A 118,703-nucleotide genomic window follows, 5' to 3' on the forward strand; every position below is an offset into this window, starting at 1 on the left:
CCTTTACCAAGTTTCGTACCATTCCGTAAAATTTCCAGTAAAAAATGGCCGAAGAGCACCAGAGGGTTAACTTGAGCGAACCGGTCACACTTTATAATTAGGTGTCTTTAGCTACTATGTTCTTGCATTTAAATAAAAACATGTTAAGTACGATGTAGTTAATGTGTGTTCATATTGAATTGCATTACTTCTGCTGCTATTGAGATGAGATTGGATATGGATGAGATTATGATTAGGTTTAAGGGTGGGGTAAGGTGTAACTGCTTTATTTACACGCCACAGGTATTATTTAAAAAAAAGGTGCAATGTAAAGACATACATTCAATAACTGCATTGTTCCAAATGATTCATTTAAATGTTATATATTTAAAGACACTGAACATAATGTGGGACTAGAGAACCTGTTTAAAAAAACGGCCTTTTTCTTGAAAACACACCACATGAACAATCACATTCAATTCTTGCAATGGGGTTTAGTATTGCTCGATAGAAATGACTTTCCAGAATGGCTCCACCCGAAGTAACTATGACACTATGCTGTTTACAACTTGATTGCCCTCTTATGATCAGAGCCTAGCCATCCATATGCCTTCACATGGGTCCAAAGGTCCAGCACTTCACTCTTACGGAAAAAGCATTATGTAAAAAGTTACGGATGAATGACATATTGTTTACTTTTTTATGTCTTTATTTTGTTTAGCATTCTGTAGATTTATATTTACATGGTATGTGCAGGTTCACATTGTCTTTCTGTTGAGTTTTGATGTAAGCTTTCATCATACAAGACACTTTGTGTTGAAGCTTTGTTTTCTTAATTGATCTCATGATTGTATTTTTTTTTTTTTTTTTTTTGTCATTGTTCAAGATTTATGATATGGAGGGCAGAGCATTCTTGTATCTATCATTATGGATGCGTTAGTCAGGGAGCAAAGTCAAAGTATCATAAACCCCTGTTGTCTCCCAGCAGGCACCTGAGGACATTTCTTTCGAAACACTTGCCACTGGGGATCTGTTCTGATTTCAAAGAAGAGAAACAGAAAATACTTCTTGATCAGGAGGCTTTACAAAATATCCACAGGTAAAAGTAGCTCGCATTTGATTTGTTATGGTTAATGTTCTAAAAGTGATGGTTTGGTTTTGTTATTTTGTATAGATGGACGAGACTAACGTTATATTATATGATTCAGGGAATGTGTACGTGTATTTTAGACGCCATTTTGTCTTTTTTTCATGAGCCCCTCTTATTAATTTAACCTGGAAATAATTGATTATAAATTTCTCTTTGCTTTAATATTCAGGCTGGGGGACAGAAGCACTCAGGCATGGTGGTTTTAAGGAAGGTAAATTGTTTAATGTATATGCTGAGAATACTGTGACATATCCAATGTTAATACAAATGAATAAACACAATTTCGTTCTGTAAATATACTTCATGGCGTAAAGTCAGTCACACAGGTTTTTATTTTTTAACATTAAAACCAAAAAAATAAATAATGTCTCTCTTAAACTCTATTCGGAATATTATGGCACAGATTTATGCAATTTGATTGTATACCCTTAATTTAATAGTTTTATATAAAAAAAAATTACTGTGCACCCTCTATTTTAAGGAAGAACATTTATTTATTTATGATACATTATTCATTCACAAAGAAAATTGGTGTCCTTATAGGTTGGAGTTTTCTTAATTTTTTTTTTTTTAATTAAGGCATGATTTTTTATTCATCTTTTTAGTGAACAACATGGATTTTAGCATGGATGTGTTCGATTATGCTAAGAACTATATATATAATATATATATAAAAGTACTATATAACTATATATAAAAGTTTGTGTTTACGTAATATATGTGGGTGCATATATAAATACACACACATGCTTGTATATATTTAAGAAATATTTTAATGTATATAGATTTATATATAATTTATATTATAAATATTATATAAATAATTTTTTTTTTCTTAAACATACATGCATGTGGGTGTATTTATATATATATATATATATATATATATATATATATATATATATATATATATAAAATAATTATACACAGTGCACCCACATATATAATGTAAACAGAAACTTTTATTCTGGATGCAATTAATCACGATTAATCGTTTGACAGACCATATATATGTATTATGTATTATATATGTATATATAAATGTATATATAAATGTATTACCATGTTCAAAAAGCTGGAATGCAATTAAGTGAATCATTTTCAGTTAATTTAAGATGTTTTCTTAATGTTTAATTAATATTTAATTTTTAAAACATTGATCAACCACTTTAGGGAGACTATGTGTGGGTGGACTGCAGTGATGGGGTGCAAATCGGAGCTGAAGTCAGACTGTCAGACACTGGGCAACTTCAGCTCATCGACGATGAGGGAAAGGTAAGATCTTTCTGCTGATGCTAACAGCTGCTCTTGACTCTCTAGAAGTGTAGCTGATGTCTGCTTTGGCATGGTTTCCAGGAGCACAAGATTCAGAAGGATAACTCTCTGAAGCCCATGCATCCCACATCGGTGAAAGGTGTGGATGATATGATACGGCTGGGTGACCTAAATGAGGCTGGACTGTTACGGAACCTTCTAGTGCGCTACAAAGAAGGATCCATCTATGTGAGTTCTTAAACGCCACATTTTATTTATTATTATTATTAATAAATTGTTAACATAAAAATATTAATTAAATTGCTTTCAACATCCATCAACCCAAAATAGCCAGAATAGGGATTGAATTTTTCACTTAACTTCAGTTCATTCACCAGCTGTTCTTTGCCCTTCCTGTTTAATAACAAGATCGTTTCCATAGTTCCAGGTTTGATGAGCTGATCATATTGTTTTACAACATTGACAGACCCATTATATAGTAAAAAATCTGACCTACTTTACAGTTTATAGCACTAAGCAGTTACATACTGTTGAGCGTGTGTATTATTCTTCCAACTGCAAACAATTTCAGACTTTCATCACATGTACCTTTTATAATCTTTCTACAGTTTTTTACACTTACTTTGCTACTATTTTCAGAGCATTGATGTCATTTTTCAAAACTCTAGACACAAAACTCAAAACCTTTATCACTTGTAACACAGGCTGTCTAATGTTCAAAACATTGCATTGTGCATTCACATCTTTAAAGAAATCTTGCACAATCATTGGTTCAAAAAACAAATTTACTGGGAAATACCATTGAAACATAACTATAGATCACACACACACAAAAGCAACCGATAGTTTCACTGAGTCCGTACAATCATTAAATATTGTAGACTAAAATAGGTGATCCAGGTTTCATTATGGTACAACATGTACAGTAAATACATCTCTGTAAAAGTACTGCAGTAGTACAGAGAATAAAGACATACTGTAGTGGAATCATTGATAAGTTAATAAGTTTGTAATATTGATAAGTTTGTAATATTGATGCAAAACACTACAGTACAATCACAACAGAGGTCTATTGGAATCAAAGCACAAATATAAAATATTACAGCAGGCTAGGCTACATCCATGGATATTATAGTCTAATTGGTTTATGCTCCATGCTAATTGGTGACAATGAATCTCGTTATCTTAAAACTTTCACAATTTACTCTAAACATGGAAGATTATGTGTCTGTTTCCATACAACTAACTATGCAACAGTTACTTATCATTTTGAGCAGTTGTATCAATTAATTGTTGGATCATTGTAAGGAAATGAATAGACACTCATTTGAAATGTAATGTGTGAATTTCCTTTTGAAACAGTACTTTGATGTTAAAGGGATAGTTCACTTTGAAATTAATTTTTGATATGTTTTAGCTTACCTCAACGGCATCCAAGATGTAGGTGTCTTTGTTTCCACAGTATTTTCAATTTTGACATTTTTCAGTCAAACCGTTGTTGTCTATCAGTCATACACTGGAGGCTAAGGGGGTCCACCAAAAAACATGCACAAAGAAGTCAAAATTAAACATGATTTAATGACTCGTATATGTAAGTACACATTGATGGCCTAAGACACGAAACGAGCGTTTTTTTTTTTTGTGAGAAAACGAACAGTATTTATATAGTTTTTACCTCGTGTAATCACAGTGATCTGAATCAGTTGTGCAATGTCCAATTGAACCGAACTGAATCAGTTCAATGTTACGCCGGAAGTGATCGCTTGCGTGTGACGCCACTCAATATTTACACGGAGATTTCGGAAGTTTTACCTTTTACTAAACATATTTAGATAAACCGAAATCGTCTTCCATTGCAGTTTCCCGTATATCTAAATATGTTTAGTGAAAGGTAAAACTTCCGAAATCTCTGTATAAACAAAGAGTGACGTAGGCGCGCAAGCGATCACTTCCAGCGCATGCGCAGACCGAAGCGCCCGTGCCGTCAGATCATTTTGTCATGGCTATGATTACAAGAGGTAAAAACGATATAAATACTGTTCGTTTTCTCACAAAAACCGCTCGTTTCGTGTCTTAGGCCATCAATGTGTACTTACATTTGCGAGTCATTAAATCTTGTTTAATTTGGACTTCTCTGTGCATGCTCTTTGGTGGACCCCCTTAGCCTCCAGTGTATGGCTGATAGACAACAACGGTTTGACTAAAAAATGTCAAAATTGAAAATACTGTGGAAACAAAGACACCTACATCTTGGATGCCCTTGAGGTAAGCTAAAACATATCAAAGATTAATTTCAAAGCGAACTATCCCTTTAAGTTGTGTCATATTGAACAGGTGATTTTTGTCGAATGAACAAATGATCTCAGTTTTGTGTGTATTGTATCCAAGCAATTGAGAAAAGGGTTTGAGTTTTGAAAAATTAGCATTTTGATCATTGGTTGTGAGTTTGAGTTGTGAAAAATGATATTAAGGTTCTGAAAATAGGAACAAAGTGATTATAAAAAAACTGTAAAAGCAAAACAAAACATATTTTGTTTGTTTGTTTGGTTTGATTTGACAGACATACACAGGGTCGATTCTGGTGGCAGTGAACCCTTACCAGCTGCTGCCAATCTACACTCCGGAGCAGGTGGAGCAGTACGCGGACCGGCGTTTGGGTGATCTCCCCCCGCACGTCTTCGCCATCGCAGACAGCTGCTTCTTCAACATGCGCCGGAACCGCAAAGACCAGTGCTGCATCATTAGGTCATTCAGGCATTCATACTTGGGTGAAACTGACATTTTGTAGCACAGGTTAAAACTTTTTGGTTTTATAGAAAAATTTGTCTCTATTTACGAATGTTTTTACAAACCCATCTGATCTTCTTTCACAAATGTTTTTTGTTGTTGTTATTGTTTAGATATTCTGGCCAATCTTTTCTATATGAAGATAGTATCTCTAAAAATGACAGAAAAAAGCACTATTATAATTATCATAAAAATGGGGCAACAGCTACAGTATATTCTTTGCCCTTAATGTAAACACTTAGATGCTATTTATACGTAAAAAGAGGCATATACTAATTACACCCCAGTTTATTATAGTATATTTAAAATAGAATGCAATAATAACAACATATTCAGTGTATATAATTATATTTATTAAAATCATAAATGGTTGCTGTTTTATTGGGACATTACTTGTCCCTACCCCTAAAGTCGCCTCCTTCGCTTACCCCTGACCCTTTCTGTTAAACAGTTTATCCCCACTATTAAAAACTCATTTGGCACTTTATTTTCACTTTTTTCCCCTAACTTTTATTTTAAACAAATGTCTCTCTGAGCTGATATGCAATGTGAAAAGATTGAGTTTGAAAAAAACAATGCAGATTTGAACTTTGAACCAGTGGGATTTCTTTTGTAGTTTTGTCTGGCGTTTTTTAGGTCATTAGTGAATAATGACCTAAATGTCTTTCTCTTATTAACATTTTAACCAATTTTAAAGGGATACTCCACTTTTTTTTTTTTTTTGGAAATAGGCTCATTTTACAACTCCCCCAGAGTTATACAGTTGAGTGTCACCGTTTTTGAATCCATTCAGCCGATTTTCTGATATTTAGAAGAATATTAGTAACCTGACAGTTTCTGGTCTCATTGACTTCCATAGTATATTTTTTTTCCTACTATGGAAGTCAATGGGACCAGAAACTGTCTGGTTACTGATATTCTTCTAAATATGAGAAAATAAATGGTTTAACACAACGGTTTAACTCTGGGGGAGTGATAAAATGAGCCTATTTCCAAAAAAGTGGAGTATCCCTTTAAGACACTTTTAAGGTGCTTTATATTGCATTTTTGAGCTTGACTGCCCCAGTCCCCAATAATTTCATTATACTGAAAAAAAAGTGTCCTGGATGTTCTTAAAAAAAGTACCTTTTGAAGGGTTTGAAACTAGACAAGAACGAGTAAATTGACACAGTATTCGTTTTAGAGTTATCTATTAAAATTCATCGCAATATTACTGTAAATGGCAGGTTTTATGTGCCAGCTGTGCAAACACCCAGAACAAACTGGGCCTGTATGTTGACAAAAAGTCGGACAGACTCCAACAGCTGTCTTGCATTCTGTTGTTTGATGTGTTCTGAGAGCATCTGTATGTGTTATGTTTGTCAGTGGGGAGTCTGGAGCAGGAAAAACAGAGAGTACCAAACTCATGCTGCAGTTTCTTGCGGCAGTTAGTGGGCAGCGCTCCTGGATTGAGCAGCAGATTCTAGAAGCAAACCCTATCTTGGAAGGTAAAGTGACTTATTGGATGCTCCTGCATCACTCAACTGTATAGTTCATCGGGTAAGCATTTCAGTATTAAAAACAATTCTTATTTTGTAGCCTTTGGTAATGCAAAGACCATCCGCAATGACAATTCCAGTCGCTTTGGAAAATACGTTGACATCCACTTCACTAAAAGTGGAGCAATTGAGGGCGCCCGCATTGAACAGTACCTACTCGAGAAATCACGTGTTTGTCGACAGGTAAACCACCCTGAGAATTAGATTGTGTAATCTGTTGAAAAATATTTAAGATAAAGCAGATGAAATTTAGAACTGCTTGTTTGCCCAATAAAAAATAGTTTATTTTTGGTGCAGGCCCCACAAGAGAGAAACTACCACATTTTTTACTGCATGCTCTTGGGAATGGCTCCTGACCAAAAGAAGATCCTGTCTTTGGGAAACGCTTCGGAATACAACTATCTCACCATGGTATTGCTCATAATAAACTCTATATCTTGAATTCTCTCTTTTCATATGCATTTAGATATATTTTGTCAAAGTCATTCTGGATCGAGAAGAATGATGTGACATTAAAGTTTTACATTAAAGAAAAAGAATTTCTTCTTTAGAACACAATAGATGATTTAATGAAGTTTGGACCCTCAATGCTCTTTTGTGTTCCTCAGAAGAAATTAAGTCATATAGGTTTGGAACGACATTAGGGTGAATTAATGAAACCATTTTAGTTTTTGGATGAACTATACCTTTACATTAAACATGATTATGTTGGATTAGGGTCAGTGCACTACATGCGAAGGACGGGATGATATTAAAGAGTTCGCAAGCTTCCGTTCAGCAATGAAGATCCTAACGTTCACAGAGAATGACTCATGGGAAATTAACAAGCTTCTGGCTGCCATCCTACACTTGGGGAATGTAGACTTTGAAGGTAAGGAGTAATTAAGAGCCAATGTAAGAGGAAATGCTTATTTGATATTTATTTGCATTTTCAATTTTCAAGACACCATTATGAACAACATGGAGGGCTGCGATATTCTTTCCTCTGAACATTTCAAAATGGCTGCACAATTATTAGAGGTAATTGGAGACCAAATTTGAAACCAATTTTGTCTTTGAGTAGCACACTCAAGCCCATAGATCTGTTTTTTGGGGGGGGGGTTTTGCAGGTGGCTCCAGATGCCCTGGATGTGAGCTTGACACGACGCTCTTTGATGACCAACAGAGAGAGTGTGTCTAAACCTCTGACTTTAACACAAGCAATGGATGGCAGAGACGCCTTTGTAAAGGTTGTGCAAGTACTGAATATACAAAACAAAATAAAAATGGGCCAAGCCAAAAATGGTAAAATATTAAGTGGTAAATTTAATGATCGTAAGCAAATACGGTTAATGGCTTCAAACAGTTCATAAGTAATTGAAAAATGTCTCCCAGTTCATTTTCATTGACTGTTCGCTATAGGGTTCAAATCTGGACTCTGACTATAGGCCAAAACATGAGCCTTGGTTGTCTTTGCAATTTGGGTAGGAGAATTGTCTTATTCAAAAATTCACTTTGGTAAAGATGCATTTAATTATTATATTTACCAGCATATTTTTGAAGACATTGCTCTGGAGCTTCACCATGCAACTCGTATTTCATTGTGATTCATCACTCCACACAGAACTTACCATATTCTGCCAAAAACTTAATTCTGTTTTACTAAAACAGCAATGGCTTTTTAAGTAGTGAATTTGCTTACATTTTGACCAATTTCCTGACCAATAATTATTGGTTAAGACAATTAAAAGCTTAGTGTTCATCCAATTTGGGCTTGCCCCCATCCCAAATGCATAGGCTTCATTGTTTGATGTCTAATATACTCCAATACAGAGCTGTCATCTTCTATCTCTGTGCAGGCCATCTATGGAAGATTGTTTGTGTGGATTGTGACGAAAATCAACAGTGCCATTTTCAAACCACCTCCTGATGACCCCAAACACCTCCGACTTTCTATTGGTTTGTTGGACATTTTCGGCTTCGAAAACTTCAAAAACAACAGGTTTGTAATATCAATTTTTTGGGTGTGTCTTTGTGTATGTTTTCTGATTTATGTATTGTTGCATGTGTTGTCTTTGTCTTCTGAATGGACCAAGAGTCTGTAAATTTATTTATTTATTTATTTATTTATTTATTTATTTAAAAGGGACAATGCATATTGATAAACATTTCAGTAATGTAAATATGCCAGAATTAGCCCCAGGGCTACTTTCCATCTGCAGTCCCCCGTCAGGTCATCACAAAACAACACATAACAAGACTAACATTCAAGTTTAAATAGAATACTACACGGTTTGAAGAACACCTTAAAAATCAGTTACAATTACAAAAGACACCACTGTTTTCAGACAAATTACACATATACAGTAAAGTGCTATTCTATGTATACATGCTGGAGTTACAATAAATACTAAATCTGGTTTAATATACATACAAATGCTTACACGATACTACAGTGTTCTTTATTCATATACCTCGATTTTAAAGGAGGAAAAAAAAAAAAAAAAAAAACAAGGAAAGGAAAATTGTTTAATGGTCACAATTTTGATGCATCTTTAGCCATTGTTTAAGTTGATTCTTAAATCTGGGAAATGTCGGACATTCTCTAATGACAAGTGGTAATTTGTTCCAAATCTCTGACCCCTTAATTGACAGCACATATTGTCCAAATGTAGTACGCCTGTACGGCACCACACAATCACCCCTGATGGAAGCCCTGGTGACACTTCTTCCCTCTCCCTGTTTTTTTAGTGTAATATATTCGCTCAGAGGGGGTGGGGCAAGTCCGTGCAGGATCTTATAAACAGCACAGGCATATTTAAGCTTTAGAAAATTTTCAAAACTTAGTAGGTTATATTTCTGTAATATTAAGCAGTGGTGATGTGAAAACGGTTTTCTGTCAAATATTTTTAAAGCTCTTTTAAAAAGTGAGTCAATTGGTTTAAGCGTTGTGGCATTTGTGAGTGACCAATTTACAAAACAATATTCAATGTGCGAAAAAATCATAGAATGAAGAAACATTCTGGCTGCTTTACAAGATAGTGATGGTCTGATGTATTTGAAGTTTGCAAGATTAAATTTAACACTTTTCGAAATAAAGGTTGATGATGATGATAAATATGTTGCAATGTAAATACATGAGGTCTCTCATGTTATTACAAAACCGTATGGCTTTCTGTCTTCTCTGGAACACAAAAGATGATTTTTTTGAAGAATGTCCTGGCCACTCTTACCCTTTTAATTAAAATGAATGGAGACCAAAACACATACATCTATACTATATATATATATATATATATATATATATATAAGCAGTCCACACAACGTATGTGCTATAGGCCAAGTCTTCTGATAGTTCTGTGATGAATAGACTGAAATATAAATTTTCGTTTGCTGAGAACTCCTATTGCTATTGACGCTCAACCAGAGCCACTATAATTGATTTTAGGGCTCTATCGAAAGGCAAATTTCTGTAAATAATGTAGCACAAGAGGCCACTTTTATAATGCTTTTATATTCATTTTCACTATATGGAAAAGAGCGACCAGGATATTCTTCAGAAATTCCTCTTTTGTGTCCCATTGAAAAATGAAAGGAAGTCTTACAGGTTTTGGAACAACATGAGGGTGAGTAAATGATCACAAATTTTTATTTTATTTTTATTTTGATGTAAACTGTCTTAATTCTCTCTGTGATTCCTACAGCTTTGAACAGCTCTGCATCAATTATGCCAACGAGCAGCTTCAGCAGTTCTTTGTGAAGCACATCTTCAAGCTTGAACAACAGGAATATGCTCGTGAAGACATAGTCTGGAAGAACATTGATTTTAATGACAACCAGAACACGCTTGATGTGCTCGCCATAAAGCCTCTCAACATCCTCGCTCTTATTGATGAAGAAAGTCACTTCCCTAAGGTTATAAAATATTTTTGCTTTTATTTACAACATTGGCTTTCCTTTGATTATTTTTTTTATCTTTGTGTATGTATTGTTATCTCAAAACCACATCTGTAATCACAATCTGTAGTGGAGTAGTTATATTAGTTATTATGTACACAATTATGAACAGTTCTAATTTTTTCCAGGGCACTGATGCTACCATGCTCAACAAAATGAATGCAGTTCATGGGAAGGGTGATATCTACATGTCCCCCAAAAATAATCACGACACACAGTTTGGAATCCGCCATTTTGCTGGAGTTGTCTACTATGACTCCAAAGGTAATACATCAAAATTCCTCACAAAGTACTTTCCCATTAGTGTGTTTGGCTTTAAAAGGATCTAAAAATGGAAAATCTTTTATGAAATTTGCTGTGAATATAGGTTTCCTTGAGAAGAACAGAGATACACTGAGTAGTGATGTCATCCAGTTGATGCAAACATCATCCAATAAGCTCCTCAAACAGATATTCCACAGTGAGCTCAGCACCACTGAGGCGAAAACTACCACCAACCACACTATTGTCACCCCAAAAAACTCACTGCGGGTAAGTTAGCACCAGCTAAAGGCTATAAAGGCTATACACAACCGCTGTGCACTGTAAGAAACAATACATAGACTAAAGTTTGTGACACCCTAAATGTAATCATTGAGCATTTTACTTCAAAGTCACTCTTCTACAATGATAAAAGGTGATAAAATGATTTTCATGTGCCTTCCCATCTTTAGCAAACAACAGACTCAAAGAAGCGAGTGCCTACATTAAGTGGTCAATTTCGGCAGTCGCTTGACTCTTTAATGAAGGCTCTAACTGGGTGTCAGCCATTCTTCATCCGCTGTATTAAACCCAATGATTTCAAGAGGCCTATGGTAGGTTGTTCATCCATTTCTCCATCCTCTCTCAATGTACATGAACTGACTTTTTTCTCAATGGCCCACATTTCCAATATTTTATTATTTCCATTATTTCAGCTCTTTGACAGGGAACTTTGTATCCGTCAACTTCGTTACTCTGGGATGATGGAGACTATCCGCATCAGGAAAGCCGGCTACCCCATCCGCCACACATTTGATGAGTTTCTGGAGCGCTACCGTGTGCTGCTTAGATCCACTGTTTGTGACCCCAAAACTGTGAGAGATTCTTTAAACTATGAAGATTATGATGATTTTGTGTTGTGTTGCAGTTGTTTCTGTAACATACATTGGCACAGTTTTTGAAGGTTCTGGAAGTGATTTTAGCCATTTTGCTAAATTTAACATAGTTTGCCCCTGAATTAAACTGGCCACATGAGTGGCTACCATTCACCCACCAAACCCTGCCCCCACAGAGACATGTCAGCCAACCTGATGTCAACAAACACTAATATATAAAGGGCAGAGAGGCAACGAGCTCTGTATTTTGTTGTTGTTGTTGTTTGGTTCAGGGCTCATTTCTGGGATCTCCTTCCAATATTAAAGGGTTAGTTCACCCAAAAATGAAAATTAAGTCTTTAATTACTCACCCCCATGCTGTACCAACCCCGTAAGACCTTTGTTCGTCTTCGGAACTCAAATGAAGATATTTTTCATTAAATTTTAGAGCTGAATCACTTCTACATAGGCTGCCTGAGGGATTGAAACTTGACGGCCCAGAAAGTCAATGAAGAAAATGTTTAAATATTCTATTCCACGAAAAAACAAACAAAAATAACGACTTTATTCGACAATAGCCGCCAAGTAGTTACAGGAACTTAGTTATAGGAACTGTCCACTTCTAAACAGTTCTAAGAACTACTCTCCCCCAAACTCGGTTTTGCTGCTTGCGTTCGCACTGGCCAAGTGGCTATAGTAACTGGTAGGACGCAAGCACGGCGACGGTCTTACAACAAACCAGCATGGAGGAGGCTATTGCAATGTTCCTGGTTCCTGTTCTGCCTTGCCGGGACCTTAATAACTGAGAACGAACGGCGGCGTTTAAAGATTCTGTACGCCGTTTAAGTTCTGTACAGAGAAACACAGAAGACGAAGGCTCCAGCGTAATATGATATTAAGTAATATGATGGAAGAAGATAAAAGAGCAGAGCGCAGGAGGCAAACAAAACGACAGGTAAGTTTAGCTATTAGTAGCAATCAGCTGGTTGAATGCGTTATGTTTGTCTTAATCCTCGTTGTAATGTTTTGCAAAAACACAGCGTATGGCAGACAGCGCGCTACAAGTTCCCTGTTGTCAGTGGGCATGACGTATAAGTTGAACCAATCAACGTAGACCTAGGGAAAGGGAACTGAAAAAGTCCTCGCTCTAGGTACTGAAAGAATTATAGGAACTACGGTCTGAGGAACTAAAAAATCCCCAATTTAGTCCGGTCGGAACACGAGAAAAAAAGGGTTATAGAAACGTTAGGTTCTAGGAACTGCAAAAGTCCCTCCGGTCGGAAAGCGGCTTATTTCTTTTCTTCCTTGTAGGCCTGAGATGAGAGTTCAAGAGATTTCCACGACACATGCACGAGAATTGCGATCTCTTTCAACTACTTCAGTTCTAGCGTATGTGTCGTGGAAATTTCTTGAACTCTCGTCTCAGGCCTACAAGGAAGAAATGGAGTAGTCGAATAAAGTCATTATTTTTGGGTAACACTTTATTTTACGACCCGCAAACAACTGTGTAAGTACACCGAAATTACGGTGTACTTTTCTGTAATTATAGTGTACTTCCGTGTAAGTATAAGGGAACAATATGTTAAGTTTGGGGTAATAAACAAGCAGATATACAACCTGCAAATAACTTCGTAAGTAGGCTACACTGAAATTACGGTGTATATTTCTGTAATTATGGTGTACTTCAGTGTTGGTAAAAGGGAGCAATATGTTAAGTTTGGGGTAAGGGGGTAACAAGCAGATGTACAAGCAAATTATTTAATTAGTTAAAAAATAACAGGTACCTATTCTGTTAATATATTCCAGGCAAAGTTTGTACGTCTGTTTTTTATAAAATGTATCACATTTCTGGCAAAACATGTTCAGGATAATTTTGACATCTGTGGGTTGAAAATTAAACATATATATATATATATAAATGTATTGGCTTTTCTTACTAGATGACTAGAAAAGTCAAAATAATTTGTTTCTGCTATGATTTTAATTTAGACCGTAACATGTGGTAATTAGTACTTACCTTATCCCATTGAATTGCAATGACACTTAAATGTCAGGGCAAATATACTGTGTAATTAAAACGTTTTTTTTTTCTTTTTCTTGATAACAGTACCTTTCTCTCTAATTACAGTGCAAAAAGTGTTGTTTCGTTTTGCTACATAGTAAGTAGCGTTTGTTACCCCCTTGTTCTGCGTAGTTACAGGGCAAGTGTAACTCCTTCGGGCTGTAAATTAAAGTGGTGCTTGTTACCCCTTTATTACCCCAAACTTAAAATATTGTTCCCTTATACTTACGGAAGTACACTATAATTACAGAAACATACACCGTAATTTCGGTGTACTACACAGTTGTTTGCGGGTCGTAAAATAAAGTGTTACCTATTTTTGTTTGTTTGTTGCACAAAAAGTATTATCGTCGCTTGATAAACTTATACTTGAGCCACTGTTGTCACATGAAATATTCAAACATTTGGTAACACTTTATTTCGATAGTCCACTGTAGACATTTTACTAACTTTTCAACTACATGTCAACTAACTGTCATTAGAGGATTAGTAGATTGTCAGCTTAATATCTGCTAACACTTTATTTTGTTGGTCCCCCAACAGACATTCAACTGACTATAAGTAACTTGGCGACTACAAGTAAACTTATTCTCCTAACCCGAACCCTAACACCTAACCATAACCTAACAGTCTACTGACAGTCTACTATAATATACTACTACTCTAATGAGAGTTAGTTGACGTGTAGTTGAAAAGTTACTTATAATTAGTAGAACGTCTAAAGTGACTATCGAAATAAAGTGTAACCAAACATTTTCTTCATTGATTTTCTGGGCCGTCAAGTTTCAATCCTTTAGGCAGCCCATGTAGTAGTGATCCACCTCTCAAATTTAATCAGAAATATCTTCATTTGTGTTCCGAAGATGAACAAAGGTCTCACGGGGTTGGTACAGCATGGGGGTGAGTAATTAATGACACAATTTTCATTTTTGGATGAACTAACCCTTTAAGTGTATTTTATGTGGTGTTTCAAAATAAAGGTTAGTTCACCCAAAAATGTAAATTATAGCATTAATTACTTACCCTAATTTCTTGGAGCATGTTTAAAAGTGTGCCAATGTTTTTTTGCTAAAAGACAAAATACTTTTGTATTAAATATTTATCCTTAAAATAATAAGCCGAAATAAATTGCTGTGTTGCTTCTCAAGCAAATTGATCTTGATTCAAGAATTTTTAGATGGGAATTTTAGATGCATTTTATATTAACAAAACAAAAAAGTATATATTTTTTTGCACCTTGGATATTAATGTTAACTAAATAATATTAACTGTAATATTAAAGGAGACTGCCAAGAAATGCTCTGAAAGCATCTGTGAGAACGTTCTGACTGAAGATGACTGGAAGATCGGCAAGACCAAAGTGTTTCTGAAGGTACTGAGGTGAATTTTACAAGTACAGCATTTCTAAAAGAGATGAATTCTAATAAAGTGCTTATTTTGCATCAGGATTTCCATGATACTGTTTTGGAACTGGCACGAGACAAGGCTCTTAATGAAAAGGCACTTATTATTCAGAAAGTCCTGAGAGGTTACAAATACAGGTAGAAGATAATCTCCTGTGTCTGTTGAGATTTTATTTCTTTATTTTTTACGCTGGTTTACCACTCGCCATTTTTACTTTCTTGCAGGAAAGCGTTCCTGAAAAAAAGAGGAGCAGCTTTGACCATACAGAAAACCTGGCGTGGATACAAAGTCAGAAAAGTATACAGAGTGGTGAGTTGTCCTTTAACAGCAGATTGACAAGATGATAGTCATTGCTTGTACATTGAGTTTCACTTGTCTTTCTGTAGGTCCAGTTGGGTTTTGCCCGTCTGCGGGCCCAAGTGCGCTCTCGTCAGATGGCCTGGCAGTATAAACAGAAGCGACAGGCAACTCTTCTGCTTCAGAGTCAGACTCGTGGATATCTGGCGAGGAGGGAGTGGAAACGAAAGAGAGAGGCGGTGATCCTCCTGCAGGCTTACACCAGAGGAACTCTAGCCAGAAAAGCTGTCAAGAAGAAGAAGAGAGATGTAAGAAACTATGTTTAGATCACAGATTGCTTAATATCTCAAGCTACATGTCATCATCTACTGTACCTCTTTCCCTGTTGTTTGCAGGCTTTCCTCTCACTTCAGGAACGCAGGGCAGAAGAACTTGCTGTTCTAGAAAGACAGAGGAGGCTTGAAGAAGTTCTGCAGCAGAAAAGAGAAAGAGAAGCAGCTGAACAGTATGAATCCATCACTGACCAGGAACTGGTGGATGATATCTTTGGCTTCTTGCCTAGCATGGTTGGCGGACAGGAGGGCCAGGCGCCTGCGGGCTTTGAGGTGAGAGATCAAACTTCTCAAAGAAGCATGATATTAACACTATAAACTTTTAACCTACTGTAACTTTTGTAAGGTCTCAAAATAATCAACATGATCAATAGGGTTGGGTATCGTTTGAATTTGAACAATTCTGATTCTGATTCCGATTCCTTGTTTCGATTCCGGTTCCTAACGATTCTCGTTTCCGATTCTTTTAAGAGGCAGGGTCAAAAAAGTTTAGCTAACCTTGCTAACCAACGGCCTTTCTGAAGGAAATAATCCTTTCTGAAGGAAATACTCCTTCTGAAAAAATACCCTTTTGTCACAAATTTTGCATTTTGCCGAGATTTCGTTATTTTTTAGAAAAGTGAAGCCACACTTTGGATCGCCGACGTAAGGTACTCATGTTCGACTCGCGTGGTTATGCCAACACTTCCGGTAGACGCTTCTTCGTTGGTGTTGTTCAGCGGTTTCTTCTTCCGCTCGGCGGACTGTGAATATCGAAACTAGGAATCGAAATTTTAACTTTTGAACGATTCCGGGAAAAACGAAAAGTTAGTCTCGGTTCCAATCGATACTCGATTCTCGATACCCAACCCTAATGATCAATGCTTTGCTGAAATACCTGTTCTAAAAACATACTAAACAATTTTTTATTAAAAATGTAAATAAGGGAAGTTTAGGGGGTATAAAATGTCATTAGCTCAGTATAAAAACCATTATGTCTATGGAATGCCTTCATAATGATAGGAGTACCAACATGTGTGTGTTTAGGACTTGGAGGGAAAGCGGGCTGTGCTTGAGGAGGTGGATCTGGATGATGCTCCAATGATGGAGATTCCAGAGGAAGACTACGATGATTTGGACGAGTACTCCTTCTCCAAGTTTGCTTCCATGTCCTTCCAGGGAGCCGCCACACCCACACATATTCGGCAGAGAATACGTCAGCCTCTGCTCTACCATGAGGACGAGAATGATGTCCTGGTAAAGTCAATTTTGACTTGGTTTATGTTGTGTCATTTATTTTTTACACAGATTTTGTTCCGTTGACGAGTCACAATAAAAAAATGTAAAGCTTACTACTGACCTTCTCTTCTTCTCCACAGGCTTCACTAACAGTTTGGTGGATGATCTTGAGATTTATGGGTGATCTTCCCGAGCCAAAGGCTCAGGGCATCTCGAGAGGTGGACCAGCCTTTGCTGATCGCTCCGTGCAGCAGGATGTGGCCTCCAGACAGGATAGACGCCTCAGCCATATGGTGGGCCTGGACCAGGTGAGGAAACATTACATTACATATTTCACTGCTGACAAAAACAGCAGGTCTGACCAGCTGGCTGCACGAAAACAGGTTTATTATTCAATAATAAGAATACACAAGGATTCTGGACACCTGTCAACATATTTCCCTTTTCTTTTTAATTTCAGAGAATGAGAAATACGAGAAACGCTCAGAACAGGAACGTCACTACAGGTCCAGAAGAGGCTTCCCGCAACAGAAAATCTTCAACTTTCACAGACATACTGTCCCGGAACAGAAAATCTGTTCAAGACGAGGGTGTTCCAGGCCGTAAACTATCTGCTATGCCAGAGCAGGGTCCTAAAAACAGAAAGAGCTCAACTTTCACTGATATAATGTCCCGAAACAGAAAGATCTCCACAACTACTGAGGTTCTGCCACAAAACAGAAGACCCACTAGAAAACCGTCTGTTATAGCAGAAGAGGTGAGAGGCATAAATGTTGCAAATTGGTCAATGATGTAGCACTCATCTATTTTTTTGGATTGATTAAATAGACAACAAATATATTAAAATAAATATAGACTTTGTGTTAATGTCATTAGGGCTTGTAAAGTTTCAGATAACTTGACCTGTTTAAGATGAGACAAGGTTAGTTCAGGTTGTAAAATGTCATGTGGTGTGATATCCCAACCACGCACATAACTAGTAATGAATTTATAATTCTTGATTATTGTAAGAAATGCTTCTACCTTGAACATTTTTATTATTAAAAGTTTTTAGAAAGATTTTCTGAAGGTTATTTTCTTTATCACAGACACAGTTCGTCATTGCACAAACCATTCTAATAGATATGTGACACTTTGAATGGATATTCTTAACACACTAACTCTTCATTTTAAGGCAGAAGATGGCTCTGAAGTTGTCAAACAACCCACTGTGCAAACTATTAGCGAAGAAGATGAAATCAACGGAGACGGACTCACCCTGGACCGGCCAATGACATCTCTTGAAAAGTTGCATATCATTGTTGGATACGCCATTGTCAGACGTGACCTCAGGTTGTTAATTAACATTATTCATATCCATAAGTAATCTATTGCTTAGTGGTCAAATGTTTCTGCTTCTAAGCTCTTAGAATCTTGCATTGTTAGGGATGAAATCTACTGCCAGATCTGTAAGCAGCTCCAGGAGAACTCAAACCGCGGTAGCTTCTTCCGTGGCTGGATCCTCTTGTCCATCTGTTTGGGCATCTTCCCCCCTACTGAGCAATTCATTAAGGTGAATGAAGAATATTGTTCCTTAAAGGGTTAGTTCACCCAAAAATGAAAATTCTGTCAGTATTTACTCACCCTCATGTTGTTCCAAACCTCTATGTGTTTATTTGTTCTGCTGAACACAAAGGAAGATATTTGGAAGAATGTTTTAATCAAACAGATCTCATTCCCCATTGACTACCATGTATTTTTTCCTACTATGTTAGTCAATGGGGAATGAGATCTGTTTGATCCAAATATCTTCCTTTGTGTTCAGCAGAACAAATAAACACATAGAGGTTTGGAACAACATGAGGGTGAGTAAATACTGACAGAATTTTCATTTTTGGGTGAACTAACCCTTTAATAAACTTTGATTCATGGGGGGTAATAACTTAGTTCTAAACGTATTCAGTTGTGTTGAACTTGTCTCATCTGTTCTCGTCCTCACAGTACCTGCAAAGTTTTCTTCGCTTTGGTCCCGTGGGATACGCACCTTACTGCACTGAGCGACTGAGGCGCACTGTTGCCAACGGAGTGCGTGGAGAGCCTCCCAGCTGGCTGGAGCTCCAGGTGAAGACACTTATGCCTTCCTCACACAAAAAGTGATTTTTGGACTGCGCAATTTTGAAAATGGAAAAGGGACCCGTTTCTTGCTGCTATATAGATTGCAGCAGTGCATGCATGAGGTTTCCGTGCATACGTTTTTTTTTTTTTTTTTTTTACGGATATGGGTAGAGATGTCACTCACAGTAACATATAATTCTTCATCATACTGGACTACAGCAGGCGTTTTCAACCCAGGGTCTAAATGCATGTTTTGGAGTTAAAGAAAAAGAAACAAGAAACACAATTTATTTTTAGGACTTTCATTTTGCTTTCCATAAGACGTTTTTTTTTTTTTTTTCAAAAAAAAGAAAAAAAAATCATAAAATAATTGTGATGATTGTGGTGTTAATATTTTCCAGACAATATTTTCTTTACAACAGTGACAATATAACAGCCATATATTTAATTTATTGGGGAAAAAAATATGTTGTTGTTTTTATAATATGGGAAATTAGATGTTTTAGATGAAAATTTTAGGACATTTATGACAATTGGAGGTCCTTGGCATCAAAATGCTTGAAAACACCTGGGCCCGTATTTGTTCCTAGTGACAAAACTCTTAAGAAAATTCTTAGAAATGTGGGTGTTTACTCTTAAAATTCAAGAAAAAATCCTAGTAAGGAAAAAAGTAATTCAGAGAGTATCCTAAACCTTAAAAGAGGTCTTAAGGTCAAAATTGTTTGAGTACGGACGAGGACTTTGGACATTCGTACGGACGTTCCTGAAGGCTTAAGAGAGCCTTATATACACGTATATAATGTGTGTGTGTGTGTGTGTGTGTGTGTGAGAGAGAGAGAGAGAGAGAGAGAGAGAGAGAGAGTGGTAAAATAGGAAAAAATATGCATGTAATTTCAACGTGAAGGCTTAGAATAGATCATATAGTTAAAATCACTCTTTTTTCCCTTCTTGGACAACCAACCAATCACAGTCTTCAAAAGATTGTGTCATACGGTTTATTCACACTGCCAGTGATTTGCCGGGATCTGTGAGTGCGTTCACACACAACCCGTAAAGATCCCGGAAAGACACATGACGTCAGGATGAGACGTGTAGCGTACGGGTCAAAAACATGCACACACGTGCATACCGTTCCACAAAGCGGGTGAACGATCTCAGCATCAGCACGGATAGTGAGGAGCTCCTGGTCTCTGCTTTGTTCCAGTTTGCAGACATTTGTTCGTCCTTTCTTTGTTTATGACGAACACAAACTTTCTTCTAAGAGAGTCGCGCGATGGCACGAGCGTCATCGCTATGACACACCCCTTACGGCATTGGTCCTGGCTTTTGTTCACACAGCACGCGTTCCGGGACTGATTCCGGCGATGTTACTAGGTCCCCAACCCGGCATCGATGCCGGTATCAATCCCGGGTTCACACAGAAGGCGTTCTGGCAATTTCCCGGCAATTTCCCGGGATCAACGTGCTGTATGAAAGGGGCTATACATAGCAACGGGGTCAACCCCGCCTCCTCACTAAGATGAAAGTTTTTGTCTTTTCCTTACTCAGAGTTTGCTTTCAGATCGGTCCCGAATCGCTCTTAAGCGAAGACACCTACGTAAATGTTTTTAATCTAAATTAAGAGTTTTCTGAGTGGATTCTTAGAATCTATGAATACAGGCCCTGGATTACAATCTCACAGGAGACGGATCATGTGTGCTTCAGTGTCTTCAATGATACTCATAGTCATTGCTTATTTAGATAGCTCCACTTTTCTTAACATCATCATGACGATGAGCGGCTCACCAAAAAATAATGGCTTCCGGTGCTGTATGTGTGAAAACCTCTTAGGTATTTATACTCCTGTGGTCCATTATGTAATGTCTACTAGCCTATAGTTTTGACTCTACTATTCAATTCACAGGCCACCAAGTCCAAGAAACCCATGGCCATCTCAGTGACTTTGATGGATGGCAGAACAATCAGTATGCCTGTAGATTCTGCATCCACATCTAAAGAGGTCTGCCAAATGCTCTCACAGAAGGTCAAACTTCAGGACACATTTGGCTTCTCACTATATATGGCTTTATATGACAAGGTATGAAGCCCTCAGACTGAATTAAGAGTTTTAAGTCAGATTTTGTTCATGGTTACCCAGTATGATTATAATTTAAGACATGGTTTGGTACTCTTTCTTTCTAGGTGTGGTCTCTAGGTAGTAGTCGTGAGCATGTGATGGATGCCATCTCTCAGTGTGAGCAGGAAGTGAAGAGGAAGGGTGGGCAGGAGCAACACGCCCCCTGGCGTCTCTACTTCCGTAAAGAGATCTTCACACCTTGGCATGACTGCAGCCAGGATAACGTTAGCACAGACCTTATTTACAGACAGGTCATCAGAGGCATGAAATATGGAGAGTACCAGTGTGAAAAGGTGCGCTTGATCATTTTTTTTGTTTTAGTTATGATTCGAGCCCAACCGATAAAGGATTTTAAAGGCCAATACCGATACAAATATTTTTGGCTTTTAAATCAGATATTCCGATAAATTGGCCGATATCACATTTATTTATAAAGAACTTTATACAGTAGCCTACAGATTATTTAAAATCAGCAGTTATCGCAGTAATAAACAGTAATAATGTTGCAAAGTACTTCAGTTATGAAACGAAAACAATTTCAGCTGTAAAACAGCTCGAAAAATACCACAGTGTCATTATTCAGCCTAATTTAGTTCAATGTTGATTCAGTTTAGTTCAATAACAGTGTGAACGTTGCAAAGCTCATTCGTTATGAAGCGAACTCGGTTCAACTAAGCTCAACAGAAGATAATAGTGTCATTTTTCATCTCAAGTCGGTTTAGTGTTGTTCACTTTAGTTCAATAATATTGCAGTTCATCAAATTTTGAGACAAATTTGTATTATAAAGCAGCTTTACTGCTCTTATCATTATCCTGCTCAATTGTTTTGTGTCTGTGATAATATTTCTAAATATCGAGTGTCTTTTAAGCTTTTTGAAAGTGGATGGTAAAGTGCATTATTGCAATACAATGGGTAGTTGTTTGCTGATGATATGATCTCAACATGGTGGCCCCCTTGAGGTGATCATGTTGTGTTATTCATTCCATGGTATTTTACCTTTCTATCAGGAGGAAGACTATGTTGCACTTGCAGCAAAGCACTTCTATGTGCAGTTTGGATCAGACATCAGTATGGAGAACACCAAGACTGTAGTTGAGGAGTGCATTTACTCCAAAATACTAGAGGCCAAGTCAGAAGACAAGTGGATCCAGATGGTCAACACAGCACATGCGCAAGTAGAGATATTTCTTATACTGCTTATGTTAAAATAATAGTAAAAAGACGCTTTCCACTAGTTTGTCACAAGCATTTGTTTCTTTCTACTAGGGCCCATTCATAAACTCTCGGACCAAGTCTGATAAAGTGAAAGCAGAGGTGGTTGACTATGCTCGTCAGAAGTGGCCCATGTACTTTTCCAAGTTTTTTGAAGTTGTCAAGTTATCTGGTATGCATTGCATGCTAAGATCAGTATTACAAATACTAGCTTTCAAAATTTTGGGGTCGGTAAGATTTTTTTTTTTTCAAATAAATGAATCACTTTCTATTTACACCAACTGCAAATCCGCCTTGTTGGCAGAGGCTATTTACGCTAGCTCCGCCCACCATTATCCGCCATGTTAAATTACAAATGAATTCCTGCCAACAACAGAATCAGTGGTGTGGAGACTAAGGCAGTGATGTTAGATATTGCTACCCTATCTCACGACCAATTCGTACGAATTCGTACGAGTGATTAAAAAGTGGCTAATTCGTACTAATTCATATGACCTCACTCGTACAAATTCAAACGATTTGTCTAAACCCACGTGATGGTTAGGTTTAGGGGCGGGGTCAGGGGTAGGTCATTCGTACGAATTCATACGAATTGGCCAATTCGTAAAATATGTACGATTTAGCAAAATCATACTAATTTGTACGAGTGAGGTCGTATGAATTGTTACGAATTAGCCACCTCGTAAAATTCGTACGAATTCCCGTGAGATCGGGTTGGATATTGACACTACTGACTTTTGCTTTTTATCAAACACATTCTTTTCCCATTGCATATCAGCTCAGAGTAGCTTTCGTTTTAAATACAAATCACTTAATGATGGAATAAAGTGTTCAGTGGGTAGTAGGGTTAGTAGTAGGGGTTGGAGAGGTAATGTCAAGTACAAGTAATGTCCTAATAAGGAGAAATCCATTTATGATTTTAATAAATATAATCATATGCACTGAATAAGTTATTAGTGCATACTGTTTTACGTATAATATACTACAATACACTGAGTTGCAAATAGGATCTGCCGCAATTTGCACTAAGTATAAATTACATCTAACAATTATTTACAATGTGCAAGAAAATTTCAGTTAGTGTAAATTGCATCTATTGCTATACTTTTAGCTATCAAAAGTGACATTTATAAATAAATGTTACAAAAAGATTTATGTTTCAAATAAATACTTTTTTTACGTTTTTTTTTTTTTTTACTTTTCTCATCAAACCTTGAAAAATGTATCACAGTATCCACAAAAATATTAAGCAGCAAAATTGTTTTAAATAATTGTTTTACATCATTATCAATATCATTGATAATGATGTAAAAAGAAATGTTTCTTGAACATCAAATCAGCATATTAGAATGATTTCTTAATGATTATGTGACTCTGAAGCCTGGAGTAATGATGCTGACAACATCACAGAAATACATAATATTTTACAATATTTTCAATTCGAAATGTAATCTTAAATTGTGGTAATATTTCATAATATTACTGTTCGGTTTTTTTGATAAAAAATCCTACGCAGGCTTGCAACCTCAAACTTTTGAATGGCAATATACATTGCAAAAAAGATCATTTCCACAACTAATGCACAAGAATAGCTTTTATATAATTTGATAAATAAGATTAGATCTGTCTCATTTCAATATGCAGGTCCTCCTCTACCAAAGAAAAAGTTCATCCTTGCCATAAATTCAACGGGAATAACATGTCTTGATGAGCGAGAAAAGAATCTTCTGGTGCTGTCTTACCCAGAGCTCACTGGGGTCAACACTATTAGGTGGGCTGGACACTAGTTAATGTTTGATTGGCTTTTACATTTTGTCATTCACAATATTAAAATATAATATTTTCGAGTGATACTTTCCTTTGTAAATTTCATGAATTCCACCTGCCTCATTGCCTCCAGAGAAAGGAAGTGTGTGTGTTTGCTGACTTTGAAAGGAGACTTCACTCTAAATGCAATTCAGGCCGTCGACATCTCTGATCTGGTAGCCATGTTTCTGGCAGGCCTCATACAACGTTCACAATTTGCAGTGACCCTACAGGAGGTTAATAGACAAGGTCAGAAGAGACAATAAGTGGCATACATTTCAGTAGATATATCTATATGTATATTTTGTTTTTTATCGCAATCTATTGTTTAAATTTGTTGTTGTCCAATGGAAAGTCTTTTGGCTTTTTTCCAGATGATCGAACATTTCTCAGCTTTAAGAAGGCAGAGCTCATCTTCCTCATTCAGGATGATGAGTTCTCTGCTGCCCGTGGCTGGTTGAAGGGTAAGAATGAGCGGACGGGAGAAATCGGTGCAGTCCCTACGGATGCTGTCTTGATTCTTCCAACTCTTACGAAGCCAACCAATGAAGTCCTGGTAAGACCTTGAATATATATATAGGGTTCAAGCGCGAAACGCTGAAACTCTATTGTAATTGTTACATTTTCCAACGATCAGCATTCTCCCTAAAAGTGATCGGGCAGACCAAACCGGAAGTCGTAGAGACTTGAAACTTTGAGGGCTTGTCGTACACACACCGCTTACAACGTCACCAATGCTCGCCCCGATCGGCCTGACGGGGCCGCTACAGTGGTCAAAAGTATGGAACGGCTCATAACTCCTAAACTGACAGGCCCAAGTGTCTCATATCATTAGAATCCTTGGATCAAAGCGGGCACAATGCATGCCCCAGATTTGCTCGTTGTTCTATGAAATTTTGGGGTATTTTGGACTAAAAACGACTTTTTTGAACTAGTCCTAGGTTTTTGGCCTGATCGGAACCAAACCAGTGCAGCAAGATCTGGAGTCTATTGTCAATAGTTTGTTTGTTTTTTAAAAAAGGTGCTCTAAGCGATGTCACACGTTTTTTAGGCCAAAACATTTTTTGTCACATACAGCAAACATCTCCTCAATATCAGCTAGCTGCCTGTCCTACCCTATCTTACGACCAATTTGTACGAATTCGTACAAGTGTTTCAAAAGTGGTTAATTCGTACTAATTCATATGACCTCACTCGTACGAATTTGTACGATTTGTATAAACCCACGTGACGGTTCTGTTTAGGGGCGGGGTCAGGGGTAGGTCATTCGTACGCATTCATACGAATTAGCTAATTCGTAGAATATGTGCGATTTAGCAAAATCGTACTAATTCGTACGAGTGAGGTCGTACGAATTGTTATGAATTAGCCACCTCGTAAAATTCGTACGAATTCCCGTGAGATCGGGTTGGCCTGTCCCCTAAACATACTGTAAAAAAAAATTCGGTCTATGCAGACCACCCAGGCTCCACAAATGGCAACAAAAACAAACTGCGGCAACCCACTCCATGAAACATAACAAACTGTTCCAGCCAATAACTGACAAGAAGGCCCTGGAGGTGTGGTTTGCGCGGATGAGGAGGAGGGAGGGTCTATCTAGCCTCCGTTTTGTTTAAAAATACTTTAAATGTCAACAAGAAGTCACGTCACCCGACTTAGAGCACCTTTAATTAGAAATTATTGTTCACTAAGGGCTGCCAAAACGTTTAAAGTGCGACAAGCAACTTTTACTAAAATGGCTATAACTCGTGAAAGAAATTAGAAATTTTGGTCCCACTTTATATTAAGTGGCTTTAAGTACTGTGTACTTACATAGGAAAACAAGTACAATGTACTTATTGTGTTCAGGTTGTATTGTAAAACACTTTTGCTGCTATTGAGGTGTGATATGGGTAAGGTTAGGGACAGGTGTGGTGGTATGGGTAGGTATCAGGGTGGGTTAAGGTGTAAGGGAAGGGTCAACTGTGTAATTACAAATGTAATTACATCAATTAATTACAGTTGTAATTACATGCAGGTATTTTTAAAATATAAGTACAATGTAAAAACATGTATGTACACAATAAGTCCAATGTATCAAAGTAGTAACTTCAATGTAAGTACATAGTACTTAAAGCCACTTAATATAAAGTGGGACCGAAATTTTTACCATAATCAGCGTACCTATGTAAGAGCTCATTCTGTGGTTGCTTTGAAAAGAATGTGGCAACTGGCCACTTGGTGGCGCTATAACATGAAAAATATATATATATATACAAACGACTATAACCACTTCACCGCTAGTCCTATTGACATTGTCGTGCCGTGTCTTTGTCCGAGCTGACATGATTGGCTATACATACATTGACATATCTCAAAAAACATGTCTGCCATCAGCCAATGAACTACTGTTAACTGTTAAAAAAACTTTAAATGCATATATTTCCTACAGTAAATTTTCTGTCTTGGCTGTAAATGGTCATTTCCATGATTGAGATGATTACAGGCTTGCTAAATAAAACATCATATATTTTTCCGCATGTGCTTAAAGGCCTTTAACCGCTTGAGCCCCGATAATAGCTACTCGCAGCTATATTTTTTTTCATGCTTTCCTTTTGTGTTGAAAAGTACTTTAGATCTGTGAAGGTCTGGGTAATGAAATATGTCTCGATCGTGTTGGCTTACATTTCTAATATAATATCTAATAAAATATTTCTAAAAGCTCCTCTCATACTGACTTTTTTAGAGCCTGATCAGCTTGTCCCCAGATCAGAGAAAGACCATCATAGACAACACTTCAAAAGGAACCATCACTGAACGAGTGGCTCCTTCAACTCTCAAAGAGTTCTCCGTTGAATATTTCAGGTACTTGCAGCAACTCTTTGACCACAATATTACATGACATTCTGAAGTGTCTCAGAAGCAAACACTGTGTTTGTTTCTGTCATTGTCGCAGGCAGCCCATCAAGGATGTGAACAAACAAGTGATCTCTAAGAATGCAGCACCTGAGAGGCTCTGGGCAAACTCCAGAGAACCCATCAGACAGCCCCTGCTGAAGAGACTGGTGGGCAATCCTGATTTAAGCCCACAGGCCTGCCAGGCCTTCACTGATATCCTTTACCACACATATTCTAGTTATTATTATTATTATGAACCTTACTTATTGCCACAGTTTACACCTTACCATTTACCTAATACATATACAAATGACATGACGACTGTTGTAATTTGATGTAGAGTTGTACAAGCACTTAAATCCATGTGTAAGACTTACCAGCTGACCTGGTTATCCAGGTAGGTTACAACTTTAAGTGTGTGCTGATTCCTTGACTGATATAGTGTGCACCTATTCTGAAGTATATGGGTGACTACCCTACCAGACAGATTCAGAGCCCTCTGGAACTCACAGACCAGATCTTCGGTCCACCTACAAGAAATGAGGAACTCAGAGACGAGATCTACTGCCAGATCATGAAACAAATGACCAGCAATAACAACCGGTAATAAACAGCATTACATGCTCAAATAGAAGTTGATAATGGAATTATTTGTCCTGTTGAATGCCTGTACACTATCATTTAAAAGTTCAACGAAGTCTCTTATGCTCACCAACACTGGATTTATTTAATCAAAAATATAGCAAAAACTGTAATCGTGCTAATCATCCATTATTGGAAGTATTGAACTGTTAATTCCTTAAAAAAGGTCATGTCTGCTGAAATCATAAGCTCTTTTGAACTTGGTATAATAATGACACAGTTTCACAATAGTTTTCCTTTTGGGATTTTTGTTGAACTAAAGTCAACTTGCCCGTTATAACGGCGAGGAGGAAACTATGCAAACTTTAACTTAGATCCGTCAGTGAACCGTTTTTTTAATTAGCTTCTTCTTTTTTAAGCTGGATCATTTATTATTCAAGAATTATGTTTGATTACAGTAGTTGTTTTGTATGTTCTTTTGTTTTTCATACCTAATCTTCTTTTCTGATTACGCTTAACTGTTGCCGGCATATTCAGATGGCATTAAGCTTCAAAAGCTTTAGATTACTTGAGATTAAAGTTCCAAGAGTGCCAAAATGTTGTGTATCATTATGAAATTAAATGAGCAGTGTGCATTTCAGGCAAACACTTGGTAAAAAAAAAAAAAAAAAAAAAGGAGAAGAAATAGTCAAATTGGTCCTGCATAGAATTAGTCTGGTGTGTATGAGAATCAACAAGCATCAGGTTCATTGAACTGATTCATTGTTTACATCATTCTCATTTAAATCAAATCACTATGAAATCAAAATGGACCTTTCTAGGGTTTGGGGGGATTTTGTAGTATTGATTTTAAATGAGTTATCCATGCACATCATGTGCCCTCATAATATTTAATCCAAATGAATTCAAATCCCTCTTGCAGCGACATCTCTTCCTTTCTGTGATGATTTATTTACCAGCTGTCACTCACATGAGATCACAGGAATAGCAAGGATTTGATCAATTCGATCAACAAATATTTTTCGGTCCCACTTTATATTAAGTGGCTTTAAATACTATGTACTTACATTGAAGTTACTACTTTGATACATTGGACTCATTGTGTACATACATGTTTTTACATTGTACTTATATTTTGAAAATACCTGCATGTAATTACAACTGTAATTAATTGATGTAATTACATTTGTAATTACACAGTTGACCCTTCCCTTACACCTTAACTCACCCTGATACCTACCCATACCACAACACCTGTCCCTAACCTTACCCATATCACACCTCAATAGCAGCAAAAGTGTTTTACTATACAACCTGAACACAATAAGTACATTGTACTTATTTTACTATGTAAGTACATAGTACTTAAAGCCACTTAATATAAAGTGGGACCTATTTTTCTTTTTCGAGACGCTGTTTAACTTGGAAATATGTCAAAATAGGGATAGTCGCAGCTTTCGTTTCATGATTATTTTAAACCACTTCTAGACATTAGATAGTACTGTGCAGTTTATATACAGTAGATGCCATGTAAGTATTTATATGCAAATATGGAATTTTAGATGCTATTATTACAATTATATTAATTTATAATAAATAAATGGTTGATTATAACGGTAAGTTAACATGTCCACATGTTTTTGTGTGAATCAGGTACAGTGTGGAGCAGGGCTGGCAGCTGCTGTGGCTGTGCTGTGGTCTCTTCACTCCCAGTAACTCTCTGCTAAAACATGCCCAGCGTTTCATTGAGACACGCAAACGAGAGCAATTGGCCACAGACTGCCTCCAGAGACTGCAAGGAGCTCGGAGGTATGACACATGCTTAACCACGTTTCGTTTCGACCCAAACTTTTATCTTTACAAATTAGATCACATTGCTTTGTGGGTAAAAGAACAAGAAGAAACACAATGAATAAACAGACTTTAAAGTTTTCCTAAGTTTCATATCATGAGATAATATTTGTAGAATCACTAAAAGCTAATGTTTAAGTCACTGTCAATGAGCATAATGCTTGTATTGGTTTTACTCTTTGAACTTTGGCTGGCTTACCTGGCATAACCTATTGGAGCTCATCTCAAACAGCATGTGTGTTATATTACTGGACTGTTATACTATAAACCATATGCTGGCAGTTTAGGATGTTGAAAACAAGCCTGACTTATTTCCTTATTAAAATGGATAATTGGTATGATAATTGATGATTATAGGTGTTTGAAAATGGCACACTGTAGCACAGCAACACCTCTCCTTCTATTAGCATGTTTGGCAGACTGGAGCAAATGCAAAGAAAGTAATAGGATAGTACAGAATTTACAGCGGCTTCATCTGTCACTGCAACTGTTCAAAGACATTTGGTACACTGCCGTATGCCTAGTTGAAATGAGTCCACAAGCTGGGTCACAGATGGATTGTTGATCATATAAAATGTTTACTGTGTAGAAGATGACATTTGTCATTGTTTCTGTACTAGAATGGAGCCCAGAAAACTTCCACCTCACCAGGTAGAGGTTGATGCAATTCAGCAGAACAGCACCCAGATCTTCCACAAAATTCAGTTCCCTAATGACACTCAAGAGGTAACACAACATATAAACATGTATAGCCTATGTATACTATGGGCTGTCTGAATACTCGATGTGTGTGTGTGTTTATTATTTATAGATTTTTGATTATTTATTTATGGATTTTCTATTAAACTATTTGTATATATCAATACATTGCTATTATTAATTATGAAAGTATTGCAACGAACTTGAAATGATGTAGCTGTAATGTAACTACAAAAATTCATTAGCATTCTATTACTGTAAAACAAGGGCAAACAATGCAAAACATTCCTGATTGGTTTGTTGTTTGCAACACAACTGATGTTTTCAGGACTATCAATTAAGTTTTGCAGTTTCAACAAAGTTTAATGGATGTAAGCCAGTTATACAACATTATTTTGGGGACGACCATGTGGAATACATCACCAAAACTTAACATCTCAACATTTAAGTTGTCGTAAAGTCAAGCCTTTAAACGTATGACTTTAAACGTAAAGTCATAAAAAGTGGATGTACAAAATTTTAAAATGTAACATTTTCAGTGGCAATGCAGCACTGGCTCCAAATGGCAAGTGGCCGTTCTGTCATCTGGCATAAGACTCTCAGTGAATAGTGGGCCTTTGTCTGCGCGTGTGTGTGTGTGTGTGTGTCTGTGCTAGTAGTTTGCACCACGAACATTTTTTTACAGTTCAAAATGGTAAAAAAAAAAATAATAGTAGTTGAATACACATGAAATCTACAGTGAATTTGCTGCCAAATATAAACTATGCATCTTATTCCTTGAATCAATCCAGTGTCTCTGAATTTATTTATTTATTTATTTTACCTTCTGGACAGAATTTTGAGGTGGCAACCAACACCAAGATAAAAGACCTGGTCCAGAGCGTTTCTCAAAAACTCATGTTGTCCTCTGCTGATGGTTTCAGCCTTTTCGTGAAAACTCCTGATAAGGTTTGTACCCCAGGCTACCGTGATGTATAACTAACAGCCATGGCTGTAACCTTGTATTCAAAATCTTAAAAACACATTTGTTAAATCTCTATCTGATTATTGGGAGACACACATCCCCCTCTTTTTACAGTGGTTAATGATCCCATGTTCCTTTATTAATTTATTGCAGGAATTTTTACACATGCTTTTTCTGTATGTTATTCTGCCGCTCTCTTTCTGGCAGGTTCTGAGTCTGACTGAAACGGACTACTTCTTTGACAGCCTGAGACAGATTACTGATTGGTCCAAGAGAGCTAAGAGAGCGAATCAAGGTGATTTTCAATAGGATTATTGATTATGTAGAACAAGTTATTCACAAGTCAGTCACTAAATTCTAATCTTATTGACATTACTGACACTGTTTTAAACAGCAGGGGGTCCAGTGACTGTCCCTTACACTGTTTTCTTTATGAGAAAACTATGGTTCAACATTAGCCCTGGGAGAGATGTGGAGGCAGATCTGATCTTCCATTACCCACAGGTACTGGCAATATGTGTCATCTTGATAGTGCATGGATTCCCATGTAAGAACTGTATATTTGTAACTTGGGTAGAAAAACATTCAAAAATTTGGGGTCAATACGTTTTTTCTTTGTAAACACTTTTATTCAGTAAGGATGCAATTAAATTGATCGAAAGATACAGTAAATACATAATAATGTTACAAAAGGTTTCTTTTTCAAATACATAGTGTTATTTCTATTCATTAAACAAGTGTGAAAAAATGCAATGGTTTCCAGAAACATTAAGCAAGTTTTCAACATTGATAATGATAATTATTCATGAGCACCAAATTAGCATATTAGAATGATTTCTGAAGGATTATGTGACACAAGACTGGAGGAATGGCTGTGGAAATATTATATTGTATATAATACAAAAATGTATATAAAATGGTATTTTTGATCAAATAAATGCAGTCTTGGTGAGCATGAGACTTTAGAAAACATGAAAAAATCCTTCTTTTGAATGGTAGTGTAGATTATAGACCATTTTACAAGATGTAACTGGTCCAGAAACACTTCCTGTTTCAGTTTGTAACTGTTTTCTTTATTTCACATGTAAAGAAAACATCTTAAAGTTATTTGTTTAACTTCTTGATTCAGTTTTATATGTTCTGTTGGTTGTAATTTATCCCAGCTTTTATGTAGTGTTAAAAAACTGAAACAGGAAGTGCTTCTGGACCAGTGTTGTATTTTGCAAGATGTAAACAACGCTGGTCCAGAAGCACTTCCTGTTTGGTTGTTTACACTTCCAAAATGGTTGTTTACATCTTGCAAATGTTTTTTTTTCCTTTTTCTCACACTATTTAGGAGTTGCCGAAATACTTGAGAGGTTATCACCGTTGTACCAAAGAAGAAATGGTGGCTCTCGCCGCTCTCCTCTTCAGAGTGAAAGTGGACAATGATAAAACTCAGTTTCCCATGATTCCGAGGATGCTGAAAGACCTGGTGCCTAATGACCAGCTTAAAGCCATGTCTGCTGATGAATGGAAGAAGGTCAGTTCCAGTACACTGCTCTTCTAAGCATTGATGTTTATGAATTAATGCTGTGGATATGTAATGTTATGTTTCTAAAGTGTTTCTTGTACACAAACATTCATCAACAGCACATTTTTGCTGAGTACAATAAGCAAGCGGGCATGTCTGTGGATCAGGCAATCATTGGCTTTTTGAAGATTGTCTATAAATGGCCTACATTTGGCTGTGCCTTTTTTGATGTGAAAGTAAGCAATTTCAGCCTGCATCACAATAACAATTTTACTAATATTGCTCTTAAAAACTGTGAATAAGATGATGCTTGATATTACAGCAAACATCAGAGCCCAATTTTCCTGACATTGTGAGGATTGCCATCAGTAAACAGGGCGTCACTATCATTCACCCCAAGACAAAGGTATCATCAAATGATCACAACGCTTTTAAACAAGTATTTAAGTAAGACCTCAAATGAGTTGTAAAACTGTAACCTTGAAAGTGAAGTTGCATTGTCTGCTTAAAATATGAATCATTTTGTTGGACTAATTGAATTCTTCTTCTGTTCAAGGACATTCTGGCAGTGCATCCATACAACAAGATTGCAAACTGGTGCAGTGGAAGCACATACTTCCACATGACTGTAGGAAACCTTGTCAAAGGGAACAAAATCCTGTGTGAAACTTCCCTGGTGAGTGACACAGATGTTGCTTACTCCAGTCAAAGAAATGACTCAAAAGAATCTCAAAATAACAGAATTCTGTGTTCATTAGGGCTATAAAATAGATGACCTGCTGACTTCCTACGTCAACATGTATCTTAATGAGAGGAAAGGACAAAGAAGAAATCAGCACTTTGACTAAAGATAACAGCAGCAATGAGTTTACTCTCCCTTTCTTTAAGGGCACACAATCACATGGAAACAGTACACTCTTAGAAAAAAGGGTTCATTAGGGTTCTTTACTCAACTCCAAAGAGTCTTTTATGCTAAAAAGGTTCTATAATGACAAGAAAGAACCCTTTTGGCACAAAGGTTCTTTATAGGCTATTATTCATTCATATATACTAGAGCCAGACCGGTTTATCGGCAGGCCGATATTAGGCATTTTCCAAACTATTGGTATCGGCAGTTATAATGGCCGATAAATGAATATTTAAAAAAAAAACCGGATGAAACATGCTTTAACCATGTCACGAGTGTTGGAGTTGTATAATTTGTTCACCAGAGAGCACTCTACACGGTCCCTGTTGGAAACACTCGTGTATAACGTGCTACACATCCTTCTGATCCAGGTTGCAATGTAGGGACTAATTATTATTTTATTTATCAGAACTTTAATATATTTTGATGTTCCTCTGTTCTGTTGTGACAATAAAAGAAACTTGTATTGTTTCTTTTTAAAATGCATTATCATATTATTTTAGTTAAAACTCATAAATAACTACAAATAACTAATGTTAGGGAAATCTGTTAATATTTTGTTGCGTGTTTCTGGAAAAAAAAAAATAAATATCGGCTGATATATCGGAATATCGGATTTTAAAACAAATACCAACAAATATCTGTATCGGTATCGGCCTTCAAAATCCTTTATCGGTCGGGCTCTAATATATACATTATTCTGCAACATTTTGTTGTAATTTGTTGTAAAGTTGTAACTCAATTATTGTATATTAAACTGTTGTTGTAACTTAATATCACATTTTAATCATGCTGATTTTTGGAGGAGAAAAACTGAAATGGCAAATATATACATTTTCTAACCCCCATATCTTGAATTTTGTGATCATTCACAAATACATTTTAGGGTCTTAATGTTTGTCAACAATATGAAATATTTAATTCGGAAAGGACAAAATGAATGAACCCAAAATGTTCCATATAGAACCTTTTTCCTGGTTACAAAGAGGAACCCTTAAAAAGGGTTCTATTTAGACCCTTTTAGGGGTTCCAAATACGAACCTTTTCTTCTAAGAGTGTAGCCAATGAGAAATACTCTGTTATTGATTTATCAAACTGAATATTTGTCTGATTTTATTTTTCAATGTGCTATATCTTGCAAAATGTTTGATGCCAACTGTTATGCCTGTTTTTTCTTAATATAATGGCAGAATGTGTGAGGAAGACTGTAATTTCAGTTTGTTTACTGCTTCACTAATATTTAATGATACAAATGAATCATCATGGTCTTTGAATCATACTTAGTTTTTGATGTATTTCAAGTTTTTATGTAAAATTGTTAAATAAATGACTATGAGGCACTACTCGCAGCATTTGTACATGCTTATTATTCATCACAGAGGCCAATGTATTCTGGGTGTTTGTTCAAAAATGAAATTAGGCTACATACGCCTGTTGTTTTGTCATGATGAACATCAAACTGTTTCAGCTCTTGAATCTGACAGTAGACTAGTTATTCACTGGTTAACAGTCATGTTACGCTGTGTTTTGCCCCGGGGCAACAAAGTCTCGTGGGGCAGCATAAAATGAGGCTTGGAGACGTCCCAATTAAGACTTGGCAGTATATTATTTAGCCTATTCTGGTAAACTAAATAGTGGGCGCATTCAGTAAAGTGAACTATATTAGCATATCACTGAAGACTGGCCCAAACAGAAGAAAAAGAGATGATGTGTGTCCTACACAGCTGTGATCTCCCAGAATGAAAGACAGATTATTGCTTTTGCTGTTCGCTCGGGGCTGCACATCTGTCTGAGGATCACATGGCCTTATTTCTGGCCTCTGTATGATGCCCCAATAGTCCACAGCAGGGACCCGAGAAACAAGGAGCTCAGTCTGTTATTCTCTGTCCCACTCGCCCTTGTGTTTTCTGCTCAAATTTCGTCCCTCTCATTCTCTGAGTTCCAAGGGGCCTCGCCTGTCTGGCTTTCCACAGTCTGCAATAGATAATCTCTAGTCTTTATTCATAAACTGTCCCGTTAAATGCTCACTTCATCTTCTGTTTATTGATATGGTTGAAGGAGGGGGGTTTCTGACCTATAGGCACGCTAGTCCCCGTTGCCATGGTACCCCACCGGCTCCACATTGCGACCAAGGCATGCCATTATTCTCCCCCTGTCGAAATGTGCCGCTTCTTCTGACTCGGGTTATTGTGGAGCGCACAAGTGGCCCTCAGAAGAAAATAGCATTGCAAAGAAAGGCTGAGGTCAAGGGTCACATTAGAGCCTTCCCATCGCGAACTGCGTTTTTGTGATCAAATTTGTTGGCTACACAAAAAGAGCCACAGTAAATCGTATCTCAAATCCAGCTCAGCCTAGGAGAGTAGAGTCTCAACTCCATTGAACTCCACTGCCTCTGAACAGAAGCTGCTAGTTTGCTTTCGCTTTTCAGGCAGCTGTAAGAAAGTCCAGAAGTCTCTCTCTCACTCTCTCTCTCCTCAACTCAACTCCTTCACTACTGCATGGGCTGTTGAGGGATCAACATCTCTGGTGAGTCTGTCATACACTGTGTTGTTTTATAGATTTCAAACTTTCTCTCATGTCTCATGTTGTCTCATGTATTTTTGATATAATTTAAAAAAAAAGACTGTATTGTTTTCTACACTGAAAAAAATCATTTGTTGCATTAACTCAATTTTTTAGTTTCAATGAGGCAACTTACTTTAGTTAACTTAAGTTAAGCAATAATTAATTTCAGTGTAGCTTATGCATGCCATTTAAACAATTTATTTTATGCACTGTTAATGTTTTTATTACTATTTTTATATAATTTCTATATTGCATTTTCCCAGTTTAAGTGCATGTCATGAATTTTTTTTTTTATTAATATTTTTAATTTATAGAATCACTATTGCATTTCCCTTGTTCCCAGGATCTAAATGTGCATGTTCATAGTAGACTTACTCAAGGCAATGTTATGAGTTACTGGTCTCTGGAAGGTCATTTTAGCACTGCATGATAAAGTAAAAAACTACTTGGCCAAGATTAATCAGTCAAAAATCACTTCAGGGGATCAAATATAAAAAATTGAATTGGACATGCATTTGCTTTCATGTGGTCATATTTCATTAGGCTGTGTGTAATGTAAAAAAAAAAAAAAAAAAAAATTATATATTGAGTTTCCCTTTGAGTTCCTGTAAGCATGTTGGTCCCCACAGCTTTAGTTAATCTGCAGTGCGCCTCACGCCTGTAATTACTTCTGCTTCTTTTGTGGATATGGGATAGGAGCATTAGTGTCACATTGCAACCCCAGCTTGACCCTTACTTATTTCTTTAACACAAAAGTGATTTTGTATTGTTGGCAGGCTGTGGAGGAGGTTCCTAGTTCTACAAAGCTTTTGGTAGCATGTTTTCCAAGACAACCACAAAGCATTTGGACTAGTGCTACTGGGCTATAGTTTTATTTCATTAGAAATTCTCATATTTTATCTGAGGAAATGTGTTTTTCCTGGACCACACTGTGTAGTTTCATACCACACACCAGAAAACCACCAGAGCCATCTATTAACTATCTGGATTTCTCTATCGCAATCACGCCTTTTTGACTCCAGTTCAGGACAGCTTTTTGTTTTTTAGTTCTCTACTTTTATCTGTTTGAATTACCGGAGGGTTGGGCATGTTTTGGGACTTGAGAATTTACTCCCCTCAGTTACAAATCAGCATTTCCCTTTAGCAGGATCTTGAGACAATCCTTTGTACACACCCACTTTTGGGTTTGTCCATACTGTTCTGAAAATATTGACAGAGTTCCTCTATTATTACAACTCCAGTGAGAGGTTATTGTGAAATGTGTTGGTAGCAGATTTTAGCCACAAAGACAGGCTGTTTGCTCTTAATACTGGGAAAAGCTACATTTTAATATCTTCAGTACTCTGAAGGGTGTGGAATGACAATATGTGTGGAATTACAGTATGATCTTTCTTTTTTGTTTCAGTACTCATTAATTTAATGTCTTCCACATGTCCACTCTGTGTTTTACCGGTATATTATTTTTAAATTCAAACCACTGATCTTGGATGTGGGAAGTCGTGGCCTAATGGTTAGAGAGTCAGACTGGTAATCCGAAGGTTGCATGTTTGATTCTAAATACCGGCAGGAAAGTGGTCTGCGGTGCCCTAACCCCCAATCGCTCCCCGGGTGGCGCAGCAAAAAAGGCTGCCCACTGCTCTGGATGTGTGTAGCAATCTTAATGAGTCTAAAGCTACACCCGACTTTGTCGCCTCAGGTTGCCAGTGGCTACGCTGGAGGGCATTCCCACTACTGGTTGGGAATGTTAGACAACAAATACGTTTTATTGCCACTACAAAGAAATATTTTGGAAGGAAAAGTCTAAATATTTATGGAATCAGTAAATAAAATGCATGATGTTAAAGATGAACGAGAAAAAGTGAGTGCTCTTTGTCATCACGGCTATTTAACTGCAGCAAACGGTAAATACCGGTCTATCTGGATTCCCGAAACCATTCAGACACGGAGTCAGTAAGGTGAACACCACTGTTGGACACGAAGATATATCATAAATTATAGGACAGATTCTGACTGCTAAAATGAGCTCGTTCAACTTGCCTCGGTCAGACTCAGCATTGAAGAGTGACGTGCTCCACTGACTTCACTCCTATTGGTTGTCGCTGTCAAAAATCGCTCTTCATTTGCATAAAGCTACAAATTTCGCAACTTTGTCGCATTGTCAGACACACCCCATCCAGCATGAAGTCGCCCGCTCACCATTGAAAATTAATGGTATCGTGTCGCTTGGACTGATCATGTCCAAACGAGCGAGTCAGAGACGGTTGCATTCATTCAGTTTAAAATCTGCTGCTTCATTGGAAACAGTCTGTAAGTTTGTTCAGTCAGTCTTAGAATGTTTCAGCAAGTCGTTTCGTTGAATGGGTTAAAGGCAGAGGACAAATTCTGAGTATGGGTTACCTTACATGGCCTTTTACATGACACTTTCACTTTTTTGCATTTGGACTGAGTCAAAGAAATAAATAGGCCTACCCTTATTATCATTTCCTCTTTTTTCTGTTTTTTTTATTATTATATTTTTTTTGTATGGAAGACCACATTTCACTAAGTAGTATAGCAGATTTGTTTCTCAGAACATTTTTGTGTTCAAGAATTTCATTAAAAAGGCTTTTTTTCCACCATTTTGATATGTTACATTGTGATATCATCATTCCATGTAATATAGTTGTGACCTTGCCCTATTGAATTTTAATTCAGAAATTAAAAACATCATTGAAGATGTGTACAATCATTGTATGCATGGAATAATTCTTTTAAGCAGTTCCTGTCAAAAAATGAGCATCATGTCATTCATCCTTCAACATAAGTTATTGAAACATCAACCTTATTATGCAATATTCATACTCTCTAAGAGTTAAAAAAAAATCCATATTGTCAACTATAGCTCAAATAGTAACTATACTTTGAATCTTTTTTTAAAAAGGTCTTCATCTCATCCCTGCAGATGCTTCATTTGGCCTGATAACTAATAGAGCAACTGTTTGAGTTTAGGATAAGCCGCCCTGGGCACCCGCCAATGATTTGACAAACAAGAATGCCATGAGGACAGCTGGGTCAGACTGTAAGCAGATAGCTGGAAGTGACTCTGGGGTCTCATGACAAAGGTGTGGCCACCAGATGCACTACAACACCTTCATGCAGTGTGTGTGGAGGTGCACTGCCTTGCAGGGATATCTGCTCAGACTCCTGAGACATGACAAATATATCTATGAGGTGCTGCCAAACAGCCAGACAGCTGTAACACTCCCTCCCTCACTACTCGAATTAGTGGCGGATCAATGTTTACTGCCGTTTGCTGGAAGAAAAAGTGTTTCTTGGTGCGTCAGTGCTATGTCCTTTGCTCCATTTTTGTAAACATGTTTTGATAACAGGGGAGTTTGGAAACATATTCCCAAAGCCAGATGTAAACTTGCTCTTTTCTTTTCTCAGATTTTAATTTCTTTGAGAAAATTCTTATTTTTGTATCTTTTATTTTTTAGCAAAAAATGAAATGCACCATACATGATGTGGGATGGAAGTGTTTGCCAAACATGTATATTTTTGTTGATCTCTCAGTTTTTGATGGGTTTTTTTTTTTTTTTTGTTGAAATTTGTTCCCTATATGGAAATTAGGCAGTTAGTCAAGGGCAGCAGCTCTATAAGAGGCACCATCTCAGCTGCTCAGATAAAAATTCATAATAATTCTAATAATAAAGTTTCATTTTTTTATTTAGAAATATTGAGAAATGTTATTTTATACGCTGGTGCAGTTTATACAATTTTGGAATGTGCCACTAGAGCACAAGACATTATTTATTCAATTAGATTTATTGAAGGTTTATTTATTTTATATTTTATATTGAACTATCTAGTAATATTATTTGATACTGTTCAAGATGCTTTTGAATTGAGCTTCACCAAGACTGCATGTGTTTGATTAAGAATGCAGTAAAATTTTGAATTATTACAATTAAAAATAACTGTTTTCTATTTTTATGTTTCAATTGTAGCATATTCAGCTGAATTTTCAGCATCACTCCAGTCTTCAGTGTCACACGATCCTTCAGAAATCATTCTTATATGCTGATTTGATGCTTAAGAATGCATTTAAGCATTGATTAATTCTGAAAACAGTTGTCCTGCTTAATATTTTGTGGAAACCGTCAGTTTTCTGTATTTTTTGATTTCTGAACAGTTTAAAAGAACATGGAAACAAAATGGTTTGAGTCAGTGTAGAAGTCTTTATTGTCACAATTAAATGCATCTTGGCTGAATAAAAATGTTTGTTTCGTGTATGAATTCATAGTGGCCACAAACTTTGGACCATAGTGTGTATATATATATACTGTATGTACTCAGCAAAACAATGCCCTTTTTTCTGAATACTGTTCTTCAAAGACAATTTAATAGAAATCCAAATAAGCATTACCTACATATTTGTATGGGAAGTTTTTAAACAATGTGTTTTATGCTTGTTCAGTGAGCTGTGAACAATTATTGTACAGGTCCTTCTCAAAAAATTTGCATATTGTGATAGTTCATTTTTTTTCCATATGTAATGATATAAATGAAACGAGGCCCAGGATGCTTCGATAGCAGCCTTAAAGGGTTAGTTCACCCAAAAATGAAAATTCTGTCAGTATTTACTCACCCTCATGTTGTTCCAACCCCGTAAGACCTTCGTTCATCTTCGGAACACAAATTAAGATATTTAAGATATTAAGATCGCTCCTGCATATAGGCTTCTTGAGGGACTGGCTCTTGCTGTCCTCGAAAAGTCATTAAAGACATCGTTAAAATAGTCCAAGTGACTACAGGGGCTCAATCTTAAGTTTATCAAACGACGAGAACACTTTTGTGCGCAAAAAAAACAACAAAAATAACGACTTTATTTCAACTATTCGTTTATTTCTCCCTCTGCGCGAGTCAGGTTACTAGTTTAATAGCGTAAGCTTCTGTTGTTGTACGTCACACGCATCACACACACATGACCAGCGTCGGCCAATAGTGAGCCTACGTGTGACGTAGCTCTACGCAATCACACTACGTTAACTGACTTACAGGCTCATGGAGAAGGAAGTGAATAGTTGAAATAAAGTCGTTATTTTTGTTGTTTTTTTGCGCACAAAAGTGTTCTTGTCGTTTGATAAACTTAAGATTGAGCCCCTGTAGTCACTTGGACTATTTTAATGATGTCTTTAATGACTTTTCAGGGACAGCAAGAGCCAGTACCTCAAGAAGCCTATGGACTGTATGCAGGAGCGATCTTAATATCTTAAATATCTTAATTTGTGTTCCGAAGATGAACGAAGGTCTTACGGGGTTGAAACAACATGAGGGTGAGTAAATACTGACAGAATTTTCATTTTTGGGTGAACTAACCCTTTAAGCTGTGTGTTGGGTCTTGCATCTCTCAACTTTCTCTTCACAATATCCCGCAGATTCTCTATGGGGTTCCGGTCAGGAGAGTTGGAAGGCCAATTGAGCACAGTAATACCATGGTCAGTAAACCATTTACCAGTGGTTTTGCACTGTGAGCAGGTGCCAGGTCATGCTGAAAAGTGCCCCAAAATCTCCTGATAGCTAGCTGCATTGACCCTGCCCTTGATAAAACACAGTGGACCAACACCAGCACCCCAGACCATCACTGACTGTGGGTACTTGACACTGGACTTCATGCATTTTGGCATTTCCTTCTCCCCAGTCTTCCTCCAGACTCTGGCACCTTGATTTCCGAATGACATGCAACCACTGAGCAACAGTCCAGTGCTGCTTCTCTGTAGCCCAGGTCAGGTGCTTCTGCCGCTGTTTCTGGTTCAAAAGTGGCTTGACCTGGGGAATGCGGCACTTGTAGCCCATTTCCTGCACACGCCTGTGCACGGTGGCTCTACTTCAGACTCAGTCCATTGCTTCCGCAGGTCCCCCAAGGTCTGGAATTGGTCCTTCTCCACAATCTTCCTCAGGGTCCGGTCACCCCTTCTCGTTGTGAAGTGTTTTGTGCCACACTTTTTCCTACCCACAGTCTTCCCACTGAGGTGCCTTGATACAGCACTCTGTGAACAGCCTATTTGTTCAGAAATTACCCTCTTGCTTGAGGCTGTCAATGATGGCCTTCTGTACAGCAGTCAGGTCGACAGTCTTACCCATGATTGCGGTTTTGAGTAATGAAACAGGCTGGGAGTTTGTAAAAGCCTCAGGAATCTTTTGCAGGTGTTTAGAGTTAATTAGTTGATTCAGATGATTAGGTTAATAGCTCGTTTAGAGAACCTTTTCATGATATGCTAATTTTTTGAGATTTTGGGTTTTCATGAGCTGTTTGCCAAAATCATCAGTATTAAAACAATTAAAGACCTGAAATATTTCAGTTGGTGTGCAATGAATCTAAAAGATATGAAAGTTAAATTTTTATCATTACATTATGGAAAATAATGAACTTTATCACAATATGCTAATTTTTATAGACGGACCTGTACATGTACCTGTGGAGAAGTCCTTTAGACTAACGACAGTTGAAAGTGAGCTGACGTGTTTTTTTTTTTTGTTTTTTTTTCCATTAAAAGGATTTTTCAAGTTAAAACACAGAACGAACAACACTGGCTCGGACTACACTCACACAAGGGAAAAAATATAACTATGAAATTCAGTTTATTATTTATCTATATTCCTACATTCAAATATACAACGTACATGATTATTTTATACAAGTGAATTAAAACTAAAGAAAATTTATAAATAAAAAATATATATCTTTCTTTTCCTTTTTTGCAGTTACAAAGATGCAGTTCGCCCTTACAGAAGTCCCCACCTTGCTGCCCAATCGATCCATGGAGAGCTGTCCACCTGTGGATAATACAGTGGAGAATATGATCTTTGGATTCTACTACATCATCGTTTTCCTTCTTGCGCTGAACGGCAATAGCCTTGCCCTGTGGATCTTCGCCCGCCAGAGAGCCAACTCCTCTCCAGCCAATGTCTTCCTGCTCCATCTCGCTGTGGCTGACCTCTTTTACATCTTCGTTTTACCTCTCAGGGCCACTTATCATTTAACGGGGGGACATTGGCCGTTTGGTGAAATCCCCTGCCGTCTCGCAGGCTTCTTCTTTTACGTCAACATGTATGCCAGTTTGTACTTCCTGGCCTGTGTTGCAGGCGATCGATACCTTGCAGTGGTACACGCCGTACGCTCCCTCAAGGTCAGGCGCCCTCGCTACGCTCACATTGCCAGTTTTGTGCTTTGGGCTTTAGTGATAGTGTCTATGGCGCCCCTACTGGTCACCAAGCAGACCGCAGAAGTCAATGGCTCTACCGTATGCTTGCAGCTGTACAGAGAAAAGGCCTCACACCGTGCTCTCGTCTCCCTCGTCGTAGCCTTCATGCCGCCTTTCATTGCCACCCTTTCTTGCTACCTGCTGATCGTGAACAGTCTGCGAAAAGGTTCGAGGCTGGAGCCGGCATTGAAACTCCGAGCTCTACGCACCATCGGTCTGGTCATGCTCATCTACATAGTGTGCTTTCTGCCCTATCACTTAAGCCGTGCAACCTTTATCTTGGGTCATGGACACCCAGACCTATCCTGCCAAATCAAAAGAGCGCTAGCCCTTGCTAACCGTCTTACTTCCTCGCTAACCTGCCTGAACGGGGCTTTGGATCCACTGGTGTACCTGTTTGCTGCTGAGAAGTTCAGGGGGAGCGTTCGCAGGCTTTTCTGCAGAGACAAGTCAGGGGGGTCCGGCGCTACAAGTGGGGACCTGAAAGGGACACATGAGAGCTCTGTGAGTGCAAAGACTGAGTTCTGAGCGAGCCAAATTAATATTTGAAGTCTGAGCGAGCCAAATTAATATTTTTTTCATCGGTTTAAGTGATTCTGCCCACACTTCCTGTGTATGGTCAATTAAAGATCAGGAACTTGCAAACAGCCTTTTGCATCACCAAGCATGTGATTTGGACATGTTAAAGTGAAAGTAATTTGGGAGGGTACCAGTGACTGTTCTGTTTAAGTCAGTTGTCAGATCACAACTGTTGACATAAGATTCTATCAAGGTTTGAGAAGACATGTATAAGGCTGTGTACTGCCTTTTAAATATTAATGTTGTAATGACATGCTTTTAGTCGTTCTTTGTAAACTGTCAGCACTTCCTTAGTGCACACTCTTAAAGGAGTAGTTCACTTTAAAAAAAAAACTTGCTGATAATTTACTCACCCCCATGTCATCCAAGATGTCCATGTCTTTCTTTCTTCAGTCGAAAAGAAATTAAGGTTTTTGATGAAAACATTCCATGATTTTTCTCCATATAATGGACTTCACTGGGCACCAAACGGTTCGAGGTCCAAAAGACAGTTTCAGTGCAAAATGTTCAAAGGACTTTAAATGATTTCAGACAATGAATAAAGGTCTTATCAAGCAAAACGATCGCTCATTTAAAAAAAATAGGTAACACTTTATTTTACGACCCGCAAACAACTGGGTAAGTACACAGAAATTACGGTGTACGTTTCTGTAATTATAGTGTACTTCCATGTAAGTATAAGGGAACAATATGTTAAGTTTGGGGTAATAAAGGGGTAACAAGCAGATATACAACCTGCAAATAACTTCGTAAGTACACAGAAATTACGATGTATATACGTTTCTGTAATTATAGTGTACTTCCGTGTAGGTATAAGGGAACAATATATTAAGTTTGGGGTAATAAGGGGGTAACAAGCAGATATACAAGCAAATTATTTAATTAGTTAAAAAATAACAGGTACCTATTCTTTTAATATATTCCAGGCAAAAAATGTACGTCTGTTGTTAATAAAATGTATCACATTTCTGGCTAAATATGTTCTTGTGCAATGTTACAGGGTAATTTTGACATCTGTGGGTTGAAAATTAAACACACACACACATATATATATATATATATATATATGATAAAAATCAAATTTATTGGCTTTTCTTACTAGATTACTTAATGCTAAATCAAAATAATAATGTTCTGTTATGATTTTAATTTAAACTGTACATTGTGATAATTAGTACTTACCTTATCCCATTGAATTGCAATGACACTTTTAACGTCAGGGCAAATATACTCTGTAATTAAAACTTTTTTTGTTGTTGTTTTATTTTCTTGATTACAGTACCGTTCTCTGTAATTACAGTGCAAATAGTGTTGTTTCGTATTGCTACATAGTAAGTAGCGTTTGTTACCCCCTTGTTCTGTGTATTTACAGGGTAAGTGTAACCATTGCGGGCTGTAAATTAAAGTGGTGCTTGTTACCCCCTTGTTCTGCGTAGTTACAGGGTAAGTGTAACTCCTGCGGGCTGTAAATTAAAGTGGTGCTTGTTACCCCCTTTTTACCCCAAACTTACATATTGTTCCCTTATACCTACACGGAAGTACACTATATTTACAGAAACGTACATCGTAATTTCACTGTACTTACGAAGTTATTTGCAGGTTGTATATCTGCTTGTTACCCCTTTATTACCCCAAACTTAACATATTGTTCCCTTATACTTACACGGAAGTACACTATAATTACAGAAACGTACACCGTAATTTCTGTGTACTTACCCAGTTGTTTGCAGGTCGTAAAATAAAGTGTTACCAAAAAATAACAAAGTTTAAGTTTTATAAACACAAATGGTTGCCTTGCTCTGTTCGGAGATGAGCGTTCGTGACTCTCCTGTTCGAACTCGTTCATCAAAATGAACAAATCTTTTTTTGAGTCATGACTCTAAGGGTCCTAGAAAAGACGCTGATTCATCGTCTGGTCTCGTTTAAAGCCCTTTGAGCAGTTTGCATTGAAACTCTCATTTGGACCTTGGACCGTTTGGTTCCCATTGAAGTCCATTATATGGAGAAAATTCTGGAATGTTTTCATCAAAAACCTTAATTTCTTTTTGACTGAAGAAAGAAAGACGTGGACATCTTGGATGACATGGGGGTGAGTAAATTATCAGCAAAAGTTTTTTTAAAAGTGAACTACTCCTTCAATGAAATCAGTGTGAAGCTAATGAATTTCATATTTGGTACTCTAAAAAATGCTGGGTTGTTTTAACCCAATTTTGGGTAAAATATGGACAAACCCAGCCATTGGGTAAAAAATGTCATTTAAAAATGTAACCCAATGGCTGGGTTTGTCCATATTTTACCCAAAATTGGGTTAAAATAACCCAGCATCATTGTTTTAATGGTCCTCGGGTGTTTTTTTCTGGTTATAGCACTCTAAAGCTGTGGTCAGAATGTGTGTAGGGTAACAAACCAGTGAGGAGTCGAAATGAATACTACTATACATTCCTTGACGGCTATTTGTTATTTAGACTATTTAGATTCATCTGCACTTCACACTAGTCAATTAGTAACTTAATGTAGGCTACCTTTTCATGTGTAAGGTAAATAATTACAGTTTTTTTTGATGGCATGAAATACTGGTTTTGTTTTCACTTGTTAAAATGAAGTTGTTATATGGATCCGTATTTATATGACTTTTATTACTGCAACCAATTGCTATATACATTATTTTTTTTGTATTTTTGTGGTTATTATACTTATATCATTAATGTTTCTGTATTCCTCAAGCAAGATCCATCCATGAATCAATTTGTAAATGCATATAACTAAGTCAACTTAATAAATGTAAATAAATGTAACCTCAAACGGTTATTGATTCTTCTTTTTATGCATCAGATGCGTTTTGGTGGTTACAATTACAATACCCCTCCCCCCATTCACAACCCCACGATCACCAAAGAGACAAAGAACTTTGTCACATCTCATACATCTCTCATTAGTCTTTATAACACTTGACTTGTGAGTATCATCTCATGTGACAGCTGCTAATGACAATAAGCAGAATCTTGTGAAAACGTCCTTTATCTACAGTATATGCACCGGCGCACATGCTCTGTCCCACCACACAGTGGCCGTCACTGCTGAGCTCTTATTGACAATAGAACATAACCGCATTCTTTATAGCTGTGTGCATGTGAGAAAGACGCAAGATGGAAACCACCAGCCTGAAGTGACTGTGGCACTATTCAGGTTCTCTTTTCGCATCATGTGACTCAAACTGTGAGCAGTCAGCAGATTATTTTCTCTTTCTGTGTCTGACTCGCTTTCTGTCTTTGCTTCTCTTTCCTCATATTTGTGCAAGGTTTCCTGTCCATTAACGTAACAAGGCAGCTTTGCTGAGCGAGTGAGTGAGAGTGAGAAAGAGGACAGTAATGTGTATGCAGTGTATATTACTCAGGATTACTCATAATTTCCAGTACAAACCTCAAAACATAACATAAACAAAAACAGCAAACATTTCTTTAGAAAATTAATTTTCTTTCAAAAGAAGTAGAAAGTTTTATACTTGGCAGTATGATCACAAAACAAAGCAAAACACAAAACTAAATAAAACAAAAACAGTAATCATTTCACTTTACAGTAGAAAGTTTGATACCTGGAAGTATGAACACACACACACACACACACAAAAAAATAGGCTATGCAAAATTTGAGTTGTTACTCACTGATAATCTGTTTCCCCATGCAGTTCTCAAATCTCATTCAAGGCTATGTATATTCAAACATGGCAAGTCAATGATGTCATTTTATTCTCATGTATCTTGCATTTGCATGGGAAAGTGCAGTTTGAACATCTTGCCCAATGTCTCCTCTTTTTTTTCCAAAGTAAGGATTTGGAACAATATGGTGAAATAACAGAGTTTTCTTTTTGGAGGAACTGGTCATGAACTAGCTTTTTAAATTTTATTATATTGTTGTCTGAGGTGAACTTATGACGTTCGCTTGGTTTTTACATTCAAAAACATCAAAATGAATAAGTAATAAGCTATTATCTACCCTAGTTTTGAACCCAGCTCAGAAACGCTGGGTTTTTATGGGTGTCTCGCACTGAAGACTTGGAAGTAAACGCCCACTGCTGTGAGTGGATAAAAGTTTTGCATATTATAATGAGTTTCAACTCACCCGTCGATGCACTCGGGGGAAATTGTTTTGAAAACATCCAATGTTGTAAAATGGCAACTTCAATGATTCTCCCATACATGTTCGACCCAGAGTCCGTGTGTTGCATCATTCCTGTCAGATCCAATATAGACGGCACAGCACCGTTCTTTACACTTAATCGGTCTGCAAATCCAGTCTTGTTTACAAATCCTCAGTGAAATGAAGCGAACAGACGGTTTTACCTGAACGTCATGAAAAAATAACGTTTTTTACATTCCTATTGGAATCCAGAGGAAGTACATGCATCCACTGTCTTCTTCTACAACCAGGCACTGCGCAATATTTTGTATTGCTTGGTATCTCGATTTGTCATCACAAGGTAGGCATCTATGTTATTTAGCTATGTGTGTCACGCACGAATCGGTGGGCGGGGCTAAACCGGCCGTGTTGAGCCTGCGCTGATCTTCTTCTGCGGGGGAGGTGTTTTATCCTCTTTGTCGTCATAGATCCCCACTTTTAAAAACGAGTCGTTTGCTGGGGCTCATGTCAATAAAAGATTTTATTGGACTAACAAGGACGTTTTCAGTTCTGAAACTTACAGGATATTCTTATAATATGATAACCCAACGCATTCTCATCCTTTAACGTCATATAGAACGCTATATGACAAAACGGCGCTATAATACGCACATGGCACCCGTTATCGTTAATATAACACGTGCTGTGAGGGCTAAGTTTAGGTGTGGGGTAGGGTGTGCGTGTCATATTCACGCTAAAGGATTTATAACGTCTTGGGTTCGCGTGTTATATTAACGATAACGGGTGCCATGTGCGTAGTATAGCGCCGTTTTGTCATATGGCGTTCTATATGACGTTAAAGGATGAGAACGGGCTGGATAACCTCGTAGATGTCAAAAGCTCAAGGAAAATTTGATTTCTCAGTTCATCACCCCTTTAATAACAGAGTGATTGTACACGGTCAGAAAAAGATTGGCAAATATTGTGCCTTTAGGGGCACAGCAGCATTTTACAGGGGAAGTACCCTTCAGTAGCCTGAAGATGAGACAAGTGTGCTGCACAAGTCCATTCCCTTTCAGGACCAGTGGTTTGGTCAAAAAGATAAACTCACAATAAGAGCCTTTTACACTAATGTTTATCTACATTTCTCTACTTTGCATAATGGCCATTTAACACATGCATGGGTTGTTGTCCTCATAGTTTTGGTTAGCAGGGTTAATCATTGATATTATATGAAAGAACGCACTGTTGAGAACTCCTAAAATACCACACAAACCTTTTTCATCTCTTTTTCGGTAAAAAAAGAGCTGTTGGAGCCGTGTGAACATGTGAGCAAGCCTTCTGTTCGGCCTCCTCTCTTGCTCACTCTCTCTGAGTTTTTAGACTCTGTGTGCGCAGAATGAGGAAGTTCACCCTTGTGTTTGTGGTAGCTTCCTTTTTGCAGCTTTCGCCCCTCTAACAGGAAGAGAGAGACGCAGCGAGCCTAGAGCCAGACAGAGCAGGAGCGGCTATCAGTTATAACAACGAAATGAGACAGACCTTAAAACTCTGAAGCTGACCTCATGTTGATCTCCTCTTGAAAACTGCCTGGGCCAGAATAACCTGGGTGTCTCCAGACAGAGGAAGGGAGAAGTATTTGGAAAGGATGTTTTCCCACCAGCCATGGTATCATGGCAATATCACTCGGTCTACAGCAGAGGACCTCCTCTCCAAAGCAGGCAAGGATGGGAGCTTCCTCCTGCGGGACAGCGAATCCATACAGGGAGCTTATGCCCTCTGTGTTCTGTGAGTATTGCTGTTACCTCTCAGGTGGAAGGGCACATATGTTGCCCCTAATATTAAACGTAATGAAACATGAACGTTTGAAGGCTTTTGAGTTGGAATGTGGTTTAAATGTGACATTTGCAGTGTGTTTGTGCATGAGGTGAAATGTGAGTCTGTCATAAATATAAAACATGCTCGGTTTTTGTGGTACCGCCCCTGCAACCTTATATATATATATACATATATATAATGGTTTTTGAAATATCATTGTTGCAATCAGTTTACAAATAAGAGGCCTATTTGTTTGCAAACTGATCTCAGTTTCCCTGTTTCCTTGCAAATTGTTAAGTATGCAATGACATACAAGTCCAATATGATTCCTTGTATCGTGAATTATTAACAGTGTTAACTGAGACTCAAGGAAGTCGGCGAGGTTATTACACTTTCAGCAAAATGGCCATTTTCACTTTTTGTGTTTGATTTGTGACATTTTACATGGAATTTGTTTTAAATGCATAATGTTTTTATTCTTCTCAATATTTTGCAGGTACCAGAACTGTGTGTACACCTACAGAATATTACCAAATGAGGACAAAAAACTATCAGTCCAGGTAAAAAAATAAAAATAAAATATATATATATATATATATATATATATATATGGCAGTGGTTACTCCTCTGATGAGAATATTTTGCATTGGTTTCTTTGGGTTGAAGCTTCCTGCAATGGCTCTGCTTTCATATTCGCACAGACAGGTGTGCTGAGGGACTATTTTGAGATGTGCACCGAGATACTTCTGCTTGTGAGAATGTCACCAGAATGGTGTTTTCTTTCCATCACTTCATTAAAGTAAAGCTTTTGGTGGACCCAACAAGTATTTGGACACATTAATCAGCCATAAAATCTCATTCGGTACAAATTATCAAACATTGGCATCAGCAAACATCTAGAGATTTCCTTGAAACTAACTTTTCACATATTGTTCCACTGAATTTCACAGGTGAACCACAAGTGTAGTTCTCCTCACGTTTGACAACAGGAACATGTTGAATGATCTCCATTTTGAACTATGTATTAAATATATTGGTTAGTAATTCGGAACCTTTTTCTGTGCATTGTTTTGCTCAAGAAAAGTGTTTGTTCTTTATTGTGATATTGATATTTTGTATCCATTGTAATGAAATTTGAGGATTTTTTCGTTCACACTAGATGCATCATTTATTTTAATCATTTGAAACTGTCTACAGCACTAAAATGGTGGTCAAGTGTAAAAAATAATACAATAGAACCACGACGAGACAAAAAGCAGAGGCAGAGATACTCGATCATCTGCTAATTACGTGTTTCGCTCATGTTCTGCTGGTCACTTGACAAAACACTGTCCATTTTTATGACTAGTTGCACAGAACATCTGGCCTCCTACAAGCCATTTACTATCTTGTACTTGGTAATGAATGTGTGACCTTGTGACAGTTGGCTCTTCAGCTGCCAAAGACTCTCTGAGACCGTTGTGTGGGCGTCTTGTCTGTCAAGCTAGTATCTATTATGTCCTCTGCATTAAAGCAAGCATTGGTCTTCCAGCGTGACAGTGCAGCTGCAAAACCAATTGGTGGTTTTATTCGAGTTGTACAAAACTCTTATTCTCGTGACAAACAAAATAATGAGAGCAAATTGGGTGACCTTTGCTTATAATTTGCATTGTTCTCTCTTGGCGTTACATTTCAAAGTAACCTGCACTCAAGGGACGGGGCTAAACCAAAAACTGTTGTACAATGCCCTTCAATGTCTCTCTACCACAGTTCTTCCTCTTTCAAGCCTGCGTTGCAGCACAGCCTCAGTTTTAATTTATCCATCAGCGTGGGTGTTAAGCAAGCCACAGGGTTCCTCTTGCACCCCGCCTTGAATGGAAAGTTTCAAAAAAATGTGTTCATGCTATTTAATTTAATTAGATTAGCAAATTTCAATTGCAATACATTTGCGCTGACCTTAAACCACTGAGAATTTGTTTTTTATTCAAAGATTACGCTTGTTTCCTATTCCTATATCGAACATCTTGTGATTAGTGACGCTATATGCATGACACATGTGCTAAATGCTGCCATTTTCCTTAATTTTCTCCATAGCCAAGACTGATTCATTTAGAAATTAGGGGCTGTGGATTTGATAACATTAGTAGCATTTTGGTTGTTGACAGAGGAAAAAGGACTGTATATGTATTATGCTGAATTTTTTCTGAATATCGTGTGCTTTTCCACATCATAAACACATCAAGTTTTTAAAGTACATATCTGGTTAGAATTTGTTCTTACTTTGTACAGTAATGCATGTAATTGGGTCAAAACATTTGCTGAGCATCAAGATGTAAGTCAGACCAGGTGACTAAGAGCTTATACTCCAAAGTCCTTTGGAAAAAGTGGCTTATAAACCCTACTTGGCACCAAGTGAGCACTTTTTAAAGGAAACCATGCAAAATGAAGAAATGCAATGTACCACTATTGGTTTCGGACAAAGGAAGAACAACCAAGAGAGTTACTGGAAGTATTGCTGGGAGTGCTGAACATGTTTATGCAAATCATGATTTTGTATATCGTAAAATCCCATAAATGTTGAACATTTGAACACCTTTGTTCATCTGAATACTTTGCTTTGTAGGCATCAGAAGGTGTGCCTATTCGGTTCTTCACTCTGCTGCCAGACCTGGTGGAGGCATATTATAAAGAGAACATGGGTCTGGTCACACACCTTCAGTATGCTGTGCAGAAGGAGAAGGAGGAGGAGCCGGAGGAGGAACCAGGTAAGTCAATTACAATAAGCTTTGTTCATAGTTTCAGAAACACACAGACAGTTGCTGTTACCATGATATTGTGCATAACTAGAGAGCAAAACCACTAGAAAAAATGCTTATGTTTTGAAGTTTTTCTTTTTAATTTTTTTTTTATCATTATATTATATTAGTATTGTAGTATTTTATTTTATTGCAGAGGATATTATTAGCATATCAATTTGAGTGAAAAGTTTGATTAAAGCAGTGGTTCCCAAACTGGGGGAAGTTTGGACTGGAGTTGGAGTTTTAAAAAGGGGTGCACGTCCAGGGTGCAAGACCCTACTGCAAAGTTATGCTGCTTTGTAACGGTCTGTACACTTACAAAGTTCTCAATGCTTCGTTTTGCATGTAGGGACCCTCATTATGTTACTGTGTTAGTGTGGGGCTATTTTTAGCCTTGTTAGTGGTATAAACTAGCGATTTCTTTTTACTTAGTAAATGCCCCCAGTACTAGCATTATACGCTAAACAGTTTTTAGAGATAAAACTCTTTAAATTCGATTATCATGAAAACAAATCTCAGAGAACGGTTGACTGGTACCTATGTTTTCAGACCAAAGGTTCATTTTGCACTGGAATTCTCCTTTAAAGGCATATGCACTGAAATGGCGTGCTGAAAACAGAGCTGATTTTGACCATGTAAAATTAGTGTTTCCTTAAAAATACTTTTATACGAATACAAAATTTTAATAAAAGTATATTACAAAGTTTTCATTTAGACCCTAAACATTAACTTGTACAAAAATGGCATTATATGACCCCTTTAAAACTGCAGTGAACAAAAGACAGTCTCAAAAAAAAAAAAAAAAAAAAAAAAAAAAAAAAAAACACGGTTTGAAATCGCTGGTGTTTCTGACATCACATACTTGTAAACAATCACACATCAACGAGTGGATCTCTGAGCTGGTGACGAGTGGGCGGGGCGGGGCTAATTTGCATATGGATTTGCGTGCTGATTTTATCAATTATTATTATTTTTTAAATATTTAATTTTGGTGATCAAAGATGACTTTTAAGGGATAAAATTATTGACTACAGGGGGGTGCTTGAGCGGAATGTCAGTGGCCATCGTGGTCACAAAGATGGTCGTGGTTGCTGTCGGTAGGGCCTATAATAACAGTCCACTAGATGGCACGCGGCGATTGAAGAATCAGGATTGAGTTTGTAGGGAGCTGTGTAAAAATACGAGGCTGCATCGTTCCTCGCCTCACTTCAGCATCAAAAAGTGTGTGAAAGGATTGCGAGTGGCAGGTAAACACATAAAGCAGAATATACTTAAAACGTCTCTCACTACTGTCAAATCATGTTGTTTAACCTTAACGTTACACAAAAGCTATTGGAACCCATTATAATCAGTGATGCTGTCTGTGAGGCGACACGACAAATTCCCGAAAGTAAGTTAAACCCCGTTTATTCCAACAAAGTGAACAAATTTGGCAAGAAAAGTTTGGGAACCACTGGATTAAAGCGCTAAATCATGGTAGCCTATCTTTTTCTTTTTTTTCTCCATTATTTTAATGTGGTCTCGTCTCATACTTTTTGAGCTGGCTGTAATGTTGAGAACTATGTGACAGTAAAATGTAAGGTTTGAAGTTGGTTCCATTAACTTCAAGGAAACTGTTTGGTCAAATCTCCATTTCCACAGAACAAATTATTTTGCCGCCTCAGTTGCCACCCAGGAATATCTCAGGTAATGAAAGTAAAGATTGCCACAGTGATTCGTCCAGAGGAACCGATAGAGGAACAGAGCTTGCCCGGCCCTCCATCTCAGACACCTATCTCCAGCGTTTGCAGCAAATCGACATATCAAAGTAATTTATTTTTATTTTCTTATTTTATTTATTTTTAATTTATTTACTCGAGTAGCCATTTTCTGGTGTGCTAATGATTCTGATGTTCAATGTCCAGTCTATCAGAGGACCACCAGAAGTCCATTCAGGAGTATTTCCGCACATCTGTGTGTCTGGATGCAGAACAGGTGCAGAATGGGAACCCGACTCTTCCTCACTTAAAAAAGCTCATACAGAGTATCTGCAAAATCCTAAACAGGTAAAATTGTTCTGAAAATTGTGTGAATTCTGAAACCTTATTACCCTTATATGAATGTTTTGGTACTGACATTGTATTTATTGTGCTTTTAATTTACATTAATTGACATTCCTACTTGCTCGTAGTGAAATTGCTCGCACACTTCCGAGTCTTGAGGCACTGCAGAAAGTTTTGGATCCACCACTGTCTCCTGGAGCTGGGAGACTAAGGAGTCAGGTCAGTAAGCAAATCCTGAATCAAACCAGGAAGGGTTCAGTTTCATGCAAAAATGTAAAAGACCCAATCTTACAAGGCATTGGAATAGCTTGTAACAACAGTCCTCTTTGTATCTGACTTTTTACTGATTTACATGATTTAGGGGTTAAAAAATAGGCCTAAATTTCATAGTAGTTTTTATTACAGATGGTAGAACCAATAAATGTGTTGAAACACTTGTTGTTTCCCTTACAGACAAGTAGAGAAATGAGAACCGCAATAATATGTACAAAAAAGTGGTATGTTAAGGTTTCCCCCCCACTATTTTTTTTTTATTTTTATTTTTACTTATATCTGTTGATTTTACTCTTTTCCAGCTTTCTGGAGATGCAAATCAGTCTGTGGCTTTCAAACTGGAGCAACTGACTAAGCTTATATATTCAATAGAAGACAAGGTAACACTGTTCTTTATTTTTGGATGAGAGCAAACATTAAATTAAATGAAAATCTCATTGGGAAGTTGGGAACTTTAATTCAGGGATAATGTACATCCAGTCAGAATAAACCCCAACAGAGTGATCAGGACCCTGACGCAAAGTGCTTATTATTAGCCGGTTATTACACGGCTACTTGCCACATACAGTAATATAGCCTATACTTGCCACAAGTAAATAATTAGACACGAAATATTGATCTGAGTTGAAATATTTTATTAGGTCTTTAAACGCAAAGCATCTGTGGAGAGAGCAGTTGCTAGCATGGCAAGTTTGAACTAGATGGACATTTGATATGGTTCAGTCATACTGTACCACTTATTACACAGCATTTCACCACATAAATAATTATGGGGATAAGAGATAATGATTTGAGCTGAGATTTGACTTGAGATTTTAGATTAAAACCGTACCTGTTTGTTATTTTATAATCCAATAATGTACCGTAATAAACAATAGTTGCAAAATGGCAGCAACCACATTTGTATGAAACAAGAGAGAGCGAGTCCACGATACTGTATGACATAATTAAATAACTGTACAAAAAATATATTTTTTTAAATATAAAGATTTAATACAAATATATTAATATATTTAGTATAAAGTTTTAATATTTTATTAGCAACAACTTCCATGAAGAAAAAAAAAAAACGTTCCTAGCAAGTGTATATAGCGCTGCTGATTTCACCTGGATGAGCCTGTGTTATCTGTTTTCAGTTGTCGTTATCGGGGAATAACATAACGCTGGATGGCGTGATTGACCAATCAGAATCAAGCATTCCACAGAGCCGTGACTAACCTACCCTCTTATTTACAGACCAAGAATGCTGTGTTTGATTTTGTCGGATATGATGGAGGGCACAGAAAGTCACTTATTCCTCCTGTGATGTTCGAAGTAAGCAATTCAGTTCAACAATAAATACACCATTTTTGGTTTAGTTAACATTAGTTAACAAACAATATTACAGCATTTATTAATATTAGTTAATAGCCTATAACATAGGTTAACAAATGCTGTTAAAACAGTTTGTTTTTTAATTGTTATGTTAGTAACTAATGTTAACAAATCAGACCTTATTTTGAAGTGTTTCCTATTTTTTTAAATAAAGTAGTTAATTGCTTTGTTGATTAGCACATAAATATATAAATAAACGTAAATACTGTATAAAATTCATGTAGTTTGATTTCCGTATCCGAAGTGAAAGTCATAACCTGTAACCTTCTTCCTACTTGTAATGATGTCATAATAATGAAAGCATGGAGGTTTTCATTGCGACTGCTTTGCACTCGAAAACCACATGCAAATTAGAGTTATGTTTGCCTATGTGGCGATTGGCGGTAACATTTGCCTCTGCTCACATCCATCATAGATAGATAACCTTTATAACTATTTTTGGCACATCAGAAATGCTGAACTCAATTTTACTTTAATGTCCTTTTCTGTGTTAACAGGTCAAATGTGACTCCCTCGGTATATCAATCAAAACGTATCTTAAAGTAGACGTGGAAGGCGGGAAGGTTTACTTCAAGAAGTCCAAAGATGGACCTGAGGATAAATATTTTGTGCACAATAAAAGTATGCTGAACCACTTCATCACTTACATAGCCACATACATTTGAATGTGATTACGATTTTTCAATATCGACAGTTCCGCAGGCCTTTATTGCAAAAATAAACCTTGATAGGATTATCAGGACCCAAACGCAAAGCACTCTTCATCCTTAAGGGTTGCGATAATGCTGTTTACTTGAACTTATTTTCTTATGTAAAAGAAATTGCAAAGAAACACTGGGTTCAAATTCTAAATATATCGGTTGCAAGTCACAATAGTCAAATATACAGTTCAGTGGTGGTCATTATACTAAATATTTGACCTCTGAATTCTGTGATAGACCAATCAGAATCTTGTATTCCCGAGAGCCATGTAACCAAAATGTGTGAAATTACCTATAAACTAGTAAATAATGGCAACATGCCAAATTCTTAATTTTCAGTCTTGCAGTTGGTGAAGTCACAGAAGATGCATAACAGACTAGCATTGGTGGTCGAGACAGAGAAGGAAAAAACTCAGCGCAAAGACTATGTCTTTGATGACACAAAGGTAAAAATCCCACTGTAATAGTTGGCAGGACATTTTTTTGTATGGACGTTTTGTTTTTGTGTGTTTTTAATGTGATCCTGTGTGTAAATGAGTATCTCAAAACAACTTTTCAGAAAAGAGAAGGCTTCTGCCAGCTTCTACAGCAGATGAAGAACAAGCACTCAGGAAAACCTGAGCCGGATATGATCACCATATTTGTTGGCACCTGGAACATGGGTAAGATGCATTTAGCCTATTAACATATATACATTTCAGTTTATTTAGTTATTTAGTCCAAAAAAGCTACTCAAGGTCTCCTGAATTCAGATATTTTTGAAAAAAGTGCTGTACATGTTTTAAAATATATATATTATTTTTTTTTTAAACATGTACAGCACTTTTTTCATATATATATATAATCTCACTTTAGCATATTTAAACTTATTACATAAATAATATACTAGTATAATATAAATGAAGATACTTCAAGTGAATTCAGTATGAACTGAATGTAATGTTTTCAAACACTTAATGGCATGCCATTTATAGTTAAAAGGGCAAGTTCGATATTTTACACTCAAAGCCCTGTTTTAAAATCGTTTCTGATGAAATAGAACGGTTATGATTAAAATTTTGACACATGCTTCTGGCCCGAGAAATTTTGGTTTCTGTAGTTGCAAAAAAAAAAAAAAAAATTCACTTTAAGTGTAAAATACTGAACTTGCCATTTAACTATAAATGAGACAGTTTAGAGTGTTTTTATATGTAATTTCATAATTACTTTTATTGTCTATGAAATATGGTTAAAGTGAATTGACAAATGTACCGATACGCATTTATGGTAAACTAAAACATATTTAAATGTCATTTATTTTTTATGTCATATCATGCATATAATTTCATATTTGTAATAATTAAGTTGTAATTTAGAACATTTAAAATGTATTAACTTTAAATGTAATATCAAATGTAAGGTCAAGACACCAAATGAACTACTTCAAAGCATGACAAAATTAAATTATTAAAGCAAAATGATTGTACTTTCAAGTAAAACCTGTAATTTGACATTAGTAACACAGTCTTGAAATTGTGCTGTCTTTACGTGCACATAAATGGTTATTAATTTCACTAATACTATATTATAACTGTAAGTACAATTTTTTGGTGTAAGCGACTAAATGTACACTAACTAGAGATCAACTTGTGCTGTCCATTCAGGAAATGCGAATCCACCACAAAACATCACTTCCTGGTTGCAGTCAAAGGGTCAGGGAAAAACCCATGATGACACAGCCAATCAAATCCCACATGATATCTATGTAATTGGGACACAGGAGGACCCAATGGGAGAGAAGGATTGGATAGAAACCGTTAGGGGAGCCCTTAGGGATATAACCAACATTAGCTTCAAACAAGTGAGTGACACAAAACCCAACAATAAGGCTTCGGGTGCCCTATGTGGTTTCCGTATATAATGACAACTATGTGTTTTTTTGGTGCTTTTTTTAACAGATAGCCACTCAGACACTGTGGAGTATACGAATTGTGGTTCTAGCCAAGCCTGAACATGAGAACCGCTTCTCTCACGTCTTCTCTGATAGCGTTAAGACTGGCATAGCTAATGCTCTGGGTTTGTTTATAGCCTTTTCCCCAAAAAATTAATAGGAAATGCAAAGCAAGCTTTATGTTCTACTTTGTTGGATGTAAAAATGCTAATTATCTGTGTATGTGTGTTTAAAGGGAATAAAGGAGCAGTGGGGGTGTCTTTTATGTTTAATAGAACCTCATTTGGGTTTGTCAATAGTCACCTGACCTCAGGAAGTGAAAAGAAACTGAGGTAAGCCACAACCCAAAAACCTGTCAGTGCGACTAATTAGACATTGGCATAAAATAAACATGATTAATAATATAATAATCATTATAAGTAATGCGATAAAAAATGTAGTAACTTGATTACTGTACCTTTTCTAGGCGAAACCAGAACTACATCAGTATTCTGCGTTTTCTGAATCTGGGAGATAAGAAACTTAATCCTTTTGACATCACACATCGCTTCACACACCTCTTCTGGCTGGGGGATCTGAATTATAGGGTTGACCTACCATCACAGGTAGGTTCAAATGAATGTTAATGCTTTTTCCAGTAAATGCATCTAGGTAAACGATGACAATTCGTTCATTTGGAAACTTTATATCAAATAGGTATCTTGAACAGTTTTGCAACTGGGGTGAAACAAAGCTGTTTGAATTACATTAAGATTTTGGGTAACACTTTAAAATAATGGTCCGTAGTTAACAAGTAGCTATGCAGGAAGTAATAGGTAGTACTGCATTAACACCGAAGTTAATACTATTAACTAATATGGAAGCAATATTAACTAATCATTAAGTAATAGGTAATTAGTACAAAGGTAGTTCCTTGGTAGGTATTTGATTGTTACTAAAGAAATATATCCTCATTGAGAACTACTTGTGAACTAAGAAATAATAACCAATTAATTACTAATCACAAAAGTAACATATCTAAAAAGTGAACAATTGTGGGGGTTTTACTCTTAACGTGGTCATAACATTTCAGAAGCATGTGCCTCAAATGGGTTCTTTGTGGAAACCAGTTTATGAAGTTTATATATCCTCCCAAATACATTAGCTAGGTTGAGATTGTGACCACTACTCTTGCCAGGATGGACGCATGTTCTCTGTTTGTTTAAAACTTAAACATAAAACATTGTAAAGATTTTGTAATTATAGCTTCTAAGTATACTCTATTGTTAATGCATGTCAAATACAAACACAAGAAAGTAAATGCTTCATATCAGCTACTATTTTTATCTTCTATCTGATAGTAGTAATTGACCACTTTAGATGTAATTTTATAACTTATTTGATTGCAAAATTTATTTTAAGTCTACAAATTAAGTTTTTATTTTATTCATTTTTTATTGTTACTATGCATGTCAATTTCATGAGTTCATATGAAGTGAGACTTCATTTGTCACACCGCAGAACCGTTTAAAATGATCCATTGAGGACATTTTTATCTATTTTAAACACTCTTCATGTTGATAAAAAAAGGTGTCTAGGGACAAATTATGCATCAGTTACCCACATTATGATATTTCAAGGCATAAACTGCCTTTGTTGTTCAGAGAACTTTCTTGTATATGAAAAGGCAGTTCCTCTATTAAGAAAAGAGCTGCCACGTACTGCAGCTCCTGTCATCAACTGACAGGAAAAGACAGAAGCTTTGCATAGTTGTTTGCTCTTTGCAGGAAGCTGAGAACATTGTGATGAAGATCAAACAGCAGCAGTATCAGGAACTGCTGGCAAGAGATCAGCTGACCATAGAGAGGGAAGAGAGAAAGGTCTTCTTAGAATACGGTGAGAAGCCACCTTTCTTTCATTGACCTAAACTCACTGCAGATACAAAGAATCAGTTTTAACCACAACATATAAGCTTTTGTGCCCATAGAATAGGAACATATACAATGATAAAAATATTGTTATCATAATTTAAGTTCTTTGTCTAATCTAGCTTTTTTTAGTTTGAAACTATTATTGGTCATGCACTTGTACATAATTTATCTATTATTTTAATTACCAATATATTTTTTTGGCTAACTGATTACTCAACTACAAAGTTACTCAATATCCATCCCTACACCAAACAGGTGGTCCTAACCAAATCACCCTTTAGTTTAGACAATATTGCTACAAAATGACGTCAAACAAATAGAGCAATGTTGAAATTGCCACACTGTTTACACTTCTACTTGTGAATGGCTCTCTTATAGTTTCTCTACACAGATGGGATGGGATATGAGAGTATTTATTATCAAAAAACAAAACAAAAATCCACACACTTTGAGTCAGTTAGAAATTTTCAGTTCACTGGAGGTTTTTCTAACTTTAATCCAAACCAGATTTTCTTTTCATAGTTTGTATTGTATTATCATTTTTGCATATCCAGTGAGGTTTAACCTAACATCAAACTACTATATAAGGTACTATAAACCAAATTTAGAAAAAACACATTGACTGTTGGTGTGGGGTTGGTAAGATTTTTAAAAAAGTCTAAAGATTGATAAAAGTCTCTCATGCTCAAAGACTGCATTTATTTAAAAAAAATAATATTAAAATATGTTTACAATGAAAAAACTGTTTTCTATTCTATTATCTCTAAAATGTAATTTATCCCTGTTATGGCAAAGCTGAATTTTCAGCATCATTACTCCAGTCAGTGACACATGATATGAAATCATTCTAATGCTGATTTGATGCTTAAGAAACGTTTCTTATTATTATCAATGTTAAAAATAGCTGTGCTGCTTAATATTTTTTTTTTAGGATTATTTTCAGGATTCTTTAAAGTTTTAAAATGTCTTTACTGTCTCACTTGACCCATTTAATGCATACTCACTCAATAAAAGTATTATTTTTTCCCCAACAAAATCCTGCTGACCCCAAACTTTTGCACCGTAGTATACATATAAATGTCAACAAGGTGTGTTATGCCAAACTTGTTGAGGAATAGAAGCATGCTTAATATCAGATTCCATTCCATTCATATTTTTTACTTTACAGTGGAGGAGGAGATTACATTTGCTCCCACGTATCGTTTTGAGAGAGACACACGGGAGAGATATGCCTACACTAAAGCCAAAGCCACAGGGGTATAGCGTGAAAGCCACCACACATCTGAACAACCTTCCCCATGCAGCAGATATATTATAAAATTGAATTTAATGATGAAAATCCTTCTTACATAAATGTTTTATCTCACAAACAGACAAAATACAACTTGCCTTCATGGTGTGATCGTGTGCTTCGCAAGTCCTACCCTATGGTGCATGTGGTTTGCAACTCATATGGTTAGTTCATTATATTTAAAATGCAAGTTGTATAAATGCGCATGAAAGACATCACTACATTAACCAATATGTTTCTTTGATTTTAATAGGATGCACCAATGATATCATGACAAGTGACCATTCCCCTGTATTTGCCACATTTGATGTTGGTGTGACTTCTCAGTTTGTCTCAAAAAATGGTATGATGTTGTAAATATTTCACTATGGCAACAACCCCATTTTAATAGAGAGACTTTGCATCCCGGCTGTCTTGTGCATTGTGGTAATTCACTAACGATGGACTCTTTTGCTCTTTACAGACCTGTCAACGGATGCTCAGGGTGCTATAAAGATCATGAACTGTGTGGCTATCCTTTTGACTAAATCCAAGACCAAGTTCTTCATTGAGTATCACTCAAGCTGCTTGGAGAGTGAGGAGGAGCTATATGCTTTTTACTTTCTTTTCTGTCTTAAATGATCACAAAGCATTTGAATCCTACACCTTTTTTCTTTAGAAGATCACATAAGCTACTCCAAAAAGAGAAAAGTGAAGTTAAATAATTCCTATTCATTTTCTAGAGTTTGTGAAGAGTCCTGAAGGAGAAAACCAAGAGAACACTGAGGGCTCAATAAAAGTACGATTTGGGGGACAAGTTGAGGTAAAAACTAGGTAAAAAAGTATACACTATACATTGCAAGCTCAGCCATCACGTTTACATTATCTTTGTGAAATCACTTTGCAGCTCACGCCCATCATTGCAGACCCAGAATACCTCCTTGATCAGCACATACTCATTTGCATTAAATCTACAGATTGTGATGAGTCATATGGTAAGGGTTACCTGAAATCTGTGAATGTTTATTACTCACATAATCGTAATTCTAGTTGGCTAAGCACATCCTTTTCTGATTTCATTTTTAAGGTTCATAGTTTATTAGGAAAACTAGGTTTAACATGCATCACAACTATTGGAATATTCCTGTAAACATGATATCAGAACATTCCAAATAAACTGAATAAATGTTGAATGTTAAAAAGATAGTTCAGTCATGGTGAATATTCCGAATTAAGTGTTTACGTGACTTGAAATTCTGATGAACATGATGGCATTTCTAAAAACTGGAATATTGACTTTATCTGGTTATAGCATGTGTAGACATGATGCTTACACAATCAGAATAAGACCATATTCTGATTAGTATCGGAATAGTCGTATGCATTCAAACACAATAACGCTGCGCTCTGTCTGTAGGTGAGGGCTGTGTTGCTCTGCGTTCTGCTGAAAGCTCTTACACTGAGTTCTCTATCAAACTCACCCATCATGGTGAGCACACAGGCCATCTAACGGGTGGCATTCAACTCCCCAAATCTGAAGGAAAACAGGCAGAGAAGCTCTATGGTGAGTGCACAATGTGTTTCTGTACAGCAATGGCTGACACAACCAATCCTGGATTGTGATATAATGCTTTACTTACCGAGTTTCGAGGCTACAGTATGTTCCTTTCCTTAAGATTATTTTTCTTTATTCCAGATTTCATTAAAATCGGAGATGACCCAGGAGCTGGTAAAGGGAAATCAGGAGATAATAGCAAAATGTAAAATATTCGCATTTTCCCTCGTTTCTATTTACATTTATTTAACAGATTCTTATATCCAAAATGTTATGTTATTATTTAATTACTTTTTCAAAATGATGTTATTAGAAAAATTTAGATTCGGTTATGTTTGTACAATTTTATATATCTTTGACATTCTTTGACAGGTCTTCTTCAGTCCTCGCCTCTGATATAAGTAACCCCAGTTATATGGGCGTAGGCTACAAGAGCAATAACCAGGCAGACAGGGGCGCCAGCAACATTATGTCCCCTAGAACAGGGCCAACCTCTGGACATTCATCAAAGGACATGACGCATGGCAATCTCTCCCCAAAAAAGTCTAATTATGACCATGCTACATCCAGCCCAACTGCAAAGACATCAAACCCTGTGTAAGTATATTTTGACACGATTAGGTAAAATTTTATTTTAGGGTCCAATTCGATCACGATTAACTAGTTGCATATTAGCAAGCATGTTACTTGGATATTGGCTGTTTATTAGGACTTATAAAGCACATATTAATGCTCTCACTCTACATCCCTTAATTCCACCCAAACTTAAAACCTAAACTTAATAACTACCTTACAACTATTAATAATGTGTAATTAGGAGTTTTATTGAGGCAAAATTTGTAGTTCATAGTTAATATTGAGAATTGGACCCTAAATTAAAGTGTGACCTCACATTTTTATCTCCTTTATCTCATCATCAGTATATCCATCATGTCATCTGACAAAAGTCTTTGGTTTAGTTAAAGGTTATCTGACAAATTAGACTTTTTAATTGATCAATATCAGTCGATGATGGATACTTATAGTGCATGATCATTTCCCCTTCTTTACATTTAGACCATTTTTGTTGTCATGTAACATTCAAAGTTAATAACTATTAGTTTAAAAACACAGCTAAATATAATCTCAGAATGAATCCATTTTTCATATTGTATATTATGGTATGTTGTGATGCCTAAATTCACTTTTAGCACTTAAACAATGATTTTTTTTTTAGGTTTTAGTGTTGAATTTGAACATCTGCCAATTATTGGCTGTCAGCCATCATTAAAAAACCCCATCAACTTATGGTTTCCTTTATAAATAAAAATTTCCTTTATAAATGAAACTCAACCAGGCACTTCGAAGAGGTTCTGATGCTGCTGGCATACGGTGTAATGAAGCGTGTGGGTCACTAAATCCAACAACCGAACATTTTGACTTCTCCTCTCGTAACTTCTGCATCCTTGAGCTCGGACTACAAAATCAGAGCAAGAAATAAAAAATGGCAGTTTTGCTCGAAGTGTTGGGCAGCTAGTCAAAGTCCTTATTTGGCAGTTCCGCTGCATACTGTGACGTAATAACAGACAAATCTGAAAAGATTGAAAATTATGACCAAAACAGAATATAAAGATATAAACGAAGCACCTGAAGAGAATAATTTCAACTTTTCTGTACTTATAAACACTCCAAATATACAACAAAAAGCATTTAAAGGAACACTCCGACTTTTTGGGACTTTAGCCTATTCACCTTACCCCCCAGAGTTAGATAAGTCCATACATACCTTTTTCATCTCCGTGCGTGCTATAAGTCTGTTTGACGCACCCACCGCTAGCCTAGCTTAGCACAAAGACTGGATGTGAATGGTTGCAGCTTTCATACTAATCCAAATGAGTGACAAAATAACGCAAACGTTTTCCTATTTACATGTTGTGGTTTGTATAGTCACAGAGTGTGCAAATATCATGGCCATATGAGACACAGACATCTTTTGACCGTATAAATACTATATTTTCTGAAGGGGAAGCACTGCTACTTGGGCAGAGTGATAACAATCACCTGAGACGCACCGTGACGAGGAGCAGAGTTCGCTTCGCTCAGCGTTGGAATAAAGAGTCAGCAATTACTAACGTTAGATAGAAAAGCAAGGTTTATCATGGGTGTTTGCTTTATTGTATGAGCTGTGACAATAAACAGGGGAGACCAGGTAATACAGTACCATGTTTCATTGATTTCCAACCAAAAACGCACCCAGATTTATAAATATCACATGAATAAATAATTATTATTACAGGAATCAATATATTTTAAATGCAATTTATTAGCTGAACCAAATGTATTCAACAGTAAATACATTTGCCTATATAATATACAGTATTGCATTACTATAGGATAGAATAAGGGGAAAGTAATAGCACAAATGTTTTTGCACAATGAACTCACAGCCTATCGTACCCTTTTGCACGCTCAAGTTCGTTATTTCCATGGTTATTTCAAATTTAGGCTACTAGGCGCGCCGCGCGCAGGGTGCAAGTTCAACGCGGTAAACGCGCTCGTTTTTTTTCCCCAAGCGCGTCCGCACCGCATCAAGATAAAAACATTCATACCCTAATCATATAATAGTGTCACTAACGTTACATTAGATCTGGCTAATAATGGCACTGTTACAGTAGGTCATCTAAAAACATAACGGAACACTTACCTCAGCCGCAGGTGATCCACTAGTCCTGTCTGTGCTATCGATGGGATAGCCGTATCCTTCAGCACATTATGGTCCGTGTGGCAAATTCCATTTTTTCAAAATAGTCGTCCTCATTGAAATGTACCGAGCAAACGTAATGTCCCTTGATAATCTTAGGTGTGTTTGGATAAATATCCAGAGTAAGTTAGCCATTTCTTCATCCAGTCAGCGTTTTTAGTTGGAATTCTGTGAAACATGGTTACCTCCCCTGTTTACAGTCGCAGCTACTTACAATAGAGCGAAAACCCATGACTCTAAACTACGCTTTTACTATTTATAAATTGCTGACTCTATTACCCAAACACCGAGCGAACCATCCGCTCCTCACCACAGCGTGTCTCCGGTGATGCGGTTATTACGCTGTCAAAGTAGCAGTGCTTCGCCTTCAGAGAATAGTTCCCAGGTTTTATACGGTTAAAAGATGTCTGTGTCTCATTTGACTTTGTTATTTGTACATTATGTGACTATACAAACCACAATATGTAAATAGGAAAACGTTTGCGTTATTTTGCCACTCATTTGGATCAGTATGAAAGCTGCAACCAGTCACATCGAGTCTTTGTGCTAAGCTAGGCTAGCGGTGGGTGCGTCAAACAGACTTATAGCACGCACGGAGATGAAAAAGGTATGTATGGACTTATCTAACTCTGGGGGGTAAGGTGAATAGGCTAAAGTCCCAAAAAGTCAGAGTGTTCCTTTAAGGGCTAAAAAAGTGGATTTAGCATGATATGTCCCCTTTAAAGTGATTCCAGATTAATTCTCTAAATAAAATTGTGCATATTTGTCTTTGGCTACAGATCTGAGGATGGGAAAACACCAGAGATGTTTGACAATCCCCTTTATGGCTCAATGAGTGGATCACGAGGGGGGAAAGACCATCTGTCTCCTCCAGATCCTCACTTCTCCTTCCCCAAAACAGACCTTGACGCTGATCGCCAGGCCCCTGTTCCGACCCCCCGCTATCGCTCCTTCACCTGTTCAGAAACCAAACCTCCCTCATCCTCAGCCACGAACATCATGAGCAGCGGTCTACAATCCCAGATCATCACCAAGAAGCCTGTGGTGCCTTCTCGCTCTGAAGGGGGCATGACTGGGCCCAACAGACCTCCGGTTCCTGTGAAGTCTCGCTCTGGTCAGCCACAAGAGCTTCAACCAAAGCCTAGAGACTACAGAGACAGCTCAGAGCTCCCATCCAAGATACGACCACAAACCAGACCAGGCCAACCCAAAGATGGTATGATAACTACATGCTCCACATTCCTTCCTTGTGGAAGACTATAGATCAGGGCTCTCTATCTCATTCTTCATCCTTCAAGTGTATTTCAAGCAGTGCATGTAGACAGCTTCAGCGATTATAATGGGTTCTAACCCAATCCATTAGTCTCAAAAATAATCATGACAACACTATGTATAATGCTTTTTGAAATAACTCTCTTATATACCTACCAAGGGTGCATTTGTTTGATTAAAAATACAGTACAAGAGGCGTTTCTAGCCTTTCATCAGTACTGGGGCACGTGACACCATCAAAACAAAAGTGTGTCTATATTTTGATACTGTTTTAAATACTGTTTTTGATATAAATGGATGAGAATTATCTTAACCTAAAGGATAGAGTTGTTGACACGCAATTATTGTCATTGTCAAGTCCGATTAGATTAATTCGCAAATCTGACATTGTTAGTTCTAACTCTAAACCACTGATAGAAATCACACCACATCATTACTGAAATATTCTCAGAGAAAATGATTTTGACACAATAAGATTGTATCAGTAATATTTTATGGGTATGGGGCTTGTGCCACAGTAAAAGGGGTCTAGCGATGCCCATGGTACAAGCGGTAATATTATGAAATATTATTGCAATTTTACAGAACTTTTTTTTCTATATGTGTAATTCTTAAAATGTAATTTATTCCTGTGATGGAAATCACAGCTGAATTTTGCTAAATGCAGAATTTCTGTTTCATTAATCCAGTCATCATTGTCACGCAATCCTTCAGAAATCATTTTAATATGTTGATTTGATTCTCAGGAAAAGATTTCTTCTTATTATCAATGTAGAAAACAGCTGTGCTGCGTGCTTACTATTTTTGTTTAAAACATATTAATAATATTTTAGTGTAATAATATTAATATTACTGTTTTTCTGTATTTTTGATCAAATATATCCAGCTTTAGTAGAGATTTATTTAAAAAAAAACATCTGAATTATTTTAAACTTTTGGCTGGTAGTGTAACTAATAAAAACTTAAGAATTAGATATTTGATACTACAAAGAATGTATTTATGGTTTATGTAATTGTAATATATATTTAATTATTCAACATTTATTTTATTAATTTTCCCTTTTGCATTTGCAACATCTTTCCTCAGTGCACAATGAGTCGTCGCAACCTCTGAAGATGGGACGGCCTTTAAAATGATTTTCTATTGGTATGCCATTGCAAGATACCTTTCAGCGCTGGTGGGATATTCATATCTCATACTTGAAACTCTGTACTGGACACAAGCCATAAGCTTCTTAATCTCTGTGTACTCAAATTAATAAGTGCATTACAATAAAAGAAACTTGGATATTGATTTCAGAATGATTATGAATGTTTCAACAGTTTGAATGTTACTGCATATAGTAATAAATAGAGGAATCTTTCCATCAACCTGTGTTTCAACATTTCATATTGCTTAAAATATTTTATTAAAAGTTGTAATCTTCTAATAAAACCAAGTATTGTACAGTTATTGGCTTTTTTTTTTTTTGGTCTGGAAACACACTTTATAATGGCTGAGTTTTAATATTTAGGCCACCAAGGAAACCAAGATTCAAGTCTTGGACATACAGGCTAACACATAAAAATACATACAGTTATAGTACATCAACAAGTACAGACATAAGTGCATTCAGCACCTACAACACAGCCCCTCATTTCACACACACCTTATATTCTGAGTTTAGAGGATTCAGTGATAAAGGGATAAAATCATTTTTATACCTATTCAGACATATTGTGCTTTTTTAATTGGATCTGATGGAAGCAGCTCGTACTCTGAATGCAGGAAATGGGAGGGTTCTGCTATTATTGTCCTAGCCTGTTAATGGTCTCAGAAAGAATTTGGAGGGAGTCACCCACATCACTTCCATTGCTTTATGAACCAGTCTATTTATTTGTGATTTTAACTTCACTGGTATGTTACCAAAATAGGCTACAATTCGTAACGTAATACAGTCTCTATCACAGAATGACACAATAGCATCATTACCCTCTGTCCAATCCCAAACACCCAGAGTCAAGTTGAAAGTAAAGTCGCTGTTGTATTAGACAGAGTACAGTCAATATGTACACCCAAGTATTTGTAATAACAAACCTGGGTAATACACATTTTGTGGACCAGTAATGGAGAATGATATGTCCTGGATCAAGAATTATTTCATCTGTTTTCTTAGTATTTACGAAGATGATGGCCGGCCCTCACACCAAGCAGTGTAACTTGTTTTACAGTAGGCTATGTGGCATTGGAGAAGTGTAGTAGTGCTTGCTTACCCAGAGCATGGCTCTGTGCTTACCTAGTTTGATAAAGGGACAGTTCAATATAGAAGAGAATGGCACACGTTATATGGTCTGTGCCTCTATCTGCTGGTGATAGAGGGGAATTACACGATATTCTCTTATTAAAGGAGGGATAGGATGTTGTTAGCAAGCCGTGTGTGGGTAAAGTAAAAGTTGATCTTCTGACATTCATTTATTATTTGTATAAAATATTTTATCTAAAAATAATTGATTAGATCATTTTTAAGTGTTTGTGAGGGATTTAATGCCGAGACGCGTACAGAAGACGCAAAATCTCTTCCCCAATGGAGAATTCGTTTAGCCAATGGAAACACGAAGATAAAAGAAACCGGCAGCTTTTTGATGACGTAAGTGACCAGAAGCACAAAACCGCGTGAAAATGGTAAGTGTTGTTATTTAGCAATAGCATATAATGGGGATTACCTACAAAACCTATATACATTTTGCATAGACCAAATGAATCCTTTTGCAATATGTAACATGTTTTATTGTTTACTGTTCACCACCGTTGGCGAGGAATTAATAATTACCGCAGTCTGCTAACGGCTAAGTTAGCTCTCCGAGTAGCCTAGTGTAATTTCCTTTTAGTGTTTGATATCTGATGGATTCTCTCATTGTCTTGACAGTATATTTCACAGGTTTAATTACATTTTTAATTTGTTTAATCAATTTTAATCAATGTTTTTAATCACATGTTTAATCAATTCTTGTTCTTCATTCGAGAACATAATATGAATGTAACATTCAAACATTTAATTCCTCAGCTCTTCTACTCGTTCTTCAAGTCCTTGGTCGGCAAAGATGTTGTGGTGGAGCTCAAGAATGACTTGAGGTAAGCACTTTCTGTTTTATGCGTGTCATACTTTTAAAAAATATAATATGTGCACAGTGTATAAACTTACTAACGTTACATTCTGATTTTCAACTTTGCAGCATATGTGGAACATTACACTCAGTTGATCAGGTATGGCAACAAACCTTGCTTTGTTGAAATCCAAGCAAATATTGTGTGACTTTTAAAATTAAAATTGTTCTCCCTTCACAGTATTTGAACATCAAACTGACAGATATCAGTGTCACTGATCCAGAGAAATATCCGCACATGGTGAGAGCTTGTCAATTGTGTTGTTTGTTATAGATTAGGAAGTATTGTGTGGGTGTGCACAGTAATTAAACCACATAATCAGTTAATAGATTGAAAAGAGAAGTAATTATATGGCAGAAATCTGTTCTGTGCCTGGAACCTCAGGCACTTTTACATTCAAGAATGAAATGTAATATTGAGCTTGAGCAGGTGTTCGACTGATGAACACTCTCAGGAGAACTACATCTATAGAAATGACTCAATATTTTGTATTGTTTTAGTTGTCGGTGAAGAACTGCTTTATCCGTGGATCAGTGGTGCGGTATGTACAGCTTCCTGCGGATGAAGTGGACACACAGCTACTACAGGATGCTGCACGCAAAGAAGCTATGCAACAGAAACAATAATGCGTTTGCATTTCTGAAAAGGTTGTTTTGTTGGACTGTTCACATGCATCATCTGTGGAGTTTTGTAGGTTAAATATATATTTTTGTTTTCTTTTTTTTTTTTTATACCTGGAACTTTATGTAAAAAAAAAAAAAAGTTGTAATTTTCCTTTTTACCTCTCTTGTCACGAGGCCCATTGTTGAGAGGGTGTGACATTTTTTTCAGTTAGTGGTTGTGTGCTTTTTAATGAATCTTAAGAAGGTTCTGTACTACATCTAAATTTTTTGTTTTTCAGGCCTACTGATACAGTAATAAAGTATTTTCTTTCATCGCCTCATTTTTGTTGAAAAAGCTTGTTTATTGTTTGTTTTTAGTTCAGTCATTGGCAAAATGTTGCACAGCCTTAATAAGATAAGATGGGCTACAGAACAATTCTCTTAATTATGACTTTTCTTACTATTAATAGTTTCTATTTAAATCTGTAAATCATTATGTACTGTATAACAGTAAGGAAAAAAATATAGGTAACACAAGGTTCATTAGTTAACTACATTAGTTAACAATAGGAATGACAATACTTCAGTATTTGTTAACCTGTGTTAATGTTAATTTCAATATTTCTTAATACTTGATTAAAATCTTGTTAACATTACTTAATGCACTGTGAACTAACATGAACAAACAATGAATAGTTGGATTTGTATTAACTAAGATTAACAAAAACAGTATGGTTAGTTCATACATTAACTAATGTTTAATAAATTAACCTTATTGTAAAGTGTTATCAGAATGTATTACAGCATTTGTCTATAGCTGTGCGTTATTTCATTTTAAACCTTTAAGTGTGAAATTTATTGTATGGTGAAGTACTATCACAAGATTTTTGGAATATTGATATTTAAACTGTCTCAAATTAAGACTGTTTGCAGTCTATCACTGCAAGTGTTATAAGTAAAGTCACTATTGGATCGATTACATTTTTTTTTATAGATTATTGCAGTATTTATTATAACAGTTTACCCATGCACATCCTCATTATTTATTTATTTATATGCATGTACTGGTAATTTTTTTTTTTTTATTGCCAAGAACACACATAATCAATGCCAGGGGTAAATACCATTGAGAGTACAATTACATGTTACGAAATCAGGAAAAATATCATACAAACGACACGGTGACAGTTTTAAGGGCTTTAGAGTTTCTAAGGAGCTGGATGTAAGGTGTCCAGGTGATTTTAAATGGTACTTATAAGTTCCTTAAAAAATGAAAAAGTAGGGCTTATCACCCTGGAATTTTCATTTGTGTAAGAAACATTTGCCTAGAAGAATAAATAAGTTTATCAAAAAATGTTGGTCCTTTTACATCTTTATCAAAGTTGTGCTGACCAAATGCTGTGATGAAAATGTGCTTACAAGATACAGAAATACTTCCAAAATTGTATATGCATTGCATTCCCAGAAAAGATGAAAGATATATTCGTCTTCAGCATCACAAAAGGAATAATCTTGAATTAAAATGGTGTAATTTAAACTTCTTCCCACTTCCAGTGACAACTCTGATGACGTGTTCCCTGTCGCGACGGCCGAACAACCTGTCACTCACTAACACGATAGCATTAGCAGCAATATTAAACTATTACATTTACAATAGTTCCCAAACGATTTCAGAAAATCTCGTTCTACATTTTTTCTTGCCCAAGTATCCGTTTTTCACTTTTACATGTGGTTTTCACTCAGATATACGTCACAACATGGAAGAAAAAACGTAATCGCTGCACGAGTGCCGAAGGATTTGTTAATTAGCTCACCAATGAACTTGAAATCTGTTAACGTTAATTTGCTAACCGTGTGTGAACCAAGACAAATTGCCACCAGCCGTTAGTTAATGTTCCATTTTAGGCCTTCCTGACACGCTCGCGGGTTACTCTCAAATTACACAGATAGCCTACTGAGTTTAATGAGAATGGTAGGTGTGATTTTCGTCCTTTCCATAACATGTTTATGGTTGTTGTTTCAAAACATTGTGTGATCTCTGGAAAGTATTTTGATCATGATAAGTGCATTTTTCTGATTGATCTCGAGCTCACCTGATTCGGAACGCTCCCATTATGTCCTCCTCAACATAAGCCTACGTTTAAAACGCCTTTTAAGTGTGAAACATAAGTAGTTAATTTTTATGACGATAAATGTGTTAATTAGAGGTGTCTGAATAGTGTTTTTCACAGAGATACATTACAACTACTTCTACAATGGATCATTCAAGCCATGAATTTGGAATTGATTAGGTTTCGTATAAAATGGTGTTCATCTGTGTTTTTAGGAGAACTGCATGAATGAGGACTTCGACATGGATGAGTGTTTGACTGAGCGGCACCATAGCAAAGTAAGTTGAGAGAAGGACCTAGGAAGTCATGCAAGTGACCAATTTTTGGTTTTCATGATGTTTTCGTCATTTAGATGGACGATCGCAGTGGTAAAAGTTCTGATCTAAACTCTATACTTAAAGAGTTTTTTGAAGAAAAGGTAGGATCGTAAAGGAAGCGGTTGCCCTTTCCCTTTTTGTGTGTAAGTGATCCGTTCTTGAATCTGTGTTTTTAGATTTCTACTCAGAAGAAAAATCATTGGATACTTGGCCCCGATGACCTCAATGATACCCTTGTTCATGATTTTGAGCTAGAGGAAGCAGCGTGAGCTCTGATCAGTGTCTGCATGGTTTTGCATTCACCTGTGAATGAAAGTTCAGTTTTTAAAAATGACTTTAGCTAATAATAAAGTAAAAATATTTGTGTTCTGTTCTTGTGCTTATTAATGCAGACCCAGAATAACCAAGCTACTTAAAATTGTATTAATTAGTGAGATCCCTCTGTCCCTTTTTTAAAATCCGGTTTGACATAATTCAGTGTACTGTGTGTTTAAAATTTGTGAGGGTTAAAGTGTCTGGGCCATTCAACATGTCCTTAAAATATAGTGAAAACTGTTTAACGGCGATTAGTGAGCTGGACCTCGCTAGATTTATGTTTTGGGGTTAAGTTGGATTAGGTGATTATGTAAATATGATTAACCTCACCTGGTATAAAAACATTGGCAGTTTATTAGATGTCCTTACTTCATTAAACAAGTGACTGTGAACCTATAATTTTGGGATCACAGAGATTTTGTTTAGCATAAAGGTATTTATTCAGTATAAAAATTACAGAAGTTAATGGAAATTCCCCACCACAGTACAGAAACATGCATATTGCGTTCTGGGTCATATTGTTGCTTTTCTTGTTTTATTGGTTTTTAAGAAGGAAGCAAAATAAGCTCAAACCTGTTCCAGAGTAGCACAAGAGGATCTAATACCTTTGGTTTGTAATGGATAGTTTTCTGATCCCTCTCCCCAATCTCTCATAATGACTATGTTGCAGACTTCCATTATATGATCTTGTGTTGAACTGATTATTGAATAAGCTTCTATATAAATGATGACATCTCCCGTTTGTATGCTATGCAGTATGTATTGGATTATGATGTGTACATATAAGTCTGAGCATTAGTTATGGAGTCAAAAATCATTTTGGTTGATGATATATAAATAATGTGTATATATATATATATATATATATATATATATATATATATATATATATATATATATATATAATGGTTATAATCTGGTTGTGGTATTTTAGATGGAGCCGTTTGTCACTTGTTGACTGGGAATGAGTACTGGTGTAACTTAAAGCGAATGTGTGTGGAAAATCAAACTGTAGCCCAACTGTTTTGTAGTGTTTCACTCCTATTGGGGTTAGTTAGTTCGTTCATAGTACTCTAGCCATATAAAAGGAATTGATACTACAGAGGTGTGGAGCTTCCAGTGTTGCTTTTCACTACCCTAAGCTTGTGGTGATTTGGTTCCCTGCTTATTGTCTCGACTCTCTAACAATTTGGTCTTTGTTGTAGCATGCAAGCATTCCCATAAAGCTAAGCTTTTAAAAATATATGAAAAAAGGGAAATGTTAATGATTAAGTTGTCAAGACAATGGTGAATGCACTTGAAACTGTTGAAGTTCATTGTCTTTCACTTTCATGTTGCCTTGAATATGAAATAAATAGACGATACACAAGTGTTAGACATAGAAATCCAATACTTTTATTTTACATTCATACATCTATATTTTACAATAAGCTTAATGCATTTTTTTATTATTTAAAAAAGCCCAATCCCAAAACAAGTCCTGAAGATGTATAGCTCACGCAATGATTTGCATTTTTTTTTTCTTAAAGTGTGTGAAAAGCATTTATAAAGCACACATGCACACACACAGTCACAGCGTCCTTCTGTCACACATTCTCGCATGTCTACACACTCAAAAAGGAAAAAAAAAAGGACACATGTTGCCCTTCAGTTGTACCTTAGTAGAGCTGGGCTGAATGAAAGTAAATTCAGACACCATTGAGAAAGGCACCTTGAGTACACAGTGTATACACAGACAAAAAAAAGAAAATAAAGACAATAGTATAACCTTTTACTGTAGCTTCTAGAACGACAACAAAACTGTAAACCTTCACTTGCCAAAAGAAACAAAAAGTCACATTTCTGTACAAATACATCTGAAGCAAAATATCTCCTTGGTCATAACATAGCAGTACCTTTTTTTTTTCTTTTTCCTTTTTTATTATTATCATCATTATTATTACTTTTGAATGCATATGTTACCATGTAATTCCAGATCGGCTCTGCCAGCAGAGAGCAATCTTGATGTAAAGTAAATTACACTTTGTCACAATATTTATGCAGTTTCCTACATAATAAAAGTTTATCAGTGGCAACCCACCTCATGCATGTTTTCCATTTGAGAGAGCAGCCATCATTCTCAAAAGTACACGACAAAAACCAAGTGAGATATCCAATGCTATAGTCACAGTTAGGAGTTCCTCTTACAAGACAGAGGTTGTTCCAACATAGTGTAACCTGTACATGTATATATAAAAATCTATAGACACACAATTCTTTGCTTTGCGAGAAATGTGTTCTTAAAATATTCCAACCTCGATCAAAATCCCCAATACCTTCAGAAAAGTATGTTTTTTTTTCCCATTAGAAAATACTGTATTTTCAAAAACCAGATTTAAATGTTTTACATTCCATCCTTCTTCCAACAAAATAAAGCTTTTTATAACTCAAATTGTAAAAACACTCCCAACATTAATATATATATATTCATATGTAAATACAAACAATAAAGTGACTACAAGAGATCATATTGTGGTTCTATGTTCAAATGTAGAGGAAACCCGTTTAGACTGGCATTTTATGCCAGTTTTTTTTTCTTCTTGTCCGATTAACACAGTGTGGCACTAAAATTTTGAATGATTGTACAAGTCAGGTCATATAATGCCAAGGTCTGCCCCAAAGTGCCTACTCAGCATGCCTTCGTTAAGTCAGTCGGTAGGTCTGTTGAGGACATGCGATATTGGATTTTGGTGTTGGTGATCGCGCCATGCTTCTGCCGGAGGTGTAACCGCAGCTGACTCTTGTGGCGAAAATGCAAGTTGCATTTCTCGCACTGAAAAACAAATGCAAGAACGGGAATAAATGCTTTTGCGCTTTATAGATCTAGTTATGAATGATTTGGCTGTACGTATTCTTACATGATAGGGCTTTTCTCCTGTGTGTATTCGCAGGTGGCTTTTCAGTGTCTGCAAATGGCGGAAACGAGTGCCACAGATCTCACATGGATATGGCTTCTCTCCAGTATGAATCAGAACGTGAGCCCGAAGGTGAGCGACCTGCGCAAAAGGTTATGTTACTCTTTCAAATCTCTTTTTCTCCGTCTCTACGATTGACTGACTCGAAGCACTCACCTGCACAAATCTAGCGCCGCATGTCTCGCACTTGTATGGCTTTTCTCCTGAGTGAATCCGTGTGTGGGTTTTGAGGTTTGCTGGTCTGTTGAACTGAGCCCCGCAGATATTGCATCTATATGGTTTCTCTCCTGCAGAGCAAATGAAAAAGGAGGTTAAGCAAAAGCTCGAACGTCAAAGCCAAAATTGCATTTGTATTAGCAGCTGTTTATTTTTACCGGTGTGAACTGTTTTATGACTGGCAAGGTTTCCCTTGTAGCGGAATGCTGCTTGGCAACGGTCACATTTGTATGGCTTGTCACTGTGGACCTGAAGCGTGTGGCGTTTCAAGGCTTCCTCCTCTGCAAACTTGGAATCGCATTCATGACAGAAGTAGGTTCCATTTTCTGTGAGGTAAAGGAGTAATGGTTTTAGATTGGTTTTGGAAGACACTAACAGGTTCTTAGGAAACCATTTCGAAGTTTCTTACCACAGCTGGAATCAGAGTACTCAGAGTGCATCTCAGACATCTCCTCGGCCAGACGTGAGGCCGACGTGTTGGGACAGATATCAGAGTGCTGTGGAGACTGGGAGCCGCAGGACGAGCATTTTAAATGGCTCATATAGAGAGAAGAGTGGCTGTCACTGTTCCTCTGCGATCCCTCCAGAGTTCTGAGGAGGAGAATGCCACATTTTAGGTCTTTATGCAGAGGAATTCACTAATTTTCATAGAATACCGAATGAATTTCACACATTCCTGCTAAGATGTAAATCCTCGGTGTGCAGTAAGAGGATTGGAATGGATGAAGAAAAATTCAATCTGGCTTTGTGGAGGTGGTGGGTGGGGAACCGTTTCACAAAACACTCACAAACTGGCAGTTCTAAACTTTACTGCATTAGGAAACGAGATCTTCTAATCGGTTTCTGTACACATACTACAGGATGACATCTTTTATAGCTGTTAAAGAGTTTCAGATTTCCTTTGAAAAAAAAAAGAACAACTCACCTGTTGATGATGTTGTTCAGGCGACTGGCCTGAGGCACAGTGAAGTCTTCGCCTTGCTCGCTAATCTTTGTCGTTGCCTTCGAGTCGGGATGTTCAGAGTCCACGTGGTGAAGGAAAGCAGACAAGCCCGGCCTCGGTGGGGAGTGCATTCCGGGTTCACGAGGATTGGTCTCCTCCTCCTTGGAGCTTTGATTGAGCACAATGAACTTGTACTTCTTCCAGTTGCGAGCTTTAGGGTCTTGTGTACCTTGAGAGGTTGGAGGTTGCGAGGCCTGTGCGAGGGCGGCGTTCTTGCTGCTGCTCGACTCTGTTGGGGAATTGGGCTGGCAGTCGGATTTGAGGGGGCTCTGGGGGCTGCTCATCAAGGTTTTGCGTCCATTGGAGGATATGCCCATGGAGTAGTGTTGGTGGCTCAAATGTTCCTCTGCCAGGGAACTCTGCTCTTTCCCAGTCTCCCTCTGCTGGTCTTGGGCCAGGCTGGTAAAGCCATGTTTCCTGGAGCTCATCCCGATCGAATGAACCACTCCCTCCGTGGTCTCCTGCTTCATTTCCCCGTCTCTTCCCGGTTCCCTTGAGGAGTATGAGCCTGCGTGGCAAGCGATTGAGCTCCCGACGGCGGCGCTGCGAGTGAAGTCGGACAGCACAGTGTTGTTACCGTCAACCGGAGAGCAGTGTTTGTGATGGATGATGCCTCCCTTTGAGAAGTCTGAGAAAGTGTTCTTGGTGTCTGTAAGCTTGCAAAGAGGAAAGGGGAAACCTTGCATGGGAAACTGGCTGTACAGGTATGAGCTGTTGGGAGCGTTGACCCCGTTAAACATGCAGACGCCATAGGGTCTCCCATCTCTGAAAGTCGCTGCCCGTCCAGAAACGTTATCCATCACCTCGTGGGGTCTGTAACCGTGAACGTCTTGAGGTAAAAGCAGGGGGCTGACCAGAAAGTCCTCTCTGGGAAGTTTGATGGAGGAGTCACTGCATGGGAATATTGAGCAAATTAAAGACCTCGGATTTCTCCAACTATTTAAAATTCTGTATTTAGAAGCACTATGGAATCATTTATGAACAGAGCAAAATATACCTGGACTTGATGAATCTGTGACAGGTGTCAACTACATGGTCCATCTGCAAGTAGATGGCTGTGTTCATAATGGCCATGATGAGGCTCTCCTTCAGTGCGAGACGTGAAGTGTACATGAACTCCAGAAGGATTGCGAAACCCTCTGGGTCAACTTTTGGGTCCAGACTGATGGCGTTCAGGTTACATTTGTGTGAATCAGTAAAGATTGAGTAAAACAGCCCACTGTGAAGAAAATGTTTTAGTTTTAGTCACTTTACCATTTCCACCATAGGCAAGCATGTAACAAATAGAAATAGCCTTCAAATGCACCTGCATGCCATAAGGACCGTTTTGTGTGCTCGAAACTGTTGTCTGTTGACCAGAATCGTGACATCTGTAAGGATATCTCTGCTGCGCAGTCGGTTCAGGTTGAGCAGAACATCACTTGCGTGACGCGTGAATTGGATGCAGCTGTCGGCTGCACAAGCCATTTTTTCGAGATCTGTTGGGAAACACAATGAACCATGAATTATGTAATCGGTGCTCACTGAATAACGTGCTAAAATCAGAAAGTTGGGTATTATTCCAACATCACAGGAATCTTTAAAGCTTATATTAGCTGTTAGAAACTTTAGAAACAAAGGCATTGCTGTTGTTCTTTGCTTTTTTGGGGAGGTATGTCAAAACCTCTATTAAGAATATAGCTTTAATCTTGTTATGCATCAAAAAAATTGTCAATGTGTACCTCCTCTGCTTTTCCTCTGACAAAGGAACACAAAAGGAGACGTTATGGAGAATGACAGCCTCAGTCGCCATTCACTTTGATTGCAACTTTTTTTTGCCTACAATGAAAGTGAATGGTGACTGAGGCTGTCATTCTGTCTGACAACTCCTTTTGTGTTCCACGGAAGAAAGTGAGCCATTAGGGTTTGGAACAACACGAGGGTGAGTAAATGACAGACTTATAATTTTTGAGTGAACTATCCCTTTAATCTGAAAATCAATTACATTCATAGTTATCTCTCCTTCTCCGATAGGTGGCGACAAATGATGAAAATATTTAGTTAGAGATCTGACGTCCATCCACGTGCAGTAGTTTTGTCACGTCTGAGAATCTTTTTTCATCCAACCTAAAATTATCTTTTATCTGACCACATTTATAGGAACCTTAATTAAGTTTTCACAAAGTGCATATTTATCTTGAGATGTCTCTAGTTCACTGAAGTGTGTGTATTTACACATCTTTTGTCTTCTGAAGAAAATAGCTTCTTTCCCTGCTGTTTTCAAGTCTTTATGTGTGGAGGAGAATAAACTCGAATGAGTCATGGGGAAATAGGCTGTTTATTGCCGCACTGTTTACCGATAGACTTCACTATTAAGGAATGGATGTAATAACAGACAAAGTGGAATAGACAACAAACACAAACGAAGAATGATGTTAACTGTAGAAAAGTTTATTTTTTTTAAATAGATTAATTTCGACAACACATTCTGCGCTCTTACGTTCAGACATTGGACGCATCACCTCAGACGATTCTCCCAGTCACATCTGGCGCCTTGACACAAATATATAGTTTCACTGGACGCCTTTAAATAGTTAGGCGAACATTTCTCACATGTTGAACATCCAGTATTAAAGATTCTGTTTCCATTTGAGCCTACATAATATCAATATCCCAGACCGCGCGCTGTCATGATGCCATGCTCTTGCGTGGAGAGGCAAAACACCCATGACCGGGAAAGGGATCTGGATTTTAACCACTAGACAAACAAATAGCTACACACTGAAACCACAACAACCCGACTACACCAGCTCTTTACAACGTTTATGAAAATGTATTCCTTAGAGCAAAACTTTAGTAGCCACTCTGATTGCACGTACTAGGCTACTTTTACGTTTGTTGTTTAAGAAATTAGAAGTTTTGCGTCCACGAGATGTCACCCAGTGACCGTTCTGAAGTTCAGCGGCACTAAACGACAACGACGACACCTGCAAGTCGCACGTCAAGTCATATTTGGCAATTTCGCACGGATTTAGCGGTCTTAAATCACTATAACGTATAGCAAACAGAACGTCAACTTCTCACGAATACAGTGTCGTATGGCAGAGCGCACGCGCTCACCGTTGAGCTCTTGCATATCTCGCATTCGTACTCTCAGCTTACATCTTAAATATTAAATTTAAATCACTTTTACTCTTTGTAACGCCTGTAAATGTGCTCACTCCAGGAATAGAGCCCGATCCAAAACACGCAAACAGCGGCAAGATTTCTAAGCCACTGCTCAATGCCAATCAGCGCTTTCTAACCACTTTAAATATAGGCTAGTCGATTTCTTCTTTTCAAACCGGTCTTATTATCCATATGCATCTCTACATCTTTCTCTTTTTTCATTTCTGACGAGAACATTATAACTTAGGCTACTTTAAAATGAAACACACAACACATTGCCGACAAATAAAATACAAGACACATGAAGAGAGAAACTTGTGCAGGTCTGTTATTCTCGTGTTGCCACAAAGTGACAGGGAACCGAACTATGTAAACTTTTCTATTGCATCTCTACCGCCAAGCGCTGACGAATCTTGTAACAATTCACAATTCTCAGCTACTTTTTAAATATATTGATCGCTTATGCACTTTAGGAAAGAAAAAAAAAACAACAACAAAAAAACAATAATAGCAGTATCAGTAATGACAGTAAATGAGCTGTGGAACTAATCAGAAATCATCTCTAAGCTAAGGATGTGACTTATACCAGCATACACGCACTGAAAACACAATGTATACAGCTTTTGGCACAGGACAACAAAATCAAGACGTCAAGGGAAAGAGCGAACGCGAGCGTGAGTGCAAACTCAGCTTTCCGAGCGACTTTTAAAACATGCGCAGAGAAAAGGGAGTGAAATCGTCAGATTAACGCTTTTATGTTTGTGTTTAACCACGCAGTGCACAATCTCTACTGTATTATATTACCCCCCATGTGCCATTCAGTCAACTTTGTAAGCGGTCTTATTTGGTAGCTTGGGCAAAAAAAAAAAAAACGCGCACCGCGTCTAAATTTTCAACCCTCTGCTGCACGTCCTATTTACGACCCCAATGTTCCGCAGTAAGGACTGACAGAGCAGTGTGGTTCTGTTCATGCAGGACGACCTGAACTGTCAAAAGCATTTTCACCAGACAGACCCACTACATAAACACTCCGCTCTAGAAACTGTCCACAAAAACACCTTCAAATCAGCCTAGATAAACATTTAACCATACAATCCAATAAAACAGCCTAATGAATATGTGTGAGTAATGGCAACAGCGCGCCAGAAGGAAAAGAATGTAAAAAAATCACCTGGTAGTGCTTTCCTAGAAACTTCTTGCATCACCACTTCTAAGAACCCCAGTTCTAAGAATCAGGAGAGCTCAATTCTCGGAATTTGAGCTGACGACCATACCATTTTTAGAGGACAGGGGTGTGCAAGTTTTTGCTTTAAGTTTGTATTTCTTTAGTTATCGTCAATAATTGAATTTCATACAGTTGCACTTCAATAATAAACTATAGTGTTTCTAAATTCGACGTTTAAAATGTAAATGAAAGAATCATATTTCCGTCACGACTGAGAGAAATAGTTGCATTCAATGCTTAATTCCTCCTTTCGGATGGACGCGTCCAGGCAGAGACGGTCACGTGGCCAGAGAAAGTGTCTTACGTACGTTGTCTCTTTAGCCCAGCCTCAAAATACTCAGAACTAATTTGCTATTCCATGACATAAGCAAAGTGTCCATTCGTTGCCTTTCCCCGTATTAAACCCACGGCCATAACCTTCTTTACAGAACATTTCTGGATCGCTTATTCACACGGCATTTTTATTGTGTTATTTTTTTTTTCTCTCTAAGTGATATCTTTTTCCTATTATGTTACCTCTTCAAATCTGTGGACCTGCTGGCCAATGTGCACAACGGTTTGTTTGACCGGGATTATATGAACATCGAGACACTGTTTTTGAATACAGGCTTAACTGGAATGTCGTTAATTTGTTAGAAAATGTAAACTTTCATTCAAACTGCTTTTGTTCTCGTCGTGGTTTGTGTATAAGCTGACGAACTACCCTTAGTGACGGTTATTTGTCAAATAACATCGATAACTTTAAATATTTTTAGGTTGTTTTGTATAAAAGGAATATTGATAAATATTTGTTAAAGCCACTTTGGTTCGGAATTATGCAGTATTAATGGTTTAATTGTCAGTTGGCGGTGAACCTTCTTGCACCGTTGCGCGAGCGCTTGTCTGGTGAAGATGCCAGTGACAGCAACAACTGACTGACGAATGAATTACTCCGCATTACTGCCATGCTCTTGGAGCCGCGCTTTCTATACGTACTATTTGTTGCCGCAATCTCTACTGGTAAAGTATCCATATTATCCGCCACGACGATACTTAGAGAAGACAGCGGCACACAAAAACAACAGTTCATACAAACACTTGTTGTTTATGCACACGAATGTGATGTTATTTTTGCTTCATGATACGTAATCGTGGTGCGTCTAATTTATTTTTATACGTTTGCCTATCACGCATTACGTTGTACTTATTTATGTTCTGAGCAAAAGTTGAATAAAATTGTTAACTATACTGTTCTTAAGTGTCGAAACTATTTTAAACTGGTAACTTGAACACGTCTATTGAGCTCTGCAAATACCGAAATGTCAGCTCCTGTTCTCCGATTAACCTCAGGCCTCCGTTCATTAAAGCCTCGAGGTCATCACACATATAATATTTTTAAAAGTGCATTTTAGTATTTTTTTATATAATAGAGAGAGAGACAATGCGGGAAAAATGGAGAAGGAGAATATTTAATTTGAAAATAACACATGGGCTTTAAAAAGCTCAGCTCTGGTAGTTAGTTTCACTCGTGTGTGTTCTTTTTAAGTTAGTTATTGTTAATTATATGGACATGGTTTATTTTGTCATCTGCTAAGAAGGCGTTTTTAAATAATCGTCTGTCATTAAACATAAGGAGACGGCGTCTGTTTGGTATTTTGCATGCATGCCTCGTGTTTTTTTCTTCTTCACAGTCAATGCTACAAACGCACGTCTGGCGTCGTGTTTTTCATTCAATTTGCAGAAAACACTCGAAACTTGTCTGTGTGTAAAGTAGTCTCTTTAAAAGTAGGCTATTGGACGTTCCCCGAGTTCCCTCTTTCAGGTACAGCAGTAGTTTCTGTATCCCTTGAGACTCTATATAATTTCATTAGAGTACCTGATAAAAAAAGTAGTTAATTTGACCCACTGGAAATAATGGATAAGCAGCATCAGTTATTCAAAGTTCAGCTAACACGGGCATAGAGAGCACTATCTTTGATGTTTGTTTAAGAAATAAGGACGTAATGTTCTGTTTTCAGCACTCATTTTTAACATAGCTTATATTTGAGCAAATAGCTTATATCATCATTAGACATATTCTGGCTTTCTGGTGATTTATTATCATACGTTTAAGTGCTGAGCACAACATGGAACTTAATAATATGTGAATATTCCCTGCAGTTTATAATCTCACTTTGTTATGGACACTGCAATTAATTATTTTAGTAGACTATGTAATCTAGGCTATATATAACCGACTCTGGAATGCAAGGAACTGTGTTGCTGGGTTGTACATTTTTGGCTGGCTCGTAGTCTTAAAATCTGTTTTGCTCTTGACCTTTTTACATTTCAGGCCTGTTTGCAGCACAGCCCAGGGAGTATGTTTTGAGATTATGTCCTTTCATGCTTTATGTATCAGCATGAGTTTATATTAGAGTCATAGACTGGATTGTTAGTTACTGTGTAAAAACTATCAACATTAACTGCTTAGAACAAGTTATATACTTTTAAAAACCTTTTACTGCTCCACATTGATTTTTTTTTCTACAAAGTGTTTATAATATCATATTTGTTTCTTCTGTGTATTGTAAATTTGTGGAATTCATGTAGATCCATAATGAAGAATTTAAAAAAAAATAGATTTATAAATAAATAAATGTCAAGACTTTGATTTGCTTACTAGTTCTTTTGTTGAATATACATGCCGTGTGGGCAATGGGCATCAATCTACTGAGATGTGAATGCATAATTAGAAAACACGAGCTGAATATTGAATGTAGGAGGAGTAAGAACTGAGTTTTCAATGTGTCGTAATCACATTTGTTCTCATACTGTAAAGCTAACTGTAACTCTGACCCAATACTTTTTACATAACTATCACCTGTAGTTTTCAGCTTGAGCAGTCAAGAGAAATGTCATCAGAAACAACGTTTTTTTTTTTTTTTGTGTGTGTCTATTAAGTAGTTTCTTTTCAAGGGAAATAGTGGGGAAATGCAATAAGAAGTTGTTTAATAGTGCATAACCAAATACTGTTGTAAAGGGATGATCGGAAGAACAATTTAAGCCTTTTACTATCTGGATCTCTTAAATCTTGATTACTTAAATCACTTAGCAATTACTTTTTGGTTAGAAGCGTGGACTGCTGAGTGATTTTACTTTCCGACATTCTCACCTGGGTAACTTCGTTTGTGGCTCCAGCTGGGGGGAGCTGGTCCGTTCTCCCTTGAGCCAGTTAAACCCTGACACAGAAGGAGCATCTGTTGGGCTGTGGTGGAAAAAGCAAGAATATCAGTGCACATGTTTCCCCCCTAACAGATTAAATGCTTTGGTCTGGAATGGATTCAGTTGGTGTTTCTGCACCTTTTGCAGCCTTTAATATTCTGCTGATTATTTGTCATCATAAAAAAAAAAAAAAAAAAAAAAACTGATTTTACAGACTTAATGATTGTCATGAAGACGAACACCCACTGTATTCATCAAGTACTGCATAGTAACTTAGTTGTGAACATCATTATTTGATTTTATTGATACAATCTGACCTTTTGAGACCTAATTTTTGTGATTGTTGCTTACCTGTTTCTTAGGCCCATGCACATTCATGTATGCCGTTTATATTTTAACAAAAAAAGGACACTCCTTAGAAATTTATTCAACAGGGCAGAACATTTATAATGGACGTATTTAATAAAAAAAAAAATGTCTATACTTTAAAAATTATATTCTTTAATTTTTGTGATTATTGGTCTTCCTGCTATTTATCTTTTTAGGTTTCAGTAGTCTTGACTCATGCATTGCATATCAAAGCATTTGATGAAATAATGAGTGATTTCTTTTATTTTGTTTGTAATTCAGCTGAATAGCAACAGTGTCAGCATTGCACTCTTTGGCTATGTGAAATGGTGGAACGTCAAAAAAAAATAAAAAAAATAAAAAACAGCTGAACTCTTGTGACACCATAGCGTGACTCAAAGGAAGAAGATCTCGCAAAGTAGTGAGATTGAGATCAAATCAAGAAAGTGAAAAAGTGACAGAAACTGACATTTAGTTTTCCTTTCTTACTCTTGGAGTTTTGTTTCAAAACAAGGACTATTAAAAAGTTTTGACTTCATTCCACAATGAATCTTCACCTTGTATACCTAGTAATATAACAAATATATGGTATACAATAATACTTAGAGAGAGATGTTTTATATATATATATATATATATAAATATATACAAAGTATATATATACACACACACACACACACATACCGAAAGGATTATTCGGAACACCTGTTCAATTTCTCATTAATGCAATTATCTAATCAACCAATTACATGGGAGTTGCTTCATTGTATTTAGGGGTGTGGTCCTGGTCAAGACAATCTCCTGAACTCCAAACTGAATGTCAGAATGGGAAAGAAAGGTGATTTAAGCAATTTTGAGTGTGGCATGGTTGTTGGTGCCAGACGAGCCGGTCTGAGTATTTCACAATCTGCTCAGTTACTGGGATTTTCATGCACAACCATTTCTAGGGTTTACAAAGAATGGCGTATTAAAAAAAGGTGAAAAAACATCGGTAACACTTTACAATAAGGTTCATTAGTTAACATTAGTTAATATATTTACTAAATGCACTAACCATGAGCAATACATTTGTTACTGCATTTGTTCATCTTTGTTAATGTTAGTTCATGAAAATACAGCTTTTCGTTGTTTGTTCATGTCAGTTCACGGTGCATTAACTAATGTTAACAAGATTTTAATCAAGTATTAGTAAATATTGAAAATAACATTAACAAAGATTAACAAATGCTGTATATGTGCTATTCATTATTAGTTCATATTAACTAATGTAGTTAACTAATGTTAACTAACGAACCTTATTGTAAAGTGTTACCAAAACATCCAGTATGTGGCAGTCCTGTGGGTGAAAATGCCTTGTTGATGCTAGAGGTCAGAGGAGAATGGGCCGACTGATTCAAGCTGATAGAAGAGCAACCTTAACTGAAATAACCATTCGTTACAACCGAGGTATGCAGCAAAGCATTTGTGATGCCACAACACGCACAACCTTGAGGTGGATGGGCTACAACAGCAGAAGACCCCACCGGGTTACCACTCATTTCCACTACAAATAGGAAAAAGAGGCTATAATTTGCAAGAGCTCACCAAAATTGGACTGTCGAAGACTGGAAAAATGTTGCCTGGTCTGATGGGTCTCAATTTCTGTTGATACATTCAGATAGTAGAGTCAGAATTTGGGAGAACATGGATCCATCATGCCTTGTTAACACTGTGCAGGCTGGTGGTGGTGGTGTAATGGTGTGGGGGATGTTTTCTTGGCACACTTTAGGCCCCTTAGTGCCAATTCTGCATCGTTTAAATGCCACAACCTACTGTACCTAAGCATTGTTTTTGACCATGTCTATCCCTTTATGGCCACTTATCCATCCTCTGATGGCTACTCCCAGCAGGACAATCGTTGAATTGTGGAGCACCTTGTTGAATCAATGCCACGTAGAATTAAGGCAGTTATGAAGGCGAAAGGGGGCCAAACACAGTATTAATATGGTGTTCCTAATAATCCTTTAGGTGAGTGTATACATACACACACACACACACACACACACAAAGAATATAAAAATTTGTGCGCATGATCGTCAATGTGCTTTTACAACATGTAATGTTCACTAAATTTTGCTCATTAATATACAGTGATATTCAAACCATCTCAAAATAATTTGAGATGAAATGTTTACCCCTGAAAGAAATGTGTCGCTATTGTTGAAGTTTACAAGACAGGAAAACGTGTTCCAAAAATAGTTTTGCTTCTGTGCTACCTTGGCTAGTTGTACCCCGGATTGTGTGGGCTGATTTTTTAGAACAGAGGTGGAACAGACACACAAGATGGAACGCCTCTATACTTTCTTGAGAAGATCATGCCTAGGCAGTCATAATTGAAGCATAAAGCGAAAGCATGAATATATTTGACCTTCTCGTGACAGCCCACAATGTAAAATTTTATTTCAAGAACAACCCACATAAAAAAGCATTTAGTGTTGTAAAGAGGCAGAAGTCATTTACTTTCCTCAGTTTAACACTGATTGACCTACTTTGTTTTTTTTTGGCCTGAGGAGAAAATTGAATCAACGTAATAAATTGATTTTTCTGACCCACTAATATGTTTTACCAGCTTTGATTCAAGTGTGTTAGTTTAGAGAATATATAATTGTTGTAGATGGAATAGGAAGACTAAAGACAAACTTGTCTTGATAGATTTCTTTCTGACTTGAAGCTTCTCACAACGGGTCAAATTTAGCAAAGATTCATCCTATGACTATAGCTGAGGTCAAGCACTTAAGGGTACAGAATATTGTTCTGTCCATTGTGACATTTTTAATCTTGTTCACTCTTTGTATTCATGTTGTTCGTTTCATATAGTTTATAAAAACATTCATACCAATTTACTGACCTAAAAATGTCACGTGGTGTTACCATAAGTCAGCATATTCACCTTGAATGCACGTGTGTATACATATTTTTTCAACACATTATTATTATTTTACAAATAATATTTTTTTTTATAATTTCTGTGAGTCACATCACATGACACTTTACAACCTAAACTAACCTTAAAGTCAAATTATCATACATGATATGTATGATACGGATATGCAGAGGTCTTCTCTTTGATGTATAATAATAAAATTAATAATAAAATAATAAAATAAAAATAATAATAAAAATAATATAATAAATAATAAAAAATAATAAAAAATAAGCATGCCATTGACCCATTATTTTAGTGTATAGTTATGGAAAATAGGAATCAAGGTTTTGTGCCAATTTATGTTGGTAATTATTTACAGCATCACTTGGATACTTTTTTTCAACCTTCACATGAAAAAAAAAAAAAAATCTCTTCCTTAATGGAATCACACGGATATCCACCCATCTGGATCCGGCGCCCCACTAAAAACACCCCAGGTGTTCGTGATCCAAAGTCTCTTAAATAGTTAAGGCCCTCCTTCACAACAACCACCGATTCAGCACTGCCAAACAAAGAGCATGTTGAGCTTCAAAACAAAGAGCAGCGTCAACTTTATTTCAATCCACTGGAGGGTTGTTTAAGGCCCTCCGATGTGGTTTTGCATAACGCACGGCCGTAAAAGCATCCAGGAGTTTGTAGAGAAATGTGTAATTTAGCATGGCCCCCTGCAGTGCCCGAACACATGCGCATGAGATAATTACTGCAAAACCTTGGCAAACTTTTAGCCAACGAATTTCACACAAAAATAAATGACCCACTTAGAAAAGCTGGATGAGGTAGGGGAGACTTGATCAATACTCTATGGCAAATGAACGGTTAGCAGCTACTGAGCAACAGGCGCAAAAGACACATTGTTAGGGTGACATCACTGGGTTGTTTCCAGGCCACTTTGTGAGTGATTTCAGTTTGTGGTAGAAAGGGAAATGAGCTAGTGATGGTAAGAGATTACCAATTCTTATTCTTCAATATCAGAGAGACTTGTGTCAGTATTCCAGTCAGTCTGAACAGTAATCAGTATTGCTAGTAGTGCCCGTCTGTTCTGCTTCAACTTTTACTTACAAGTTGTAAAACAACTACCGTATGATGCTGAATAGGCACGATGTGCTGCCCATTAACATTAGTCTGAGCGCCGGAAACTGCCCCAGTCTTTTCTACATCAGCGGCAAATTTTTACCCCCATCTGATAGCAACTTTTTTTGCCAGCTTCAGCCTTCATTGTCAGCGAAGTCTTGAGCCAACCGTGTTCATCAGAGGAATGATGCAACGGAGCTGTAACACGGTGCGGATCCGCTGTTAGCAAGTGCACTGAGGTCCTCTTAGTTCTTTAATATAAAAAAAAACTGCTTTTGGGTTGTGAATAAAAATTCTAAAGGAAGCCTTTCCTTTTCTAAATTTCCATAGAGAATAAGACAAGTCACACGGATAACCACTTTTTAAGATCAGCAATTTAAGGCTTAGTTCTTACTGGTATCACACTTTACTTTATAACACTTTATAGATTAATACACACACACACCAAGTGTGTATATATTAGGGGTCTAGTCACGATTCGATACATATGACGATACTAAACTCACGATACGATATTATTGCGATACTCCAAGACATATGGTAAAAGGTTAACAAAAAATGTACTGTGTTGATTTAAAATGCTAACTTGGATATTACATTGTAGGTTTAAATGAATAGGCTTGGACTTGGTGCTTGTAACCCAATACAGGACAATAGAGATACCAGAATAACAATATTCATGATTCTGAAGCTAAAATTATGGAGTTATTGTAGATGCTTGCACGCTTTCACTGACTAGATAGATTTAAAATAAAGTCGGCCACTTTTTACTGGTAACGTCAGACATTTGGCATTATCAGGACCCACAAATATTCCCCCATTGCATTAGAATACATTATAATCAGTTATATATAGTAGTTAAATGTAGTGCTTGCATTGAAACTCTGAAAACATCTATTTTTCCCTCACACAGTAATTTTTATTTTGGGGAACTATCCACGATACATATTGTCACTATCCACGATACGTATTGTTGCATTTTTGTATTGTGGCGCGATATATTGTTACACCCCTAATGTATATGTATATACGAAGTTCGAAGTAATTTATAAAGTAATATAAACTTTACTGTTGTAACATGATATTCTGAAATATGAGTAATATTGTGAGTTTAGAGTCGTGACACTGATGTAAAGTGTGATTACAATATAGTATCTCTTTGCATGAATGTGCTGTTGTACAATCATTGAATGCCCTCTGCGCTATGCTCAATGATGCAGGTAGTTATTTTGGTTCATTTTACTATTATTGGAATTATGTTACAAGTATACATTTTAATACATTTTCATAATCCAAGTTGTAAAAAAATGCATATAATCTGTAAACCAAGCTCTTAGTCAACTGTACTGAAAGAAGATTGGCAGATTCCTGTCTGTGATGATGGAAACCCTGAAGTGTCTGTACTGTTATCATTCACTCTTGTATCTGTTTGACTTCACGCTTGGCTCACAAAGCCATGACAACCGCACTGGTCTCCATAAGATGTAAATATGGCCTATTTACTGTTATTTGACAACATTTCTTCAAATAATTTCAAACCAAGCCACTATCATAATGCACAATTACAAATATTGCTCAGGTGAACTGACATTTTTAACAGATATTGAAAAAGAGTGTGATATTTGAGTGTTGTCATATTAGGATGACATTTGATCACCAGGTCCATTAACATCTCCTACAAAGATGAATTGATTGTTCAGAATCAAATAAAGCAAAATAATTTGTATTTATAGTGTCAAGGCCTGTAATTCAAGTACACTTTCTCTCTAGGACAAACTTCAATCTTTATAAGCTAATTAGTCGCCCTTGAGAGTATTGTACTGGTTATTATGACGAACCTCGCTTTCTCACATGATGGATGTCTGAAGGTTGCAGACTGAAAACACCGAGTCGTTTGCCATTCTTTAACATTTTAGCAAGACCCGACCAGAAGAAACTGAGCTGGTATGTATTTACGCCTACAGTGCTTTATACTCATCTCTTCAACTGCGGTGAGAAAACCAGCCTCTCTGTGGTCGGATCTGATGTTTCGACTTTCTTCCCACATCAAATTTACCATTCACAGTCCCATCGTTTATGAGAAGTTGGCACAATGATATTTTTGTTAAATTCAAAGACATTAAAAATTATATTAGTCGTATTTAGTAAGTTTGTTTTCAGGCACCAGATGCAAACGCTGCCATATACGAGGCAGATCAGATTTAGACTGAAGCGTGGGCCATGTCGTCTCGAGGTTTTGCATGTGAGCTGATCAGCACAGGATGTCACAGCCCAAACTGCAGTAGGCGGGGTGGGGTGGGGTGGGGAGGGGGGTGTAGAGTGGTGAAGGTACTGCCGCTTTGTCTACCTCAGTAACAGTACAGATGTGTGGGTATGCAGTCTGTAAGTAAGACCTGGCATGGGGGGTGGGGGATGGGTGAAGGCACACAGCTGCCACAATGACGGCATGTACGCATCCTCGACCTCGAACTTGCTGAAGACACATGTCATGCTACAAAATTTTTAGTTATTGATTCATCATGACAATGACAATGAAATTTAAGATTTACACAGTTAAAAAGAGGTAATCTGCAATATATACACGCATATACAAACTCATATATATATATATATATATATATATATATATATATGAGTTTGTATATGTGTGGAAATATATAAATATACATATAATTGATGTGTGTGTGAATTAAATGCATTAATTTAAATGTTACCACATCAAGCATGTATTTGGGTGAACTTTTTGGACAAATATCAGTTGCTGATTTGCAAACCTAAAACTTTGTCTGTAACATAAAAAAAAACATTTTTATGGAGTTAGTTAACCCAATAATTCTGATGTAGAACCTGGAAGTGCTGCGCTGTTTAAGCTATGTGAATATGGAAGAAAAGAGATTGTTGAATATTTTGGGGGAGAGATTGCACACAAAAAGTATTCTCGCCACTTCATAACATTAAGGTTGAAGCAATGTAGTCACTTGAACTATTTTAAAGGGATACTCCACTTTTTTTTGGAAATAGGCTCATTTTACCACTCCCCCAGAATGAAACAGTTGAGTTTTACCGTTTTCAAATGTATTCAGACGATTTTCTGATATTTTGAAGAATAACAGTAACCAGATAGTTTCTGGTCTCATTGACTTCCATAGTAGGAAAAAAATATACTATGGAAGTCAATGAGACCAGAAACTGTCTGGTTACTGTTATTCTTCTAAATATCAAAAAATTGGCTGAATACATTTGAAACGGTAAAACTCAACTGTTTCACTCTGGGGGAGTGGTAAAATGAGCCTATTTCCAAAAAAAAGTATCCCTTTAATGATGTAAAATATCAGTAGCCCCCTTCTTGGCCTTGAAAGTTGCAATGATGTTGTTGCCTATGTGGATTTCATCAAAAATATCTTAATTTCTGTCCCAAAGATGAACGAAGGTCTCACGGGTTTGGAACGACATGAGGATAAGTTATGACAGGATTTTCATTTTTGGGTGAACTAACCCTTTAACACTACAATATCTATGAGGTTAACAATAGAATGAAAGCATGCTTTTAAAGATAAAAAAAGTGAAATTCGACTGTTTCAGCAAAAAAACCTGGCGTGTTTCAGTGTGACGGTGGGATTCGCTTATTTAAGCACTGGCATCGAAAAAGGACTTTTCGAAGGAACTAATTCATCTACAAAAGCAGCTAAAAAGCAGCAGTTCTCATGGAAATTAGCACAGTTACTTGGGGAAAGATCTTTAGTGACTCAGAGACAGAGGCAGGAAACTGTTTACATCACACCTTGGAGGGCTAATAGACTTTTCGAGTGTTAGTTTATGGGGTTAGTATGCCAAAACTCAAGTGGAAATTTTTCACATTAGTGTAGAGTATTTTTTTGTCTTTGCTAAAAGTGTAAACATGGTGTCTTTATAGCATTTACACATTATCTTCCTCAGGAAAAAGGGTTTAGACACCTGCATCATCATCATCACCATACACCCTGAAGTAATGTTGACATGATTCCATCAAATGTTTCGATGTATTCTCTTCCTCTTTCACACTTTTGCATTCAGTAGTGCTTCTAACCTTGCCTACACTAGCTCTATTAGTTTATTTAGAAAACAAACGGGCAAAAAACTGAAAAAAAAGTCTAAACAGGGCCAGTGTGCATCTAGTTTTGGCAATTTAGAGAAATATGGCAGCCTAAAAGCTAAATGGGGTGAAGGAAGGAGGAGCTGATGAGGAGCCAGAAAGAAAAAAAAGGGGGGGCGGACACAAGAATGAGAGAAAGAATTCAGTGTTTTGGAATTTTTCTGTTTTTCCCCTCAAGTACAGGATGTTTTCTGAGTCCGGCGCCACCTGGTGGATTGCAAAAAAGAGTGAAAACAGACCTCTTGCATGTCAGTTGGTGTAAGTTACGCACCCTTTCTGTATTTGTACAGTGTTCACTTTGTAGGTTAAGACAGCCATTCTTCAGAGCGTCTGCTTCGTCCTCCAATTACAAACATCACATAGATCACATTCAACCTTTGAAGCTTCCATTTGAAGCAATAACAATGACTCATACTTTTCTCATTTCTATAGTCGTCCTCTAGAGAACACTGAGCGGACTAGAAGGCAGGGCACCAAAATGTGAAAATATGACTCGCTTTTTCATAATCCCACCCCTTTTGCACCCTCTAAACCTATCATGAACTAGTTTTCGAAACAGCCCATTTGTTGTTGTCATTGTCTTAAAGTGTCAAGGGAGCTGGTTGATCATTATCAGAGAAATAGCAGTACTCTTTAGCATTCAGTTGTGCAATCTGAATGCCACAAACACATGCTTTGAAGGATTAGTTCACTTCAAAATGAAAATTCTGTCATCTTTTACTCTTACCCTCAAGTTGTTTCAAACCGCTGTGAATTTGTTTCTTCTGCTGAACACAAAGGAAGATATTTTGAAGAATGCCTGTAACCAAACAGTTGATGGACCCCATTGACTTCAATAGTATTTTTTTCCTACTATGGAAGTCAATGGGGTCCATCAACCGTTTGATTACCAATATTCTTCAAAATATCTTCCTTTGTCTCCAGCAGAAAAAAAAAAAATCATACAGGTTTGAAACAACTTGAGGGTGAGTAAGTGATGACCAAATTTTCATTTTGAAGTGAACTATTCCTTTAAGATGCGCTTGTTTTTTTTTTTTTTTTTTTGCATTTAAAAATATATTATGTATTTCTGAAGGCTTACATTTTGTGTGCTTTAAGGTTATGTATTCTCACTCCTCCAGATTTAATTAGGCGTTAATCTCAGAGAGAAGATGTCTCGAACCATTCAATGTGCTATTTCCTTCCTTCCACACCTTGCCTTAAAGTGTGGCGTAAGACTAATTTCTTAAACGGCCTAATCCCTTTAAGAATCGTGCTTGCGATATCATGCTCTCTTGTGGAATTGGGATTTGGAGAAAAATGTTGGACTACATTTTTATGCCAAAGAGAGGGCTTCTTATCATTTGGTGTAAATGGAACTTGCTGCTACTGGGAATAAACATGCTACATGGTTGGAGCTCATCCAGAGGAGTTCATGGAGATCTTAATTATGTGCCATTTAAGTACCAACTTTGTCTGATGTTTCTCTTAAAATAAAAAGTAGCACAAATAAGACAACTTTTGCGTACTGAAAGCCGGTGGTAACATTTACTGTACGTGGAAAGAAAATTTTGGCTTGAAGAATCTGATAAGAACCATTCTGAGCAATCATTCTGAAACCTCTGAATTTCTGTGAGATTGAATTATTGAAATATTGAGATGTTAAAGAGATCTTATTCATGATATGTATTTCCTTTTGCAGCTATTCTGAAGGTACATGCGCAAATTAAAGCGTGTTGATCTAATATATATATATGAAGAGTTCAGATGCAAAAGCCTCTAAGTGCCATTTGAAATTTTCATCTAGAATGATCATTTTTATCAAGCTTTTTATTATCTATCAGTTCAAATCTCCAACCATTGCCTGCCTGTAAATGCACCAAATCTCTTTATTCTACATCATTGGCAGTATTTTTTCATAGCTTACTGGTGGTTAAAGTGTAGACTTTGGTTTGCTCAAACATTTCTTAAATCACAGAAGTCAGGATATCAGGAAATCCAATCTGTCCGAAATGCCTCAGTGGAATATCCATTAGGCCTGGTGGAGGGGTGTGGTTCTGTGCTGCCTATATTTGGCTCTCTCTCTCTATCCATCAGAGGGAGCAAATGGAGTGTAATCCATGATAACATGGATGCAGGGGCTTTTGGCGTGGATGAAAGCAATTCCACCCAGTCCCAGAAATCAGCCCCTCTAAAACCTGATTTTATTTGGATGATGTCCAACTTTGACCAATTCTAAAAAGCCAAGAGGTAGATAAACATGTATTTCCAGAAATGTTTAATAACATATCAATTTACATGGGATTTTGGGGTAGGATTTGCAGAAGTATATTTTGTTGTGTGAGTTACAAAATCCCTGGAAAATTACATACTTTAAAATGTATTAATATTATTCATTCTAAGTTTGCTCAATTGGAAAATATACGGCGGATCATTTTTCGCACGTCAAAGTTTTACGACGGCTTGAACTGTAAAAACTATTCGATTATTGTCATTATTGTATAAGGGTATCACTTTCGTAAGACACATGATCAGATTTTAGATGTTAAACAAGTGGCATGCATTCTCTGTTGCCAGGTAACTCACATATCTCTGCTGGAACAAGTTGTAATACAAGCTTTCTGGTAATATGGTATAGTGTAGCCTGTTTAATTTCCAACCTCATGAAGAACTTCAATATTAGACATGTTCCCCTGGTTTCACAGACTTAAGGCTTAGACTAAAATGCATGTTTGAGCTGTTTTAACTGAAAGCAACTTGCACTAAGATATCTTAAAATATGTCTCTGCCATTGTTTGGTCTCAAGGCCTTATCCTGGTTTAATCTAAGCCCTGTCTGTGGAACCAGGTCGTTGACTGAAGTTCCAAAACACCTAATCATGTATGATCATGTTAGAGAAGATCTAGAAAGCTGTAGGTTTTTGGGTTAGTGTTCTGTATGTGTGAATTAAAAATGTGTGCACTGCATGCCCTTAAATCCAAAATGTTAGCTTATCAATATGAGGGTGATTTTACACTCTTAGAAAAAAAGGGTTCATTGGGGTTCTATATAAGAAGCATAGGGTTCTTTACTCAACTCTAAAGAACATTCTATGCTAAAAAGGTTCTATAATGACAAGAAAGAACCCTTTTGGCACAAAGGTTCTTTATAGGCTATTATTTATTCATATATTACATTATTCTGCAACGTTTTTTAGTTGTAATTGAATTATTGTTTAATAACTTAATATCACATTTTAATCATGCTGATTTTTGGAGGAGAAAAACTGAAATGGCAAATATATACATTTTCTAACCCCCATATCTTGAATTTTGTGATCATTCACATGCATTCATAAATACATTTTAGGGTCTTGATGTTTGTCAATAATATGAAATATTTAATCTGAAAAGGACAAAGCAAATGATAATGGATGAACCCAATGTAACCAATGAATCCTGGTTACAAAAATACATGCAAAGATACATCCTGGTTTCTTATAATTGAACCTTTAAAAAGGGTTCTGTAGGGGTTCCAAATACATAGCGCTGATAGAACCTTTTAAGGTTCTATATAGAACCTTTTCTTCTAAGAGTGTATGAGACTCTAGTCATGTTAGTGATCTGGACTTAATGAGTTAGGGTAGATTGAACATATTTTAGTGCAGCTACTGGAGGTCCAGATGGCATTAACATATGTATTTTTGTTCTGCCAGCTTTCAGATTGCGTATGAAACCAGTGATGGGTGAACACTCACTTGCACTGGATATGACTCCAACTCTCTTAAACTGCCCTGCTAATGTTTACAGCAAACAGATCAGCCAGAGTCAATGTCACACTGCAAAGCTGTGCTCTTTCAGCATGTTCGCTGCTATGTCATTATGGGAAGAGTGGTGTTGGTCATGATTTATGGGAAATAAGCCCAAATAAGAGCATAATGGTAATAGCGATTACCAAGGGACCCATATATGGATCTATACAGATTTCAATGACTTTTTCTGCAGGTTACATAGTTATGCCAGTAGGTGGCAACAAGTGACTTTAATGAGTCGGTCATTTGAATCATTAACGTAACCATTTCGTTTAGCAATATTGTGTCTAAAATGTAAGATACTCAATATTAACTTAACTGTAAATCCACCTATTTTAACTTAAAATGTAAGTTCAATTGCTGCCTTACAGTTTTTAAAATAATCAACTTGAAAGTCATTTCAACTTAAATAATATTAAATTATTAAAAAAATCTGATTGAATTGTGCATAAAAAAGTTAAAATCGCTTAAAGCATTTTGATGAGTTAAAGTACTCTAATAAAGTTGTTGACTTACTGATTATATAATTTTTTTTAAAAGTGTGTTTAATAGTAAGAGTGGTCACATTTACCGTTCATCGGCGAAATCGAGTCATCTTATTTTTTGTCACCCTTAAAATATTTTTAGCATATAATTTAAAGGTATTACCTTAGTCATAAACACTGGTTTGTAGTGCAAATATGTTGCAATACTTAGTTATTTACATTCAGTTATTATTTGAATCGGATGTCTCACACCAACGCATTCTCACCCCAATTGCTTACTTCCACTACAAAATAAGCTAGATAGGAGTCTGTGTAATCAGGGGTTTCCTGTGAGAAAAAATTCCCCATGCTGATTTTGTGAATCCGTTAGTCCAAAGATAGGTTGGCTTTTTCTCTGTTCATGCAGCTATCAATTTTTAAATGTTAATAATTGTTTCAGAATGTTCAAAGAACATTTAAAAGTAATGTTCCCATAATGTTTGCAAAATGCTAAAATGATCAAACGTTTGCATGATCAAGGAAAAACTTTTTCAAAAAAAAGTGTTGAGCATTCAGAGAACATTCAGAAATAACATTTTCGTAACTTAACATGAAAATTAGCAAAACTTTTATGTTAGCTGGGTCATGCCTATGGCTGAATTATAGCTGTGCTGATATATGGACATAATGCACTGTGATTTTTGCATTAAAAAGCATATACCTAAAATCAAATGTATGTCACTTTGGTCTCTGCCTGCCTCAGAAACAGCCAATATACACAGAAATAAAGGCATGTACTGTACATAAAGTGGGTAAAGAAAGGTTCTGAGGAATCTGGTCTTGATATTACTGACAAAAGATGGGTTCTTTGGTGAAAAAAAAAGTCAAAATGAATAAATAAAGCAAAGCCTGTCTGTGGTATTGAAACGTTTTAAAACCATTGTCACAGAGTAATTAAATTTGTTGCAACATGAGATCTAAATATATGTGGCAAAACACATACTCATCATCAAACTATCAAACTATTGTGACTTCATAGGATTTAGGAAAGTAGCTGTTCTTATAACGACTCCTAATCATCAGTATAAGCCTTGTGGGGCTCCAACACATATTATTTGCTGTTTGGAGAGTCAAGTGAACTTTGACTAGTCAGAATGGAGAGTATTCAAACAGAGGACTTGAATCCCACCATGTAAACTCAGCAGACCGTAACACATCCGAGTGCACAGAGAGCCGTCTTCAGCACCAAAGGTCCTTTAGGAAGTCTTTATGAATGAGCAGCGTTTCCGATGGGAGTGGAAAATGAGCTTCCAGTAAGCTTGTAAACATGACCATCTCCTCCATAGCTTTTAATCAGCTTCGCAACTGTCCCAGTCCAGAGAATTAGGCGAGAGATCTTACAGACGCACTGTATATTAGTAAGTGCACCTTCAGTGCTGTTGCATTCATGTCTCTAGAACTTTTAAGTCTCTTTTATTATCATCATGTCCATTACATATTTATATATAAGAATAGACACATACCATGCTTGTGTTTTAATCTAAAACCGTGTTATTTTAAATTCATGTTGCACAGATTCCTGGTGTAAATTATGCTATGGAACACTAAAATGATGTTGTTGTTATGAAGATGTAGAAATGTGTGCACATGCTTGCTATCTGTCTGATTTATTTGGTTAGTTCTGCTAGAACATTCAGCTTTAATATCATTTACAAATTAAGGACGCTTGTGTATGTACAGACTAGAGCTCAACTATTACTTCAACAGCTAAAATAGATACTTTTTTTCCCCTCCTCCCACACTTACCTGTGACTTTCACTGTCATGTTGCTGGAACTTCTCCACTCTTGATTCATGAGCTGTTATAATTGCAGATACCAAATCGTGTTGTTTTCATTTTTCCAACAGTTATTGCATTATCTTTTCCCTATATGCAAATGAATGGACACCCAGGTCTCGTGCGTTTTGATTTGCTACCTTATCACAGCAAGCGATGTTTTGAAATTTGTCTACTTGTAATAAAGTACACTTGGCAGAAAATATGTAAGGGGAGGGTGCCTTTTTTTAAAAATGATGTCAAATACTTGTGAATTACATCAGAATGAATAAATAAGAGGGTCAAGCATTTTCTGTTAAGACTTGTTTGAGCAAATGCCAAGAGGAGAAAACACTCAATCTAAGATTAAGAGAGGCTGCCGAGTCCAAACAGCTTCAGGCACTTTTTTTTTTTTTTTTTTGTATTCTCCGCTTCTCTCTCCTCTCTGCTCATTTTGCTCACACATTTTACATTCTTATCATATTAAAAATTCATTTTATCTTGAGTAATGGGGCAAGCTCCGGCTTTTCCTTGTGAATTTTCCAGAGCGTACGTTTCAGGGACTTCTCTTTGAAAGGATAGTTCACCATAAAATAGAAATTCTCATGTCATTCCAAACCTGTATGACTTCGGAAAACAAAATAATATATTTTGAATACAATGACAGATAAAGTTGTTTGTGACTGAATTGACTGGCATTGCAGAATGTTTCTTTTTCTCCTACTGAATTGGAACGCAAGGGTGAGTTTTGTATTTGTGTGTGAACTATCCCTTTAAGCCATGACCTTTGAGGCTTTCAATAATTGCAGCTTCTAATTATTCATTTGTGACCAGTTATCTGGCATGACTTACCTCCAGCTATGGATTAATCGGTACAAGCGCATTACTACTACTAACTCTGCAAAAAGAGTAATACAACAAATACAGAGACCAATATTTTTGAACCCTGACCTCTCCTGGAGTTTCAGTGTTGGTTCACTGAGCGTGTCAAATAAGGAAATTGCTCTGCTGGCATCTCTTTCGTTTTCCTCCCTGTTAATGTGTTTGCTTTTTATTAATTTCCTTCGGATTACTTTACTGCAACCCCAGCGGACAAAAAAAAAAAAAAGAAAACCCAGAGCTGCTGTGAGTGTGAGGTCATGCAGGAGGGTGACAAGGTAGTAAAACAGAAATTTCTCACCGTGTTTCTGCTGCATGGAGTGGGGCATGCTGGGAGATGAGGGATTACTCAGCGGTAGCGAGGAACCCCCAGCTTCACCACGTCTCAATCTCTGGAGCAGTAAGTGGGACGCCTCAGGTCTGTCCAAAAGTTGCCAGAAGTCTCTTTTTTAACAGTCAAAGATCTGAAACGTCGCTGATGTTTTGTGGGAAGCGGAGGGCATCCGGAATTCAGCGAGAGAGAAGAAAGCGGAGCAGGTTGTGACGGCTCTTCAGCGGAACACGAGGATCTGCGGGCGACGGAGCTGGGATTGCCGGCAAAGCTGGCACGAGGCAGAGCTGAGAGTATGCGCTGACAGATGTTGAAGATGCCTGGCTGGATTGGGGCAGCTAAGCAGGTGCTGAATCCCACAGTCTCTTCTTTCGTCTTACAGGCTGTCGGCGACCCCCAGAATATCCTGGCGAGCGGAAGCTGTCCCTTGTTGGATGTGTTTGCGAGCGAGTGTGCGGAGGAGGATAGGCGTAGCAGAGATCTGAAGCGAGTCGACTGAGCGTGCTCAGCGCTACAGAAGAGGTCCACAGGGCATCAGTGGCACTCTAAGCTGATAGGCCAACAGTGATCTAGCGTACATTGTTTGGTGCTTACTTGGTCCACTTTCGTTGAATGCTAAAATAATGGGGCGTGCTCCTTTTTTTTTTTTTTGGTGTGGAGGGGGGAACCCTACAGATAATCCCAGTCCGCCTTTGCTTTCTCTGTCTCTTTCTGAGGTGCAATCTGAAATCTCATTGAGTCACATGAACTCTAAACCTTGTGATATTCCCATTAATATGGAGCAGCTCTTGGGCTCCGGGCCATCTGCCAGATTACAGTCTTTCATATATTGCTGTGACACATTGTTGTATAAACTGAGGTTTTATACAACAAACATTTCAGTCCTCTAGCATTAATCTACCTAAGCTCATCTCAATCCACGGAGCAGGATATTGCTCTTTATAACTCGTCTAGCAATGGAGGCTGAGATTACATCACTCCAGATGTCACATCTCTTCACCCCTGCTATTCACGACAAGTATCTTGACTGCATGGGATTGAAAATTAGACGATAACTTTACAACATTAAAAGGTTTAGTTCTCTCACAAAATAAATTCTATCAACGTTTTCTCACCCTCATGTCTTTCGAAATCAGTATGATTTTCTTTCTTCTTTGAAACACAAAAGTAGTACTTTAAAGCAGAGTCCATGCTGCTCTTTTCCATTAAATGAAAGTGAATGGTGGCCAAAACTGCAAGGCAAGATTTTCAGTGAATAGGCCCCGTCCACACTACTGCGTTTTCGTTTAAAAACTGAGAACTTTTGCTACGTTTGCACCTCCCGTCCAGACCAAGCTTGCCGCACAAGCCCTCAAAACTGAAGCCAAAACGTCTCGATCGCCCCTACCGGTCCTAGTATAGCTCATAACCCCCGCCTCCCCATGTTATTCAATGGGACGCGAGACCAACTAAACAATTAAATTACACTTCACATATCCTTTTTCTGCAGATAGTTTCTGTCATTTACTGTAGTTTCTATCATGTTGATGTAATTTCAAGTGTTGGTTTTTAAAATAAATTTGTTTTTAGTTAGTTATGTGATGATAAAAACGGTGCTCTGACATCATGATTGACAGCTGTGATTGCGAGGTAGTCACTGAAGCACCAGCGAACTTTTTTTAATAATGTTGATTATGTGGTTAGTCGTCGTATTTACCTTATTTTAACGAGGTTCTGCAATCAGCAGACATCATTAAAGAAGAACGACGCAGACAGAGGACACTTAATAAAAAGTGCGGGGTGTGTGCTTGCGTTTGATTCAGCGAGAAATGAGGGCGCGGCCTTGATTTCGCGGCTTTACTTCCTGCTCACGACTGCGCATGACTTGTCCCGAAACACGCAAGTGCGCAGACTCAAGTTCCAAGATGTCAGCGTCATATCGAGAGATTCGAGACACTGGCGGCTTCAGTTCTCTCCGATGGAAAAGAGTGAAGGGGCGTCGTCCATCTTTTTTTACAGTCTATGGTCCAGTCTAAAACAGGAAAAACGAAGACCTAAAACGGAGAAGTTTAGAAACGCTGCAGCTCCGTTTTGCGTTTTGAATCTCCGGAGGGCGTTTTAGTGTAGACGAGACAAAACGGAGGACTTTAGAAACGCTGACGCAGAGTCTGACGCCTGGCTCTATGATTGGGTGTCATCAGTCATGACGTATCCCAACGCATTCTCACCCCAAGGCGTCACCTTTGACCATGCTTCAATATTTGACGTTTTAGGCGCCCTTTAGCGTCACTTACATGACGCGATCCTACGGCGTCATCTAACTGACGCTAAAGGAAAGCGTCTGTTAGAGGACGCGGTTAGGTTTAGGTGTGGGGTGGGGGTAGGGTACACGCGATCCTAGGGCGTCATTTAACTGACGCTAAAGGGCGCCTAAAGCGTCAGATATTGAAGCATGTCCAAATGCTTCCCAAGGCGTCAGTTAGGTGACGCCTTGGGAGTGAGAATGGGCTGCGTATCCTTCCCTTATTCGTCAACCACTATTTACACCGGCATGCGCATGCCCAGTGTTGGTGAATGGTCACGTGATCCGCTTTTTCAGTCGTTTTAATGTGGACGGAGATCATTTCTAATACGCAGATAAAACGCTGGTGTGGACGGAGATCGTATTCGTTTTAATTCGCCTTTTTTAAACAAAAACGCAGTAGTGTGAACGGGGCCTAATATCCTATTGACTATAATATAGAGCACACATCTTATGGACACTTTATGGTGCTTTTTTAGTTCTTTTTTGGAGCTGGACATTCCTTAGTCCCATCCACTTTCACAAATTATCTCTAAATGTTTTCCTTTGTGTTCCATGGAAGAGTTTGGCTTGACATGAGGCAGAGCAGCCCGATCTCATGAAAGTTCGTGTCTATGGCACGAATGTCATTTCTCGTGGCATTTATACGCCAAAAACAGTTTTTGCGTGTATTTGGCACGCGATTTTCGCGTACATATGATACGCACTTTTTTGCGTATAATACGCACGAACTCCCCACCCCCCTCCCCCCTAAACCTAACCCAGGGTTTTTTAGTGCGTACCATATACACGAAAAAAACACTTTTGGCGTATAAATTCCACGAGAAATGACACTCGTGGTATAGATGCGCATCTTCATGAGACTGTGTTGGGCAGAGTGATAGGAGGTTTATTTTTGGGGTGAAATCCCTTTAATGTCACTTTTCCAACACCTTAAAGATATTGACCTTTAAGTATTACTGCAAATCAAAAGGCCATCATTCTCAGCCACGTGTCTACAAACCTGCCTGGGGTCCCTGAAGGTACTCTAGGGGGTCTGCGCCGCGGAGAAGATGTGTGTATATATATATGTGTGTGTGATTATAGCATATTAAGTTTTTTTTTTATTACGTATTTTTATTACATAATTATGTATCTTTCTGTTTTATATTCTGTTAAACATTGTAATGATCTTAAGAAAAGTTACTATTAAAGTTATCAATACGCTCTGCACGAACCTTGCTGAAGTATGTCAGAAAGAATCTCAACCAGCTTCTTAAAGGATTAGTTTACTTTTGAAAAAAACTTTTGCTGATAATTTACTCACCCCCATGTCATCCAAGATGTCCATGTCTTTCTTTTCTCAGTCGAAAAGAAATTAAGGTTTTTGATGAAAACATTCCAGGATTTTTCTGTATATAATGGACTTACATGGGAACCAGGTCCAACCGAGGTCCAAAAGACGGTTAATAACAGTTTCAGATGCAGCTTCAAATGTCTTTAAACGACACCAGACGATGAATAAGGGTCTTATCATGCGAAACGATCGGTTATTTCAAAACTTATTCAAAAAATGTAACTTTTCTAAGGACAAATGCTAGCCTTGCTCTATTCTGTGAGGCGTGTTTGTAACGTCACGTATACGTAATTACGTTCAAAAGGTCACGGGCGACGTAGCTGGAAGTACAGAATCAAAATCGTCCGACATCGTTGTTTTACCTTTTAATTCCTTTTTTTGTAAACGGCGTTTGAGTTAGTTTGCACGTTCAACCTATGCGTTCAACTTGTAAACACTGACTCTGCACTTACGGCTACGTCGCCCGTGACCTTTTGAACGTAATTACGTATTACGTGACGTTACAAACGCGCCTCACAGAATAGAGCATTTGTCCTTAGAAAAGTTACATTTTTGGAATAAGTTTTGAAATAAGCGATCGTTTCGCATGATAAGACCCTTATTCATCGTCTGGTGTCGTTTAAAGACATTTGAAGCTGCATCTGAAACTGTTATTAACTGTCTTTTAGACCTTGGACCGTCTGGTTCCCATGTAAGTCCATTATATGGAGAAAAATCCTGGAATGTTTTCATCAAAAACCTTAATTTCTTTTCGACTGAGGAAAGAAAGACATGGACATCTTGGATGACATGGGGGTGAGTAAATTATCAGCAAAAGTTTTTTCAAAAGTGAACTAATCCTTTAACTTCCGCTAGCGCGTTCTGCAGGCAAAATATGTAGCGGCAACATTTTAATAAAATTCATTTTCTCAGAAACGGAGACAACAATTTTAGAAACTGATTCGCTAAATATATAATTTAAATAACTTCTCTTTTTTTACTCTAATGTGTGACAGCTAACTGCCTCACAGGGTTTTTAACATCAGAAAGTTTTTGTTAACAGCGAGTGTAATTTGACACTATCTCCACCTAATGCAAAACCGGCTTCTGATAGACTAACGCAGCACCGGATGTAACCGGGCGTGCTGAGACAAACCTGGAAGTGATCGTGCATGTGCACTGTTTTTCTGTACGGTGACATTAAACACTACCGACCTTTGGCCTTTGTGCTGCTAGTGCTATTCTCTACTGTTTGAGCATCAGGTATACATCCAAAAAGGACAAAATAAGTTTTTTTAAAAGCATCCATACCCCATTTGATTTAGTTTGACCCATGTTTGATTGATATTGAGAAGAAGATAAGTTGAATGGTGCTTGCATGTGATGTCACACATTTACATTATAAGCTTACAAAAATGCCAACACATATTCCCTCAGGCTTGTTGTCCAAACACTGTTAGTGTCTTACAGAAAGTGCTGTCCTACTTTCAGTGAGATTTTGTCTGTGGCTGCACAATAGAATGATCTCACATTCGTTTATTTGAGGTTGAAAGTTCAGTCAATATGAGAAGTCTCTAGATGCGCTTAAAGGATCAGAAAACATGGCTTATGTCAAAATGTGTCCTGACAGCTGCCTGTATCTCTTACACACCTGATGTTCCTGATATTACATATTTCTGTATTAATATTTTTATTATTATTTGAATTATGCCATACTTTCTTATTTTGTGAATGCATTTTCTCTAGACATCACTTTTTATATGAATGGACCATTTAGTTAGATTTGTGTGTGCTTGTGTATTCATATCTTGTTTTAACAATTCTTGAACATTTGACCCATTTCTTCAGATTTACTCTCGAAATGAATGATCATCAAATAATTATATATTTATAAGTGTGTATGTGGGTGTTCTGAAGCCTTAAAAAAATGTGGGTGTTCTGAAGCCTTCCTGAAATCCTCTTTGAGCCTTTAAAGTTTATACCATTTCATAGACAAATCTTTTTTTTTCTTTTTTGCTGTTGAGGAAATTGATACTTGCAACAGATTTTCAGAGAGTTCTACATTTCCTAAGTTTCAAAAAAGAAAAAAACGAACAACAAAAAATTTTCTTTTTATCCAAAGAGAAATGAACTTTCACTGATAACATATAAACCTTTCGAGGCAAACCTGTCATGATCTCTAAGGTTGATGCTTTTAAATGTATATACGTTACCCCCAATCCAGCGGCGGCTCCACCAATCAGAACAATTGCTGTTATCATAGAAGTGGGAATCGTGGCAGTCAATCCCATAAAGCTTTGCAAATTGTCAGTATTACTACATTCTAATAGATTTCTATTCTAACAAGCTACTTCTGATGGTATTTCTTAATCATAATCAATGATTTACAGCTAATATATTGCATCATCATTTCTGATTTGATTATGTCATTCGCAGTCATGCATTGTCTATTTTTGAAGGACTTTTTTTTAGCTTAGAATCGAATGTTGTGATGTCTTGAATGCCTATGGGAATGGGTAAATTAATTGAAAAAGTACTTCCAGACCAAAGGATGCTGGAAAAGTGGACGGTCACAATTACGTAATATTAAGTGTCATTAGTGATTTGTGCCGGACCATGTGGTTGGCAACTGTGCATGTGTGCAGAAAACTATTTTCTTTAGTGCATACAGCTGTAAGATGGTGAATAAAGACAACATCAGTCAAATTGATCTGCTCCTGCTAAAGTTCTTGGCTTATATCCCTCTTTTTTTGCTCAGGCATGGATGAGTGACTTGTGCGGCTCTCTCAATTCCGTCATGTCTCTTTGTAAACACCATCTTTTAAATATTTTATCTCCCTATAGATGTTGTGTGTGTATGCTGCATGTCTAGAGACACTAATTAGTGCTGTCATAAACACTCCCACATGCCTGGGAGTTGACTTCACATCACACAGGGCGAGTGGGCGGAGCACCTCCCTCTGAGTCTCGGGTCTCAGACGGAAGGTTTGGCAGTCTGTGCTACAGTGACCTTTATCAAATCATTCACCAATGACCTTGTCAGCTTATGCTAAACTTGTAGGCGAATTGCTATTGTGGCAGTTTGTGCGTTTTATTGTCCTTATTCAATTAAAGGTGTTATTAACCCAAAAAAGACAATTTTGTCATTTTCTCATCCTCATGTCGTTCCAAACCCATTCGGCATTCGATTATCTTAACCGCACGTGAGGATATTTTTGGTTTCACTTTATTTGGATGGTCCCTTTAACACATTCAGTTGACTATATGTAACGTTGCACCTACATCTCTACTAACTCTCACTATCCACCTTATTCTGCTCTAAACAATGGGCGCCGCCATGACAACGACTCCGGTTGTCAACTTCCGGTTCGAGTTTGGTCTATGCTTTTTTGCCATGTGTTTAAGATTGTGTCATCGAAAAAAAGAAAACATTCATCAAATGTGATCTGATCATGTTATTTTTTATTAAATCACAGATAAAACCAAAATGAACGTTTTTCTTTTCTTCATAACTTCCAAAGGATATTAATCCAGCAAACATCCGACAGTTTCTATCACTCCGACTGCAGAACAGTACTAAAAGGTTAGGCTGGTTAGCCCTTTGACTCCTGTCTACCTCTGCTGTCAAAGATGCATAGTCTATATATTTCTCAGGGCTGTGAGGTTAGGCATAACGTTACGCCGAGTTTCAGACCAAAGTCCAGTTTGCGCGCTGTCGCCTCCGTCATGATAATCTATACCTCTTATTTATTAAAACCAGTCAATTGGTTGATGAAACATTGATTTAAATTAAGATTCATTTAATAAAAAACGAAATTCACTTTAAAGAAAGGTTTCTTTGTGGTTTCTCTTTAAAATCTCGGTGAAAGTTTTAAAGTCTCTTTCATAACGGTCATGTCCGTGAATATAAAACGCTTGTGTAAACTGATATTTTTCTAATGTCTGGACCACCGATCTATGTAATATATCATCGTATAGATGAGTGGTCTGGACTAGAGTGCTAGCATTCTATGTAAACAATACTTCAACAGGAAGTGGAAAACCGTTTAGTCAGTTGAAACCGCAATGAATCATGGGAAATAGAACGGGCGCAGAATAAGGTGAATAGTGTTAGTTTTAGACTGGTAGGGTTAGGGATAGAATAAGTTGACATGTAGTTGCAAAGTTACTAGTCAGTAGATTGTCTGTTGGAGGAGCATCACAATAAAGAGTTGGCAGATATTAAGCAACTCTACTAATACTCTAATGAGAGTTAGTTGACATGATGCAAAGTTACTTACAGTCAACGGGATGTTCAAAAGGGACCATCAAAATAAAGTTTAACCATATTTTTTAATGAGACATGAGAGATTTGTCTCCCTCCTTTAAATGTTCATGCATGCAACCAAAATGTTGATTCGAAAGTTCTTAAAGCTACACTGTGTGATTTTTACCCCCATCTAGCGGTAAAAATGTATATGACCATCCAGTGAATATTAGTTTCTGTTCCTCTCAATTCCGATTTCGTTTTAACTCCTACGGTGGCCATTGTAGTCCAAGATTAACATGGCTTCCAGTGCGACCTCGTCCATGAGTGTTAACTGAAAAGTAAACGCGAAAGGCAAAGCTTGAATTAACCGGTATGCCCCTCTTCGGCTAATGTATTTTCAAGATGGAGGGGCAACATGGCGACCGACGTTAGAACCCCTTTAATCGTATGTATTTTCAATGGCATATTATACACTCACGAGAATACTTTATTACTTGAAAGAAGTAAATATACATTAATGAGCACATATATTTTTCATTAATGAAATCATAAATATATATCATTAATGAGCACATAGTGTAGAGTTACACAGTGTAGCTTTAAAAACATTGTAAATGTCATCCATGTGCTCGATGCATGTTTATGTGTGAATAAAAGACATTAAATCTCATCATATAAAGCGCTTATGACTCTTCAGAAGACTTGGATGAAATGTCTCAATCCCTGTGGATTACTTTTACTCTCTCTTTGTAAACTTCGTTGTTTGAAGCATCAATGTTTTAGTTGAGTGTATTAAAAAGATCTTTATTTTTGTTTCAAATATGAATTAAAGGAATAGTTCACTTCAAAATTAAAATTTTCATCATTTACTCACCCTCAAGTTGTTTCAAACCGCTGTGAATTTCTTTCTTCTGCTAAACATGTGAAGGAAGATATTTTAAAGAATGCCTGTAACCAAACAGTTGATGGACATTGACTTCCAATTCCATAGTATTTTGTTCAATGGAGTCCATCAACTGTCTGGTTACAGGCATTCTTCAAAATATCTTGCTTCGTGTTCAGCAGATGAAAGAAAGTCTTATGGGTTGTGAACAACATGAGGGTGAGAAAATTAAGAGAATTCCTAACACATTCACAAAATTAAATGACAAACCTGTATTCTTTCTTCCTTTCTCTTTGGTTCATTGAGCCTATCACTTATCTGAGTCTATTTTAGAGATAACATGGATGTAGTTGCTGTGTTTGCATGGAGCTGTTGGTAGGAACACTGATAAGATTGCGGCAGAATATTCTGTAGTACATATATATATATTTTTTTTAACTAATTGTATTACAGTTATGATGTCATTTTAGTAATATTACAATTTAATTGTTCAGAAACAGCTCATGGAACACCATTAATGACTTACTGCTGTTGAGAAAATTGTATCAGACGGTGAAAGAAATGACCTTATCTCATCACCAGAAGGCCATTTGCTCTGACCACAGCATCTATCCTGCAAAATTTAAAGGCTGTCTTTGTTTTTACATGATGTCTTGTTTTACTTGCAATATCCAGAACCAACTCTTCACAGATTTGCAGGGTAAAATCACTCAAAGGGCGAGTATAATATTAATAGAGTAATGTGCTGAAAGAAGGTAAAGAGAGACAAACTGCCAGAAACACTGTCTCATCAGCTCAGTGTCTCACTCTACCTGCTGCATTTACTGCTTCTTTTCACGTCAGACAAACCACATTCTGCTTTTCATTTCTACAAGCATGTCAAATGCAGTTAATCAGGGTTTTCTTAAACTTTTTTTGGGGTCATTTTCTCCTTCCAACTCTTTTATAGGCCACGCTGACAGTGCCAAACTTGCAGTTACGCTATAGTTTTCTAAGCAGACTTCATACAGTCCTTTTAATTATTTTATTCTATAGTACTTGTACTAGTACTATAGTACTTTCTTATTCTTTTTATACACATATTACTGACTGATATTCTGTACAAAGCCAAGGACTGATGCAACCCCTTCTCCTTTTAGAATTTCAGTTTTTGTGAATCTGAATATGAGCTTCTCATAAGACCAAGAGTTCACAAGTTCAAATCTTGTTTCACTGCCACAGTGACATAACTGCGTCCGCCACAGACTTCAATGATGCTTGCTTATTATGAGGAAACAACTGGTGAGATTCAGTTCCAGAATTGTTCTTTTTTTAAAGTTAAAGATGCTAAATGTAACTTTTCTTCTAAAATGAATACTTGTTTTATTGCCTGTGTGTGAAGGGGTTGTAATCACCCATTAGAATGATCCGCTTGTTGGGCTTTGCTATTATCTATGAAGGCCAGTATTCCTATTTCTATGTGAAGTCTCTGGGTCGAATTTTCTGCAAAATCCATCGGATGTAACGTGCATGCGCACTCCCGAGCCTCTCTCCTTTTACTGTGGGGCCAAAAAGCATTTGAAGAGTTCAGATGCAAAAGCCTCTAAGTGCCATTTGAAATTTTCTTCTAAAATTATCATTTTTATCAAGCTTATATATTCAAGTCCACTAATTTCACTTAAATGACAATTAATAGGTAATCCTCATTGCAATTTAAGTGAAATTACTGAACTTAAATATACAAGCTTGATAAAAATGATCATTCTAGAAGAAAATTTCAAATGGCACTTAGAGGCTTTTGCATCTGAACTCTTCATTTAGTCAGCCACTGATTGTGTAAGTTCTCCTACTTAGAATAATGAGAGAAGTCTGTAATTTTCATCATAGGTACACTTCAACTATGAGAGACAAAATGAAAAAAAAAAAAAAAAAAATCCAGGATATCACATTGTAGGATTTTTAAATAATTTATTTGTAAATGGTGGAAAATAAGTATTTGGTCACCCACAAACCAGCAAGATTTCTGGCTCTCACAGACCTGTAACTTCTTCTTTAGGAAGCTCTTCTGTCCTCCACTCGTTACCTGTTTTATTGGCACCTGTTTGAACCCGTTATCTGTATCCACAAGTTTCCTACGCCCCATGAGGCCTTGCATCAAAAGTGGGCGCGACTTCCGGTTAGAAGTAAACAAAGCGCGATTTGACATGCTTGACACTCATTCATTCAACAGTTGACCAAAATGATCATGAGAATGGTGTGCAAAAATCCCCGAACTACATTGAGGGACCTGATGAATGAGCTGCAAAGAGCTGGGACCAAAGTAACAAAGGCTACCATAAGTAACACACAACACCGAGAGGGACTCAAATCCTACAGTGCCAGGCGTGTCCCCCTGCTTAAGCCAGTACATGTCCAGCCCAGTCTGAAGTTTGCCAGAGAACATATGGATGATCCAGAACAGGATTGGGAGAATCTCATGTGGTCAGATGAAACCAAAAAAGAACGTTTTGTTAAAAACTCAACTCGTCGTGTTTGGAAGAAGAATGCAGAGTTGCATCCCAAGCATGGGGGAGGAAACATCATTCTTTGGGGCGGTTTTTCTGCAAAGGAGACAGGAAAACTGATCCGTGCTGAGGGAAGAATGAACGGGGCCATGTATTGTGAGATTTTAAGTCAAAACCTCCTTCCATCAGTGAGAGCCTTGAAGATGAAACGTGGCTGGATCTTCCAGCATGACAATGATCCCAAACACACCAAATCTTAATTGTTGAGATTTGGTGGGCTTAGATAGCACCTATGGCCCCTTTTATGACAATTTTCATCAGTTAGCATCTTTGACATTCACTTCCTCATAAGCTGCGCTTACGCAAATATCCATGACAATGAACAATATCATAATTATCACAGAGTAAATAAATTGCAAATGAAAATGTGCTTCTTTTTCCCTGTAGTTTACCTGGCTCATATTTCTAATCAATCAAAAAGCAATATACTACTAAAAATAAGCTGGATTTGGCCTGTGGTTTAAAGTCACAAAATCCATTTTTAGACACATCATTGTTTAATTGCCGGAGAACTTTGGTTTATGGAGTTTATCTGTTGTGCTAATTTGCCATCTTTTAGAACGAAGCCAACAAATAACAGCATTCTGCAACTTTCATGCCCCAAAATGGATTTGATAAAGGCCCTGACTTTGCAAAGTAAATGCAACTTTATCTGCCATGCTTAAAAAAAAAGAAAGATACAACTCTCTAAGTGTCTCCGAAGCAAACACCAATTCCTTCTGTTCTGCGCTCAGAATCAAAAGCCACGGCCGCAGGCTTGTATCTGCTTCTGCTATCCTGATGAATATTTACATGCTTAAACACTCAAATTAGAATTCATTATCTTGTGTAATCTTGGGTTTAGATCTACATGTGCAGTTGTTTGATTAGTTGCTTGAGGATATGGGTTTTGTACTTGGTTTGTGGGCCTTCTACCTTTTCTCACACTTGCCTTTTGATGCTAATGTCTAGCAAACGATAGGCCTGTTGTGTTCAAATTAGCATCTCCATTAGAATTGAAAAGCTCGTTTTTGTGGTTGAAGTTGTGTGAGCCAAACCTCTCAATCCAACGCAGCAGCAGTTTACTAAAGGTATGCACATCATCCTGTGGCAACATGGTTTCGTACCGGACATATTACGATGAATAATTTAAGAACAACACTGGATTTAGTTGAATGAGCACCTGCACATTAAACAGCTTAATGCAGAAGCTTCACCGTAGCGGGGGGATTTTTACATTATTAAAGAGAAAATACAGCACAGTCGCCTTTGTCATTCTTGACATTTCCTGAAACCATCTTTGCAATTTGACAGCATTAAAGATGCATGAGAGGCCTACGAATCCACTCTAAGAATTTCCTTTTTCCTCGAGGACTGAAAATCTTGTTTGCGAGCTTTAAAAGGTAAAGTAGGTTCACTCTGTTTCTGTCATGGTCAGCCTGCCGCGAAGCAGGTCACTGTCACGTTGACACGCTAAAACATGTTCTCTCTTTCCTCCACAGCTGCTTGAGGTTTATCTCGTGCAACAGAGGAAGTGGTGCGGGAAGAAGAATGCGTCGGCCCTAACGTTTTGTGTGTACAACAGGATATCCGACGCTGGGAGCGTTAGCCTCGTGCCGAGAGGTGATATAAAAGATAGATTGTCGCTTGTATTCTAAATATGTACAAAACCTCTTTTTGGTGCTCTGCCCCCTTCGTCTTTCAGCGCATCTGCTCTCTCACCGTATCGATGTAGAACACGCTTCGGAGCACTGACATATCATTTCAGCTTGTTTTCATCACTAGTAGTAATATGACTCACAAAATTAAGGCATCTGAAACTCGTCTCTTATCATACTTTTAGTAATTCTGTGCTCTTAAAGTGTACTCAAAGGCAAATACGTTAATTGCCAGTTGACTGACAGCTGGAAAACACTGGGATTTCACGCTGGGGTTGCGGTAATTGTTTTCAGATTTGTTTTAGAGTGTATTTTTGATCAAATTTGTGAGAGAGCGAGTGAGAGAGAAGGAAAGAAGAAGGAGAGGGAGCCAGACACTACTCATGGGGCCCATTAGGAAATTGCCAGCAAGCAAAGTTGCAAATAAGCTGTCACACAGTACAAATGAGATTACCTTTCCAATGTGCCCTGGAACCTGCACGCCGGGGGATGCAGAACCAGTCGCAGCAAAACAAGGCACAATCGTCTGATTTATCTCAGCGCTTGATCTTCTGGATGTGTTCTTTCTGCCTCTGTTTTTCATGCATGGTGTGCAAAACAGTTTACAAAGTGCTTGCAGCACAGGTTAATCAGTTGTAGACAACCTCTGAAGCGAGTCGACGCAGTGTTTCAAGTCAGGGATTTCACTTAAAGTCATCAGTTCCGAGTTTGTACACGTATATAGAGAGACTTTCTGTCTAAGCTGTTTACATTTACTGCTCTTTATTCACTTCTCGATCAGTTTGTTGATGAATTGATGTTTTGCTTTCATTGTTGAAGAGATACAAGAGTCAATAGCTGCAAGTGTCTCTTCCACTGTGGCCACATTTATGTTTCAGAGGTTGATTTCTATTCAAATGATTACATTTAAGGTCACATTAAAGCTGCAGTCCGTAGCTTTTTTGGGTTAAAAATGATCCAAAATACATATTTGAGAAAATACATAAGCCAGTGTTAAAAACTAGCTTATTCAAAGCGGTAAGCTTGTAATAATGTTTTTAATTCCAGTGGTACTGGTGGATTTCCGCGGGAGATTATAGCATGTCACATCTGAACACATAAAGGAGTCTCGGCTAGTAGGATATTGCGTGAGGATGTTGGTGGTGGAGATTTATAGCCTTTTCTCACAACACTTGATATAGTTAAACTTATCAATTTGATTGCAGATCCAGAAAGGTTCAAACGGCAATCAGGACAACTAGAGATTCACCCACTGTAAAATGTAAAAGACTTCGTTCGGACTTCAGAGTAGCTACAGGAAAAAAAGAGACTGCAACCGACAAACGAGGATACATTTCGGAAAGACATTACATGTAGTCACGTAGATTTAATCAGTGTGATTTACTGCTATGCCAGAACCAGAACAAAAGTGGATGTTTCTTACTAGTTCAGATGACATTTTCTGGTGAAAATCCTTATGTTGGTCATACTTCCAAAAAGAATAATCTGTGATTTTTGAATGCCAGTATCCACACCGGCACGGCGACTGACACACAGAGTCTCCTCAAACATCGTGTTCATCCACGCTGTGCAGTGTCGTGGGTGTTGAAGTACAACTCACGTATAGTTGATAATTCCGCGAATGACTGCAATTGCAGATTTCGAACAGAGATGGCGACAAAGCGGAAAAGCTGCGGACTGCAGCTTTAAAGGGTTAGTTCACCCAAAAATGAAAATTCTGTCATTAATTACTCACCCTCATGTCGTTCCAAACCGTTAAGACATTAGTCATTAGTCATCTTAGGAACTCAAATGAAGATCTTTTTCTAATGAAATCAGAGAGCTTTTTGTCCCTCCTTTGACAGCCTACGCAACTACCACTTTCAAGCCCCAGAAAGGTCAAAAAGACATCATTAAAGTAAACCATGTGACTCCAGTGGTTTAACCTACATTTTATGAAACGATGCGAGTCCTTTGTTAGCGCAAAAAGACAGTTTACCACTCAATTTACAAAATTTTGTAAAAACAAATTAAGTTAAATGATGTTTTCTTTTTTGTGTGTGTGTGTGTGCAATAGACTCAAAGTACTTCATAAAATTGAGGTTCAACTCCTGGAGTCAGAATAGTGCCGCTAACTAACTAAATAAATTATTAAATGTCATGCCTTCATCCTTTTCTACTTTTCAAATGCCTTTTTTTTTTCTGTAGATTGTATTGTTTTACTTTTGTCCCAGACCCAAAATTTGAAAATCCCTCATAAAAAATGAATTATGATAACTAAAACTATATTGAAATAACCACTTACAACATTTATTGTGTGAGAATGATTAAGCGTATATATTTTTGCAAAAATTGTGGCCCACAGTTGTAGCATCATTTTTATCACTGCACTGATGATGAAACATGAAATGGCATGTGAAGACAAAGAAAAATTAATTATGAATCGAATATTTTTATTCTGTCATTTCTAACCAAGCTGTATGCTGTATATAGATATATATTAAGCTAAGATTAAGTCTTTTCAGAATCTTTTAATGAACCATTTACATTTATTTATTTATTAACTTAGCTGCACTATTTATATTTAATACCTTGAAGGATAATTTTAGAGACTGAGAATAAAACACACAAAGCAATTAAGAACATGAAGCTGTTCTTACATTAATATGAGAACTTGATCACAGCATGTTTGCCAACTGTTTCAAATCTTAATTTACATTTGGATGCTAGTTATATTCACTACAAAAAGTTGTCAGGATGCCGTGAACTCCATATCATGAACTCAAGTGTGAATGTTTATGAGTCACTATGATCAAGAGATAGATAAGAGCTTCAAGTGACTGCACTTCCACTTTCTATATACAAGAAAAAACAGGCCATCAGTGTCCTTGCCCGACAATATTTCTCATTCCAGCTATGATGTGCTCATTGGTAACGATGGGAAGCCAATCATTGCCGAAACAGGCAAAACAGAATTTATGCCGATTTCACTGAATTTACAGTGAGCGAATTTGGGGTTTATTTTGTGGTAAGACTTCTTTTTCTTGACTCAAAGTTTGTATTGTGGTGGAACACAAGTCTATTTTCATTCTACCGAAACACCATTTCTGTAGACAACCAGGAGACCCTCATTAAATTCACACCAAATGTATGATTCTGTCACACCCACAAAACCCCTCTAGTTACAATAATCCCATTCTAGGGCTTCATCTTGTTTATCTTTTGTAGGACCCAAAATTACTACATTTAAACTATTCTGGCGAAAGTCTGAATGAACCATGTTATTCAGATGACGATGAGGTTTATCTCAAACTGTTACCTTTAGCGTGTGTGGACACCACTGTCATCATCATTCAAAGCTATTGTGGTACATTCCCTAGCAGAAAGAAATCAAATAAAGAAGCGAAGCACTGCTATGATATTTGCATTGACAGCAGAACATGCAAACTTTCTTCTTTAAATGCAAACTGCAGTATGTGGTTGAGTGTTGGCGGGTGTTGAAGGGCAGGCTGTGTCTGAGAGAATCAAGCGTCCTGTCGTATGAAGTGTGAAAGGAGATTAGACTAAACAGATCATCGACTTATCTGTGAGGTATATTATTGAATTACACTACGTGTACACACGTGTCTACTATTATCTCTGGTTGATAAGTGAGTACACTGCTCCTCCTTGTAGAAATTCATTTGAAACCATTTTAAAGAAGCCAAATTAATAATTATTTTTTTTTTTCCTATTTATTATCCCAGGAATATTTCTGAAATATATCTCTGAAGTGCTTTTTGATGCTTTGTATGATTTGACCCAACCCAAATGCCATATATAGGAAATAATGTGTCTGTATAAATGCACGTTTTGGCTGCAAAAATAGCTTTGAAGATTTACACCGATATTCCTGAGGAAGAAACATAAGACCCATTGAGGCATGTTGTCACACTGCAAGTTGTCACTG

At 37.2% G+C, this 118,703-nt stretch overlaps 5 protein-coding genes and 1 long non-coding RNA gene across 10 annotated transcripts; 5 read left to right on the top strand and 1 right to left on the bottom strand.

The window, feature by feature from the left end:
- Positions 1 to 966: 966 nt before the first annotated feature.
- myo7ba (myosin VIIBa) lies at positions 967 to 33,959 on the top strand. 2 transcript variants are annotated; one of them, XM_089134144.1, is made up of 48 exons: positions 967 to 1,078; positions 1,299 to 1,340; positions 2,303 to 2,404; positions 2,486 to 2,632; positions 4,965 to 5,149; positions 6,557 to 6,678; positions 6,770 to 6,912; positions 7,027 to 7,140; positions 7,447 to 7,600; positions 7,673 to 7,749; positions 7,839 to 7,958; positions 8,568 to 8,710; positions 10,413 to 10,623; positions 10,794 to 10,929; positions 11,033 to 11,196; positions 11,379 to 11,519; positions 11,622 to 11,780; positions 15,125 to 15,214; positions 15,289 to 15,383; positions 15,471 to 15,555; positions 15,633 to 15,851; positions 15,939 to 16,148; positions 16,902 to 17,111; positions 17,234 to 17,401; positions 17,554 to 17,850; positions 18,268 to 18,425; positions 18,519 to 18,645; positions 19,074 to 19,193; positions 21,091 to 21,264; positions 21,369 to 21,596; positions 22,312 to 22,479; positions 22,571 to 22,688; positions 24,161 to 24,287; positions 24,417 to 24,571; positions 24,697 to 24,878; positions 27,048 to 27,166; positions 27,258 to 27,412; positions 27,649 to 27,802; positions 29,435 to 29,590; positions 30,253 to 30,358; positions 31,166 to 31,279; positions 31,503 to 31,590; positions 31,693 to 31,799; positions 32,632 to 32,817; positions 32,928 to 33,044; positions 33,131 to 33,214; positions 33,365 to 33,484; positions 33,567 to 33,959. In XM_089134144.1, exons 2-48 carry the CDS (start codon positions 1,323 to 1,325, stop codon positions 33,654 to 33,656), a joined length of 6,663 nt encoding a protein of 2,220 aa, XP_088990270.1. In that variant the 5' UTR covers positions 967 to 1,078; positions 1,299 to 1,322; the 3' UTR covers positions 33,657 to 33,959. The 2 variants fall into 2 exon arrangements, with proteins under 2 accessions (XP_088990270.1, XP_039547445.2); XM_039691511.2 differs by having other exon boundaries at positions 968 to 1,078; positions 31,690 to 31,799.
- Positions 33,960 to 36,029: 2,070 nt separating this feature from the next.
- On the top strand, positions 36,030 to 46,905 carry gpr17 (G protein-coupled receptor 17). 3 transcript variants are annotated; one of them, XM_039691424.2, is made up of 2 exons: positions 36,030 to 36,241; positions 43,025 to 46,905. In XM_039691424.2, the coding sequence occupies exon 2, from the start codon at positions 43,033 to 43,035 to the stop codon at positions 44,050 to 44,052; it is 1,020 nt and encodes a 339-aa protein (XP_039547358.2). In that variant the 5' UTR covers positions 36,030 to 36,241; positions 43,025 to 43,032; the 3' UTR covers positions 44,053 to 46,905. The 3 variants fall into 3 exon arrangements, with proteins under 3 accessions (XP_039547358.2, XP_039547359.2, XP_039547360.2); XM_039691425.2 differs by lacking the exon at positions 36,030 to 36,241 and adding an exon at positions 39,298 to 39,594; XM_039691426.2 differs by lacking the exon at positions 36,030 to 36,241 and adding an exon at positions 41,681 to 41,757.
- A 2,792-nt stretch (positions 46,906 to 49,697) lies between these two features.
- Positions 49,698 to 69,331, top strand: inpp5d (inositol polyphosphate-5-phosphatase D). Its single transcript, XM_039691470.2, has 27 exons — positions 49,698 to 50,004; positions 50,531 to 50,594; positions 52,637 to 52,778; positions 54,453 to 54,618; positions 54,716 to 54,856; positions 54,982 to 55,072; positions 55,429 to 55,506; positions 56,363 to 56,440; positions 56,998 to 57,121; positions 57,541 to 57,647; positions 57,761 to 57,863; positions 58,845 to 59,041; positions 59,139 to 59,256; positions 59,367 to 59,463; positions 59,598 to 59,736; positions 60,898 to 61,006; positions 62,210 to 62,298; positions 62,415 to 62,496; positions 62,586 to 62,675; positions 62,796 to 62,906; positions 63,055 to 63,134; positions 63,219 to 63,306; positions 63,729 to 63,875; positions 64,008 to 64,071; positions 64,239 to 64,463; positions 67,386 to 67,822; positions 68,966 to 69,331. Exons 1-27 carry the CDS (start codon positions 49,865 to 49,867, stop codon positions 69,013 to 69,015), a joined length of 3,357 nt encoding a protein of 1,118 aa, XP_039547404.2. The 5' UTR covers positions 49,698 to 49,864; the 3' UTR covers positions 69,016 to 69,331.
- Positions 69,332 to 70,444: 1,113 nt separating this feature from the next.
- lsm2 (LSM2 homolog, U6 small nuclear RNA and mRNA degradation associated) lies at positions 70,445 to 71,966 on the top strand. Its single transcript, XM_039691471.2, has 5 exons — positions 70,445 to 70,540; positions 70,923 to 70,990; positions 71,092 to 71,122; positions 71,204 to 71,263; positions 71,524 to 71,966. The coding sequence occupies exons 1-5, from the start codon at positions 70,538 to 70,540 to the stop codon at positions 71,647 to 71,649; spliced, it is 288 nt and encodes a 95-aa protein (XP_039547405.1). The 5' UTR covers positions 70,445 to 70,537; the 3' UTR covers positions 71,650 to 71,966.
- A 1,240-nt stretch (positions 71,967 to 73,206) lies between these two features.
- On the top strand, positions 73,207 to 74,426 carry LOC148977719 (uncharacterized). The gene is made up of 4 exons (XR_016169496.1): positions 73,207 to 73,597; positions 73,952 to 74,014; positions 74,089 to 74,154; positions 74,230 to 74,426. It is a non-coding gene; the product is annotated as an uncharacterized LOC148977719 (long non-coding RNA).
- A 1,314-nt stretch (positions 74,427 to 75,740) lies between these two features.
- On the bottom strand, positions 75,741 to 86,185 carry bcl6aa (BCL6 transcription repressor aa). Of its 2 annotated transcripts, none has more exons than XM_039691472.2 (9): positions 86,044 to 86,185; positions 79,848 to 80,019; positions 79,539 to 79,760; positions 78,464 to 79,432; positions 77,948 to 78,129; positions 77,697 to 77,864; positions 77,479 to 77,609; positions 77,266 to 77,403; positions 75,741 to 77,180 (listed from the first exon to the last, which is right to left on the bottom strand). In XM_039691472.2, the coding sequence occupies exons 1-9, from the start codon at positions 86,168 to 86,170 to the stop codon at positions 77,037 to 77,039; spliced, it is 2,253 nt and encodes a 750-aa protein (XP_039547406.1). In that variant the 5' UTR covers positions 86,171 to 86,185; the 3' UTR covers positions 75,741 to 77,036. The 2 variants fall into 2 exon arrangements, with proteins under 2 accessions (XP_039547406.1, XP_039547408.1); XM_039691474.2 differs by lacking the exon at positions 86,044 to 86,185 and adding an exon at positions 82,860 to 82,996.
- Between the last annotated feature and the right edge of the window lie 32,518 nt (positions 86,186 to 118,703).

The sequence above is a fragment of the Pimephales promelas genome, chromosome 8, assembly GCF_988280905.1.
Source record: "Pimephales promelas chromosome 8, fPimPro1.hap1.1, whole genome shotgun sequence".
NCBI classification, from domain to species: Eukaryota; Metazoa; Chordata; class Actinopteri; order Cypriniformes; family Leuciscidae; genus Pimephales; species Pimephales promelas.

Coding starts and splice junctions, on each gene's coding strand:
- myo7ba (XM_039691511.2), top strand. Junction 15,215..15,288: donor AGACCAAAGTGTTTCTGAAG/GTACTGAGGTGA, acceptor ATTTTGCATCAG/GATTTCCATGATACTGTTTT. Junction 21,597..22,311: donor GAGAGTACCAGTGTGAAAAG/GTGCGCTTGATC, acceptor CCTTTCTATCAG/GAGGAAGACTATGTTGCACT.
- gpr17 (XM_039691424.2), top strand. CDS start 43,033: ATGCAGTTCGCCCTTACAGAAGTCCCCACCTTGCTGCCCAATCGATCC.
- inpp5d (XM_039691470.2), top strand. CDS start 49,865: ATGTTTTCCCACCAGCCATGGTATCATGGCAATATCACTCGGTCTACA. Junction 62,676..62,795: donor TCAGTTTGTCTCAAAAAATG/GTATGATGTTGT, acceptor TGCTCTTTACAG/ACCTGTCAACGGATGCTCAG. Junction 63,135..63,218: donor GATTTGGGGGACAAGTTGAG/GTAAAAACTAGG, acceptor ATCACTTTGCAG/CTCACGCCCATCATTGCAGA.
- lsm2 (XM_039691471.2), top strand. Junction 70,991..71,091: donor GAGCTCAAGAATGACTTGAG/GTAAGCACTTTC, acceptor TCAACTTTGCAG/CATATGTGGAACATTACACT. Junction 71,264..71,523: donor CAGAGAAATATCCGCACATG/GTGAGAGCTTGT, acceptor GTATTGTTTTAG/TTGTCGGTGAAGAACTGCTT.
- bcl6aa (XM_039691472.2), bottom strand. CDS start 86,170: ATGTGCACTGATATTCTTGCTTTTTCCACCACAGCCCAACAGATGCTC. Junction 77,610..77,696: donor TCATAAAACAGTTCACACCG/GTAAAAATAAAC, acceptor TTTGCTCTGCAG/GAGAGAAACCATATAGATGC. Junction 77,404..77,478: donor GCGGCGCTAGATTTGTGCAG/GTGAGTGCTTCG, acceptor CCTTTTGCGCAG/GTCGCTCACCTTCGGGCTCA.